At 44.3% G+C, this 144,179-nt stretch overlaps 4 protein-coding genes across 22 annotated transcripts in view; 2 read left to right on the forward strand and 2 right to left on the reverse strand.

Annotated features, from left to right (window-relative positions):
- The window catches only part of LOC140077245 (uncharacterized), a 17,956-nt gene extending 4,550 nt beyond the window's left edge, over positions 1–13,406 (forward strand). For both annotated transcript variants that reach the window (XM_072124234.1, XM_072124235.1), the window contains exons 3-8: positions 222–299; positions 2,263–2,374; positions 4,796–4,935; positions 6,527–6,612; positions 6,696–6,844; positions 8,663–13,406. In XM_072124234.1, the coding sequence (XP_071980335.1) occupies positions 222–299; positions 2,263–2,374; positions 4,796–4,935; positions 6,527–6,612; positions 6,696–6,844; positions 8,663–8,859 (762 nt within the window). In that variant the 3' untranslated portion in view covers positions 8,860–13,406. The remainder of the gene's footprint in view (positions 1–221; positions 300–2,262; positions 2,375–4,795; positions 4,936–6,526; positions 6,613–6,695; positions 6,845–8,662) is intronic.
- An 18,904-nt stretch (positions 13,407–32,310) lies between these two features.
- LOC140077244 (semaphorin-3F-like) lies at positions 32,311–80,026 on the forward strand. Its single transcript, XM_072124233.1, has 18 exons — positions 32,311–33,006; positions 36,382–36,496; positions 67,130–67,290; positions 68,630–68,692; positions 69,147–69,266; positions 69,637–69,730; positions 69,817–69,936; positions 70,375–70,514; positions 70,593–70,707; positions 71,983–72,052; positions 72,279–72,423; positions 73,453–73,675; positions 74,141–74,229; positions 74,513–74,554; positions 74,654–74,817; positions 77,843–77,910; positions 77,985–78,118; positions 79,119–80,026. Exons 2-18 carry the CDS (start codon positions 36,394–36,396, stop codon positions 79,362–79,364), a joined length of 2,097 nt encoding a protein of 698 aa, XP_071980334.1. The 5' UTR covers positions 32,311–33,006; positions 36,382–36,393; the 3' UTR covers positions 79,365–80,026.
- Positions 80,027–93,028: 13,002 nt separating this feature from the next.
- On the reverse strand, positions 93,029–112,638 carry KDM5C (lysine demethylase 5C). Of its 4 annotated transcripts, none has more exons than XM_072124243.1 (28): positions 112,320–112,638; positions 111,197–111,547; positions 105,961–106,038; positions 104,343–104,465; positions 103,899–104,069; positions 103,678–103,815; positions 103,360–103,425; positions 102,913–103,036; positions 102,525–102,700; positions 102,148–102,306; positions 101,879–101,998; positions 101,306–101,464; positions 101,020–101,201; positions 100,539–100,701; positions 100,299–100,418; positions 99,718–100,094; positions 99,455–99,579; positions 99,216–99,363; positions 99,016–99,112; positions 98,573–98,928; positions 98,329–98,467; positions 97,853–98,032; positions 97,515–97,655; positions 96,505–97,020; positions 95,272–95,326; positions 94,992–95,194; positions 94,458–94,676; positions 93,029–94,038 (listed from the first exon to the last, which is right to left on the reverse strand). In XM_072124243.1, exons 2-28 carry the CDS (start codon positions 111,359–111,361, stop codon positions 94,027–94,029), a joined length of 4,512 nt encoding a protein of 1,503 aa, XP_071980344.1. In that variant the 5' UTR covers positions 111,362–111,547; positions 112,320–112,638; the 3' UTR covers positions 93,029–94,026. The 4 variants fall into 4 exon arrangements, with proteins under 4 accessions (XP_071980344.1, XP_071980345.1, XP_071980346.1 ...); XM_072124244.1 differs by having other exon boundaries at positions 112,257–112,638; XM_072124245.1 differs by lacking the exon at positions 112,320–112,638 and adding an exon at positions 112,017–112,179.
- A 14,683-nt stretch (positions 112,639–127,321) lies between these two features.
- Positions 127,322–144,179, reverse strand: part of IQSEC2 (IQ motif and Sec7 domain ArfGEF 2) — a 152,922-nt gene continuing 136,064 nt past the window's right edge. For 13 of the 15 annotated variants that reach the window (XM_072124262.1, XM_072124269.1, XM_072124257.1 and 10 more), the window contains 10 exons: positions 139,524–139,685; positions 137,763–137,885; positions 137,503–137,669; positions 136,142–136,281; positions 135,920–136,045; positions 135,741–135,840; positions 134,619–134,780; positions 134,356–134,529; positions 132,805–132,854; positions 127,322–132,589 (listed from right to left, as the gene is read on the reverse strand). In XM_072124262.1, the coding sequence (XP_071980363.1) occupies positions 131,666–132,589; positions 132,805–132,854; positions 134,356–134,529; positions 134,619–134,780; positions 135,741–135,840; positions 135,920–136,045; positions 136,142–136,281; positions 137,503–137,669; positions 137,763–137,885; positions 139,524–139,685 (2,128 nt within the window). In that variant the 3' untranslated portion in view covers positions 127,322–131,665. The other 2 variants (XM_072124272.1, XM_072124271.1) reach the window with 2 other exon arrangements.

Here is a 144,179-nt window from a genome sequence, read left to right on the forward strand (position 1 = left end):
TTATTACTAAACTCAGACAACCCCTTAACTGGTTATGGCTAGTATTGCAGATATCAGATAGTAGTTATCTGACTATGGTTTGGCATTAAGCTAATACTGAAGCTAAATTGGATTGGTTGTTCTTTTTGATATATCAGTGCTTTACTATGTGAACTGCCCCCATGTAATTCCTTTTTACATTGTGAATCGCTATTATTTTCCTTAACATTAACCATTTTCAGTTTCTGAATCACCCGCAACTTTCTGCTATGATTGATGATCGTGACGAAGACACATTAAGTTACATGAACAATTTACAGGTAGGTGGATGCACCTGTTTTATAAGAAACTATTTATTTATCTCCTATATGCTTTAACTTTAACCCCTTAAGGACGGAGGGTTTTTCGGCTCATTTCTCGCTCTCCAACTTCAAAAATCCATAACTTTTTCATTTTTACGTGTACAGACCTGTGTGAGGGCTTATTTTGTGCGTAACAAATTTTACTTTCCCGTAATGTTATTTATTTTAACATGCTGTGTACTGCGAAGCTGAAAAAAAATTCCAAATGGGGAAAAATTGAACGCTTCACGTTCTTGTGGGCTCAGTTTTTACGACTTTGACTGTGCGCTCCAAATAACACCTCAACTTTATTCTTTGGTTCGGTGCAATCGCGGTGATACCAAATTTATACAGGTTTTATTGTGTTTTAATACATTTTCAAAAATTAAACGAATGTGTACAAAAAAGAAAACAAAAAAATTGCCATCTTCTGAAGCTAAAACGTTTTCATACTTTAGCGCACGGAGCTTTGTGAGGTGTCATTTTTTGAGAAATGAGCCGACGTTTTCATTGCTACCATTTTGAAGTCTGTGCGACATTTTGATAATTTTTTATTCCATTTTTTATGTGATGTAAAAAGGGGTAAAAGTCGCATTTCAGACATTTGGGTGCCATTTCCCGTCTCGGAGGTCACCGCCGGCCGTAACCGTTTTTATATTTTGATAGATCGGGCATTTTGGGACGCGGTGATACCTAATGTGTCTGTGATTTTTACTATTTATTATGTTTTATATCAGTTCTAGCGAAAGGGGGGCGATTTGCATTTTTAATATTTGATTAATTTTTTTTAAACTTTTTTTTTTTCACTATATCTTAGACCATCTAGGGTACATTAACCCTAGATAGTCAGATCGTTCCTACCATATACTGCAATACTTCTGTATTGCAATATATGGCATTTTTGCAGCTCATTCATTACAATGAGCCACTGGCTCATTGTAACGAATCTGCAGAAGCCATTAAGCCTCAGGTCAAACGAAGACCCGAAGCTACCATGGCAACCGATTGCCGACGGCAACGGACGGGTTAATAGCGGTGGCGGTTTGCTGCAATATGCAACAACCCCACCTCTGTATGAAGAGGACTCAGCCCGTGAGCCCTCTACATACATTCCCTATACCTCTGCGCCGTAGAGCTACGGCGCAGAGCGTTAAGGGGTTAAAGGGGTTGTCCCTTGTGTTTAATTTATCCACAGGATTGAGGGTAAATAGCTGATAGGTGAGGGTCTGACTCCCAGGACCCCCACTAATCACAAAATGGGGGAACAGCCAGAGAAGGGTATGAGAATGATGGAAGAAGTTGAGCACAGCGCTTTCCTATCTCCAGCTGCTTCCATAGACAGTTAATGGGGGAGATTTATCAAGTGTCTGATAGCAGAATTGTTTCTAGTTGCTTGTGACAACTTTTCAGAACTTGGCTTTCTCTTTTCCACTGCAGTTTATATAATGAAAGCTGAGTGCTGATTGGTTGCCATAAACAGCTTGAATAGTTTTGCTATTAGACGTTATCCCTCTTCTCTGGAAAGCGAAGGATTTCAGTCTTGTGATGGGTCCGGCAGCCTGAGCCTCACTGATCAGCTAGTTAACTCTTTAAGGGTTTGTACTTTTTATCCCTCTCTAGTGAATGCATTCATTTCTGACAGGTAGTAGTCCAACCATTGAGACCTTCAACAATCATGAGAATGGAGGGTTTTGAGTTCTCTTCTCTAAATGAAGGGGTGGTCACTGCTGCCTCATTTATCTCCAATATTCCTATATATCTGAATGGAGTGGATGCATGTGTCTCCACTGCTCAATTCCTGCTGAGGGACTTGATTGGTGGGATTCCCTTTGGTTAGACTAATGGCAAACATTTAATGCTTATACCATTTATCCCCTATTTCAGCAAAGTCTGTTTTTCATTCTGTATTTTTATAATTATAGTACCATTATCTTAACTTTAGGTAGAAGACTTTACACACTTAAAGTCAAGTTGCAAGATAAAGTTCTATTTTAACAACAATCCTTACTTTAAGAATGATGTGATCATTAAGGAGTTTCAATATGGTTCCTCTGGTGAGTACTAACCTATTTCAGTATGATTTATTGGTTTTTCATTGTTATTCTCTTCTGTACTTTGTATTTTATGAAATACAATGTATTATCCTGGTTGTTGTCTTCTGCAGGTAAGTCATTGATTCATTCCTGGCATTGATTGTAGCCTGGGGCAATGTTTATATTAATTAACTTGGGTAAGGTAAGGACACTGAAGTGGAGTCTTCTACATTGCCTTTGCTATATTCTGGATATTATGGGATAGATCATTGATGCTGAGCCACCACAATTATGTTTCAGAGTCTGTGTCCCATGTGATGCAGCTTCAGCCTGTCTCCCTGGTCTTTTACCTGTGATAGGTCTCTCCCTGTCGGTCTTTACATGCAGGAGGCGAGAAATGTGTTAAGCTGCATGTCTCAGAAACTTGGTGGAGATTTAGCAGACAGCTCACACTTTAGTAGCATTGTGCCTCTGCAGCTAAGTGTCGAAACTTTCCCTTTCTATCACTTGACTCCTGCTCCTTCAGATAATGCAGGTATTGTATCAGCAGTACTGGGGAAGCATGCAGTGTAACTAAGAGGGTGTATCTGGGTGGGGAGGGCGGGTCAGGAGAGATCTGATAGATGATGTAATCCTGTGGTTTGCTAGATGTCAGCCACACATTGGAGTCTTACACCCTGCTCACACAGGAGAAAAAGCAATAAACTGGTGCTCAGATGGTTAATCACATGACCTGACTACCTAACATAAAGGGATCAGCTTGCATGCTAGTAACTGAGAAAGGTTTCAATGAATGAAACTGGTAACATTACATTCTATGTGCATTACCAAATCTACCATCTAAATCCAGCATGATAAACCAGGAACTTACTCATAGATTCAGGTATCAGTGGTTCTTAACCGGATTCTATCCAACCCTAGGGGTTTGGTGAGTCAGTCTCAGGGGTTCGGCGGAGCTGTTGCTGGCTATGTATATTTGACTGAAGTCGGCCAATGCTTCTCTGGTATTGGCTATGGCATATGACAAACTGCTGAACCCTTCATCTTTAGAAGGTCAACCAGTCCTTTTGTTCCTGTTTAGACTATACTGATGTGATGTATCCGGAACCTTAACTGTGTGTGAAGTGGCCACTATGAAAACGGCAACAATTCAATATTTGATTTTTTTTATTAATGATGACTGGAAAAATTATATTTTAGTGCAACTTTTATTTTCTTTATAAAACCCTTTAAACATATTATTTCCTCCTTGTGATAAACATTTACTTTCACTTTCTTCCAGATATAGATGTACATTAAATTCCCTCTATTGCTTTACCTCTTGTGCAGGAAAATGCACATTTTTGTGGCATTCTTCCTTTTCGACTTTATCTGACACTGTCAACAAAGCTGGAATTCAGATAAATATTGCATTTACTATTTTAAGAGAAAATATAAAATGATGGAAAAATATTGTTAATGTAGTTAATGAAAGGGAGCGGCCCATTCTTGGGATGGTCAACCTTTTGTCTCTTTAGTGGGGTTTAAAAGCATCCCCTAGGATGTTTAGTTTATCACAGTGCAGGAGGTTTTCTACCCCCTGCATGTTTCTGTGGTTTACTCAATAATAAACTTGTAAATTATATAATTAATACTTATTTTGGCTAAAGCATCGTCTACATTTTTCCTTGCAGCGACTTTGTTCTAGTAGGCCTTAAAGACAGTAGTTGTTGTTTTCGTAAGATAATCTATTCATCATCTTCCTCTTGGGTGAGATCCCTGCAGATCCGTCACAGGTCCTGCAATCCTGTATGTAGGTAAAGAGACAATGTGGTACCAACATTGATGCCCCTGGTTCAGGACTGATGGCTCAGGGCGCATTCACATGATTCGTCGCGTTGTGCGTTGCGTTACTGATGCATTCCACTGGCTTCAGCCTTGATTACCTGCTAAGGTTACATTGCGTTTCGACTGCATCTGCTTAAACGCAGTGTAACCTTAGCATGTAATCAAGGCTGAAGCCAGTGGAATGTGTCAATAACGCAACGCACAACGTGACGCTACGCATCATGTGAATACACCCTCAGTGTTGTACTGAAGTGTGCTACATATGCTGAGTTGGCTTATTTTCACAAACATTGATAGTTTGTGTAATGGTTCCATACTGCTACCACCTAGGAAACTAAATATCTCAAATTTTATAGATCAACCTGCATTTAGTTCTTGGTCAAAATAGATCTTGTGAAATGTGATGTTGATTATGTAAGACAGGGACAACTAATGTCTGGTTTTAACCAAGTAAAAACTTTACAAGAAATGTATACCACCATTTCATCTGTGTAGACAAGGCGTTAGCCAACCCCGAAAGATGGCAAAACTTTTTTTTTTTTCCTTAATGGAAATGAGTAATTGTTCTGTGTTTAGCACTGATTATAATTTCCATTGCATCTATTTTTGTTTCAGGCCGCCTCACATCTCATTCTACACCTATTCAGTGGTGGCGAGGGCAGAACCCGTCTTACAATGGCAAAAATAATTCTACCCCAAGCTTTTTCAGTTGGTTTTCTGATCACAGCTTTCCTGCAGCTGACCGCATTGCAACCGTAAGTAATAACTCTCCTTCACTTAATGGAAACATACCATCAGGAATTTACCTTTTAAGGTAGATCTGATGGTAGGCTCCCAGTAACATCCTAAACCAGGCTTCAGTATTGTAGGGCCCAAGGGCCACAGCTGTCCCTCTAACTGTCTGACCGGCCCGCGTGAGCTTGTTGAAAAATTTGAGCTCCCCTCCACATCATTGCAGCCTCTTCATGTGTCTTCACTGTTGTAGCTTCCTGGCCCGATAGAAGGTCATGTGACCAGAGCTCAGGTGCGCAGTACAGGCTCCAGTCACATGACCTAAAGCAGTGGAGACAGTGATGTGGAAGGCTGCCTGCACTCGGGTGTAGGATGGGTGCATCGTCACCCAGCAACATTTATCAGCCACAGCTGAGGGAGAAGTTTCCCGATTTGTGCTGCTGTGGCCCGTGTTGCTGTAGCAGCTCCTCCCCCGCCTGTGTGTCTGCTCAACTCTGCTACATCAGTTGTAATGGGAGTGAGCAGGGAAGAACGTGTGATGCCTGGACCAGCTTCTCAGACCTGCAGTCAGTGCCCTCATCTGCATCAGAAACAACCCTGTGAGAAGTATGTATAGTTTGTATGTCTGATGTTTGTGTGTAGTGTGATGTCTGATCTACATGTAAACATGGTGTACATGTTTTTTCACATGCATAATGTATGAATGTAGTGTGTATGTCATTGTGTTAGCTTGTACTGTATATGGTTTGTGTAAAAACATAATAAAAACCCATGCCCCACAAATACAGCTAGTGACAGGTAGAGCCTGTAGAGCCCTATTAACTAAATGCCACCCTTCTTTTAGCTCAAAATAGTTTCCCCTCCCATCCCCATAAAATCAACTTTATTTTATATTATTTGGCATCAGGGGGAGCATGTGCTGCTTGTCCGGCCCCTCACATCTACTCCTTCCCATGCCTTATGCCTCCGCAGTATTCGCCAGTTCAGTTCTTAGATGACAAGGTGATGTCATCTAAGGTCATTTACCGTTAACATTTGCAAAATGTATCCAATGTCAGAGTCGGGTATGCTAATTTGCATATCAGAAAGATGGCTGTAATTAAAGGTTGGGCACTGGGAGCTGAGGCTACTCCATGCCCCAGTAGCCTCTGCAGTTAATTTGCATATTACTAAAATTTTAACAAGGTTTTAACAAGTTAGGTTAGTTTCCAGGATTATTAAATCAAACATTAGGGTAGGCAGGAGGAATCTACCATCAGATCTATTTCAGCTAATTTTAGGTGATGTGGGTGACCCTTTACCAGAAGCATTATTGGTTTGGGGGATACAATTGCAGTGCCACGTCTTTAAGATGCATATGTGCACATTTAAACTGAACCAGTTTGGTGCATTATTGACTCAACCACCAGCTAGTCCTTGTGGACTGGTGGCTCAGGGTCCAGGATCGAGGCTATGAAGGGTCCCCTCATTCTCGCCATTGGAGGAGCTCCTAAAAGTCATTAAGCATCATAAAGGAGTGGTGTATCCTAGTAATATGCTTTCTATTATGACAACATAAAATCAGTGTTTGTAAGTTGTAGAAGAACATTTTAAAGCTGAAAGTATTTCTTTTAGATAATCAAAGAAGATCTATGGCCAAATCCTTTGCAGTATTACCTTATTGGTGAGGGTGAAAGTGACGATCATCCAGCTGAAGACAGGTAAGTGACGAGATATTGGTGGGTTGTCTCAGTAAGTGATACTGAGTTGAGATCATTAAGATCCAGATTTGGTTCTCTTTTAGTGATCCAGACAACACAGATGACTGTGTTGTTATTGTTGACGATGATGAAGAGGAGGAAGATGAAGGAGGAGAGGAGAATGAGGAAGATGATGATGATGAAGAAAATGATGTACATGAAATATCTGATAATACCGAAAAACACACAGAAGGTAAATATTGGAACACAGTAGCTATAAGATGATGTACAGTACATTGTCGGGTGTACAGTAACATGCAGGGATTTTTTTTTATAATCGGCGCTAGAACCGGTGGAGCATTAGGTAGTAAATCGGTTGCAGACGCTGCCGGCCCTCATTCCAGTCGAAGGTACCATTAAATCTTTATGAGAAATTCTTCTCTTTTTGAGGAGAATTTTTAGCTGAGGCTGAATATGTTTTCAGCAATACAATATGGTAGATGGCTATTTATAATGGACCAGACAGTTACCAGGCAGTGGCAGGCGCTGCAGGCCATATTACATCAACATTTTGTCGTTTAAAAAAACAAAAACAAAACTTTTTAACTGTGGGAGGTTGGGATGGTTAACTCTCTTAATCTTGCTTTTGTCTTTAAAAAAAAAATAAAAAAAATATATATATATATATATATATATATATATATATATATATATATATATATATATTAGACGGTCCCCTACTTAAGAACACTCGACTTACATACGACCCCTAGTTACAAACGGACCACTGAATATTGGTACTTTAGTCCTAGGCTACAATAAACAGCTGTAACGGTTATCACAGGTGTCTGTAATGAAGCTTTACTGTTAGTCCTGGTTCTGATGATAACCCAACATTTTTAAAATCCAATTGTCACAGAGACCAAAAAAGTTCTGGCTGGGAATATAATGATAAAATATAAAGTTCCGACTTACATACAAATTCAACTTAAGAACAAACCTACAGACCCTATCCAGTATGTAACCCGGGGACTTCCTGTATATATTTTTTTCATTGTTAACCAGTGATTTGTTCATACAGATATGCACTTTAGAGCATGTCTTTTAAACCCCTCTATCATCCCTCTAAAAATCCCCCTCGATCCCTGGGATGATTGTGCACGCCGCTGTGATGGGGGACTGATTTTAAACCTGAAGATGGTTCTGCGTGCGGTAGTGCTCAGTGCCATGTGGACAGGTCCTTCACTGCAGCAGCCGTGGTCCTGGAGGTCGAGTGACTGAAGCATTCACGGCCTATACTGAATTACTGAGTTATGGTCCTATAACCTGCCACGGGGGAGCGCAAGTTGCAGCGCTGAAGGAACATGAAGCAGCTGCAGCTTGCGGCCGGGTTTGATGGAGGAAGGAGAAAGTCATGCAAATTGTGGGGGGTTTTTTGTTTTTGGAGTAAAATTTTTCTGGAAAAGGTTTGTAGAGAACTCATGTACCACTGAGGAAGCAATGTTTCAGCACATGTACATGACATTCACTCTGCACTGCATAGATTCAAAGGCTGAAGCTCTAGACAGGGCTGTAACTGTATTCAGTACAAATCACCATTGAATGAGAGGTCACATAACTAGTCAGCTGTTAAATCCTGTATATTAATAGAGCTAAACAAGGTTGTAACTCTAAATAAATATTTACCAGGAATTGCAATAATACACTCTACATATGTCACTCGATTTCCACTGCTTTGATGATCACACATGGCATGGTATAAATAACATGTAATATCATCATCACTGACTGCCTACACAAGTTAAGGGTGCATTAACACACGGTATCCCTGCCCTGTGCTGCAGAGGAGGAGGTGAAACAGCGGCGCACAGCTGGTAAAAGAGCATGCTCTATCTCTTCCCGGTGTACGTCGCAGAACGCTGCCACACGTGTACCGCTGGGCGCCCATTGCCGCTTATGGGGGACATACATTAGGCCGCAAACCTAAATCTACAGTAGTTATTCTTATTCCTAGTACAGAATGGATACTTGATACTGGTGTCATTAAATCGTTTCTTCACTTGCTTTTTAGGTACTGATAATGAGGAGGAGGAGGAGGATGATGACGACGACGACGATGAGGAGGAAGAGGAAGATTTGGAGGAAGAATCTGTTCCTGAGGAAATGGTGGAGTCAACTGTTGTTGATGAGACAGATAACATTGTACTGGATGCAGATGATTCGGAAAACTCCTCCTCCTCGGAAGAAGAAGCTGGTGACTCTGAGTAGATTACAAGGACGAAGTTGAATAGCTAAATAATTAGTAGGTGCCAGGGATCCTTCACCCCACTAGAAGGCGAGTTGCACTACAGGGAGTAAACTGTGTAGGAAACTTGGCGAATTCCACTGGCATAGGAAAAATATACAAATAGTTGTGGGGCTTCTCATACCCGGCTCCACAAACATGTCTGATCAGGGACAACCCATTAATAAGCTTTTCTAGTATATGTAGTGGGGAAGTGGACATCTGCTTTTATTCCATAGCAGTACCCATAGCATTTGCACTGCAAAGTAGGCACAGAGGAGCCAGATTAAAATCTTAAATACTGGATTTGTTAAGGTTGTACTCTTAATTTAAAAAAAAATAAGAAAGAAGCTATTTTATCAGTAAATTTTAAGTGGTTTTTTTTTTTTTTTAGATATTTACATTTCTTTTTTTTATATAATTCAGGGGTTTTAGTTTTTATTGTTTTTTTTTAAGCTTAAAACGTTAGATTGGCACCAATAAGCGCCAACAAAAACTAGATGGGGGGGGGGGGGGGAGAGAAACACAAAGCACGGAGTAGTGCTCTCAGGCCGCTGTTGGAAACCTTTTTTATTTGGATCTTCCATTACACAGAAAAGATTTGTGAAGTTACACAGGTTTGGTCTTTTCATTGGTTGTTTTATATTTTATGACCATTCATTCCACGTCTGCTGTAGATCTCTGCCATCAGACGAGCATCAAATCTTTTTTTTTTTAAGTGACACAAAACTTCCTCACGTGGACCACACCCTTAAATCGTCAGTCCTGTCTTACTCCGTTGACACTTTGCAAGGCTGTGTCTCTTCTAGCACAATAGTGTGTACACTGGCTTAGTGTGTATGTGTGTGTATTTATAGAAAGAGAGGTGATTGCAAAAGAACTTGAAAGACCATCCTGCTTGTGTGCTTAGTAGTATGTGATCTAGCCAGCACTCAACACTTTGGAAGTTGAACCACCAGTGCTGTAAGTAGTGGCATGTTAGTTTCCAGATGATCAATCCTGATTTATATTGTAGTTCCTACGCTGAGTTATTTTAACATTTTACATTTTTTTTTTTTGTAAGTTACATGTACAGATTCTGTGCATGACCCTTTTTGGCTCAATGTAATGATACTGCACTCTGGTGGCAGCTATGTGGTTTTGCAGACTCTTGGCATAGAAGCTGCATATTTGAGCAACGCGATATCTATTCTTTCACATACATAGCACTCGGTAGGATTTGCTTATCCCATCTTTTAATCCTACTGGAAGGGGGCATCTACATCTGCACCTAATACCGCCCAGCAAGGTTGATGGTGTTTCTATTTTCACCATATGTCATATCTTTTTATTGTAATGTACTCCAAGGCGATTTGGGTTGTCAGGAGGAGTCAAAACAAATAAGATGTGCATCATTGTAGAATGAGAGCGGCACATTGGTGCCTATGGGGATCCAGCTGTCATTCGGTTTAGAAACTGTGGAACTTCTATTTTGGGGTAAAGGTTGCAAAATGCTTCATTTTCTGCTGCTAGGCAGTGTAATGCTCAGGATTATAGTGCACTGATTACCTAAAGGACAGCCTTTTCTTTCCATATTGTACCCTTGTCAACCTGCACTGCAAAGGTTAATACCCTATATTATTGTAAATAGCTTGTATCCTAATAGGTTTCTTCTAGGCTACATGTGTAGCTGGTTCATAGGTTTTCTTTTATTCTGCTATTATGGGAAAACATTTGGGCGCATGAGAGAATACAGCCTCCTTCTATCCTTCTCTATCCCTGCCAGGATCCAGTTCTGAGGGGGTGTAACTCTGCTCTCCAGATCTGCTGTATCCTTCCAGGATAGATGCTTATGACTATATCCAAAAAATGAGGAAAAGTAAAAAGAGGTTTATACTTTTCTGTTGGGTTAATATTGAACCATATAGAGAAAAGAACTGCAGCACCCTTGAAGCATGGCTTTATCTTTGAACATGAGTTCATGTATTTAGAACAACAAACAAAAAGGTGAGTGAGTTATCACTTGATTTTGAGTTACAACTTGTATTTTAGCCCGTCATGATTGATGCATTCACCTTTCTGCTAGTAGTAGCTGAACTAAAATACCCTAGGAGTTCCTGCTGGTTCATTGGCTGCATTAGGCTTGTTTGCATGTATTTGTACATGCTAGTGTACCCTATAAAGTCTTTCAACTATTAGCTATTGCTATAAAATATGGCCTCCTTTCGCATCCCCTGCTCAGTTACTTGTCTGCCTTGGTCCACTCCTATGACTACTATGCAAATATGGGAGAGCTCGGTATAAGTATTATAGATTTGCATGCAGGGACTTGCATCTTGCACACCTAAAGATGGTGTATTAGGTAAAATAGAGTCGATCATGTTGTAATAGACACTCACAGCTTTTAGAGGTGGGTCCGTACGGGTCCCAGCAGCAACCAGCAGAATTGTAAATTCAATTCTTGGCTATAATACAGTCTGTATCTCGGAATCAGTGAAAAGATAAGTAATTTATTTTCCAAAACTGCTTATACACGTTAGACTTACTTGGTCAACATCTTATCTCTCCCCTACTCCCCCACCACCATACACCTGTATGCATCAATGCGTTTTCATTAGGAAAGGGGGAGTTAGCAACTTCTTTGCTCTTCTGATGTATTGCAGAAATGGTGAAATGCAACCATTATCATGCTTGGAGGACACCATTGATAATAGATGCTAAAATCTTCAGATAAGACCAACACTTATCCAAAGCTTATGACCAAATTAACAGTTTCATATAGATTATGGGGGAGACTTATCATACCCCTGCGCTCCTGCATTGGCGTATGATAGCGGCCACACACACACAATGCGCAATAATTTGTGATTATATCCATGCTTCTATCCCAAAAAATGGCAAAGAAGCGTTGATAAATCTCCTCCTATATCTATAAATAAATGTCAGATCTTGTTCAAAGGTGAAGCCAGTGTTTTAAATGCAAGTTCTGTTCTGCAAAGAACTACCCATAGTTGTCACAAATGTTGAAATGTCTGAAAATACACTAGAAATTAAACCTTCAATCGAAAAAGGATTTCTTCCTTTCCTATGCACAATAAATGTTTGTCATCATCCAGTATCTTTATCATAGTCTGCCTCTTGCTAGTACGATGCCTCACAGTGAGGTCAATTCAGCGTCCATCATCTTGCCCAGATCATGAGTTATTACATATTCTCTTTGCTTTCTGTATATTATGTTATAGATGATATAACAAAGATGTGTAAGACAGACTACACCTCCCCAAAAACACACGAAATCAATGTTATAAAGAGCATTTTGTACTAGTTATATTTCATATGTAAGGCCGTGTCGTCTGTAATTTTGTATGTTCTTTTTATTTTATTTTTTTGTGATGTATTTTTTTTTTTTATTGAAAATGTGCTTCAGCTGTGGAAATTATTTCAATAAATGCCCTAGGTAATCGGTTTCAGCAAGATTTTCTTTTAAAGCCGCTTTGTTAAAGCGTCCAAATAAATCACATGTGGTTTAGTAACATATGTGAACCACAAACAATGGAATTATAAGGAGTCAATTCTTTTTTTTTTTAAAAAAACAAAACTTTTATCCGATAGTTGGATGAAAGTTCTTGGGAAAAACCTTTCGTCTTCAAACTATCTTGGCTTGAAGTTATATCCCAGAAGTATCCTTTGTTCTTCACATGATGTCATTGACCATGAGCTGTGAGCCAGCCGTATTTCTTATATGGACCGATTTGTACATATACAACCAGCGAACTTCTGAATAGTAGGAATGCAAAATTAGTGATCTCTTATCCAGCTGTCAGATTGGTACACGAGCTCCAGACGGTCCAGAGCGCTCCGCATCATAACTCAATATGATGCAGTGAATTTGGCCCGCAAGGTCATGGTTGGTCTAGGAAATGCGGCAGCCCACAGACTATTTGTCAAATGTCACACCCAAAGCCTGACAAATGGCCTTGGGGTTAGGAATCTTCACCATGCTGTCGGTGATGGAAGTACTCAGAAGTACTTATAAATACTTGTGGAAACTTTCAGAAATACTATAAATGTTATACTTCCCTTTCTGTCATCTCTGTTTTCATGTATTTCAGCGTTGTTGGAATTTTCTCTAGCCCTCACAGTTCCCAAGTCAATTTATCTTTATTTTCGGTTCTTTGTCAAATGGGTGGAGCCAGGCTGTGTGGGACATCCAGTTAGTCTCTTTTCTGTCTGATGGCTGGAGCCAGCTAGGAGAGAACTGCCTGGCAGCAACCACCTGGCAGCAGAGAGCTGAAAAATGATTGACATTGATTGCTCAGGAATGAAGTGGACTATGGAACGTAAAGGATGCAAGGAGTCGGTGAAGGTTGTGAAAGGTTCTGTTTATTATGCAGATTTTACTGTTGAAAACTGATATAAATGGTTTATCTACAAGTATCCGGTCATCTCTTATAGTTACATTAACATTTACTCATCAGCTAAATGTATGAAAAACTTAAGTTCAATGGAGGAGATTTAGTTTAAAAAAAAAAAAAGGGTAATATGAATGTGACTGTAGCAGTAATGGATTAAGCAATAGTAATTAATAGAACCAATAATGTTCATGTTTCCATATATTTAGTGTTACATTTACACGACTCATGTCCTACACATTGGCCTTGCTGCAATAAAAACCACTCTGTACCAATGACCTAATTTGGTATATATAAATATATCTCATATTTGCATACAAGCACAGCGCAAGCAGTTGTCGTCCTGCTTCTAAAGAACGACTTATCGTAAGTTGTGAAGGCTACTCTTTATTTAACTATGTAGGATGTTGTCATTTTGTGGGCTATCGTTGTACAAACTTATTTAACCTCCAGAATAATGGAATGGGTTGTACCTATATATTTTATTTAAAGAGCTAAATCTCCCCTTATGTGACCACTGAACCTGACATACAGATTGCTCTTTGGACTAGGATTCAAAGACTAGAAAGTAATCAACAAAATAGTAGCAAAGGGTTTATCTACAACAGACTGATGAGCTCCAGATTCGCCGCCATGGAAAGTTTTTCTTTTTTTCATTTTGTGGTTCGAGTTGCACTATTGAAGTTTCTGCAGATTTCCCCTTTGTGCAAAGGGTGAAAATAGACTGGTGTATTCAGTCTGTACACTACGGAGCAGTAATTCTCAGGGTCTTGGGTGACCCTGTCCCGTCAGTCGGGTCTTTGGGCAGTGGTTAGCCCGTTCAATCTAGCCGACATACGTTTGGATCAGTTTCATGTGGATATACCCTAAACAAGATGGTGTGAAGGAAGGAGATGACTTTGGCTGTATAAATTATTATTTGGTTATCCGAGAATTTGTATTGCAGGTTATAGTGGTCATGTCCTAGATAGATTTATTCACGCTGATCTCTCTTTGGTTACAAGATCTCCCAACTTCCAGTTATTTGGCATCGCTTTAATATTTCGTCAAGCAGGAAAACCAGGTTCAATCCATCGCCCAATCTACCCAATGTAGAAGTAATTGTATCTCGCTAGTTTAAAGATTTGAGCGTCCTATTATCCCGTTCTTATGCAAAGGTGATGTCTAGGGCTACAATAGCGGTGAGTGGGGTCATCTTATTCCATGGCTTAATGTAGAATGTAGCCTCATGTTGTTTGCTTTTCTTGCTGACTTCCCAATGCTTTATTTTTTTTGTTTGCAGTTTCCCTTTTCTTCTTTAAACAAAAAAGAAATGTGTTCCCTTCCACAGAGAAGGTTGTTAATTTTTAATAAAATTCTTCCCACAAGATTTGCTTGTGCTCTTCAATCTCATTGCTGCTAATTTAGATCTGGAAGCAATATCCATGTTTAGCAAGTACATGAAATAACACATTAACTAGGTGCAAGTTCACATCGCCGCATCCGCAGACAATGTGAAGCTTAGTCATAGACGTTCTGTTTTTATACCGGTCAAAGGGCAATTCCAGTTTTAAGCATCATTTTACCTATTACTTAGTAGTAATAATAATTCCTTTATTTATATAGCGCACACAGATTACGCAGTGCTGCACAGAGTTTGCCAAATCGGTCTCTGTCACCAATGGGGCTCACAAACTAATCAATCACTCAATGTCGATGCGCAACCTTAAACATATTGCGCCAAGATTCATTGTTATCCTGTGTATAGGGGATAACAGTGTGGCGGACTTCGATCACGGGAATTTGAGTCCTGTTTCCACTTTGATGGAGCGGCACTTCCACTCTATAATTTCAGCACCTTCATAGAAATTGTATAGAGTGCACTAAGCCAACATACACTGGGTGGTTAGTATAATTGTAGAAGTTGAATTTAGAAGGACAGAGACCTTGGATAATAAATATAAGAAGATTACCACAGTCATGGGAGTTTTGATTGTAGATTTCCTATAAATGTTGTTCTCTCTACGTTGAGTTTCTTCTGCCGTCCGCTATAGTGTATAAGCAGAATTCTTTACAAGTCCCCATTTAATATTAAAAAAGATGTAAACTCTATAAAAATGGAGCTGCCCTCTGATATATTTTGCAACTTTATTTGTAGAAAACGCGATGGCACTTCAGCAATGTGGAGTTGAATATCTTCCTACCAGCAACAACTTTGTCCCCATGTTTTTGCATCATTAGTTTACTACGTGGCAAATTGAATATCTTTGCAAAAGCTACGGTAGGAAATTTGGCTCTTCTTTCTGTTCTGCTAAAGTCATTCTAAAGTGTGAGTCAAAATATGTAAGTTTACTAAGATTGAGTGCCAGTCCCTGCTTTATTTATTTCCTCAATAACCAGGCTACTGGTGTAGAGTCACATAGAAGACGAGGGCAGATAATCTGACGTGTAATTAACTATTAGACAAAGGTCTCCTTATAGTCCTCAAAACTTTGTTTGGTGACAATGACATCTATACACAGCTTATCACATATTGCTACACTGTGAATGAGCATTAATAATGTGGCAAAGGATCCAGGTCATTGTTGTAATGTTTATATTTTTGTATCTTCCCATAAATAAGCCCTTTTTTTAAAATCCTATAAATATCCCCTCCCCACCTCCTATCCCTAAAACTACTGTTGTTCACGGCATGAAATGAGATCTGCCTACTTATTCATAGACATTGTATCCTGTTATTATTGGACGGACCTGCTAACAATCTCTGGTTTATGGGATTTATCTTGTGGACTGAGGAATTCACAAGGTAAGGTTTGTACTCCTACTGTTTTTGGTTGCGTATTATGTCCTATGTGGACATGCCCTAGGTGAAATGGCAGTGATACTCTTGCCGCAGGTGTACCTCAGTCTTGCCTGTAGAAGTGCACAGATTTTGGGTCTGCATGCACCTGCTGCATCACATGTCTCTTCCATTACAGTCTGTAAAGCGCTGTGGTATATGATGTCGCTATATAAATAAAAATTATTGTTATTCTGCTTAAAGATTATTTTACAAAATCAAATTATAGTTGGCTTTGCCCATTCCTAAATCAAGTTCCTTTGGGGCAGAGACCACACCAGAGGTACTCCAGAAGTGGAAAGGCTGGGGATCAGAAGTCCTCTTTCCTCCTTGCTCTCGTCTTGTGCTTTCATTTCGTTTTGTCTTGGCATGGAATAGAATATAAACAGTAGACACCAGTTGCCACAATAGATCATGAGATACGTGACACTGATGATTGTATAATCGCGTGCCAGAAGAGACTACAGCTCCGCACACACAGGTGCACTGACCTAACACCCTGCAAATTATGCTCCTGAAAGATATGACCACCAAAAACTACTATGAAGAGGCCGGTTTATCTCCACTTCACCAAACTGAGATCCATAGACTGTCCTCTCCTTAATATCAGCAACATGTAGCAACAAGGGAGATGTAAGGATTAGCACAAGATACAACTACATGTACTGGTGCATGATGTACAGACTGACATTAGAATAATTAGTGATTGTTTTGAGGACTCATGTTAATTTTTTTCTCTTATCTATATTTCAGATCTTTCAAAAGTTTGAAATACAGTAAAAAGTAATTTTAATTTATTCAGAAGTTGTCATAATATTAAAATGACCATTATTTAATCATCCCTTTATTTTCCCAGAGGGAATTAGGATATGGCACATGATGTAACATCATTGAGGCGGCCAATAACTGCACGTAGTGAGCGCTGCAGTCTCCTTTATTGTTTTAATCGCTATGTAAGTCGGTAGTTGTTTAAATGGGTCAAACTCGATTGTGAAATCACTAATAGTCAGTCATAATATTCTTACATAATATAAGTCAAATCACATGCTGTGCAATCTGATGAATCATTAAAATTTTTCCAGGTACATTGTATATCCTCCGTAACCAGATCTCCTTTCTATATAATGTCTTTGAAGTCACCAAGACAATGTGTGTACCTCACCTGTCAACAAACTTAGAATAAATCACTAGTATATTGTGTGGAGTTTCCTACCATTATATAACTTGTAATATTCATTTTCTAGCAGCATCCTTGGTCGGCTTGGTGAATGATCTTCCTTGGCTAAATATTGGAGAGCCAGTCATTATGATCGTCCCCTTGTCTCCTTAGACTTCTAGGTAATCTTCCCACTTGGTCAACATCTGTCCCTCTTTCTAGCAAGTAGAGATCATACAGTGAGAGGAACCAAGTAAGTGGAGAAAGAAGTGATTCCTAATAAGATACATTGCTGAATAATGACCGTGTCCCATTGAAAATTTAAGGCCCTTTTTACACAGGTTGATGATGACAGAAACCTTTTATACCTGATTTCTCCGTGTAAATATGGTCTAATAGGGAATGGCTGTATAGTATGCGAGTGAATTAGGGACTTATAATTACATATAATTTTTTGAGTTGCAAAGCAGGGAAATATGTTTCTGTAAACTACAATAGAAGGGGGCACAGAAATCTGAGCTAAAGATGGTGCCCCCCTTTAGTTTATATGAATTATATCCACTGTGTATTCATTGCTCAATATGAGGAAACATCCAAGTAAAACCTTCAAATTTCTCAGTAAGATTAATGCAGATTTATGCCAAAGTTTTTACTATGTTTGGGCTGAGACCTGGTCTGCACAAATTGGCTCTAAAAATCCATAGCACAACAAGTTGTCAGAGCGCAGGCTGCCTTCATACTTATCAGGGTAAATGCTCTTATATAATCATTAATACAGGCGGTCCCCTTCTTAAGGACAACCCCTAGATACAGATGGACCCCTCTGACCACTGTGACCTCTGGTGATGCTCTCTGGATGCTTTACTTTAGTCCCAGACTGCAATGATCAGCTGTAAGGTGTCTGTTATTACGTTTTATTGATATCACTTGGTCCAATTACAGCAAAAAATTTTGAAACTCCAAGTGTCACTGGGCAAAATTTTTTTTTATGGATCTACAATTATAAAATATACAGTTTTGACTTGGATACAAATTCAACTTAAGAACAAACCTATGGAATCTATCTTGTATGTAACTGCCTGTATTACTCCTTACACAATCAGAGAATCAGAACCTGCGACAATCCCCAGGGATTTGTTAACGAAGTTTGGGAGAGAGAATGTGAAAAATAAGGATGTTTTGTCAGGCTTTTATTTTTGCCTTTTCTTTTCAGCTTCTATTTTTCCCCCCATAGATTTATGCCATTTCACCTCCCCTCTAATTTCCCTTTTCTGCCGCATAATCGCCCTCCTTAATTTCCCCTTCTCTGTCTGCAGCATTTCATGAATGGAAGAGAATGACATTGTCCCAGTGAAAGCCTATTGACACATTGTCATAGTGTAGAAAAACACCTGTACTTTTCATTTCATCATCAGGGCCCTCGTCCAGTCAGCCATGAAGTGAAAGCCTTGTGAGCAGCTGGCCGGAGGTGTCCTACACCCTATTACCAAATATTTGAAGAAGAAAAGGAGGGTAAAAAAAAACGTCCGAATGTCGTGCAGAATAAAACCATAGTGAAAATATAACATTCCTATGCGTGAACTAATGTGACCCCAGTTTGTGAAATACATACTTGAAAGTAAATGCTCTTCAGAAATCTTTTATTTTTACCTAAAATAAAATAGGTTTTCAGGAATGGAACTGGGAAGAAGACAACACAAAAAACTGAAATCCTGTGAATAGTTTAACCCAGACCTAGACGGGGAGACCATCTCCTACCCCCCCCCCCCCCCCCTCCCCATTCTCAGAGCCGCTGTGGTCCATAGGTTGTGCACCTCCGCTCCGTTCATGTGAATTAATGAAATAATGACATAAATAGTTTTCGGCACAACACGTTTTCAGAACGTTAGTCGCTTCTTGTATCTTTCACGAGCAATTGATTTGCTTAATTACAAGGCTGATTACGGTTGTGCTGAGCGCGGATCGTGTTGTTTTAGTTTACATTTGCATGAAGAAAATACTCAACGCAGAGTAAGGTTAACATCCAACGTTTTATCAGATTTAATGATGGGGGAAGAGTGGTTCTAGCACTCAGCAAAACTATGTTTTAATCTGAAGATTTTATTAGCCTAAGGGAAACCGGGAACACATCCTAGGAGTAGTATATCGCTTCATCATGTTCTCTCTCTCTTTGTCCTCTATGCATGTACAGCCAGGGAGAACTTACTAATCAGAATAGGGAAATTTTCACCCAATATCTGCCGTGCAGGCCCCACACAGAATCTATTATGTGTTTAGAAATCTTGTGCCTCTCCTGACAAGGGTTGCAGCTTCTAGTAAATGCACATGGCTTGCCAAAAAGCCCCGACCCCTTCAAATGTATAGAGGAGCAACTTGTATATCATCCAGCATCAGCCATTGAATCTGGTGCAGTGTAAGCCTAGACAGTAGGCAATATTAGTAAGCACAGATTGTAAATTTTGGTTTTCTTCTCCAGTAATTCCCACCAGGCTCACTGTCCTTCCACATTATGAATGGAAAGCTGTATTGTGCCCTGACATTGCAGCTAAGGGAAGGTCCCAAGCTTGTTGAATGCTGCAGGTGTCCTCAGTAATCTCAGTCCAAAGTCTCAGGGGCGCAGTTACTAAGTACAGTGCAATCTATACTATATGCAGTTTGCCCTTGCATAGGGCAGAGTGAGCCAGATTTAGGATTTCTGGCTCACGTTCATAAATTTGGTGCCCTCTGCACCAACAGAGTGCACCAGGTTTTTATTTGGGCTGTGTGACACAGTTCTGTTTGACATGTTTGCATGTTAAATCTGGCGTACAGTCCGACTAAGCACCAAAACAGTGCAGAAATTTGTGTGACATAAAGTACAGACCAAAAGTTTGGACACACCTTCTCATTCAAAGAGTTTTCTGTATTTTCATGACTATAAAACTTGTAGATTCACACTGAAGGCATCTAAGCTATAAATTAACACATGTGGAATTGTATTAATTAATAAAGAAGTGTGAAACTACTGAAAATAAGTCTTTTATTCTAGGTTCCTTTTGCTTTGATCACTGCTTTGCACACTCTTGGCTTCTCTTGATGAGATTTAAGAGGTAGTTACCTGAAATGTCCTTTCAACAGTCTTGAAGAAGTTCCAAGAGTTGCTTATCACTTGTGGGCCATTTTGACTTCACTCTGCGGTCAGTTCACCCCCAAACCATCTTGATTGGGTTCAGGTCTGGTGACTGTAGAGGCCTGGTCATCTGGCATAACACCCTATCACTCTCCTTGGTCAAATAGCCCTCACACAGCCTGGAGGTGTGCTTGGGGCCATTGTCCTGTTGAAAAATAAATGATGGTCCAACTAAACGCAAACTGGATGGTATAGCAGCCGCTGCAAGATCCCGTGGTGACCACGCTGGTTCAGTATAAATCCCTAACAGTGTCACCAGCAAAGCCCCCCCACACCATCACACCCAACAGTGCCACCAGCAAAGACCCCCACACCATCACACCCAACAGTGTCACCAGCAAAGACCCCCACACCATCACACCCAACAGTGTCACCAGCAAAGACCCCCCACACCATCTCACCCAACAGTGTCACCAGCAAAGACCCCCCACACCATCTCACCCAACAGTGTCACCAGCAAAGCGCCCCAACACCATCACACCCAACAGTGTCACCAGCAAAGACCCCCCCACACCATCACATCCAACAGTGTCACCAGCAAAGACCCCCCCACCATCACACCCAACAGTGTCACCAGCAAAGACCCCCCCCACACCATCACACCCAACAGTGTCACCAGCAAAGACCCCCACGCCATCACACCCAACAGTGTCACCAGCAAAGACCCCCACACCATCACACCCAACCGTGTCACCAGCAAAGACCCCCCACACCATCACACCCAACAGTGTCACCAGCAAAGCCTCCCAACACCATCACACCCAACCGTGTCACCAGCAAAGACCCCCAACACCATCACACCCAACAGTATCACCAGCAAAGCCCCCCCACACCATCACACCCAACAGTGTCACCAGCAAAGCCCCCCACACCATCACACCCAACAGTGTCACCAGCAAAGCCCCCCAACACCATCACACCCAACAGTGTCACCAGCTATGCCCCCCACACCATCACACCCAACAGTATCACCAGAACCCCACACCATCACACCCAACAGTGTCACCAGCAAAGACCCCCCCCACACCATCACACCCAACAGTGTCACCAGCAAAGCCCCCCACACCATCACACCCAACAGTGTCACCAGCAAAGCCCCCCCACACCATCACACCCAACAGTGTCACCAGCAAAGACCCCCCCCCCACACCATCACACCCAACAGTGTCACCAGCAAAGCCTCCCCACACCATCACACCCAACAGTGTCACCAGCAAAGCCCCCCACACCATCACACCCAACAGTGTCACCAGCAAAGCCCCCCCCCACACCATCACACCCAACAGTGTCACCAGCTATGCCCCCCAACACCATCACACCCAACAGTGTCACCAGCACAACCCCCCCACACCATCACACCCAACATTGTCAACAGCAAAGCCCCCCAACACCATCACACCCAACAGTGTCACCAGCACAACCCCCCCACACCATCACACCCAACATTGTCAACAGCAAAGCCCCCCCACACCATCACACCCAACAGTGTCACCAGCAAAGCCCCCCCACACCATCACACCCAACAGTGTCACCAGCAAAGCCCCCCCCACGCCATCACACCCAACAGTGTCACCAGCAAAGACCCCCCCCACACCATCACACCCAACAGTGTCACCAGCAAAGACCCCCAACACCATCACACCCAACAGTGTCATCAGCAAAGCCCCCCACACCATCACACCCAACAGTATCACCAGAACCCCCCCCCTCACCATCACACCCAACAGTGTCACCAGCAAAGCCCCCCACACCATCACACCCAACAGTGTCACCAGCAAAGCCCCCCCACACCATCACACCCAACAGTGTCACCAGCAAAGACCCCCCCCACACCATCACACCCAACAGTGTCACCAGCAAAGCCTCCCCACACCATCACACCCAACAGTGTCACCAGCAAAGCCCCCCACACCATCACACCCAACAGTGTCACCAGCAAAGCCCCCCCCACACCATCACACCCAACAGTGTCACCAGCTATGTCCCCCAACACCATCACACCCAACAGTATCACCAGCACAACCCCCCCACACCATCACACCCAACATTGTCAACAGCAAAGCCCCCCCACACCATCACACCCAACAGTGTCACCAGCAAAGCCCCCCCACACCATCACACCCAACAGTGTCACCAGCAAAGCCCCCCCCACACCATCACACCCAACAGTGTCACCAGCAAAGCCCCCCCACACCATCACACCCAACAGTGTCACCAGCAAAGACCCCCCCACACCATCACACCCAACAGTGTCACCAGCAAAGCTTCCCCACACCATCACACCCAACAGTGTCACCGGCAAAGCCCCCCACACCATCACACCCAACAGTGTCACCAGCAAAGCCCCCCACACCATCACACCCAACAGTGTCAACAGCAAAGCCCCCCCCCACACCATCACACCCAACAGTGTCACCAGCAATGCCCCCTAACACCATCACACCCAACAGTGTCACCAGCAATGCCCCCTAACACCATCACACCCAACAGTGTCACCAGCAAAGACCCCAACACCATCACACCCAACAGTGTCACCAGCAAAGCCCCCCACACCATCACACCCAACAGTGTCACCAGCAAAGCCCTGCTCACCATCACACCCAACAGTGTCACCAGCAAAGACTCCCCACACCATCACACCCAACACTGTCACCAGCAAAGCCCCCCACACCATCACACCCAACATTGTCAACAGCAAAGCCCCCCCACACCATCACACCCAACAGTGTCACCAGCAAAGCCCCCCCACACCATCACACCCAACAGTGTCACCAGCAAAGCCCCCCCCCACGCCATCACACCCAACAGTGTCACCAGCAAAGACCCCCCCCACACCATCACACCCAACAGTGTCACCAGCAAAGACCCCCACACCATCACACCCAACAGTGTCACCAGCAAAGACCCCCACACCATCACACCCAACAGTGTCACCAGCAAAGACCCCCAACACCATCACACCCAACAGTGTCATCAGCAAAGCCCCCCACACCATCACACCCAACAGTATCACCAGAACCCCCCCCCTCACCATCACACCCAAGTGTCACCAGCAAAGCCCCCCACACCATCACACCCAACAGTGTCACCAGCAAAGCCCCCCCACACCATCACACCCAACAGTGTCACCAGCAAAGACCCCCCCTCCCACACCATCACACCCAACAGTGTCACCAGCAAAGCCTCCCCACACCATCACACCCAACAGTGTCACCAGCAAAGCCCCCCCCACACCATCACACCCAATAGTGTCACCAGCAAAGCCCCCCCCCACACCATCACACCCAACAGTGTCACCAGCTATGCCCCCCAACACCATCACACCCAACAGTATCACCAGCACAACCCCCCCACACCATCACACCCAACATTGTCAACAGCAAAGCCCCCCCCACACCATCACACCCAATAGTGTCACCAGCAAAGCCCCCCCCACACCATCACACCCAACAGTGTCACCAGCTATGCCCCCCAACACCATCACACCCAACAGTATCACCAGCACAACCCCCCACACCATCACACCCAACATTGTCAACAGCAAAGCCCCCCCACACCATCACACCCAACAGTGTCACCAGCAAAGCCCCCCCACACCATCACACCCAACAGTGTCACCAGCAAAGCCCCCCCACACCATCACACCCAACAGTGTCACCAGCAAAGCCCCCTCACACCATCACACCCAACAGTGTCACCAGCAAAGCCCCCCCACACCATCACACCCAACAGTGTCACCAGCAAAGACCCCCCCACACCATCACACCCAACAGTGTCACCAGCAAAGCCTCCCCACACCAACACACTCAACAGTGTCACCGGCAAAGCCCCCCACACCATCACACCCAACAGTGTCACCAGCAAAGCCCCCCACACCATCACACCCAACAGTGTCACCAGCAAAGCCCCCCCCCACACCATCACACCCAACAGTGTCACCAGCAATGCCCCCTAACACCATCACACCCAACAGTGTCACCAGCAATGCCCCCTAACACCATCACACCCAACAGTGTCACCAGCAAAGACCCCAACACCATCACACCCAACAGTGTCACCAGCAAAGCCCCCCACACCATCACACCCAACAGTGTCACCAGCAAAGCCCTGCTCACCATCACACCCAACAGTGTCACCAGCAAAGCCCCCCACACCATCACACCCAACAGTGTCATCAGCAAAGCCCCCCACACCATCACACCCAACAGTATCACCAGAACCCCCCCCTCACCATCACACCCAACAGTGTCACCAGCAAAGCCCCCCACACCATCACACCCAACAGTGTCACCAGCAAAGCCCCCCCACACCATCACACCCAACAGTGTCACCAGCAAAGACCCCCCCCACACCATCACACCCAACAGTGTCACCAGCAAAGCCTCCCCACACCATCACACCCAACAGTGTCACCAGCAAAGCCCCCCACACCATCACACCCAACAGTGTCACCAGCAAAGCCCCCCCCACACCATCACACCCAACAGTGTCACCAGCTATGCCCCCCAACACCATCACACCCAACAGTATCACCAGCACAACCCCCCCACACCATCACACCCAACATTGTCAACAGCAAAGCCCCCCCACACCATCACACCCAACAGTGTCACCAGCAAAGCCCCCCCACACCATCACACCCAACAGTGTCACCAGCAAAGCCCCCCCCACACCATCACACCCAACAGTGTCACCAGCAAAGCCCCCCCACACCATCACACCCAACAGTGTCACCAGCAAAGACCCCCCCACACCATCACACCCAACAGTGTCACCAGCAAAGCTTCCCCACACCATCACACCCAACAGTGTCACCGGCAAAGCCCCCCACACCATCACACCCAACAGTGTCACCAGCAAAGCCCCCACACCATCACACCCAACAGTGTCACCAGCAAAGCCCCCCCCCCACACCATCACACCCAACAGTGTCACCAGCAATGCCCCCTAACACCATCACACCCAACAGTGTCACCAGCAATGCCCCCTAACACCATCACACCCAACAGTGTCACCAGCAAAGACCCCAACACCATCACACCCAACAGTGTCACCAGCAAAGCCCCCCACACCATCACACCCAACAGTGTCACCAGCAAAGCCCTGCTCACCATCACACCCAACAGTGTCACCAGCAAAGACTCCCCACACCATCACACCCAACACTGTCACCAGCAAAGCCCCCCACACCATCACACCCAACATTGTCAACAGCAAAGCCCCCCCACACCATCACACCCAACAGTGTCACCAGCAAAGCCCCCCCACACCATCACACCCAACAGTGTCACCAGCAAAGCCCCCCCCCACGCCATCACACCCAACAGTGTCACCAGCAAAGACCCCCCCCACACCATCACACCCAACAGTGTCACCAGCAAAGACCCCCACACCATCACACCCAACAGTGTCACCAGCAAAGACCCCCACACCATCACACCCAACAGTGTCACCAGCAAAGACCCCCAACACCATCACACCCAACAGTGTCATCAGCAAAGCCCCCCACACCATCACACCCAACAGTATCACCAGAACCCCCCCCCTCACCATCACACCCAACAGTGTCACCAGCAAAGCCCCCCACACCATCACACCCAACAGTGTCACCAGCAAAGCCCCCCCACACCATCACACCCAACAGTGTCACCAGCAAAGACCCCCCCCCACACCATCACACCCAACAGTGTCACCAGCAAAGCCTCCCCACACCATCACACCCAACAGTGTCACCAGCAAAGCCCCCCCACACCATCACACCCAATAGTGTCACCAGCAAAGCCCCCCCCCACACCATCACACCCAACAGTGTCACCAGCTATGCCCCCCAACACCATCACACCCAACAGTATCACCAGCACAACCCCCCCACACCATCACACCCAACATTGTCAACAGCAAAGCCCCCCCACACCATCACACCCAACAGTGTCACCAGCAAAGCCCCCCCACACCATCACACCCAACAGTGTCACCAGCAAAGCCCCCCCACACCATCACACCCAACAGTGTCACCAGCAAAGCCCCCCCACACCATCACACCCAACAGTGTCACCAGCAAAGCCCCCCCACACCATCACACCCAACAGTGTCACCAGCAAAGACCCCCCCACACCATCACACCCAACAGTGTCACCAGCAAAGCCTCCCCACACCAACACACTCAACAGTGTCACCGGCAAAGCCCCCCACACCATCACACCCAACAGTGTCACCAGCAAAGCCCCCCACACCATCACACCCAACAGTGTCACCAGCAAAGCCCCCCCCCCACACCATCACACCCAACAGTGTCACCAGCAATGCCCCCTAACACCATCACACCCAACAGTGTCACCAGCAATGCCCCCTAACACCATCACACCCAACAGTGTCACCAGCAAAGACCCCAACACCATCACACCCAACAGTGTCACCAGCAATGCCCCCCACACCATCACACCCAACAGTGTCACCAGCAAAGCCCTGCTCACCATCACACCCAACACTGTCACCAGCTATGCCCCCCAACACCATCACACCCAACAGTGTCACCAGCAAAGACTCCCCACACCATCACACCCAACACTGTCACCAGCAAAGCCCCCCACACCATCACACCCAACAGTGTCACCAGCAAAGACTCCCCACACCATCACACCCAACAGTGTCACCAGCAAAGCCCTGCTCACCATCACACCCAACAGTGTCACCAGCAAAGACTCCCCACACCATCACACCCAACACTGTCACCAGCAAAGACTCCCCACACCATCACACCTCCTCCTCCAGGCTTCGCAGTGGGAACCAGGCCTGTAGAGCAGGGGTCCACAAACTTTTTACATAGGGGACATGGGCCGTAGTTTGGGGACCCCTGCTGTAGAGTCCATTCGTCCACCTTTTCTGCGTTGCAAAAAGACACGGTGGTTGGATACAAAGATCTCAAATTTTGACTCGTCAGGCAAAGCACAGATTATTCCTGGTCTAATGTCCATTCCTTGTGTCTCTTGTGCTTGTTGCGTGTCCTTAGCAGTGGTGGTCTAGCGGCAATGTTATCATGAAGCTGCTGCACAGTCTCCTCTTACCAGTTGTTGTAGAGATGTGTCTGCTGCTAGACCTCTGTGCGGCAGTGACCTGCTCTCTAATCTGAGCTGCTGTTACCCTGCGACTCAGATGAATTTATCCTCTGCAGCAGAGGTGACTCTTATCCTCCGCAGCAGAGGTGACTCTTGGTCTTCCTTTCCTGGGGCGCCCCTCATGTGAGCCAGTTTCTTTGTAGAGCTTGATGGTTTTTGAAACTGCACTTAGGGACAATTTTTTGCAATTTTTTTTGCAATTTTTTGCAATTTTTCGGACTGACTGACCTTCATTTCTTAATGTATTGGTGGTCACTCTTAGCTGCTTTTTCTAGCCTTAATAAATATCCTACCAGTCTATTCAGTAGGACCATCAGCCATGTATCCACCTGCACAACACAACTGATGGTCCCAACCCCATTTATAAGGCAAGAAATCCCAAACCTGACAAGGCACCCGTGATGTGAAAACCTTTCCTGGTGACTACCTCTTGAAGCTCATCAAGAGAAGCCAAGAGTGTGCAAAGCAGTAATCACCGCAAAACCTAGAATATAAGACTTATTCAGTTTCATACTTTCATAATTCCATGTGTTAATTCATAGTTTTTATGCATTCAGTGTGAATGTACAATTTCTATAGTCATGAAAAAACTCTTTAAATGCAAAGATGTGTCCAAACTTTTGATCTTTACTTTATGTGGTGTGGACACTTCTTAAGTACCTGTGCAAGCAGTTTGCACTAGAAAGAATGTGCAGAGTCTGACTGAAAACTGGTGCAGGGGCCTTGGTAAATGTGCCCCTTCGTCTTTGACCCAGGTACCTGACCACACGGGGGGCTGTGATCCAGCTGCACAATTTGCAACGAGAGTATGGCGCCCATAGAGGTCTATTGCACCCAGACACATTGGGGCATATTTACTTACCCGGTCCGGAGTAGATCCCGAAAGTGCATTGTCTGACGACAATGCACTGTGGGGCGGTTCAAGAAGATTGTGTGCCCGATATCCTGCATGTGTCATTCCCTGCTCAGGTCCGTCAGAGTTCGCTATCTTCCTTCCGTGAGCACACAAGGAAGGTGAATGAGGCCTTTCTCCAAATGTGTCGCCCTCTCCCGTCCCCAGCACCGAAGACTGAAACCCTGAATACTGACAAAGTGGACAAGTTAGGGTTACTGATTTGGACCGCTGCTGGTCCCCACAAAAGTTTCAATATTTACAATGGTGCTGGCATCTTATACATGTCCATATTGGGATCTATAAGAGGAAACAATGCCACAACTAATATAAGACTCGCTTCTCACATAACTATTCATGTGGATTTCTTATCTGTATTAATATCATTATTCAGCTACAAAGCAATGTGAACCAGGGCCTAATGTTAAATATTCGTTAATTGTCTACTAATCTGCAGTAAACCGGTTCCATAAAAGTACAAACCGTTCCTTTGTGCCCAGTTGACACGACTCATGGGTTTTAGGCGAGTAATTTATCCTTTCAGAAATAATAAACCGTTTCCAGCCAAAACATTAGATTAGATTAAATAAGAATTAAATTACTCGTTTAACTGTGTCGCACGTCAGCGCTTTCCCCGTGCCTCTCAATCCAGTCTGTTTACTAAATCTCACAATCTAAGTGAATAGATGTAAAATTTTGGCTCTTTTTTGATAACGATTGTTTTGTTCTTTTTTTTTTTGCGTTACGAGGAGCAGAATATAATAGGACATCCAGGATTTTATCTCGGCACGTGCAGCGTCCAGGCTTTCAGTTTTCTTCTTCTTCGGAGATAACTGCGGAGAGTCATTTCTTCCACAGGCACAGCATGGCATGCCAGCAGTCAGGATTGTCACCCTTATCCATATGCTATCTAAGGATAAAGAAGGATGCAGCATGCACGCAGGCGCCCACATATCCCCCCGTCAATGTCACCATCTGCTCGGAGGACGGTGGGATGCTGCTGCCTTTTGAGATAAAACTGTTTTGAACTGGTTAGTGATTTTTTTTTTTTTCCCCCTCTTCTATTCCACCATCCTCCCCTCCCCTCATCTTTCGCTCCCTGCCAGCTTGCGCTGCCTGCTTGTCTGATTCTTATCACTGGCTCACTATGCAGGATTAAACACGTTAACAGGAATGTTCACTTAGGGCCAAATACACCCTGAAAAAAAGTGGCCAAATAAAAGGTGACGTATTGAGTTGAGGTTCCCCACCTCCTTGTTATTTCTCATGTATTTACCAACCATCCAAGTGACTCTCAAGGAATAAGAGCTCCGCTGCACCTACTTACGCTGCCATAAGTGCTTTCTATTGCACTTGTCTATGATCTCAGTCATCCCCTTGCATTCCCTAACATTCATTATTTGGCATGGTCCAAGCCTTGGCACTCTTCTTTGTCTCTCCATTCCAGCAGAGCCACTTATTTGCCATCTAGTCGTGTCATTTAGAGGCAATTATGAAAGACTCTGCCTTCTGCATTCATCTCCGTTCTGGTTGCTCCTCATCTTCCAGTTTCTTAATTAGTGTAGGTGTCCTCTTCAGTAAACTGGGCAAGAGGGCAGCATCCTCTCCAGCGTCTCAATGGGACAGGCGAAATTGTAGGAGTGAGTGACTTAAGCTCGGCTCACAGTGGGAGCCTTGATCACTTTATGAGACCCTCAGCACATTCCAGACTTTTGTGTCCCTTCTATCCAGAGTTTGCATTGTTGGGGATAAAGAGAACGGAAAAAGCGCAGCTCCCCTCGCGGCATCTTAATGTTCAAGCCTAAAGGTACTGGTCATGTAGTGCACCTGTGTTTTGCATGCAATGGATTATACTGTGTGTTATTCCTTTTCACCTTGTAGGTTGCTGGAATCCATGAAATAAGCGGAACTGCTTTATTCCATGTAGGTAGGTGATATTGGGTTTCATGGTTGCAATTGAAAGGATTAAATACTATGTAGAAGCAGATGTGTATATGAACCAAAATGTCTTTATTATTATTATTATTGCATTACATATAGACAATACAGAGTAAAAAAAAATATAAAATTAAAAAGAACAAGCACTCCCTATCCTCACACCATAATTTAGTCATGTAGAGGCAAACTGGCTGCCAATATGTAGTCTTGATAAATCGCACAATGATCAACAATGCACAAGTTCGATACTCTGTAGAATAATCCACTAATGAAATATTTATCATCTAATCAAGCTAAAAGGACTGTAGCTTCACTAAATTATGCCATTATTTTTCTTACATAAATCCTATATTTTGGGTCAACGCTAACATAACCTTTTGGTTTTTGACTTGAGTTACATCCACACAACTCGGATAAGCTTGGAATTTTCTGCTGGTGATTATTTTGCAGCTGGAAATTCACAACCTCAAGAACCCTTCATCCCAATGGGAATGTTTCACCCTCTGCAAAGAATAAAAAGTGCAGGAATATTCTGCAATATAAATCCTAAAGCATCCCGTAGGTCAGACGTGCAAGAAGTTTTTCACGTGTCCTGTTGGACTCTGATCTGCAATGGAAAATCCACGGCGTTATCTGTCATACATTTTGACACAGTTTTATATATAGTTGTGTATTTCTGTTTATATTTTCACAAATCCGTATCCAGATGTCTCCAATCCTGTGCCAGCCTCACATCCGCCAGGTATGTCAGCTAGCGCAAGGTTAATGTACCCATTGTTACAATTTAGTATCCTCCAATTCTTGGCTAGGCTGGATTGCTTAGGCTTTGTTACATTGTCACTCTGCTCTCTGTGTTCTGGTCTCCATCCCATAGAGACTTTCTGATAAGCCGTGTGTTTAGAATTCCTTGGGGAGGGGACGAATGTGTTTGGAGTTGTTTCTATGTAATGCCATACACACGGACCTCCCTTTTACATGTGTGACTGGAGGACCTGGTAGCTTCCTGGTCCATTAATACCATAGCTATTAGATCATTGTAATCTATCTCATCAAACGACACTCTGTTTTGTCTGGATGACACTCATTCATTCCCGGTAATCGAGAGGCCGCCAAAAGATTATTGTGCACCGTGTAAATGAAGGCGAATTAATAAGGTGATTTCTAGTTAATGGTTTTCGAGATTTCATTGAACCTAAAGCCATTAAGAGCATCTTTATCGCGGCTGGTTGCTATGCTCTGTGTCCAGTTATTTACCATGTCTTGGTGTCCCGCTGAGGCAGAGAATAGTCAACAGCTTCCAGCACAGAGCGTTCCCTTGTCTTGGCCGGGGGTAAAGGCTACTAAGGCCTGCACTTCCATTGCCCTTGATATGTCTATATTATGGATGAAGCTATAGGATAGAAATCCAGCGCACTCAGTAGGGAGCTTAGATGGAGGGGGGAGGCTTGCGCTGCCAGCTATGTACCTGCTCTGTATATAAATGGACTGGTTGACAGAGGAGAGGATTGGCAAAACAAAGCAGAAGGGGCACGCCAAGGTCACGAGAACATGCAAAGAACAGAATATGTAATGAGTCCTTTCATGGGCACGCCAGGGGGACTCTCCAAAAAAGTTGCAGCCACAAAAATACTATAAAAGTGGTAATTGAGCTAAGAAGGCACTTAGCGATATCCCTCCATAGACAGCCTCATGGTCTCCCACTAGATCTATGTGGGGTGTAGTATCTTTTACATTGTTGGCATGTCAGAGGTTAATTGTATGGTAATGGAAACCTGTAGTGTTCAGGGCTTCATACATTGCTGGTAGCCTCCTCTATTCCCCTCCTCTATTAGTCCTACTACTTTAACTCTTTACACTTCTCCCCTTACCCCCTCATTTAGTCTCTCAGGTGTTTGAGCCTTGTTGCTCCTCATCTCATGCATAATCTTTGTTCTCCTCGTTCTGACTCTCCTTGTACTTGTGATTTGGAATCAGGTAGTTAGCTCCAGTCTTATTCCTTCCCTTTAATCTTCTCCCCTCCCTCATACCTCTGGCTTTGCTTGTCCCTCCCTCTGTGCTTACTCTTATTCGCTCTCCCCCTATATTCCCTCTTCTCTCTCTCTCTCCCCCTTTTCCTTCTCCCTCCTCCCTTCTCCACTGTTTCTCTCCCCCTTTTCACTTGAACAGAATGGAAAGTCGAGCTGTCAGGTTCTGTCACTCCGGAGGCTCCCTCATACAGTCACACATTGCTCTACCCACATAGCTGCACAGATACGGCGGCTCAGTGTATGGAAACCTGCCCCGTCCTGAGCTTTTATTACTGGATATAAGCTCCAAGAATTGCCAGAGACTTTTCTTTCTTTCTTCCCTTTGGAAATCTGGAAGTGTAAGCACCTGCAGAGTGTCAGCTCTTGCTCCCATCTGCCTGCTTGTTTTGCCTCTTTGCCTTCCCTTCAACTTGTCAACCAACGAAAAAAAAAGTAGTGACTTCTCTCCAGGCGGAATACACACCTGGGTACACCTGCCAGGGGGACAAGCTCGCATGTCGCCTTCAGTCATCACGTATACTTCCCGTAATGCACATGTCGAAATGGTACAGAGTCCTATCAGCTGATTGGGGATATCTGCCTCCTACTCCCTTATCAAACCCGAACACGCAAGAGCATATCTGAGGTATGTACCACTTTATCCTCTGCGAATATTGTGCGTACTTCTATTAGTGACGCATTTTTGTAATCATATTTTTCCTTTATATTGTTGCTAAGTATTTTATTTTTTTTGTTAACTTTTAGCGAGATGTGAGATGGTCTCGTCTCTCTCTTCACTTACCTTGGGATTATAGTCCTAATGTGCCATGATTGCTTCCCCATGTGTCCTTGTTATATTGTCTGTTCTCTATTGATTTTCCTTCTCTCGCTGTAGTACAGTAGCTTTGGGCTTGCTGTTTCTCCATTCACACCCTATTCCTTGTCTTATTTTACTTGTCCTTCTCTCACCTTTTCATAATTGACAAGTTCATCTCTGGCTGTAAGTCTCCTCCCTGTCTGTCTCCTTCAGCTTCCCCCATTAACCTCATCCCTCCATCCTCTGTTTCATTCTCACTTTCTTCCTTTTCTTTCTTCTATTATTTTCACTTTTTTTTTTTGTCTTCCCTCCCCTGCCTTCCAACACGTTCCCTCTCCCTCCCATCCAACCTCTTTTGTAAGTTGGACAGAGATGGGAAAACACAGAGCTGCTCCGTATCTAGTGCCTGGTACGAGGTGTCCCAGGTTTGAGAGGTGGTGGTTCGCTGGATTTCTACAAGTTTTTAGGAGAAGCCAAACTGACAGATTGGCATCCTAAACCCTGAAATCATATCTCTGCCAAAAATAGAGAAATTACACTCCTTAACCCTCCACCCCCCCCAGTCACATGAGAAGTGATTTAAAAAGGAAAAACTCATTGTCTCGTCCCTAATGTGCCGTTTCCTAGAACCTTTTTGTGCACAGAATAATGAGAAACTGCGGACGTTTACTGCAGATTAAATACTTAATAGGTTTATGGGAGCTAAATGCTTTCTATAATGGATCGCGTGTAGTTGCATTTCCCAGCAGGTATCTTGGGTAGTCATCAACGTTCTGTAATAACCCTGAGATGAAGTCTCTGTTATTTCTGCTTCTTGTACTGTGCGATTTCCCTTTAAGGGATGACAGAAGCGTAAATTTGGCATGGTGAGTCCCAAAAACACGACTGGCAATAAATCATAGATTATGTCGCAACCAAGGAAATTTCAAATGCACACGTACCAAACACAAGCACGGAATAGGAAAAAAACCTAAGACACAAATAAAAGTCATTTCCTATAAGAACCCTCACGGATTCTAAAAATACAGCGTCACTCCCCTTGTACATCCTTCTGAAGGACACCCTGTTATAAAGGACTTCCTTTTTACCGCAGTTTATTCTCACGCTCCTTCCCTTACACACAAATCCCTTGAAAGCCTAAGGCCGAAGGTACAATTGTGTAATTTTTTTTTTTTTTTTGCATTTGCATCCTAATTTGACCCAGAACCGCTATGCCCAACACCACTTCCTGCTTATTGTTAGTTATAGAATAATTTCAGGCTTCTACTTCCAGGATTTTTTTTTGTAACGTGACCACACAAGAGATAGGTTTCTACCACAGTCACTTTTTGGAGAGAACGACCTCTAATCCTTGGTCAGATTTAATCATTGGAAATCTATATCTATGTGTATGTAATATATATATATATATATATATATATATATATATATATATATATATATATATATATTTATATCATGATAATTAGTGCATAGTAAAAAATATGTTACCATTTTAAGTAATCCAGTGTAGATAAGGGTTTTCCCAAAAAGCTGACGGTTGGAGAGGTTTTGGGGTTATACTTGTTATAATGGTTGATGTGAAGTATTAATGAAACTCCGGGAGCTCAGCTATTCCTCATAAGTCAATTGGTTGCTTCAAATAACTTATTGGATGTGTAGGGTCAAAAATTGATCTTATTTTTGATTATATGGCTGCACAGAGTGATATTGTGAGGGCCCTGCCAATAAATATTGATATGGAGGCAAATGCTGGAGTAAGCTGCTTCAATTTCCTAGTTTTGGGTTTCCTTCCTAGAGGACCTGTATATGTCTCTCTCGCGTTCCAAAGAATTCATTGTTGAAAGGTTGCCTCGTTCCGTTCCTCTGTTCTTTGTCAGATTTAGGATTTAATTGACAATTGTTTCTATGTGCCTTCATATTGTGACATTGTCTATGAAGTGCTGTCACACTGTGCAGGGACACAACATTTTAGACAAGAGGAATAGTAACGCCTGGTTGTCATATTATTCATAACAGAGGAAAGTCACAGTGTAGATGTATTGGAAATGAATCAGAACTCCTATTTTTGGGGGAATGCAGACATTTTAGTGGAGGCGACAGGTCCAGATACAGGAAGTCTCCGGGTTACATACAAGATAGGTTCTGGAGGTTTGTTCTTAAGTTGAATTTGTATGCAAGTCGGAACTATATTTTATAATTGCAACCCTAGCCCAATTTTTTTTTTTTTGTCACTTTTACAATTGGATTTTTAAAAATGTAGAATTAACAATCGAGCTTAATTACAGACACCTGTTATAGCTGTTTATTGTAGCCAAGGGCTAAAGTAGAGTAAATTACCAACATCCAGAGGTCCGTTTGTAACTAGGGGTCGTCTGTAAGTAGGGGACCGCCTGTACATTAGTTAATTGAGTGGTATTTGCTGACCTCCCTGTTCCCATCAACAGATATTGTAAGGATTGGGCATGTTGGATTCTAACAGGCCCGATACTTTGTTCCCATGGTAGATAAGTTGCATCCATGGGGATATGGCCTCCGCTTAACCTCCTCAAAAAAATTGCCGGAGAAATGGAAAACGTCCGCATGGCGTTCAGTCTGGCGTGCGGCAAGTTTTAGGCTTTTGTATAATTTGTAGTGAAGAACTTTTATATAGAGAGAAAGTTCCTTGTATGATGTATGACGCGTCAGCATCTCATTATAGATGGAGACATTAGCTGGTGCGCCATTCGTGCTCCCGCAGGGCCCGGGACATTACAGCGGCCACATAACGCGGGGCTTACGTATTTATCTGCCGTCATTAGGTGATCCTACTCTACACAACAAATGAACAGATTTCCTCCTCATTGTCTGCCCGGGCTCATGATTCTGGGATGCTTATTTTTATCACTTTGACTAATGTCCGCATCATTTTCCTTTTTTTCATTAGAAGGAAAAGGGATATTTCCCGGTACGTCCCAGCACTGACAGGACAGATTAGATAAGTGCATTTTCAGCAAACAGCTGATTTGTTTCTATATTAGAGCAATAAAATCTCATATCCTGCTATGAGTCGCCCTCCCGGTCAGTTTGATTTACGCCCTATTTAATTGTCCTGTAAGGTGATCTGTCCTTGAGCCTTAGCGCAGTGAATGGGATATGTGTCTTTATTGTGAGGTTACTGTGGGAATGCCAGTGTTTAAACTTTGTGTGTTGTCCTGTGTCTAGGTTAGTGGCAACATGCTGGTGTCTGCGCTGCCGTCTCTACTACTCCTGCTGCTGCTCAGCTTTACTGTCAGGACATGGACCTCCAGACCAGCACGTGTCTACCTGTCGTACAAAGGTAAGAGGACATCACTGTTTGCATGATCTACACAAAATGGTTCTTTCTATTCTACAATTCCATGAGCTTTGTCCTGCTGCCACAACCCTGACGTACAATGCATTTACACTGGGTGTATATGGGAACATCAGATCGACTCTAAATCTTCAGGATTTTTCCACACTATGAAATATAAATCGCTATCCTTCATTATAGCGGAAGTTCACTGTTCGTAAGATAATACTGATATTTTCGTGTACGTCTATGTCAGCACGGATGATCCGCAATGGACTTGCGAGTGGAAAATCCATAGCGTTTGTAGAGTTTTTTTCTTCTTGTTTAATCTAAACATCAACAATTTATGCGGCATTTTTCTCTGGATGATTCCTGCAGGTGTTTTCCTTTTGACATTCAAAATTTAGGAAAACCCCCTGCAGGTTTCCTGCAACGTAATATTAGCTACAGCCCATCCCATGTGAGCTCACTGCACTGTTACATCCGATTATTGACCTCTGTATCAAGTCATTTTTTCGACAATCCAAAGTTGATATGGTTGGTGTGTATGGTTTGTTTATAGGGATAATCCTATATTTTGTATGTTTTATCAAGATATTGTCCTTTTATTATCTCAGAGTTTAACTCTTTATTTCTGTTGGCTTCAGAGCTGAAATCTACCAGCAATCTCTGTGTCTGCATGGAGCTTAATTGAAGGATTTGCTTCTGAGACATGGACTTTTTTTTTTTTATAGGCTCTGTGCATTAATCTGATGCGGGGTAAAATAATTGTAAGATATTACTATATTATAGGACCCCACAGATCTGTAAGGATTAGTCTCCTTGGAGGTATGATATCTCAGGGGATAGTGAGTAGTGGACATTCATTTCCGTTGTAGGACATGGTAAAACACAGTTCGGATGGACTCCTAGGGGCTTTGAGGTATTGTGTCGCCGCATGACAGCCAATTATAGGACTCAATTAGGAGAGTGCTGTGATATTGGAGCTCAGGGACTGTTTTTAAGGGGATATGTGTGTTTCCTGGAGGAAATGTGAGGGTTGCAAGGGAGCTATGCACAGGTTATGAAGATGTTGTGGCTGTAGGACAGTATCTGGTAATGTGCCTCTGGGGTCTATTCAGTCTAATCACAACCAATAGTGCACTACCGAGACGCGTTCACAGCTGTCCACAATCTTAAAGGGGATGTCCAACATAGACACAGCATCTTTAATGCAGCATGGTGTAATAATAGTGAAATAAACTTGCCTCATTCCTCTGGTCCAGTGCCAAAGGCCTGGTTCTGTTTTCTGCTGCTCTCTGATTTGGCTGTTTTCAGGTGACATGCCACTTCAGGGGGACCTCTTATATGGCCCACCAATGCAGGTCACCTTTGGACAACAGAATTAGAGCTGCAGGAGTCCAAAATGGGCCAGCGCTTTACAGAATCTGGAACAGAGCGTTCCGGAAAGTGTATTTGACTTGCCCTAGGTGATGTTAGAGCAACTTTGTCTTCCAGAGTCATGAGTTCAGCTCTGAAGTAAGTTATACAACCTTATCTCCGTTTATAAACAGACACTTTAATCGATTCCCCCGATGTAATGATATTCTGAGAATTATTACAGCCATCAATTTTCATCAGCAGAAGATGTATTGTGCCGTGTGTAATCTGTGAATGGGATGCAGACTGCCATAAATTAGTCTGTGGTCTGCCAGTCAATAGCAGGGATGTCACAGGGGAGGGAGGAATGTGAATTTTCTGTGTCAACCTCTCCGTTTGTTTGGGTTACTACAGACGGAGGTAGTTGCAATTGCTTTGAAGGGGGTTGTCATTTATGCAGTCCCTTTAAATCTTTCTATTTTTTTAAACTATATATATGTGTGTGTGTGTGTGTGTGTATATATATATAACTACATTAACTCTATTGTATATAAATGACAACCACCTACCTGTAGGAAGCTGCGAGTTCTCGTACTCCAGGTATTTTGAGGACAGACACCTGCAGCGTACACAATTTCGTAGCTGACCTCCCATGTCAAACGCCCCCAGGGGACGATGCTACAAACCCATCTAAGAGTCTCCCTTATTGCCTGTGATAAAGAAAAGTGACCAGTGTGTGGGTGACCTTTTGCCGTAGGGTCATATAAGGGAAGAGATTACCTTGTGTTTTTGTGTGTATTTGACTTCTAACCCTTAAAGGTCGCAGAAGGGTGAAGAATTGTCTCCTTATGTTTCCTCCTGGAGGAATTTGGAGCCGGGTGGTGGGGGGCGATGTTGTCGGACTCTCGATATTGACATTATTAAGGGGTTTGTTGAAACAAAGAGAGGCCATTTAGCACCCATCCTTCCATAAACAAGCTTGTGCAATAAAACCGCACGCCCTCATTGTCACCATTTTGGACTAATGCGCGGGCCATGCCATCTTTACAGCTCTTGGCAACCGTTCGTACACACACACACAGGCTTTCATGTTACAGGCTCTGATATGGCGAATTAGTATGAAAAGGACGCAGGAATGACCAGACGTGGGACATATTTTGAGCGTGATCTTCCGAAACGGGTCGCGTCCTCGACTTTGATGACACCAAGAACAAAGAGGAAAGGGCAGTTGTCCGGATTTTGATGTACTTTTGTTCTTGACGAGCAGCATCCCAAAAATATCACGGTTACCTCACCGCGGCCACGGGGGCCTATTAATAGGGAGCACTGAGCCCCGCTATCTGTGTGTGACAGCTGGGTCTTTATCCCTGGAGTCGCTGGGTGTGAAGCCGTGTGCTGCGTCTCCACAGCAGGCAGTGCCCGGGGACACCCCCTGTGTGTCAGAGTATAAATCCTGAGACATCCTATGTGTCAGGCCATATCTATGTATCAGGAGGATGAGCTCACAGCCAGTGCATTACTGGAAGCCAGGCATGTATGCAAACCCGCCGGCTTTATGAGACATTTCAGCAGACATGTGCCAGCTCTCGCTGACAGCACGGACCTCTAAGCAATCCCCCTACATTGTCGTCTGCAGCACATAACTTATATACAAGTTGTTATTTTAGTAGTATTGGGGGGGGGGGGTTCCCTATATTAGTTATTTTAGCAGTATGGAGGGTTACATTGATATATATATATATGTTAGCATTCCTCCACCCTTGTATTGATTGGAATTGCATTATCATCATTATATGGATATATTGTATTCCCTAATATGGAAGCCGCCATGTTTTTTCCAGTTCTTGTGAACCTCATCCAACAGCTGCAATAGCTGGAAGATGACACAGGCCGACAGATGTTCGAGCCCCGGCAGGGAAAATGTGGTATAAGACCACCTGCACACATGAAGGTTTTGATGCCGAATTTACTTTCATATAGTGTTGTGTGTGGGTTTTGTTTAAGGGTGAAATATTCAATAAAAAAAATGAAATCGGCAGAATGATTCCACATTCATTGCATAGATACATTTATATACAGGATAAATTGGCAACGTGCACATGATATTTTGGTTAAACCAGGGGCACTTGCTCATAGAACCAGGCAACATGACTGCAATAATCATCTTATATGTGTTATCCATGGCCTCCTGCTTTCTAAAATGAACTTTTAAGGGAGGAGTATGGAGAGGGGTGTTACCAGAGCCCCTTTGCTGCAGATTCACACGGTGCCGGAGCATTTCCCACCTCAAGTCGTGTTCTGAAACGTCCTCCACTGCTGTGACATTATATTAGGCAGAGGGAGCAGGAGAGAGTGTAAAGTCTGTGAAATTACCACGTGGAGGGGCTCTGGTATGCCCCCCAGTAGCCCTTCAGGCTTATTAGCATACTTTAAAAAGTTTATTTATTTATTTATTTATTTTTTTAAGTAAGGGGGCAATGGATAACGGACATAAGAAGATCACCATAGTCACACTGCCTGGATCTATAAGTAATTTTCTCTGGTTTATCATGAGGATTTTGATGATAGATTTGTACTGCACACCTTTTGGGCAAGTTTTTAGGAAGGAATAGGGCTGTATCTAAAGTGCATAGTTATAAAACCTCTGGTAAACTGAGAAGTTGTCTTCTCTGTTGGAGTTGTACAAAGTTGAAAAAGGATGCCTTTTGGGGTTTTTTTTTCTGGCTCCTGTGCCTGTCCAGTCCCCACCCACTTTACCGGCCACCACGCCCACTCCATGCCCACATGGCGTGTGGGTGATGTAGTCGCTGCAAGAAAAGTGGCATAGAAGCAGTGATCCCCCCATAGTGCGTATGGACGTCTACACTAAATGGACAGGGGTTTTCCATAGATAGAAGAAAACTGGTGCATCAGTCATGACCTTGCCCCTGGTGCACTAAGATGCTCAAGAATAAATGCAATTTTCACAAAGATGACATAAAAGCTACTCATGGTAAACTTATAAAGTATCCTAGCACTGGGGACCTGGGTTCCAAGTGCCATCCAGGTCAACATCTGCAAAGAGTTTGTATGTTCTCTCTGTGTTTGTGTGGGTTTCCTCTGGGTCCTCTGGTTTGCTCCCACACTCCAAAGACATACTGGTAGGTTGTTTAGATTGTGAGCCCCGTTTGGGGAAAGGGACTGATTTGGAAAGCTTTGTGCAGCGCTGCGTTATCTGTGTGCGCTATATAAATAAAGGAATTATAAGAATTATTACACTATGGTCAATTTACTTGTTTGACAATCGGTGGACTCCTTTTAGGTCAAGTTCACACGTTGCATCTGAATTCCGTTTATAAACGTGATTCTAGCGCCGTTGGGAGGAGCTGCGCTAGACCTAAACGTTTGCATTCGGGAACCCCCAACTGGAAGGCTACTGAAAAGTTTGTGTATGGGAGCAGCTCTTTCCCTCTGTGCTTGAATCATGTTTCTAAACCCAATTCAAACGCAGCGTGTGAACACGGCCTTAAGGTTCTGTTTACTCAGTAAACAGTGAGATTTCCAGCCCCTTCCTCAGTAAAGACACCTGTTCAGCCTTGGAAACACCTTTCCCTTCATCTGATATATTCCAGGTATATTAGTGGGATCCGAATTGAATGGTATCTCAAAATTTGCATCTGTCTCCATCTAACCCATGAAATTTTTTTTTCTTTTTTCAACATTTTTTTGGGGTGATCCCAAAAAGTGCAGCTGTCTGAATTCCTGAACCAGTTTAAAGGCAGTCTCTTAGCAGCCCTATATGACTTGGATTGGGGTGAGGGATGGTTTATTATGTATAATGTACACATTTTTTTCCAAATCTTGTGCATAAACAACCAGAGATCCTCGCCGGGTCTCGTGCGCCTTCTCTCCTCCCGGACGTCAGTCTCCGCCGGTCACGATCATTCCCTGGACAGTGGTTTTCTGACCCACACGAGAGCGGGGACAACCTATTACACACACACACAATCTTTGGAGGTCTCGGTAATAAGGCAGAACAGAAAATCTCCATTGTTGTCTGTTACACTAATGCAGTGTGAGCCGTAACAGCTGCCTCCTGATAAACAGTATATGCTGGCACTAGGTAACCTAGAGGTCCCCCGGGAGAGATGCCCCTTTCCTCCATATGGAGGATAGAAAATAAATAGGGTTGAGAATGTCCAAATGTGCAAATCCCTCTTAATAACTCCATGAATGTAGCTACAATGTTTTGTAACCAAAGACAACTACAAAATATTCCCCCTATTAGTGGTGACACTGGTGAGAGCTATGCTGTAGGGTAAGCCTATTAATGCCTTGTGTGCTGCTTTTTGTCTGACCATGAAAGCCGTTTTATTGTCCTGTGTTGTGCGCTTGTATGTCCTGCTGCTACGCTTGACTTTCCCTCGTATGTTTGACCGGGATTGCAAAAGAGCAAATTTTTTTTCCCCCTCGCTCCAAATAGGGGCCACGAAGGAGACATCTGTACAATTCAATTGACTTTTTGCTCATTTTTGTGTTTCGCAAAAATAAAGGTTTTAAAATTGTTATAACTCTTTGTGTGACGTTTTAAAGGGAACCTGTCATCAGGTTTTATCCCATTTTGAATGGCATCCCTTCCCCTCAGACTCTTCTCTTGTTTTCCTTGGTTCAACTTGAGAGATTTCACATAAAAGAGGGAATTCTAGAAATTCTACTACCTACCTCATATCCCACCTGAGGAAGGTAGTAGTTGCAAAGTATGGTTGGAAAAAATGACATTTTTCAGCGGCCTCCTCGGGTAAGATATGAAATGTCCTTTCTAAAATTCCCTATTAAGAAATAATCTCCTTCGAAAGGTGAAAAGGAGCAAAGAAGAGTCATATTTTGCCTGAGAGGAGTCAAGTTTAGAGGCCACGTGAGGAGAGTCACTTTAGTACCATGAAACATGCTGCTGGTGCCATAATAAAGATAATAATCTTGTCTTTCTCTTCGCATCAGTCTTGTGATTCTATGAGCTAAAGAATCGTAGATACAGGCAATTGTAGAAATACAGGCGGTCCCCTACTTAAGGACACCCGACTTACAGACAACCCATAGATACAGACAGACCCCTCTGACCTCTGGTGAAGCTCTCTGGATACATTACTATAGTCCCAGGCTGCAATGATCAGCTGTAAGGTGTCTGTAATGAAGCTTTATTGATAAACCTTGGTCCCATTACAGCAAAAAATGTTTAAACTCCAATTGTCACTGGGGCCAAATTTTTTTCAACTTAAGAACAAACCTCCGGACCCTATCTTGTACGTAACCCGGGGACTGCCTGTAGTTGGAAATGCAAGTTGCCTATACAAATCCAATTCCGGTTCTGTAGCTCTGTAGCCACAGTCCTGATGCGATCTGAAAGATGAGATTCTTATGTTCAATATCATACAAACAGCATGTTTCTAGGTCTATAGAACTGAAAACTGGCGCACAGCCCTTAGTAAATGCGCCCCAATGTTTTTACTCTGTAATGTCTTATTTCATTTGTATATTTGCGCATAATTAAGCGCTCTGGAATTTGAGGGTGCTATATAAATAAAGATTATTATTATACCCTAAGTTAGGGGGCTTGTAGTTTAATGGGGTAAAATCTGTTAACGTCTATTAACACAAATGAAAAGAAAGTTATCAATAGGTAAAGACTCCTGAGCAATAGGAGGCCCAAAAAGAAATGGGAGAAATTGCAGACGAGGAAGACACCCAAAATTCATTGCAGGTCAGCAAATAGCGCTTGGCCGTTCCGTATAGAAGGGATGCGGGTTATGCTTGTTCAACGCCAGCAGCACATGTATAATTTCATTTAATGACCGCATTAAGACCATCTATGGGTCAGTGGGAAAGCCATGGGAACGTGCTCCATTATGGTCCATCCTGCAGGACAATGACTGCCATTAAAGTCAATGGGGCCGTCAATATCACAGACCCTCCATTCAAAGCATAGACATTTATTATACCTCGGCATTTTGCGGCAGATTTCACCCTTGATCACTTATATTAAGGGAAATCCTGCTGCATAATCTATTCTATACTCAAAATCTGTGTCCCAGTCTCCACGTACTGATACTTGGTGATCTCTCATTCACTTTGGTCCTGACCTTTTCAGATTTTTACATTCGCAGCCTGAAGATCTGCAGCACAAACATATGTTCACAAAAAGCATTGAGGTCACGGTAATCCATGTTTTATCATGAATTGTGGACTGTGGAGTCCTAGCCAAAACATGCACGGGTTGTTCCCTTACACAAAAACTTTTCTGACTTCTCGTGTGAAAGTAAAGCTTACTGACTTGGACTTGGTCAGTAGCTGCAGGGAGAACAGTATGGTACAAAGAGTGTCCCAATATTAGGGGGGGTCATGTAACCCTTATATGTTCTCAGCAGTCACGGTATATGGTAAGATGTCAAAAAGCTGAATTTGGGAAAGCTGGATGCCAAGTTGTCATTACATCTTCTTATTGGACATTATGCAAAGTGATGCCTTAAATGAAATATTCCATCAAAATACATTATCATAAACCAGGGTCCATGACTGCGGTAATCTTCTTATATTTGTTATCCACGGCCTCCTTCCTTCTAAAATCAATTTGTAAAACTATGCTAATGAACCTCAGGAGTTCCTGGGGGGAGTTCCCAGAGCCCATATGTGCTGCAGATTTGCAGGCTGTTACACTGTGCAAGTAGCACATTCCCCTACTGTTGTGTGTTGAAACTTTGTCTGCTACAATGAGATTACACAAGGAAGGGGGAAGTGCTGAGGCAGCAGGGGGAGACAGAATAACAGCCTTTGAAGCTACAGGATGGCAGTGCTCTTTAAGGCTCATTAGCATAATTTTAAAAGTTGATTTTTTTTTTTTAGAAGAAAAGAGGGATTACCACAGTCACGGTGCCTGGATCTATGAGAAAGTGTCCCTGGTTTTTCCTGATGGATTATGATGGGAAATTTCCTTTAATCCCTTTATATAGTAACTAGATGTATAAAAAGTCTGGAGGAATCTGGGTGACACAAAGAAGCAGTAACTTTCTGTTGTCACTTTAGGAAAACAAGACGTCCGAGATAAGAAACTTCTGACTTTGTGCCAGCTTCATGTTCTGTTAGACGAAACATAGACACAGGGGGGGACAGAATTTATCATTTTTGACAGAAGTATCACATAACTTTTTTTGTTTCTGTGACCTTTAAATGTCACTTGCCAATGTTTGCGCAGATTTATGATCACTGTCATAGGGTCAGGTCTTGGCTTGGGGAAAAAAAAAAAAAGAACTATTCACTACCCACCCCGTCTGTATTATTTAAAAGAAAAATCTGTAATCTTATAATATGTGTCTTGTACTAGCGGATGTACATAATAGGGAACAAACAAGCTCCTGCTGTCGGATCCCATCGATCTAGAACTGATCTTGCTGATTTTGCTTATTTCTCGCAAAAACAGCTCCCCTCCTGACTATGTGGTAGTGTGGGGTATTGCAACTATGCACTAGTCATCCCTATACGACTGAGCTGCAATACAGCCACAAGCCATAGTCAGGGGTCATAGTAGCTCCGGCTGCTTAGACATTGTTGCATATTTTTCCCATCTCTCTGTCACAGAACATTTCAGCCACTTCCTTGTAGAAGTCTTCATCAGTTTCTGTAAACATGAACCTCTTCTTGAAAGTGTCACAGAGCGGCTCTTACATAATAATTTCTTATGCGTTAAATTCCTTTTAGAATATATTGAGGTTTGCAGCCCACCGCTCTTGTAGTATCTCTATTTATATGTTATATTCATGACATAATATCACATCAAGGCAGTGAAGTGTCCTCATCCCCCGAACAAGCAATAACAAGAGAGTTTTATTAATACAAGACAGGGGTGAACATAAACTCTCTGCTGCCTGAGGGAAGCTATACAAGGGCATCCCCCCATTGTCTCATCCAGTAGTCCTTTATCTTGCTGCAGCCTGAGGCAAGAGGCTTAACTTGCCTCATGGCTGGGGCACCCCTGCTATAAGGTGTTGTACTGTTGTGACGTGACCCCCCTCCCCTCTCCATTGAAATACACGGCGTACGGGCCCTACTACAGGGGAAAGATGGGACATGTCCTATCGTGTGGCACCGGATGCTCCATGTGGCCATTGCCCTCTATGGGGGACCTATGAGTGGCCGAACGCTTGTGGTTGTACATATGTCCCCCATACGAACGTGTAAATGCGGCCTAATTCTGAGTGTCAATGACACACTAAAAAATGGACAATGTGCACCGTTATATACATATTGTGCTGCACATTGTACAGCATAATATGTATTGAACATATGTGATTTATATATGATGTATCTGTGATGTGTACGTGTATATGGTGTATGTATATACTGTATGTGTGTATATATGCTGTATGTATGTATATAGCACTGTGTGCATGTATATGCTCTATATATGTGAGCATGAGTAAATAAATGTGTGATTGTACCTGTGAGTATACAAATATGTACATTTTTTAAGTGGGAAGGGGGGGCTCTAGCCTCTCCTAGTTGCGCCCCTGTCCATGATAACTTATTCGTTACTTTCTTGTGACATATAGATTTTCTATAGCAAAGTTCAAAACTGCCATGACTATTGACCCCATCAGCTTCCAGTCTGATGTTATAGATGTAAGATTTGATTGTAATCAATTATATTTTTAAAAAGAATAATTGAGTTTGCCAAAAAATCTTCCCCAGAATGAATATTATGGGGAATACAGGTAACCACCTGACACTACAGGAGAGGTGAGAGGTTTCCATGTTCCTGTATGTGCTCTCTGTGATGAGACGCCGCTGCTCGGACTGTATTAGATATGTGTCACACCCCAGACTCGCCAGGAAAGTTTCCCTTATTGTAATTAATGAAGATACAGAAACTAATTTTGGCAAGCTGGGGATTCTTTCTTTTTTTCTCTTTTGACAGAAGTCTACGTTCCCATATGTACACAGACAGCAGCGCCTGTAAATGTCACCCAGTGTGTGGTAGAGCGCAGCGAGACAGCAACGGATTAGAGAGACTGCGGCAGAGACAGAGAATGTGATCAGATGGGGAGTTTCACCATTTGTTTCTCATCTGTGTGCGCCTGCCTTGTGCACTGTGAATCTGGAAAGGGGCCACATGCCAGACAAAGGATGCCTTATGATGGGGCGAGAAGAAGCGGGGAACAAAACCCCTTCCACTGTAATAAAACATGAGAGAAAGGTGACCGTGTGCACTGTGCAGAATATAATAATGCTTGGGAAACATTGTACAGTGCAATTCTCTAGCCTTTTAGATATGAGGATGACCGTAGTGTCAAAAACAGCGCCACACCTGACCATGGTTTGTGCCGGTATTGCAGCCTCATAGTAGGAGCTTAATTGCAATACTACTCATGACCCATAGTCCGGAGTGGAGAGGAGTTTTTAATTTCCAGACAGTCCCTTTAAGCATCAGATTCATACTGGAAGACCATGTTTGGCTGTGGGACTAATATTCTGTCCTGAAAACATGATTACATCACAGGTCAGTAAGGAAATATGGCCGCCACATGCTCCGTATTTCGCAGCCCTTTGCCCAGTAGTCGTCCTTTACTGTCGAGACTTAAAATTCTTTTCAGCTGTTTCGTATATCCGCATCTCCTGATTTCTCAATGCAAATCGGCCTAGTCATGCAGTAATACACCCCCCATGTCACTGCTTAACCTGGAAGACTTGTCCTTCAGGAGTCACACAACAATGGTCGATGGAAATGGAGGGGATATGGGAGGATGAGTGAGTAGCACTTCTGCCTTGCAGTGCTGGAGTCCTGGGTTCAAGTCCCACCAGAGTCAACATCTGCAAAGAGTTTGTATGTTCTCTCCGTGTTTGTGTGGGTTTCCTCCGGGTCCTCCGGTTTCTTCCCACACTCCAAAACATACTGGTAGGTTGTTTAGATTGTGAGCCCCGTTTGGGGAAAGGGACTGATTTGGAAAGCTCTGTGCAGTGCTGCGTAATCTGTGTGCCCTATATAAATAAAGAATAATTATTATTATTATAGGAGGTGTCAGCTGATACCATAGGGGTGAAAATTGAGCTGGGGACGTGGTAATATCCCTTTAAGAACTTGGAGGAAAATGCTGACACTTTTGGTTGATTGTTGAAGTTTCGAGAACAGCGCATTCTGCATCCTAGGAAGGTCGGACTACAAATGATAACAGCCGGAGGGGTAAACAACGACGGGATTTCATTTGTATTTCAGTGTATTCTAGTCCCTTAACTATTATAATAAAGTTTTGAGCCAGTTCCATGGAACTTTTTGCTGATATATTAGAGAATTGCGCTGCCATCTCTGCTATAAATGAGATTTCCTAGTGTACGCCCCATAGACAAGAGCGAGCGCTGCGGTGTATTCCTGCCAGCTCAGCGTTTTTCCTATGCTTTGATTTTTCCTTTTTAGCTCCTGTTTAGATTATTGTATTACTCAATCAGTTTGCCTCATTTATTTGATTGTGTTTAGCTGGATGGCCGGAGGCTGTCGAAACTCCAAATCTGGTGTGTCTTGTTCAGCGCAATAACCTGCACGTCCTGCCGGGTTGGAAGTACAACTACTGCTCTTCGTCTGAGGATCTATGATTATTCGGGACTAATAAATTCCTGCGGTATTAACAAAACTTCCTATATGCATGGATTGTGCCCACAAAAATGCTGACGCAGAGTTCTCTGTACACACGGCCTGTCTGTGAGGACAATCCAGACCCATGAAACATGTTAAAGGGAACCTGTCACCAGATGTTACCCTTATTAAACTACTAGCCCCCGCAGGTAGGGTATGAAATGTCTTTTATAGAATTCCCTCTTCTTTTGTGAAATCTCTCCCATTTACCTATAAAAATCTCCTTCAGGTTTAAATGAGCAGAAAAGAGTCATATTTTGCCTGACACATTTGCAAGCTGCAGGAGGAGTATCACTTCAGATGCCCCTATCTTCAGTTCTATATCACCTAGGAACATGCTGCTGATGTCATATTAAAGATAAGAAGCTCATCTTTCAGTGGTTGTGTGAGCTAAAGAACTGCACATACAGGCACTTACAGAGTTAGAAATGTGAGCTGCAGACAAAGATCTAATTTTTGCCCCTTTTAGCTGCCTGTATCTCTGGTTTTGTAGTTCCTCAGTACCCCAAGCCTGATGTGATCTGAAAGATGAGATGATTCAATATGTCCGGTGGTGGAGGGTGCAGCCACACGTTCAGTTTTTCTGATGCTGTTTTTGGAGCCAAAATCAGGCGTGGATGACAATGGGTCGAGACAAATAAATGAAAGGTGCTGCTCCTCCTCCTACTTTTACTCCACTCCTGGTTTGGACATCAAAAACTGCATCTGATAACTGAACATGTGATTGCACCAAGATTTGGCTTGGGATTTGAGGTTGAGGCACCCTTTCCCTGAGGGAGGAGGTGGTTTGTATGGTGGAGGTAGGTAGGTTCTTGTTTTTTCTATTTTGAAAACAAAAATTTTTTTTTGTATAAACTGTTAATAAAAATATTTGATTACTAAAAAGAAATGAGATTATTGTCTTTAATATTCTAACAGCAGCATGTTTCTCGGTACTATAAAACTGAAGTGGCTTCTGAGCCTCTAAACTTGACTCATCTCTGTTAAATGTGGCTCATTTTCTCTTTTTTATAGGAATACGTACAAGATTTTGCATAAGAAGGGATTCTAGAAAGGATATTTCATACCCTACCTAGTAGATAGATAGTTGAGATATTCAGGGCACGGTGCGTTTGAGTTGCATTTTAAAACTCATTACATCAGCTGAGGAGAGGTGATTTGCCTAATTACATTACTATTAACATTTGCGTTTACAAAACGCAGTGTAAATGCGAGGTTTAACTTGTGTGTTAACAATGTGTTTACAAAGCACACTCGTAAATGCATTGTTAACATTGCGTTTACACAGCATTTTGTAAACGCAAATGGTAATAGTAATGAAATTGGGCACATCACCTCTCCTCAGCTTTCCATATATTGTGCATGGATTGGGTCTGCCCCGTGTGAAGGCAGTAAGTATATCGGGCCTGTATTGTATTCCTCACACTCTCCTTCACATTCTTGTCTAATCTCATCCGTGTCCAATAGTTTTGAGTAGAAAGGAAAAATGCGGGGTGAGGAATTCTCCATCACATTGGTATGTAACCCCATTAGCTTCTTGCCCAGGGTAGTCCTGATGATTTCGGTGTATCTGATGGGCATCCGCTCTAGAGCGGGTATTACACGTTCCATCATGGACATTGATGTTGCACTTTTGGTTGTATTGATAAGGATAGAAGAGTAACTTCTTGTTCTTTGCACTTGTATCGTAGGGCAGGTAATTATGCATCGCTCCCATCTCCTACGGATATTTCTGGGAATGACATCGCTACAGCTGGAATGAGAATTCATAGACTTTACATCATCGTACATAGGTTGCCGTTGGCTGGCGGTGCCTTGTTTAGAGGAATGTGGCCCCTTTTAATTAATAATTCTGTCATTATTTATTATAATTTGTGTGTCCCACTTGGCTCGAGGTTTTGTGTGCATCTGTTTTCGGGACATCATCTATCATCATCGTGTATTCCAGGCGGCACATTGAGGCCCTAGTTGTGTATCTACAAGTAATGAGTAATGGTGTCATGCAGGCCTCTCACATAATTCATGAGTTAATTGGCAGGACTCTTGGCTGATTTTAGCAGACTGGTTGTTTGACTGTGTGTTTCTCACAGTGTGTGTAGGTACACAACTATTTTAAGTTATTTCTTTGCGTAGATGACAAATGAAGAAGTTTTGTTAGTAGACTAAACTATACAGGGTTTATATTCTGTCATACATGTCTCTGTATTGGGACTTACAATGGTAGATTTGTAATTACTTCCATGCTTAAAAATGCTTTGCAAACGCCTTGTGCTATCGCACCCTAGAAGCCCAATAGTTCATATAGACCACATGGTTCATTCTCCAATTGTCACCCCCTTAAAGCCTACTTGGGCACACATTTCTGGACCTCTAGCAGCACTGGAACATCTACCATCAAAATCCATCATGATAAACCAGGAGCACTTACTCATAGATCCAGTAATCGTGACTGTGGTAATCTTCTTATATTTGTTATCCATGGTTTTCCCTTCTTCTTAAATGAACTTTTAGAATTCTGCTAATGGGGATGTTACCTGAACCCCTCTGTGCTGCAGCTTCACAGGCTGTTACATGGTACAGAAGCACTCTCCCCTCCCACTGTATGAGATTAAAGCAGGCGGGGGGAAGTACTGATGGAGCAGTGGGGAAGAGACAGTGTTACAGTCTGTGAATCTATGGTACGGTATCACTCTGGTGACACCCTCCCAGAGCCCTTCTGGGATGAACTTTTAGAATTATGCTAATGGGGATGTTACCTGAACCCCTCTGTGCTGCAGCTTCACAGGCTGTTACATGGTACAGATGCACTCTCCCCTCCCACTGTATGAGATTAAAGCAGGCGGAGGGAATAACTGAGGGAGCAGTGGGGAAGAGACAGTGTTACAGTCTGTGAATCTATAGTACGGTATCACTCTGGTAATACCCTCCCAGAGCCCTTCAAGACACCTCCCAGAGCCCATGTGCAGTTGTACTATGTTAAGATATCTATCATAGAAGTCAACTTACATGAGAATACTAACACAGTGAATGTTGGAATTTGTTTCTATTTCTTGTTATTTTCTTGCATTCAAAAATATGTATATCCATTTATACCATACTGATGATATAATATGTGATTAATGTGTATTTAAAACCGAATAAAATGTGTTTTAAAAAAAAAAAAGATATCTATCATGCCCTCTTTAGGCAAAGTTTTGAGGTTTAAAGGTATAACCCATTCTAAATAAATATACTCCACAAAATTCTGAGTTTATAGAATGGGTCCCTATAATGCAGAGCGATTTACAAAGCTTGTGGAGGACCTGTCACATCCTGCATAACAGAGAAGACCCATTGATATGAATGAGGCCTGTGTAATACTTGATTTCCCCTGCGGGGGTGCTGTAGGTAAATGAAGCACTGCCAGGTTCACAGTAGATAATATTATATAATTTGTAGGACTCATTACTGATCTTACTCGTAGACTTGGCAATGTCTGTGCCACAAACTTCCATGTCCTCTAATACTTTCCTGGACTCTCTCATGGAAAACAACCTGGTTATTCCCTACTACATCTGCCTGCTTCTGTATAACTTGGCCTTGGGACCTTATTGATCGTCATCCAAACCCTCCTACGACTTGGTGCAACCATTGAGCGCGTTTTTTTCAGAATCTGGTCGTGAGGACGTCTCAAGGACTTGCCATAGTCCTCTATTTTCTCATTGCCTTTAGCGGAGGCAAAATGATGAAAAGCACAACCTGTGCGTCGTCTTCTTTTATGGCGATCCGTGCCGCGTACACTTCAGCGCCGAATCGTCCTCGGAGGACGGCGGCTTTGTGGTACAAAGATCCGAATCCTCCCTTTTTCCAGTCTAGCGCATCTCCCGAGCGGTCGACTTCCTCCTCCAACGCTGCGAGAGCCGTGACTGAGCTGCCTCCATTATATTCTGCTCTATTAAATCCCAGGCACTCAAGCTTATCCAACCATTACAAAGCTGGCCAGCAATTGTGAGACCCCGGAAAAGGGCAGCCCTCTCTCTTTGGGACCCCTTGTAGCCGCTTTCATTGGAGGCATGGAAGTAGAAAATAAACATTAATGGGAGCACAAAAACTCTTCCCTGCCGGTTTTTGTCTCATTTTATTACGTTGTTTATGGATTCTGTGATCTATTACCGGCCGCTTGCTTTGTGTCCCTTTTTTTAAGGTTCAGTAAATGTTTAGTCCTTCGCGTCGGACGTGTCCTTGGGTACGGTAACAATTAATGATTAACAGTGGCTACTGTAAGAAACAAAGAATAAAGAGGCTGATTTATAATTTTTTTTATATTTCCCAGAATGTAGACGACTGCATGAGGTGGTAGTGTGACAATAATCCGGGACACTCATTAATTTGCACGGCTGGATTAACCCAAGATTATTCGGTTTATGATGACTATATAATAAGGTGACGATCAGGTGGTCTAACAATGTTATTCCCGACCACAGGGATTCCATTTTCCTATCGGTATATGATCGTAAATGCAGACTACTGGTCAATTTAGGGTGTATGGGATTATATAGAGGGATGTTTATGGTACCCATATTCTCGTAATGGAGGACCCCATCCATTAGGTTCAAGGGCCAACCTCAACCAGGGCCAACCAAGTCATCTTGGATAGCCATTCCAGAGAGACCATCCAGCCAAGTGGGACTAGAGGTTTTTCCGCAGTCGTTGTTGGCCCAGAGCTCTTTGGGTTGGGGGTCCACAACCCATTCAGTTTATATTGATTTATATTGATTCGGTGTTCCCCTGGGATATCATATAGAAGGTAACTAGTTCTGGCAGAGATTCTGGCAGGCTCAAGCTGACTACATATGGATTGGCCTTTCTTTGAATTGATTCGGGTGTATTGGAGAACACTCGCTTGGCTTAGTCGTGTCTTTTCAGCCGAGGATGCCAGTAGTTGGTCTTGGACTGATCAGCTGATTTATCAATATAATTATATATAAAAATTTAATATATAATCAGTATAATCTGATCAGATGTAAAAAAAAAAATCCGCAGGGGAGTAAGTAGGAGAGGCAGGGCCCCGTAGCAGGCGTCTGAATGGGGCCCCCCTTTCCACATATACATATACATAATTGTTTACTCATGAGAGTTACAATCACACATTTATACATTCATGTGGACACATATAGAGCATATACACACACAGACAGTATATCATATAAACACCATAGATACAACATATATACATCACATATATGTTATGTGCATATTATGCTGTACAATGTGCAACATAATATTTATATAAAGGTGCACATCCTCCACTCTTTAGTCTGATGACGGGGCCCCCTGACACTGCAGGCCCCATAGCAGCTGCTACCACTGTAGTTATGCACCTGGGAACTTTGTCTACTTTGCTCGGGTCCTAGCAAACCTAAAGGGATTGTCTATTGTAAGTCAGTTCTTGGCCCGAATGGCTGGCCATGGTCACATTCCTCGGTCATGTGATCCGGTCCAAAGGGAATTGAAGCACCAGATACCAAGAACTGCCAAAGGAGCCATTAGGGACATTCCCAAGACGTATTGGATTCTTAGATTTATACAAGTCCTGACCCCTTTTCAGGTGCAGGGCTGGGGAATAGCACAAGAAGAATGTCTGAAGTGTTACCTAGAGATACATTTAAAGTGAGAACCTAATCTCCGAAAAATGTAAAGCCCTTTTGTCGATTCCCGTTTAATATTCCTCAGACTTTATCACTGAAGCGGATAATCACAAGACGTATTCGCTGCCAGACGCGTTGGTTGCTCTTAGATTGTAATGGGGGGGGGGGGGGGGGGGGGAGAGATTGTGGTTTGTTATAACAACTGAATGATGTATGACGGGGGAGGACTGACGGGAGGAATCTATAAACTTCGATATGGAGAGCTCCACAAATGGTTTTTGGGCACGTTCACAACAGCTGGATTATCCAGTACAATGTCTGTAAACATCAGCCAATTCTTGGCACCACAACGCCGGACTAGTCATGTACACAAGTTACAAGTTTTTGGCAACGCTCGACACAACTACCACCAAGAAACATCATGGACAGCTCGTGTAGAGGCAGGCTGGCTCCGAAACACTGACTATTAAAGGGATAGAAACCTCGTATCAGACATAATTGTGGACTGTGCAAAAGATTTAGGCGATTCCAAGTCTGTTGCTATAGCTCTGCCTACTATACAGGGAAGTGTCCTATCGGCCGTAATCCTTGTGGTCCGGGGAGCCTTATCATAGCCCGCCTAATGCTGTCATGTACAGCACAAGGAGGGAAGCAGTGCAGCTACACCCTCTGTAGAGGGTCTTCTTGCCCTTCATAGCCAATCAGCTATGTTATACTTTAGCCAATTGTATCGTATTTCAGTACCATTGGTAGTTTAATCAAATATTTTTGGTGTGCTGCTTGCAGATACAATACCATGTATAATCTGCTCAGAGCCTCACCCTCTATAACATGCTACTTGCAGATAGGACACTATGTACAATCTGCTCAGCTCCTCCTGCTCTATAACATGCTGCCTGCAGATAGGACACTATGTATAATCTGCTCAGTGCCGCCTCCTCTATAACATGCTACTTGCAGATAGGACACTATGTACAATCTGCTCAGCTCCTCCGGCTCTATAACATGCTGCTTGCAGATAGGATACTATGTATAATCTGTTCAGCTCCTCCTGCTCTATAACATGCTGCTTGCAGATAGGATACTATGTATAATCTGTTCAGCTCCTCCTGCTCTATAACATGCTGCTTGCAGCTAGGACACTATGTACAATATACTCAGTTATTCCTGCTGTATGACATGCTGCCTGCAGTTAGGACACTATGTACAAATCTGCTCAACTCCTCCTGCTCTATAACATTCTACATGTGGAGATGATGCTATGTAGAGTCGTCTTGGTCTATAACATACTCCCTGCATATAAATGTGTACTGGAGCTTTTTCTCAAATTTTTATACCATTTTAACCATCTGAATGCATCCTAATGACGTCTTTCTTTCCCAGTTCATCTTGTATTTCTCAAACTAATGGATAAATATAAGCCGCTGTCTGATTGGTTGCTATGGACAATCCGAATAAATGAGGTCCATACGTGTTTCCAGCAGTCTGTCGGTGCGGGTAGGTTTTCCTCTAGGGGATGGTATCGCTTTCTTTAGAACAACTGACTTGTTCTTTGGAAAGTAAAAGATGGGCCCTGATTGACATGAGTGCGTTCTCTTATTTCAGTGCTCGGAGCCCGGGATTTCACAATAACATATTGTCCTTCATAGCACAATGGCCCCGCGCTGCCGGGAACTCCAGTGATTACTGAGCGGGAACATTATCTGCTCCCAAAGCTGCCAAGTTGTCGATAACTATTTACCAGCTCTTATATTATTATGTGGTTATGGTTTACTAAGACACGGTGGCTGAGTGAGTAGCACATCTGCCTTGCAGCACTGGGGTCCTGGGTTCGAATCCCACCCAGGTCAACATCTGCAAAGAGTTTGTATGTTCTCTCCGTGTTTGCGTGGGTTTCCTCCGGGTACTCCGGTTTCCTACCACACTTCAAAACATAGGGGCAAATTTACTTACCCGGTCCATTCGCGTTCCAGCGGCGGCTTCTCCGCTCTGGATTCGGGTCCGGCCGGGATTTAATAAGGTAGTTCTTCCGCCGTCCACCAGGTGGCGCTGCTGCGCTGAAAGTAAACTCATCGCGCCGGAATGCACCGAGCTGGACCAGGTGAAGGTAAGCAGTCCTTATGCGACACATTTTCGGTTTTTAAATGCGGCGGTTTTTCCGAATACGTCGGGTTTTCGTTCGGCCACGCCCCCCGATTTCCGTCGCGCGCATGCCAGCGCCGATGCGCCACAATCCGATCGCGTGCGCCAAAATCCCGGGGCAATTTAAGTACAAGCGGCGCAAAACGGAAATATTCGGGTAACACGTCGGGAAAACGCGAATCGGGCCCTTAATAAATGACCCCCATACTGTTAGGTTGTTTAGATTGTGAGCCCTATGGGGACAGGGACCAATTTGACATGCTTGTGCAGCGCTGCGTAATCTGTGTGCGCTATATAAATAAAGAATTATTATTATTATTATTATTACTAAGATCCTCGGTGCCCTGGTTACTCCATGCCTCAAATGTATACCATTTTCATTATAGGATTATTTTTAAAAAAATTCAGGATAAACTTTTCCTGGAAAATTTACATTGACTATGATGTTCTGTTTGTAGGCAGCATATTATAGAGCAGGAGGAGCTGAGCAGATTGTACATAGTGTCCTATTTGCAGGCAGCATGTTATAGAGCAGGTGAAACTGAGCAGATTGTTTATAGTGTCCTATCTGCAGGCAGCATGTTATAGAGCAGGAGGAGCTGAGAAGATTGTACATAGTGTCCTATCTGCAGGCAACATGTTACAGAGCAGGCGGAGATGAGAAGATTGTACATAGTGTCCTATCTGCAGGCAACATGTTACAGAGCAGGCGGAGCTGAGCAGATTGTACATAGTGTCCTATCTGCAGGCAGCATGTTACAGAGCAGGACGACTACTGATCCTACCAGCCAGTCACAACATACAGGACTCGGACAATTGATTGTATCAGCCGCAACATACTGGACCGGACTGCACATTGTACCAACCAGGACGTACGGGACCTAGTTAGTGATTGTACCAGCCAGGACAATACAGCCGGATCTCATCACGTCTTGGCCGTCTTTCGACAGACTTCAAATAAAACAGACTGCATAAACATTGCCTTAACCTGTGCACCTACATGGTGCTTTGATACAAGAAGATGAGGAGTCCTGTGTATACAGAGCAGATAGCAGAACTTCCCATCTTATAGGATGGGGGGGAGGACGACTTCCAAGCTGTTGCGAGCCCTTCAGGGCAGCGCTGATCTGCGGGTTAATGCAGAAAAGCCCCCCTGGAAGTAATCCAATATATCACTTTGTACAATGCCAGGTGCTCCCAAGCTCCAAACACATTCATTGAACCCTGTCATGTGGATCCTCATATAATAGCAGGGGGGTTAACCCCTTTTCTGCTGGAGGTCCCATCCTCCTTATATCGCAGGGCAGTGATATATCTGAAAGGAAGGTCAAAGTTGTGAAAGTTATCGGATTTTCTAATTGTAATAAGTCCTGTGTCTCTGTTACATCTGCTTCTGGTAAGCTGCGTGACCTCCGTGGTTGGCACTCGGCATTCCCAGACTCCTAAATAGAAGGGGGGGGGGGGGTTCTGATAAGGTTTGGATCCTAAACTTTTGCATGAGTTGTATTATCAGAGTAGTGTCCATCATTCGGCAGCGTCCCCGGATATTCAGTATGTACTTGATAGACGTCCTACACGGGGAGGATTATGCTTTGCGGCAATAAAGGTGAGGTTCACTTTGCACTATTTTTGGGTGCGTTCACATGTTCAGTTTTTAAGACGCAGTTTTCGAAGTCAAAATTGGGGATAGATTGTAATGAGTGAGCACGTATCATTGAGAGATGTTACTCCTCCACTTTTTTTCCCCATCGAAAACTGCAATGGAAATGTGAATGCACCCTTAAATTTTTAAAAGGTGTTGTCCCCAAAAACATGGCTACTTTCTTCAAGACCAGTGCACGCCTGACCATGGCTTGTGCTGGTTTTGCAAATCGGCTGTATAGAGATGAGTGGAGCTTGATTGCAATACCGCCAGCAGCCATGGTGGCGCTGTTTTTTGGAAGAGGAAGCCATGTTTTTCAACCTCCAGACAACCCCTTTAACCCTCGCACAGTTATTGTGTAGATACAGTTTGTTGTGTGGGCAGAAATTACGTTATGGCACCGTTCCTTGTTGGGTGCAGTTGTGGCGTGGGCACGGTGTCATAACAATACACGGATTTGTGGTTTAACAGAGGAGCTGTGTACATTCATGAGCCCATGCACTGTTTGTCTAATACCGGGTATTTCCTATAACTCAATCCTATTAACTGAGAATGGATTATTATCTGCTTGGCCCCAGTCCTGACTGTCTTTACTGTCTATGAGGCTGAACTGCAAACAGGTCAACGAATGTGACAACACAGACTCCGTGATGCAGAACCGCTCTGGAGCACCAGATTATCACCATCAGAATCCATCATGGTAAACCAGGGACACTTATTCATAGACCCAGACACCGTGACTATGGTAATCTTCTTATATTTATTATCCATGGCCTCTTGCCCTCAAAAATTATACTAATGAGCCAGAAAGACTCTGGGGGGGTGTTACCAGATCCCCTCCATGTTCTGTCTTCAAAGACTGTTACGCTGTCTTCCCAAAATGCTCCCTCAGCACTTCCCCCTCCCTCCTGCTGCCTAATGTAATCTCCCTGCAGCAGAGGAAGCACACAGTGGGAGGGGGAAGTGGTCCTGTACAGTGTAACAGTCTGTGAAGCTGCAACACCCCCAAGAGCCCATTTGGGTCATTGGACATATTTTTTATAGTTGATTTTTACAAGGAAAGATAACACATATAAGAAGATTACCAGTCACGGTGCCTGTAGCTATGGGTAAGTGTCTCTGGTTTATCATTATGGATTTTGATGGTTGATTTCCTTTAAGCATCTGATAATCTGCGGGCGCTTGTTGTGTGACGTCTTTAATCTGACAGCGGTCACCTATGACTAATAAAACTTTGCAAAGTGTTCTCATTGAAAACTTATTTTGCGCCTCCAGCAGACACAGAAGTAGGAGACAAATGGAAAGGGGTACGATTGCGGAATCTGACTACGCAGTCTGTTACCATGGAGTCCTATAAGTTATCCTGGCAGCTGAAGACGCAGGCCAGTAGCATATTATTATGGGATATTATTATGGGATATATGGGGCTTTGAAGAAGAAGAGATATCGGAGCAATGACAATATCTGTATTTGTTAGAAATCACCGAGCAGCTGAGACTTTGGGAATATTTGATAATGACTTTCCAGATCGAAAAAAAAAACTTTGAAGTATAAAAGGTAAAAGGCCGAGCCTGTCTGAGGATACTCGCCGCCAGGTTTTCCGATTTGGGCTGCTGCCATGGCAACAATCTACAGAATCATTGAGCCGGTTACATTGCGGAATCCATGTATATTCTCTGTGATTACCCGGGAGGGGGGTTGGTATAAGTTGGAAGTTTTGCCTCCGGCACTAAGTCTCCTTGCAGAACCCTCCACGCGCTCAAACATCGATCGTAGCCTCCAGCAAGGAATTCACTCGTGTACATACAATTAATTGAGTAGGCGACTGTCAACAGTAAGGATGCAGGGGGGCTCGTAATCCAATATATATATATATATATATATATATATATATATACATGAAGAGTTTTACTTATACAGACCAATTCCATCCTATACACTCACATACAGTTTAAGATCTCCTGAGATTAGGAGCACATACACATCATACACAGCTGTATATTCTATATATACCCTATATATTCATGTATAATAAGGGCACAGTGGGCATTGTACAGGGCATTGGACAGACAGACTCTCTACCGGGGCACATATGTGGCTAATAATGCGCATGTTAGATGCATTCAGCCTCGGGCTGGAGAAATATAATGGTGCACTCCTGCCTATAGATATCACATAACACAGCGCCATCTGTGGAGCGCTGTCCGAGGCTTTCACATGGGGGGATCATGCTCATGGAGGTCCGGGGTGGTAGCCTGAGGACCCTCTGCAGTAGCAGGACCTAAGGTTGGACTCAAAATCAGCAGCCGAATCAGCTTGGATAGTCAGTAGTTTTGGAAAAAGAATTTTTTGCATGTCAATAATCATGAAGGTTTTATATTAAAGAGAGCCTGTCAGCATCTCACACATGTGGGGATTAGCATAGCATGTGGGGGGCTGCTTCATAGATTCAGGGGCACTTTATCATTGTCTGCACTGCCAATTCAAAGTCCTATCTAGCTCTGGAGGTTTTCCTGCATGTCTCCATGAGTGTTCCCTTCTTACTGGGCATCTCATGGCACGCCAGATGGTGTAGGATTTCCACCCTATTATTTAGACATAATGGGGCATTGTCTGGGTGAGCGGTGTCAGGAAGCTATCGCATGTAACTGAATGGGCCATTAAATCGAGGGCAAAAAGTACAAGCAGTTTCTCAACAGTCACTGTTACTTTCATCATAGCGGGATCCACAGGTCATAGTATGGAAAAATTGAGTGCAATCTATATAGCAAGATGACTTGTATATAGTATTTACTCACTGTGTACATACATGACATTACTTATCCAGTACTGATCCTGAGTTACATCCTGTATTATACCCCAGAGCTGCACTCACTATTCTTCTGGTGCAGTCACTGTGTACATACATGACATTACTGATCCTGTACTGATCCTGAGTTACATCCTGTATTATACTCCAGAGCTGCACTCACTATTCTGCTGCTGGTGAAGTCACTGTGTACATACATGACATTACTTATCCTGTACTGATCCTGAGTTACATCCTGTATTATACCCCAGAGCTGCACTCACTATTCTGCTGCTGGTGCAGTCACTGTGTACATACATGACATTACTTATCCTGTACTGATCCTGAGTTACATCCTGTATTATACTCCAGAGCTGCACTCACTATTCTGCTGCTGGTGCAGTCACTGTGTACATACATGACATTACTTATCCTGTACTGATCCTGAGTTACATCCTGTATTATTCTCCAGATCTGCACTCACTATTCTGCTGCTGGTGCAGTCACTGTGTACATACATGACATTACCTATCCTGTACTGATCCTGAGTTACATCTTGTATTATACTCCAGAGCTGCACTCATTATTCTGCTGCTGGTGCAGTCACTGTGTACATACATGACATTACTTATCCTGTACTGATCCTGAGTTACATCCTGTATTATACTCCAGAGCTGCACTCACTATTCTGCTACTGATGCAGTCACTGTGTACATACATGACATTACTTATCCTGTACTGATCCTGAGTTACATCCTGTATTATTCTCCAGATCTGCACTCACTATTCTGCTGCTGGTGCAGTCACTGTACATACATGACATTACTTATCCTGTACTGATCCTGAGTTACATCCTGTATTATACCCCAGAGCTGCACTCACTATTCTGCTGGTGGTGCAGTCACTGTGTACATACATGACATTACCTATCCTGTACTGATCCTGAGTTACATCCTGTATTATACCCCAGAGCTGCACTCACTATTCTGCTGGTGGTGCAGTCACTGTGTACATACATGACATTACTTATCCTGTACTGATCCTGAGTTACATCCTGTATTATACCCCAGAGCTGCACTCACTATTCTGCTGCTGGTGCAGTCACTGTGTACATACATGACATTACTTATCCTGTACTGATCCTGAGTTACATCCTGTATTATACCCCAGAGCTGCACTCACTATTCTGCTGCTGGTGCAGTCACTGTGTACATACATGACATTACTTATCCTGTACTGATCCTGAGTTACATCCTGTATTATACCCCAGAGCTGCACTCACTATTCTGCTGCTGGAGGAGTCACTGTGTACATACATGACATTACTTATCCTGTACTGATCCTGAGTTACATCCTGTAAATAATGTCATGTATGTACACAGTGATTGCACCAGCAAAATGGTGAGTGCAGCTGTAGAGTAAATTACAGGATGTAACTTGGCATCGGTGCATTACATTAAAAATAAGGTTGCTCCACGTATCGCATAGATCACGTGTATAAATGATCTATAATCCGGTGATTTTGGCTGGGTGTTTGGTGTTGCCATCACGTTCCTGTAGATCTTTCCTTCCCTTGACATGTCATGTATTTATCTTTGCACTTGTGTAGCGCGGTCCTCCATACTAGTGACTCAGTGTTACTTATTCATGTACACGCCCTGCGCTGCTGACTAGTGATAATACGTCCTCGCCCATCTACCATAATTAACAAACAGGTGCAACGAGAAATGGGAAGGACCAGTTCATGACGACATTTTATATTGTGATGAAAGCATTAGATTTGGAAGTTTCTAGGGGCACAAGTCGACATTAGGAAAGCTCAGCAGACGTCTCACATGGGGGAGATGTGTACAGACATGTGATATGTATAATTCTCCATTCCCATTATAAAGATAGCCAGGGTTTATTTTATCAGATGCAGTTTTGATTTTCCGAGCCCCGGAGTGCACAGTTTTACACACGTCCAAATGTAGATTCCGTCTAATTTGTTTATTTTCTCTTTTCAGTAAAAATTCAATCAATCCAGAATGTTGATTCCAGCCAAGTCTATTAACAAGACATCCCGGTGTATTCTGGAAATCCTTGGGAATATGTCAGTGATGTGGTGTGACATATGTCAAGGTTATAATATTGGTGAGGGTAGACGATCGGTGTAGGAGGGGGGGGGTCCTACTCTGTATGTACACAAAAACCATAGCAAGAGATACATTGTCACATTCTAAGAGATTGTAGAACAGAGAATTCCTTTATGTTATAAGGGGCTGCGCTGGGCACCAGGGGTGGGAGATGGCAAATCCAAAAAGAGCATGAAAGCAAATATGCAGCCAAAAAAACTTCACCAAACTGTCCTGTGTGAACGTGACCTTACTCCGATGCCTGAGAAATGGTGTTAAGCACTGACACCTCCCAGCCGTCATAGTGAAGTCATCTGTAGACATGTGGTAAAGTACTTGAGACCCGAGACAAGGTTCATCAGGGTGTTCTTCAAGAGACATAGTGCGTTCACGGATGATGGGTAATGTCGGCCGCATACAGCTTGGCGGGGCTTGTGTCATTATAGATACTATAGGGAAGTTATATTATCGCAATGTTGGTCACTATTGTAAGTCTTATGCTACTTATGGCTGTCCTTATCCAAAAGAATGTCTGCTTTTAGGTGGGAGGGGACAAGACAAAGTTGTGATTGCTGGGGGCATGATTTCTGCCCCCCCCCCTGCAGTCACAGGGGTGCAGGGTGTAATGGCAGCGCAGACCTGTGACTACCACTCCATTCACTTCTATGAGTCAAACTCGCTCTGTGGCCCATTGAGTTTTCTGGGACTTTCTCCAGTGCTTATAGGACAGCCCAACCCAAAATTACTGTTCAGTATGGGACACTTCAAGACGACGTCCATTCCCCTGTTCTGTTGATCACAGGGGGTCTCATCGACGAGACCAGTAGATAGGAGTTAGGGGCAGCACGGTGGATTAGTGGTTAGCATTACAGCCTTGCCGCGCTGTGGACCTGGGTTCATGTCCCAGAGTCTACATCTGCAAAGAGTTTGTATGTTCTCTCAGTGTTTGTGTGGGTTTCCTCCGATTTCCTCCCACACTCCAAAACATACTGTTAGGTTGATTAGATTGTGAGCCCCATTGGGGACAGGGACTGATTTGGCAAATTCTGTGCAGCGCTGCGTAATCTGTGTGCGCTATATAAATAAAGTATTATTATTATGTCTGTAAGGCTACATTCACACTGCCGTTGCCCGCCCGTACCGTACCGTAGCAGGCAACGGCAGTGTATGGGGAGAGGAGGAGGAGGTGAGCGCAGCTCACCCCCGCCCCTCTCCATAGCAACCTATGGTGCACGGCGCCGTATTACGGGAAAAGATAGGACAGGTCCTGTCTTTTTCCCGGGTACGGAACGGTACGGTGCCGCACGTGTGCGGCACCGTACCGCTCCCGTAGGGTGCCGTGCGCCCATAGAAGTGTATGGGGGACGTATATCGGCCGTATATACGGCGGCCGTATATACGTCCCCCATACGTTCGTGTGAATGTAGCCTAAGGCTGTATCCTTCATGACTACCGCAATATGACAGTAAAACGCTGCAGTCTGGCCACCTTATAGCGGTATTCCTGGCTTCTGGAGACGAGTATCTGGCGGCATGTGCTGATGATTGGGTCTGTTCTCCTCTTGTACATACTATTATCTATCGATCCCTGTTGCTGACATTCGCTGATAACGTGGTGATTTGTAAGCGCCTTCAGCTGCTGCACAGATTGCTCTCATCTGTCAACCAGATGGATGAACATAAACTCAAATAAATGTTATATTTTTGTAACGCTGATTATTCCACAACCCAACACAGTTACGGCATCGGACCAGTTACTGAACATATTCTTGGGTTGTGTTCATGTTTTGAAGAACAATTCACGTCCCGATGTTATCCTTTCCCCTCTGCTTGTAATATTTCTACAAATACTATGTATGAGGAGCCCAATCCAAGAAATTGTATGTGACTTCTATTCTCCAGTGCCTTGTGATCTTCTCCACTTGTCAGATTGAAGGGAACCCGATTTTCCTTTAATTGTAAGCAGGGTTGTTTACGGAGAGGCAGTGAGAGTCCAGCAGAGAGTAATCAGGGATCACTGTTAATCGCTGTGTGTGGGAGGAGTAATCAGGACTCTCACTGTCAATCACTGTGTGTGGGAGGAGTAATCAGAACTCTCACTGTCAATCATTGTGTGTGGGAGGAGTAATCAGGACTCTCACTGTCATTCACTTTGTGTGGGAGGAGTAATCAGGACTCTCACTGTCATTCACTTTGTGTGGGAGGAGTAATCAGGACTCTCACTGTCAATCACTGTGTGTGGGAGGAGTAATCAGGACTCTCACTGTCATTCACTTTGTGTGGGAGGAGTAATCAGGACTCTCACTGTCAATCACTATGTGTGGGAGGAGTAATCAGGACTCTCTCTGTCATTCACTTTGTGTGGGAGGGGTAATCGGGACTCTCACTGTCAATCACTTTGTGTGGGAGGGGTAATCAGGACTCTTACTGTCAATCACTGTGTGTGGGCGGGGTAATCAGGTCTCTCAAAGGAGTCCAGAGTTTTGGGTTTGGAATAACACTTAAAAATAATATTTTCATGGCCCAAATGTTTGGTGGTTGAGCTGTGATCCCCCGGCGCTGGTCTGTGGTATGATGTAGATAGTGATAGCAATGTTTCCTGAATCTCCCCTGTATTGTCTTGTACGTTCCTGTAATATCTGTACCATGTACCAGTCGTGTTCTGGGCTCCTGTTATATTTTTGGTGAATTGGTGTTAATATGGGCCCCACAGAGACCCATAAATAGCCTGATCCCGGGTAGATAGGATTGCATCAGGTATTGCATTAATCCTGGCTGGACAATGGCCACGCACCACATGTACGGGGTCATCATTCATCTGGGCAAGGACCGCGCTGTCCGGCCAGGCTGCGAATCACGGATAAAGACGCGTCGCTCCCATATGTGCGTTACCTCCGAACATTACACCGGATAATCCTGATACGGGAGGAATTCAGCTGGAAAGAGCCGTGGTTCCGGCACAGCATCCCGGGGATGAGAATACGAGATTGTGAGGGACTTAATAGAATTAATCTGAGATTTGAATCGCACTTCAGGGAATCAATTTGTAAGACCTCGGGGGGGATATTGTAGGAATTTGTTGGGTAGATGCAGCGACCATACTGTGCATGATCCGGCGCTGGGGTGTAGGTTACTTGTAGAGAGGCGCACATACCTCTCCTAATGGACTGCGCCACATTATCACAGGGAACGTAGCCCATAGCTCTCATTACACGGCTCAGTATTACACGCCAGACGCCTGCGCCTCATATTATTATGATAAAAGACCCCCGGACACCATGAATTATTCATAGTACATGTGTAGGTAGAGGGCAGAGATTGGGATCTCCATGATGTATAGGGCTGACTAACATTACAGGCGGCTTGTCAACATGATACGTGTCCTGGTACTTAGGGGGAATTGCACGTGTTTATGTATTCATAGGTTGTGTTTGTATCTGGCTGTAGTGATAACGGAAGATATTATTGCTGTGAATGGAATACAAAAGATGTCTCTATGGGCAATTACCATCTTATATGTCCAGTGTATGGGCGCTTGTACGGTACATAGAGTGAATGATCGTATAGGCAGCCGCCAGGCACCACGTCTTTTGTATGGGCAGCTGCAAGGCACCACGTCTATCGTATGGCCAGCTGCTGGGCACCATGTATTTTGTGTGGGCAGCTTCTGGGCACCACGTCTATTGTGTGGGCAACTGCTGGGCATCATGTCTATTGTATGGGCAGCGACATGGACAGCTGCTGGGCACCACATCTATTGTATGGGCAGCTGCCGGGCACCACGTCTATTGTATGTGCAGCTGCTGGGCACCACGTCTAATGTATGTGCAGCTGCTGGGCACCACGTCTATTGTATGGGCAGCTGCTGGGCACCACATCTATTGTATGTGCAGCTGCTGGGCACCACGTCTATTGTATGGGCAGCTCCTGGGCACCACGTCTATTGTATGGGCAGCTGCTGGGCACCACGTCTATTGTATGGGCAGCTGCTAGGCACCACATCTATTGTATGGGCAGCTGCTGGGCACCACGTCTATTGTATGGGCAGCTCCTGGGCACCTCGTCTATTGTATGGGCAGCTGCCGGGCACCACGTCTATTGTATGGGCAGCTCCTGGGCACCACGTCTATTGTATGTGCAGCTGCCGGGCACCACGTCCATTATATGAACAGTGTATCATCTGTGTATCTATGTCCCAACATCTGATTATTTTGCTTGTATAAAAATGCAATTTGTAATTTCTGCCTTAAATTTTCTACAAATAATTCTCAGAATTTACTAATTTTGTGTCATTGTGTCTCCTCCTTCCTGTAGAGCTCATGGAGTCTCGCACCGCTCGTTTCTTCAGCTTTGGCTTTAACACCAGCGACTATCGGATCCTCTTCTTGGACCAGGACCAGGACCGGATGTACGTAGGGAGCCGCGACTACCTGGTGTCCATGGACCTCGGCAACATCAATCGTGAGCCATTAATTGTAAGCCGAGGAGCTGCAGTGTATTATATACAAGACACTAGGACAGTAGGAGACGAGGATTTCTACTCGTGTCAGAGACATTTTAGGGAAAAACCCAGACACCTGAGTGGTGTAATTGTTGAGTAATTATTGGAAGGAATATTTATTCTGTACACTTGAGTATAGCGCTGGAGGAATATTAATATCAGCTTGTCAGCCGTCTGAGCTGCGAGGGGGACATGATAGATGAGAACAAGTGCTGGGAGATGCAGATGGGGCGAGGGGGGTCTCTGCACGAGAGGAGGACTGACGTACACATTACACCGAGGGCAGACGCCCGTCTTATGTATAGTCTACGTCTGACGTTCAGTTGGATTGGGCACACAGAATTTCAACACCCACCATCCATTATTGTTATGAGATTGGGGTGAGGTGTCTGGTAGTAGCATACTTCCCTCTCCCTACTCAGAAGAAAAATGCACACCTGGCAGATGGCTGAGCATGCATGTGTATAGGGTGTCTGCAGGAATAGCTCTTTTGAACTGCAATGGAATGGAAATGCAACATTTTGGTGAAAACACAAAGTAATTCTAGGTTTTTGTAGACTCTTATGGTGAGTAGTCGGTAAAGGTCTATGTTGTGCGTGTCTGACATGACAGTACGAAGAAGGATTTTCAGTCTATAAGGTGGAGGTCCCAGGTAAAGTGTTTGCACAAGGGCCCTAGAGTTTAAAACTTACATTTTTGGGTTTTTAATTCCTGGTTAAATCTTGATATGACAAAGGGGACAGACATGTTGCCTACAAGATCAGAGAAGTAACTACCGTGTTTCTCGGACTATAAGGTGCACCAAAAATCCTTTGATTTTCTCAGAAATCAAAGGTGCGCCTTATAATCCAGTGTGCTTTATATATGAACCGTACTTACAGACAACAGCTGCCTTGTACTGTGCACAGGTCTGCCACCTGCTGGTCATTCATCCTTATAATCAGGTACGCCTAGATGTTTTAGCAGGCATTTATTGATGGTGTGCCTTATAGTCCGAAAAAATATGGTACATTCATAGAAAGAGATGATGATGTTTACTTTAGACTAACAACGTGTAATAACTCAGGGACTGCCGCCTTTTTATGATTTATTGTCCAGCACATGAACCATCTGTGATGCCGCCATTGTAGTTGTATGCGTCACTTGCCCAGTATTACCCATGTCCATCAGAATTACCTCTTACATTGCGGTGACTTTGTAGCAGCAGAGTCAGATAAGATGTGCTATCACAAGGCCGAGGCATCACACAGGGTGCGTCTACCCCTTACACGTCTGTACCATCCCTGCTGACTGTTGTCTCTTCTCACTGTCAGATTCATTGGCCGGCCGCCCCAAGTCGGCAGAAGGAATGTCTCATGGCCGGGAGGGGACGTGCAGTGAGTATAAGCGTCTGCCCTTTACTGTACTAAGTGGCCATTGCAAGTTCTGTGCCGAATCACATTACTTCACATGTAATTCCCTCTGATGTCCTGGGATAATGTTATGGAATCGAGCCGTTGTCTCCACTCTGAAGATCTATAAAAGACCAAATCGGCTCTTTATATAAGTGCGATGAGCTGCGCTGTGCAGTCATGGAAAAGCAATGTGGGAAGTGATACTGCACACACGGGGGCCATACAGGACAGTCAGGCCCATAAAGTGTTAAAGTAAAGTTTCTGTCCAGACTTTAATGGAGATTTTATGAGAGATTTTTCTATATTGGGCAGTGACCCCCCACCCATATACTCACTATACCAAAATTCTGTCACCTTTCTATATTTGTTAATATATATAATCTTTGTGCCTCATGTTTTTTGTCTTATTACCTCTCCCATCCTTCATATCCCATAGGATGAATGCGCCAATTACCTACGTGTCATTCAGCCACTGAACCGGACACATCTCTACGCTTGTGGGACGGGGGCTTATCAGCCTCAGTGCACCCTTATCTACCGGGGCTGGAGGTCAGAGGTGAGGAAAGCCACATCGCTGCAGGAGGCAGTCATGTCACTTATTTGCTAGTTTGATATGTACAATCAATGCAATTTCAGTAGGTCATAGAGGTGTCCTCGAAATATCTGTGCCGTTTCCCCTCTGTTCACACTAGTGTTACCTGCTGCCAGTGTCATCAGAGCTTCACCACTTCCCATATTATCTTCAGAAGGTTCAGGCTTTGCCTTTGGTATAAGAATTGCTGCGCCATCTTGTGGCTGACACTGGTTACTACAACTACCTTCCTATCTGCAGTCACATAAATAGAAGTTGGAGGCAGATCTCTGCTGTGATCTTTCCCATTCTGGCTCCGACTTCTTAACAAATTGTTTTTGCTTCTCTGTCCTAGGACTATGTATTTCGGATAATTTCTGGTTCTCATGAATCTGGAAAAGGAAGGTGTCCTTATGATCCCAAGCAAGAGAACATGGCCACAATTATTGGTGAGTGCTCACAAATTAATTTTTACGATCCGGTCTTGACCGCTGCGGCTATAATATCAATACCTATGTCTGATTGTGTGTTACAGACGGGGTGCTGTATGCTGGGGTGCAGGTGGACTACATGGGGACAGACTCTGCCGTTTTCCGCACGATGGGTCACAAACTTCCCATCCGAACAGAGCAGTACGACTCTCGCTGGCTGAATGGTAAGTTTCCTCCTATCTGTGAGCATCACAAGACACTGGAAAATAGTTCTGGGAGCAATGACTTGATTTGTAGACCTTATAAATGGCTGCTGGTGACGTGGGTGCAGATGTTAGGTGGCTATCGTTAGCATTGATGTCATTAGAGGTTGGTATTGCCTTGGTCAGGATCTGGCCAGCATCAAGAGCATCTAAAAATGTCAGTAAGATCTGCACCGGGCAGGTTTGTTTACACGCTGTAGAGGAGGAGGATATAAATCCAGACGCAGAGAGGAAACATGTGCAATGGCTGACGATGCCCATGGCCGGGGTAAGACGCACGCATGCAGTTTTTGCGCAGGAAGGAGATGTTAAAGTCCTTTCTTTGTTTCCACTACATAACTAAGTGCCTGGGTTTGGCCTTGGTCTTTCATTGTATTAATCCCATTTTCCCTTTACCAGACCCTGTATTTGTGGGATCACTTGTGGTGTCCGAGAGCAGCTTCAAAGAGGATGATAAACTCTACATCTTATTCCGGGAAAGGAGCCTGGAGGGGGAGAGCGGCCCCGCCATGGTATCGCGCATTGCACGGATTTGCTTGGTGAGGGGCAGGGTTATCTGTAGTTTTGTGCCACTTGTTACATATAGGGGAAACTATGACTTATTCTCTATATTGCAGAATGATGAAGGGGGAATGCGCTCTCTAGTGGGAAAGTGGACATCCTTCCTCAAGGCGAGACTTGTCTGCTCCGTGATCGGTCCGGATGGAGTGGAGACATCTTTTGATCAGCTACGTAAGTTATACTTTCTATCTATCGTGTATGTTGGCTGGACCGTTTGCTGTTAAGATAACATCCCAGTGATAGTTATAGTATATTCCACCCCTGTGATGGAAGAGGTGAGTACATACCCCGGGCACTTTCCCCATACATCGCTAGCAGCTCCTTACACTCCTCATTAGCAGCTTGTGGTGTATGTGTTGTGCTCTCCAATTAGGCGGTGGAGCAGACACAATACAGATTTGTACTCCAGTTACCACCTCCTCGCTATTTCGCTCCATCACTTCTGGTATATAATTGGCTTCTCAGCAGTGGGGAGATGCCTGTGTGAATTCGGCCTAAGGGTTCGGAGCTGTGGAGAGACAAATGAGGACCGAGGACAGCGAAACAAAGAGCACGTTCTGATAATCCACAGTGGTCCTGAATGTTACCAGTCACAGGTCTCATACCCTTCATTAGTCACCTCACATCTCTGTCCTGATGATGATCACATCGGAAAATATTCCTAAGATCTATTTTTCCCTATATTTTCTAACTCCTCTCTGTGTGTGCTGTAGTTAACCTATCCGCCACTTCTAGAGCGGGGGGAGGACTGCGGAGCACGCGCTTATTTCATCTCCTACAAATGTTACTCTATGAAGAAGCAATGAACTCCCCATGACACCACTTGAGTCACCGCGGGCCTTGGCAGCCTCTCTAGTACAGGTCATTAGATTTGCTCTTTTGGTGATGGAGAGTGTATTATTCCTAAGGAAAGAGAATGGCTATTACTTAAGGGAGTCTCCGTCTTAATGTGACTTACATTAAGTATTGGCTTGTTCTACTCAATGCATTTGCTTCCTCTTCTAGGATTAAGCCGTATGTATTTATAGCAGGTCATAAGCCGGGATGTAGCAGGACCGATGTCTAATAGAGAACAGACACTGAGTATAAAGAATAGGAGGAAGATGGAGCCTCCCGGGCTGTAACCTCATAGTAGTAGTGTCCCGGGGTGTAACCTCTTAGCAGTAGTGTCCTGTAGTGGGGACATATCTACACCAGATATTGGTTGCACCATTCACCTGATGCTGGGGACCTGGTACAGAAATCAAAAAATTTATGCAACATGAATTTTTTCCTTAATCTCAGCATTTGCCTCATTGGGTTTCCGTTCCTTCCTCTGTGGCATTATAGGATCTACGGCTTCATACAACCAAATACTGTCCCTCATTGCCCCCCCAAAAAATTAATGGAAGTTATTAGTTACCTGCAAAGTTATTGTCATCTTTTCATCTCTGTGTCTCCCTATAGGTGATATTTTCATCCAGCAGACTCAGGACAAGCAGAACCCCCTGATTTATGGGGTGTTCACCACATTGGGGTGAGAGCATGGCCATCCTGGCATAGCTTGTGTTGCTGTGTCCCTTCTCTCCTATGCGTCTTTAGTCTCCACCTATATATAATGTATGTGTCCTATTTGCCGCCCTGCATGAGGTTGGTGTACGGTGTGTACTGGTACATGGCCGCCTTGTCGCCCCAGTGTGTGGTATCTCCGGTCACCCTGCTGTGTGTTTCCTAATGTATCTGTCTCTGTCCGTGTCTCTTAGTTCCGTGTTCCGGGGCTCTGCCGTCTGTGTGTTCTCTCTTGCTGACGTCCGTGCAGTGTTTAATGGGCCATTCGCACACAAGGAGGGACATGGGTACCAGATGACTGCGTATACAGGGAAAACACCCTATCCCCGACCTGGAGCGGTGAGATATGTTACTACAGTATGAGAGTCAGAGTGGTAGAATGATGCACAAAGGATGTTACCGACACTGAACAGGACACATTGTGTCTTACCAGAACTAAGGTTCTCAAGTCCCATCTATTAAAGGGGTTGTCCAGAGGCTTTCAAAAAACAGTGCCCCCTCCCCACCATGGCTTGTGCCGGTATTGCAGCTGAATGGATCTGTAATACCACACATCACCCATCGTCAGGAGGAGAGCTGTGGGTGAAGGGAACCATTTCTTATAATCAATGGCGATAGCTGCAGATGGATCCCCAGTGATTGGACTGTGCTGTGGAGAGGAAATACATGTTTTTATAATACTAATAATTTTTTTGGCAATGGCACAATATGGTTACACACATGTGTGCTCAATGGCACAATTCACTTCTATGGCAGCTGTAGGATACCTGCTGTCTGTACAGCTACCATATGGCCGCTGTATAGGGTCCTGTGTAAGGGGCTCACTGTATATATACGTTATGTAAAGCTTAACATGAATGTACACAATTTTGCATATATTACTGCGTATAAAGAGTTATTATTTTACTAAACCTATTACCAATCCTTATGATGGATGCAGAAGCACACTTACCTATCAGCCATCCTGGGTGAGGGGTAGTCACTTCTCAGGCTAGTGATATGCCGTACATATACGTACACTATATGGCTTGGTCATGGACAACCACTTTAATGTATAAACAATGTGCAGTAAGTTCCTTGGCTCCCTCTAGTGGTGGCTCTTATTTTCAGGGGATTTGAAATGATTAAAAGAATAAAGCCCTTGATTCTCCCAGTGATCAGACATTGTATCCCCGATCTTGTGGAAACGTTGTAGACACTCCAGACCCTATATCACTGTGGCCATTGTCCCCTTGGTGGTTTTGTAATGTCCTGTAATGGACATCTAGCTCCTATACCCTGGTGAACAGTGGGGTCACCTGTACAGCTGTATATATAATATCTGTGTAGACGTTTCTGGACTGTATATCATTGTGGTGTATATTGCAGTGTGCAGGTGGGTTCTCAGTTACCGGCATCCACTCCAGTAAATTATTTGGGGAAGATGTGCTGCGATTTGTCCGCACACACCCCCTCATGTATACCTCGGTGTACCCGCTGAACCGGAGGCCCCTTCTCCTGCTCTCTGATGCCTCGTACACATACACCAGTATCGCTGTGGACACGGTGCCCGCTGCTGATGGGGAATACACGGTCCTGTTTCTAGGGACAGGTCAGTAAAATCTCTTCTCATTACACATTGGGGGTCATTTACTAAGGGCCCGATTCGCGTTTTCCCGACGTGTTACCCGAATATTTCCGATTTGCGCCGATTGTACCTGAATTGCCCCGGGATTGTGGCGCATCGGCGCCGGCATACGCGTGACGGAAATCAGGGGGCGTGGCCGAACGAAAACCTGACGTATTCGGAAAAACCGCCGCATTTAAAAACCGAAAAAGTGTCGCTTGGGACGCGCTTACCTTCACTTGGTCCGAGCTGGTGCATTCCGGCGCTTCAGATGCTTTTCAGCGCAGCAGCGCCACCTGGTGGACGGCGGAGGAACTACCTTCATAAATCCCATCTGGACCCGAATCCTGTGCAGAGAACGCGCCGCTGGATCGCGAATGGACCCGGTAAGTAAATCTGCCCAATTGTGTCGCTGATGTGATACATCGTAACCTTCTCCATCTCCTACAGATCGGGGCACTGTGCAGAAGGTGATGATCCTGCCTAAAGGTCCTGAGGAGACTGAAGGGATCACTCTGGAAGAGGTGGAAGTGTTTAAAGTAAGTGCCCCCCATCCCCCCACGTCTCCCTACTTCTTACTACTGAATGTAACTGGAGTGGGTTTCCACCTGAATTAGCACTTTTGAAAAGTCACACGTCCCAAGCCGATCACATGTATGGCCGTGTTAAATCTGGAGCAAGATGACGTGAAAGGCGAAGGGTTTGGCAAAAAGTTAAAAATTATTAGATAAACCGGCGAGTGTATAGCGGGATCCAGCAGCGGCCATGACTTCTCCTATCACATTGATGAAATATACTGATCCTCTCTCTCTTTCCTACCAGGTGCCATCTCCTATTAAAAACATCAAAATTTCTTCAAAGAGGGTAAGTACCTTCCTCCTGAGCAGCTGTTTGTGCTGTACTATGTAAATCCTCTCACCTCCTGTGCACACAGTAAGACTTGTCACCTCTTCTTCATCGCAGCATCAGCTGTACGTCTCATCAGATGTGGGGGTGACGCAGCTTTCTCTCCACCGCTGTGCAGTCTATGGAAAGACCTGTGCCGACTGCTGTCTCTCCAGGGATCCCTACTGTGCCTGGGATGGGAACACCAACGCCTGTGCACGCTACACCCCATCACCCGTGCGGTAAGAGGACCACAAACTTGTCTCATGTTGGTAGGAAGTGAGAGCACAAATACTACATCTACTATCAGTGGTTTCTGACTGCTGGGACACAACCGGATGGAGGAGAAGCATCATCTCTATTATATGATAAGCTGTGACATCATCTACTGTCAGGATTTTACCTCCTCCCCCTCCCTATACAATGACCTCTATATAGATAACACTGCCCCATCATTACATCACTACTGACAATAGATGATGTCACAGCTTATCTCCTCCCCCTCCTGTACAATGACCTCTACATAGATAACACTGACCCATCACTACTGACAATAGATGATGTCACAGCTTATCTCCTCCCCCTCCCTGTATAATGACCTCTATATAGATAACACTGACCCATCATTACATCACTACTGACAATGGATGATGTCACAGCTTATCTCCTCCTCCCTGTACAATGACCTCTATATAGATAACACTGACCCATCATTACATCACTACTGACAATAGATGATGTCACAGCTTATCTCCTCCCCCTCCCTGTACAATGACCTCTATATAGATAACACTGACCCATCATTACATCACTACTGACAATAGATGATGTCACAGCTTATCTCCTCCTCCCTGTACAATGACCTCTATATAGATAACACTGACCCATCATTACATCACTACTGACAATAGATGATGTCACAGCTTATCTCCTCCCCCTCCCTGTACAATGACCTCTATATAGATAACACTGACCCATCACTACTGACAATAGATGATGTCACAGCTTATCTCCTCCCCCTCCCTGTATAATGACCTCTATATAGATAACACTGACCCATCATTACATCACTACTGACAATGGATGATGTCACAGCTTATCTCCTCCTCCCTGTACAATGACCTCTATATAGATAACACTGACCCATCATTACATCACTACTGACAATAGATGATGTCACAGCTTATCTCCTCCTCCCTGTACAATGACCTCTATATAGATAACACTGACCCATCATTACATCACTACTGACAATAGATGATGTCACAGCTTATCTCCTCCCCCTCCCTGTACAATGACCTCTATATAGATAACACTGACCCATCATTACATCACTACTGACAATAGATGATGTCACAGCTTATCTCCTCCCCCTCCCTGTACAATGACCTCTATATAGAAAACACTGACCCATCATTACATCACTACTGACAATAGATGATGTCACAGCTTATCCCCTCCCCCTCCCTGTACAATGTCCTCTATATAGATAACACTGCCCCATCATTACATCACTACTGACAATAGATGATGTCACAGCTTATCTCCTCCCCCTCCCTGTACAATGACCTCTATATAGAAAACACTGACCCATCATTACATCACTACTGACAATAGATGATGTCACAGCTTATCTCCTCCCCCTCCCTGTACAATGACCTCTATATAGATAACACTGACCCATCATTACATCACTACTGACAATAGATGATGTCACAGCTTATCTCCTCCTCCTCCCTGTACAATGACCTCTATATAGATAACACTGACCCATCATTACATCACTACTGACAATAGATGATGTCACAGCTTATCTCCTCCTCCTCCCTGTACAATGACCTCTATATAGATAACACTGACCCACCATTACATCACTACTGATAATAGATGATGTCACAGCTTATCTCCTCCCCCTCCCTGTACAATGTCCTCTATATAGATAACACTGACCCATCACTACATCACTACTGACAATAGATGATGTCACAGCTTATCTCCTCCCCCTCCCTGTACAATGTCCTCTATATAGATAACACTGACCCATCACTACATCACTACTGACAATAGATGATGTCACAGCTTATCTCCTCCCCTCCCTGTACAATGACCTCTATATAGAAAACACTGACCCATCATTACATCACTACTGACAATAGATGATGTCACAGCTTATCTCCTCCCCCATCCTGTACAATGACTTCTATGTAGATAACACTGACCCATCATTACATCACTACTGACAATAGATGATGTCACAGCTTATCTCCTCCTCCTCCCTGTACAATGACCTCTATATAGAAAACACTGACCCATCATTACATCACTACTGACAATAGATGATGTCACAGCTTATCTCCTCCTCCCTGTACAATGACCTCTATATAGAAAACACTGACCCATCATTACATCACTACTGACAATAGATGATGTCACAGCTTATCGACTCCTCCCTGTACAATGACCTCTATATAGATAACACTGACCCATCACTACATCACTACTGACAATAGATGATGTCACAGCTTATCTCCTCCTCCTCCCTGTACAATGACCTCTATATAGATAACACTGACCCATCATTACATCACTACTGACAATAGATGATGTCACAGCTTATCCCCCCCCCTCCCTGTACAATGACCTCTATATAGATAACACTGACCCATCATTACATCACTACTGACAATAGATGATGTCACAGCTTTTCTCCTCCCCCTCCCTGTACAATGACCTCTATATAGATAACACTGACCCCTCATTACTGATAATATTTGATGTCCAGCCACTGTTTGAGCAATGAGAAGACAGAAGTGGTAAGTGCTGTTCCTGTCTTCTCCCCAAGGGTCTCCTGCAGCTGCCTAAATCTCTCACTGTAAATGTGCGATGGTGCAGGACCATCCACTGTAAATATAAAGTGGGCAGCTGGGAACAGGTAATTAGTACATACATAGGTGATACATTCCTTTACATACATTGCTGCTTCATGTCTGAGCACAGCGCCCCCTACCATAAGGACACATGCCCTATGCACAGTTTAGGGACACAAGATTCATCCTGTGGTGGCAGATGGAGGTGCAGCACACACCCAGCTCTCCATTGTCTCCTCTCAGTAGTGGGAGATATAAACCCTCTTCACTATCCCAGTGCCTCTTATAGACATTGCCCACATACATACATGTGAGTAGTAGGAGGGCGAGCGATCAGTCTGTGGGAAGTTGTGCTGAGCCCCCACACTTCTCGCCATTACCATCAACTTGTTATTTGCAGGCGTAATCGGCGGCAGGACGTCAGGCACGGTGACCCCATGAGGCAGTGCAGAGGCTACAACATGCAAGGTAGGTGCCCATTGTTCCCCTGCTGTGCTTTTCCTTCCCGCTCCATAGTATCTGACTCTTGTGCTCGGTTTCAGTGGATCGAGGAGTCTCCGAGAAATTGCAGATAGGAGTGGAAGGAGGAAGCGTATTTCTCCAGTGCGACACCAAGTCCCCCCTCGAGAGCGTCACATGGTTATTGCAGCGAGATGGGACCCAGCATCGAAAAGAGGTGACATTATCAGGCCGCATTCACACATATAATCTAAGGACATTGGGGAAGAGTTTCTCCCGTTTGCAGATACATTTACATGTAAACACTTGCACTAAGCACATCTGCCAATAGGAGAAACTTCTTCCCATTTATAAATGCAATTCAAGTGCAGCCTCAGCCACAGGTCACATCTCAGGTTTTAGTTATTTTTATCCAAAACCAGAAGTGGTTAGAGGGTGGCTGGGATCGGGCAGGTTAAAACAAGTTAAACTTGCACTTACCTCCGTGGTCCCTCCCGGCCTCCAACGCTGCCATCTCTCCAGTCCCCATGTAAACAATTAGGGGCCTGGAAGCCGCGTAGAGCTCAGCTTCGGGACGGCCGCCTCGGCTGTCAGTAAGCTGACCCCAGCACGGCTTCTGCGCACCTGTTTGTTTACATGGGGCATGGATCGGTCACGTGGAGGTAAGTACAGGTTTGTGGGTTTTTTTAACCCGCCCCATCCCAGCCACCCAAGGTTTTTTTTTTTTTAATACCCTTGGACAACCCTTTTACACACAGAACAAGTGCAAACCTTTCCCTTATAATTGCTGGTAGACTTGCCCCTGCTCTGTGTGTTCCCCTGATCCTGGTTTTGTCTCCAAAAAAAATAAGCAAACTGAAGGCAATAATAAAACATATTACAGAGATGTGAACTGGCCCATAGTTGTATATAAGAACAGTGGCAGCCTTTAAATGTCATTATTCCAGTCATTTTAGGGGGAGATTTATCACTGCTTCAGCAGCAGCAGCAGTGTAATAAGCGCTAAATTCTTGTGCAGTTTTTGGAGGGGGTGTTCACTGTTTTTGTTTTTTTTGCAAAATTACCCACTAGGTCTGACCAGTATAGTTTTGCTTGCTGCCCATCACATATTAAGACTGACCTACCACAAATATGTATGTCTCCATGTAAGATCAGGGCTGTGGTGTATAGTACATGCCACACGTTATAACACAAGTGATATTGTGTGTCCTCGCCAGGTACGTCTCCACCCCATGGAAGGGGGCGCTATTCTACGCTCTGTACAGATAAATGACGCCGGCCTCTACACCTGCCTGGGGACAGAAAATGGCTTCCGCCGCGCACGTGGAAAAATAAGACTTAGCGTCCTGCCCCGCGAGATCCTGGAGAAACTGAGCGCCGTTCCCACCATGTTCCCATTACCGGCACAATGCCCCCCGGCCCGCAGCAGGCAAAAAGCAAGAGCACAAGTGGAGAGGAACTGAAGTGGTTAATGTAAGGACAGAGCATCCAGAGCGAGCTGGCCCGCTGCAGCCCCTCCACCCACTATTCCAGCCCCGGAGACTGTGGGGGTAGCATCTTCCCGGCAGAGGTGCTGGCTGGGGAGCGGATGGGTTTGTGTAGGGATGAGAGGTTAGTGGTAGTAAGACATTCCAGAGCGATACTTTGTATAGAGACGTGTGCGAGTGAGGATGTAGTGAGAGTGCGACGTATTCCTATTTATCACAAACACTGGATGATAGATTTCTTGTTTCAACCTGTGAGCAGCTGCCACGTTGTTGTGCACCATCCTCCGCCCGAGGCACCAGGGATCCCCCAAATGTATGTCATATCCTGCACAAGAGACTGACGCCAGGACACGTCCATCTACTCCGATAGATATTACATCCGTTATTGTATTCCCTGTGTTCCCATGGATCCCGGCCGGGTCTCTGCTCATGATTTTATATATTTATATCTTTGCTGCATTATTGCTGTACAGTTTTGAATTTAAGGAAAATCTATGTTGGAAACATTTACTTTTAGATAAGGAACGTGGTAGAGAAATGTCCAGGAAGATGGATCCCAGGCCTGAAACCTTCACTAACAAGAGGGGAGGAGGGTGATGCAGGGATGTGATACACAATATAAGAATAATTGTCTTCCTGCTGTGACTCCTGTCCTCTCTATCAGTGCCCAGAACCAACTGGAGCCATGACACAAAGTACAACCAACCTGCTACTTACCCTGACAGCCAATAGCCTCAGCCTTCTGCTTCCCTGAAATCACAATTCCTGGTAAACTGCTCGGCCTTGTGATTATATTGCACTTTATACCATCTCCGTGTGCACAGTCGCTGGTAAGAACACAAATCTACACCGGTGCAGCCGCCCTGGGGAGGACGGGGCTTTCACATGCATCGGAGCAGGATACATGACCCCTAGCGGTTACCGGGGGTGCAGGGCGATACATCTGGTGCATAGGTAGAAGACGCTCTAACCCTGCTCTGCACTTCCTGTTACTTAGAATTTTGGCCAAGTTTTCTGGCATAAAATAAGCTGTCAGGATAGCAGTATTTTTGTTGTGAAGCCACACCCATTTGTCATATTAGTTATAGAAGTGCCTGACAAGTATCTATAACCCTTCATACATGAGACCGGGGTTTGTACAAATCACAGAATTCTGTGCAATGTAACGAGACCAACTACTAGAAGGCGCAGAGTTCACCTCCTCCGTCTTATACTGCACCAGGTTTCCCATTCGTGACTCACGGTCATTGGTGCCTGAATGTCCACGTCAATTTTTTATATTCTGCTATGCACTTCCTTAAATTACTCTTTACATAAATTATCTCTTTACATATCAAAACTATTAGTAGTTTAAAGTTTTCTTTAACCCCTTAAGGACACAGGGTTTTTTTCGCTCATTTCTCGCTCTCCATCTTCAAAAATCCATAACTTTTTTTTAATTTTTCCGTGTACAGAGCTGTGTGCGGCTTAGGCTACATTCACACAAACGTATGTGGGACAAATATAAGGCTGATATACGTCGTTCCCCCCCCCCCTCCTACACTTCTATGGGCTCGCGGCCCGGTACAGGGTGGTGGTACGGTGCAGCACACGTGCTGTGTCCTATCTATCTACGGAATACAGTGCTGGGGTGAGCTGCACTCATCCCCTGCTCCTCTCCGCAGTGCCATAGTACGGCGGGCATACTTAGTGTGAATGTAGCCTTATTTTGTGCCTAACAATTTTTACTACTCAGTGACATAAAAAAATTCTAAATGTGGAAAATTTGCGTCACGTTCTCATGGACTCAATTTTTAGTACAATTACAAGGGTGGACATCTCCTGTTCTGTAAAATGTGCACAATCCATTCACCAAGGGGAGAGTCTCCTGTTTAATATGACACCAGAATTGTGTTTCTACGTGTTTGATGTGAGCTCCTCTCCAGCCGGTCCGCCGGCAGCAGTAGCTGAAAATGGGAAAAGGCAATGGGATGATGCTGTAACTGGTAAAAGTTACTACTTTTTTTTTTTTTTTAAAACCTAACACTTTAGTTGGAAAAATTAGAAAATCTTATTTTTTCACATTTGTAGTCAATTATTGGCAAATTTTAATTAATTATGTAATTACTAAAACTATTGTATCAAGATAAAGTCTCCCATGTCTTGAAAAAAAAAAAGTTAAATTTGTTATAACATGAAACTTTTCCAAAAATCTTGTCATTTAACCCCTTACCGACACGCGTAGTAGTACAGCGCGCATCAGGTCCCAGTGCATTGAGTATTGGGCGCAGCCATCTTGCCGAGGATCATCGCTCCCCGTGACGTCATCGGGGAGCAGCGATCCGTCGCCATGACAGCTTCGGGTCTTCCAAAGACCAAAGGCTGTCTTGTTTTAGCACATTGTAATGAATGAGGAAAAATTCCCATACACAGCCATACTGTAGTATGGCAGTATGTGGTAGAATCAATCGGACAAGCTAGGGTTAAAGTACCCTAGGGAGTCTGAAAAATAGTAAAAATTAAAAAAATTTTCAAAATATATAATGAAAAAAACATAAAAATCCAAATAAACCGAAAATGGCAGTTATATCAAAATATAGCAAGGTTTTTTTTTCACTGCATTTAACCCCATAAAGGAAAATAGTGCCCAAAGTCAACAATGGCACTTTACCATTTAAAAAGAAAAAAAAAAAACAATAAAAAGTGATTAAAGGTGGTACAGTCCCAAAAATAATAGCATTGAAAAAGTCATCAAAAGTGGCAAAAAAATGACACCACCCACAGATCCGTACACTGAATTATAAAAAAGTTATTAGCGCCAGAACATGCCAAAATTAAAAAAAAAAAAAAAAAATTTGTACAGGAGGTTTTAATTTTTGTAAATGTATGAAAACATAAAACGTATACAAAATTTGGTATCCCCGTGACCGTACTGACCCAAAGAATAAATAGACCTGTCATTTGGGGCGCACAGTGAAATCCGTAAAATCCAAGCCCACAAGAATATGGTGTGAATACATTCTTTTTCACTGCATTTTAAATTTTTCCCCGCTTACTATGAAGTGCAATTTGTTACGCAGAAAACAAGCCACCACAGAGCTCTGTACATGGAAAAATAGAAAAGTTCAATTTTTTAAGGTGGGGAGTGAAAAATGGAAGTGAAGAACAAAAAATGACCCAATGACCATCGGTACTGAAAGGGTTAAAGTCTCCAGTCCTCTGGGGAAATGGTTGGTCTAAACTGTGCCCTAGAATATTTGAAGGGCAGAACACTAGGTCTGATGTCTGGAGGGTCAGTCATATACTGCACCAGTGAGAAGACCTGACACAACAAGACACATTGTTACATTCCCACAATATGTGGCTGGTGGTCTTCTGCTAATGGAAGCGGAAATAAATAAAGGAAATCCGTAATTACCTGTAATTGTGTTTCCTTGAACCATGACAGCACCCAACCGGAGAGAGGGGTCCATCCCCAGGGACAGGAAACCCAGAACTTTAAGTGTGTGGCCCCACCTCCATTGGATCACAGAGACTGTAAGGGGCTCAATGATTGGTCATTTCTGACCACTGGTCTCATTCAAGACGATAGATGCTCATCACCCCAAGGTTATGATACACACACCAGTGCCACACACACAGGTGGGAATACCCGGGGGGCTGTCGCGGTTCAAGTAAACACGATTACCGGTGAGTAATTAGCAATCTCTCTGGGGGAAATCGGTAATCTCTCCGGTTGGGTAATCCGGTATAGAAATTAGGGAGGGATCACTGAAGACAACACTCAGTTTATACGGTTGAAAAAAAGACACTTGTCCAACAAGTTCAACCAAGGAAGGGAAGGGATTTATGGGAAACAATTCTATATAACATAACCATCAATGTTATTTAGGTATAAAAAGGCATCTAGACCCTTCTTGAAGCGCTCTGCTGTCCCTGCTGTGACCAGCGCCTGAGGCAGGCTATTCCACAGAGTGACAGTTCTCATAGTAAAAAAGCCCTGTCGTCCCCGGTCATTAAACCTTGATTTCTCCAAACGGAGACAGTGCCCCCTCGTCTTTTGATTTTATTTAATCTGAAACAATTTACCACCATATTTTTTGTATGGACCATTCATATTATTTATATAAATTTATCATGTCCCCTCGTAGTCGTCTCTTTTCCAGACTAAATAAATCTAGTTGTTTTAAACTTTCCTCATAAACGAGACCCTCCATACCCCTTATCAGTTTTGTGGCTATACACAAACCCTCTCCAGCTCCAGAGCCTCCTTTTTATGGACCGGAGCCCAGAACCAAGGCCTAACCAATGCCTTGTATAGTGGTAATATTACATCCCTATCACGAGAGTCCAGACCACTTTTGATACATGACAAGATCCTACTAGCTTTAGAGGCAGCTGCTTGACATTGCATGCTGTTATTCAATTTATGATCTACTAGTACCCCCAGGTCCTTCTCAACAAGGGACTCTCCCAGATTTACTCCCCAAGGACATATTTTGCCTGTGGATTATTAGCCCCCAGGTGCATAACCTTACATTTATCCACATTAAACCTCATTTGCCAAGTGGATGACCAAACATTCAGTTTGTCCAAGTCACCCTGCAGCCTATGGACATCCTCCATCGACTGTATTACACTACACAGCTTGTACTACTACTCCCATCCTGCAGACTGTATTACACTACACAGCTTGGTGTCATCTGCAAAAATAGACACAGTGCTATTAATTCCTACCTCCATATCATTAATACATATATTAAATAGTAGTGTGCCAAGCACAGAACCCTGGGGTAAACCACTCATAACTGGTGACCATTCCGAGTAGGAATCATTGACCACAACTTTCTGGATACGATCCTTCAGTCAGTTCTCAATCCAATTGCAAAATGATTTCTGCCAAACCAATAGCCCTAATTTTACCCATCAGGCGTCTATGAGGGACAGTGTCAAATGTCTTTGCAAAGTCCAAGAACACAATATCCACAGCTGCTCCTCCATCCAGGCACCTGCTCACCTCTTCATAGAAGCAGATAAGGTTAGTCTGACAACTTCTATTCTTAGCAAACCCATGCCGGCTCCCAAAAGTTAATTTGTGTGCACCCGCCACATCTAGTCTATAGTATATAGCCTGACAGATCTGGCTTACTGACAACGCTCTAAATTCTGCTCACTAAGAGGAGACTGCCCTGGTAGAAGGGGCTCCAAGCCCCTCCGGCACTGGCCGATCAGCCGCTACATACACTGAACTCATGACCAGTTACATCCACCTAGATATAGCTCTAGCCGAGGTCATCCTGCACTTATTCTTTCCTCCAAATAGGATAAATTTCTCCAATCTTTAGATCTGGCCAAATAGATCTCAATGTCCCTCTCCACATCCAGCTTACCCCATTCTCTTCCCTGTCTGTAGATTATTACAGAAAGTAGGGAGCCTGATCTCCGGAGACCGATGGAACTTTGTGGCCACCTTAGGAAGAAAAACCGGATCTATTGTAAGGACGACCATCTTCCAGAATTTTAGTGAAGGGCGCTCTCCAGGATAGGGCGAATTTTCCCCACCCCTATGGGCTGAGGTAATTGCCACTAGAAAAACTACCTGCAGCATTAAGGGGACGATTTTTAAGGCTTAAAATGGCTCCTAAAACCATTATCTAGCTTGTAGAAAGGCCAAAATCTTTGCTATATTTTAATGATTCAAATCTACTTCTTCTGGACTACAGAAGCTAGAAAACACTTTCCAGACTCGGAAATAAATTTTTAAGGTAACTACCTTTCTGCTCTTCTGCAAGGTTGCAATTACCTTATCCAATAGGCCCTTCCTGATCAGAATGCGCCTCTCAAACTCCAAGCTGTCAGATGGAGATTCATTATCTGCAGGTGGAATACTGGTCCCTCAGGACAGAAAATCTTACCTCTGGGAGCATCCAAGGATCCCACACCGAAAGCTCCCCGAGTATCGAGAACCATGCCCTCCTGGGCCAGAAGGGGCTATCAGAATGATTCTGGCCTGGTCCGGTCTTATCTTCCTCAGAACTCTTGGTAGGATTGATAGAGGGGGGGGGGGGGGGGGGGGGGGGGGAGTGTAAGAGAAACCACAATTCCATTCTATCGAGAAAGCATTGAGGCTCGTTGGATGGTCTTTTGGATCTAGCGAGCAGAATTCTTTGACCTGCCTGGTCTTCCTGGTGGCAAACAAGTCTATTTCTAGTCTCCCCCATTTCTAGTCTACTGAAAGACATCCTTGTGCAGGGACCATTCTCTCTGATGCAAGAGGAGAGGACTTGAAAAGTTGGCCTTTAGATGTTCCTTTCCTCTTATGTGCACGGCAGAGAGCGAATTCAAGTTGTTTTCTGCAACTTGAAGAATCAGATATGTCAGGTTCATCGGAGGTGGTCTGACGATTTATGAAAGCTACTGCCGTCACGTTGTCCAACAGAATTTTCAGATCTGTTCCTTGGACAACTAGTAAGGATTCTCTGATAGTTCTCAATTCTCAGGAATTTGAGGACATTCTGTGAACCTCCTTGCTCCATGCCCCAGTACAGAAACTCCCCCATCTGAGCTCCCCATCCCCAGGCCCTTGCGTCCGTCACTAGAGATAGAGGTTTCTCCTCCTTCCATGATCTCCTCTCCTGGAGGTTCTCTTCTCTTGACCAACAATCTAGGGAGTTCAATACAACCTGAGGGAGTGGAATCTTCTGGTCTAAACTGGCCTGGTTTTCATCCCAGCCCCTTAACATATGTAGCTGTAAGGGTCTGGCATGGAACATTGCCCATGGCACCGCTTGTATGGCTGCTGTGAATAAGCCAAGAGTTCTCATTACTGTTCTCATCATAAGAGACTTTTTTTGCGAAATTCCTCTACCGAGGTCTTTTCTTCCTCCCAAAAAGATTTTGAAGATAAGATCTCTGGCAACTTGAATCCACACGGATTCCTGGAAATATCTTCGACCTGGAGGGTGTAACAGATGATTTGTTTCAGATTCACAATCCATCCAAAACAGTGCAAGATCCCAAGAACCAGATCCATCTGAACTGTTAGTTCTATTGATTTCCCTACCAGGAGAAAGTAGTCCAGATATGATGCGAAGATCCCATGATGCCTTCTTACATAAGCTGCCACTTCTGATATTAGTCTGATTGGGCCCTGAACTGGAGATGCGTTAGAATTCCCCCTAGCATTACTGCTACTCTCAGGTACTTCTGGCAGCTGGGATATATAGGCATCTGACAGATCTATAGATCTTATGGACTCCGTCTCGAATCTGTCTATTTGTAGGTACTGGTTTAGAAGCTTTAGGTTTATAATAGTTTGTAGAGAACCATCCAGTTTCTTTATGAAGAAAAGGGTTGAATAAAACCCTGTGCCTCTTTCCTGAAGGGGAACCCTTCTGAGCACAGTCTCCAAGGCCGGCTGAGTTTCCAGACCTGATACTGATGACACTCTGAAGCACAGTGTAAAAGGCAACTTTAGCCCGTCCTGAATGATCACTAGGATGCGGATGTTTCCTAGGATCTTCTCCCATTCTTTCTTGAATAGAGAAAGTTTTCTCCCCACTGGTCCCCTGGTGCATTGTTGACTGGGACGTTTGCTGGAGTCGGAGGAGCGGGAAACCATAAAGCCTTTGGACTTCTTGGAGGACTTCCAACTCTCCTTTTTATCTCTGGATCCCTGTGTAGCACAGAATTTTTCCCCATTTGGCATCTTGCTCGGGAAGCCTTTTTTCTTGTCTGCCGCCTTCTCCAAAATCTTATCCAGCGTGGATCCGAAAAAGAAATTCTCACATAATGCATAAATGAATTAGACATAAAAAGTCCCCTGAACAGCTCTTTGGCCCTTTTGGTTGAATTTGATGGGGCTGATGATCTTGCAGATAAAGGTAACACATAAACCGACGCATTCGCCAAGAAGGATGAGGCTTTTTGTGCTGTAGTAACGTCTGCAATAAGCCGAGATCTTTGACAGTGTCTCTTAATATTCTCTTAAAGCTGCGTGAGCCACATCAGGAGTGATCTTGACACACAGGTGGCCACAATATTTGGCTTAAACGTCCTGCTGAAGCTCCCCAGGAACGTCGTAGAAAGCGGTCCGCTTTTTTGTCCATAGGGTCCAAGTATCCCTGTATCCTCCATTGGGAGAGCCGCCTTGTTGGAGACTTTAGAAATGGCTATGTCCATTTTAGGGGCTTTGTCCAAGGAGACAGTTTCCTTCTCTGCAAAAGGATACTTCCTCATCATAGCCCCCGGAATAAAGACCTTCTTTTCTGGCTTTTTCCATTCTCATGAATGGGGAATATTCTCTTTTTCCATTCCCCCAATCCCCAGAATATGACATCAGTCACTGAACGCTCTTCATTCTCGTCCTACAATTCCATCGTCGCCCTGACCGGTTTTGTTAAGTGGTCTGTATCCTCCACAGAAGTTTGCCCGTCTTATCCTCCATCTCCGATTCAGATGACAATTCCCCAGAATCAGAGTCTGAATAGTCAGAAATCCTAGAAGTGCCTGGAGAACTATGGGACCTGAAGGATTTCTTCGCTCCCTGCATAGAATCACGCACTTCCTGCTGGATAAAAGTGCTCATTGATCCTGGATCCCAGTCAGGGACAGAAAACCACTGAAGGATGAAGGTGGACCCCTCTCCCCAGTTGGGTGCTGTCGTACTGAGTGCAGAGTAGGACCAGACAGGCTCAGCACTGTGGTTGATGAATCTGGTGTAGTACAAGTCCATCTAGTGATAATTTTGGAGCACCTACTAGTCGGCTAAGCTTATGTACTAGCATAATGTATGACTGACACTTTTCATAGACACCGCCCCTTTGTCCTACTAGTTGTAATTCAGGCATACATTCAGACACACGTGTGCCCGCCGTACCATAGCGCTGCTCACCCTGCTCCTCTCCATAGGGATATATGGCGCACGGCACCGTATGCCGAGAAAAGATAGCTGTGAAAAGATAGGACATGTCCTATGTAACAGTACGGTGCCGTGCGCCCATTGCCGGCCTATTGGGGACGTATATACGGCCGTGTGAATGAGGCCTCAAACAATTGAAATTTGTTGCACTTACAGTTTTTTTGTTGTTGTTGCAGCAGATTATCCACTTTAAGCACATTCCATCAAATAATGGATATCTTTTGTGTAATCAAATTCAAATTTCACTTTTTTCTAGATCTCTGCTTGCTGTCATACAACAGGAACCTTCATTGTTTAATTCCTGTGGATAAAACACCTGTGTGACATCACACGCCCAGGGACCGGGATTTATCTACAGGAAGTACCGTATATACTCGAGTATAAGCCGACCCGAGTATAAGCCGAGACCCCTAATTTTACCACCAAAAACAGGTAAAACCTATTGACTCGAGTATAAGCCGAGGGTGGGAAATGCATTGGTCACAGACCCAGCCAAGTATATAGCCAGCCCCCTATAATATACAGCCTGCCCCCAGCAGTACACAGCCACCCCAGCAGTACACAGCCACCCCAGCCTGCCCCCAGCAGTACACAGCCACCCCAGCCTGCCCCCAGCAGTACACAGCCACCCCAGCCTGCCCCCAGCAGTACACAGCCACCCCAGCCTGCCCCCAGCAGTACACAGCCACCCCAGCCTGCCCCCAGCAGTACACAGCCACCCCAGCCTGCCCCCAGCAGTACACAGCCACCCCAGCCTGCCCCCAGCAGTACACAGCCACCCCAGCCTGCCCCCAGCAGTACACAGCCACCCCAGCCTGCCCCCAGCAGTATACAGTCAGCCCAGCCTGCCCCCAGCAGTATACAGTCAGCCCAGAATTTAAAAAACAAAACAAAACAACAAAAAAACAACTATTTACTCACCCCTCCGGTGGTCCCAATGCGCTGCTCCCCCGATGTCATCGCGGCTCCTCTTCTTGCTTCCGCGTCGTCTTCTTTAACATCGCGTTGGGCGCCGCAACTGTTCTCTCCCGTGCGGCGCCTAGTATGACGTTTTTATTTTTTTTACACGTATTGACTCGTGTATAAGCCGAGGGGACGTTTTTCAGCACATTTTTTGTGCTGAAAAACTCGGCTTATACACGAGTATATACGGTAGATACAATGAAGCTTCCTCTTGCATAACAGTAAGCAGAGCTAGAAAAATTGATACCGAAAGTTTATTGGAAATTTATGTGCTCTAATGTGCCAAATGTGGCCAACCCCTTTAAATCAGCCTCTAGGGAACACATTTATTAAGGGTTTAGACCATTTCACACTTTTCCAACAAGTATGGCAAAGGAACATGGTGCAGCCTGGTGGGAGAAGAGTTGGAGAAAAGTTTAGCAGGTTCTAGTGAACTAGACTCAGCAAGACCCATCACCCATTTCTAGTATAACTGCACTTTATGGGGGAGATTTATTCATCTGAAACTATTCTGTAATTTGCACTAGAAAAACCTGTCTGCATCACATTTATAAGAGGATGCAGCCAGTTTTCAGGCACCTCTACTACTAGTACAGGGGGGCACAGCTTTGCACTAACAATACCGCTGACCCAACACAATTGTGTCCTATTTTTTTGGTGCAAAATAACTCAACTAATAGGAGGTGCACAGTATGACTAGACATTATTATACTGCACCATAGATCACAGGCCCTCATACAACCAATTGTAGACTGCACTAGGAGTAGAGACCCGAGGACATTACTGCACAGGTTCTATACATTGGATGTGACCAGAGGCACCTGTACTTACCGCAGATACATAAGAGGAGGGTCTACAACGTATCCTTCTGTATAGGCCCCCCATTATATATAGTGCGGTGTATTTATACTATACACTCAGCACCTCCAACATAGATGCTTTGTATACACTGGACACGGATCCCTTACACCCCCCAGGAGGTGTCACTTTCCAGCTCCAATTAGTTATGAAGTGGTTAAAATCTAAAACAAACATATTTAGTAATCAAGAAGCTGTAAGAGATGTGCAGACCGGGTCCTGTCAGATGCATCTGGCAGCTCAGAGATCAGCAGTCAGACACCATCTGTCAGGGGGGCTCAATGCCAGAGCCGTATCCATTACCAGCGCTGCTGATATACTCCTCCCTGTGTATATAGATCAATCATACAACCCAACAATAAAGCTCATGCATCTCCTGCTACTTCTGCGTGCGTGTCGTTCCATAGAGATGTGTGCGCCCGACCCGGGGGAGGGGAAGGGATAACACCGGACCCACTGCATCAATTTTACCACTTTAAGCTGCGACAAACCTTGTACCAATAGTAAAAAGAGATTCCAAGAAACTAATTTATCACTGCATTTTCCACTTCATCTCCTCCTCTTCTTCCTGGTGACACCAGGATTTCCCTCAAATCTCTGCTGATTTCCATCTTGCTATTTCGGGCCATTACAATATCGGAAGGAAATAACTGAAGTCCTTAGAAGAAAGCAGGAGCTGAACACATAGAACAGGTGCCGGTCTGTCCATTATACCTCTTGCTGGTAAGACTTGCACTTATTCTAGGTGTTCAGCTCCTGGTTTGGGCTCAAAAATATCTGAAGGAGGTGGAGGTGTGAACTGCCCCTAAGAAAGACAAATGCACTGAGTCGTCAGATAACAGAAGCTCTGGGAAGGGAGTGAGGTCTCCATCAGACTTGGAGAAATAACTGAGTGAACCTGCAGATCATAAAGTGATCAGATAAGAGCAGTGGTGGCGAACCTATGGCACAGGTGCCAGGGGAGGCCCTCAGAGCCTTTTCTTTGGGCACTGCCCGGGACCACAGAAAGGAGGAAGGAGATGTTGACCATCACTGCAGCTTCTTCTCCAAGCCCCTGTGATTAATCTAAAGATACCGTATTTGTTTCTCCGGACGCTCACACGATTGAAAACTGTGACAGAGATGGGAGCAATAAGTTACTGCTTAAATTGCCGTGTTGGCACTTTGTGATAAATAAGTGGATTTTGGTGATAGTTTGGGCACTTGGTCTCTAAAAGATTTGCCATAACTGAGATACAAGGTTAACCCCTTTATGTGCACACACTGGACGATGACTACTACTGGTCATGTACAATGGTGGAATCGTCACCTGACCTTATGATATATCACTGCAGTGCAAAGTCAGAGGGAGATGCATCCAATGCCACAAGCAGTATACAGCCCGGAGTATACATCACCGTGTAATCACAGCGATCCAATGTACTTGTAATGGCCGACCCAGAACCAGTCATTACAGTAATGTGACAGAACAAAATCTATGGCACCATGGATCTGCTGCCCTCTTGTGGTAATGCCCGGTACAGCAGGAGGCCTAATCTATTACAGTTTTTATGAGATTGTTAAGGGAACCACAGAGCCGCACTGTGCACTTTTCTTGTGCGGATCCCTAATCGAAGGCAAGATGTGGACCGAGCCCAAGTACCTGCTAGTACAGGCAACACGTATCAGTAACCAGCAACTATGGGGAGGGGAAGAGGCTGTAAAACCAGGCTCTATAACTTGTGGCTCAGCAGTCGGCTCATGGACTGGGCCTAGAAAGACATGAGGATGTGTGATCACATCTTACACATCACTGCACTAAGATATAACCATATATTAGTCTGTTCACCTTCTAGTGCCCCAGTATTTTATCCATTCACTCACAGCTAGGATACAGGACAACGACTTCCTGTATTATCACCTCTTAGATGAGCGCTGCTCACACATCGCCTCTCCATAGGGTGCGGCACGACCCTTCTTACAGGGGAAGATGGGGAGCGCTCTGTTCCCCAGTACTGAGGACGTATTTCCCTTTGAGATGCATGGAGCCGTATGCTACCCGTATCTCAACTGCACCGTAAGCATACGCCCGTTTTCTCACATTTGTGTAAAAGCAGCCTTAGACCCGGCTCACATCAGCGAAGAGAACGCTGCTCGCCCCCCATCCCTCTCCATAGAAAATACTAGCCACACGGCCACAGATATGGCCAGAGATAAAGCAGGCTCCATCTTCTTGCATTCTATGGGGGACATGTGTACAACCGCAAGCGTGCGGCTGTACGTCAGTCCCCATGAAGGTCATGTGCATGAGCCCTTACAGGGATTGTCAGCTCCTGGGTCACATACACACATGACCTCATATGAGAAGTGTCCGGCACCATTATCACGCTTTTACATACAAATCCATGGCCTGATGGTAGAAAAATCACAACTTCTATGTAAATGAACATGTGGTGCAGATGGTAGGTGGCCACGAGGTCCAGATTCCCCTGCCTTCAGTACTAAGGATTATGGCAATGAACGTGTCCTACAGCATAAGTTTATAGAAACGTTTCAGCTCATATATAATAAGGAATGAATTTTAACCTTTCAAAAGTCATTTTTGGGTAAATAACTTTAGTAATGCATTTATATCTGCAGTGTACAGGAAATGCAGACCTTCGTTAAAGGGAACCACGTGCCACATGGATTCTCTACAGGGTGCCTTATAAAAATCGAGAGAGCGGTCGCCGACAGGCCTTTCCCTATACAAAAATGGGAGGAGGAGGTTGAACAGTGAGGGCTAGTCCCATAGTAAGGGGGGTCCTTACTGTCTCCATACCAAATAATACATTACCTCCAAAGTAAAAGATGCGGACAGACAACCCTGTGAACAGACACCTATAGGGATTTCTCGCCATCAGATGACTCTCAGGACAAGGGACCATTCAAGAAGCCACAGTCATTTTAACAGAACTTTATGAAATATTGAAAAAGGAGAGAGATATGCAAAGCATCACTTTGATAGGACGTTGTTAGCAGTTACCTGAACCCAACAAACATAGCAAATACTTCCAGTCAAAGAACGTTAATAAGTTAATTCTCTCTGTGTGAGTAGTGGGGGGTGAGGCCATGTCCCCGGGGGTCACAGTCCTGCTACATATAAACTTCTGGAAAATAAACATCTGCAATACTGAGGTATAACACACCTTCCGAGAGACAGCGGCCAAAAAGCTCTACCTTTATTTTCTACATGTCAGAAAAGATAACGCTCCACAACGGAGGCTTCAGGGAAATTTTTTTTTTCCATTTTACATTTTCTAGAAATTATTTTTTCACTTTTTTTTTTTTTTTTTTAAACAAAAGTGTTCGCAACAAAGTGAACAAGTTTTACAGGGATGGGAAGTGCAGAGCGCCCCCTCCCCCTGGATCCTGAACTATTGGGTGAAACAGGAGGGAAGCCGGGCAGTTAGTGAAACTATAAACCACAAGGAGAAGGGAATAAATAAAAGGTGAGCCCTAACCCCAACCACTGTCTTCTTTACTAACAGAAGTCCCTCACCCAACGCAGCACCGGACACGGGCATCGCTCACAGGCCGGGGCCTCATCCTGCAGGATCTGTGGAGAAAACTTGCATCTTGTCTCCAGTCGGAGTTAATTGCTTGACGTCAGAGGAAGATGTTCAGAGGATCCTGGAGTCTTTTCGGCAAAGTTTTGCCATCTGTCATGAAGTAGCACCAGCTTCCACTAGGTGACCCCAGAAAGAAGAAGAAGTTCTCCCCTCCCTTTCCAGGAGAGGAGTGTGTAGAGCAGAGTTTGCTGTGTAAGAGGTAGAGGGGTTTCTTGGTCTCGTCACCCCTTACAGCCGCCTCTAACCATTCATCAGCGAGGTAAAACTCGTGTCTGGTGGGGAGTGTTACTGTCCCAATTTATATAGTGTCAGCTCATCACACCAAATGTCACAAGCGATGCTGGCAGGAGAAAGAAGGGAGATTTAGTGTCAAGCATCTGCAAAAGTTCAACCCTTGGACTGTCCCAGATAAGAATGTACATCCAGACAAGGACGATGTTATCCCCCCGCAATCAGGTTTAGCCGCTTTATAGGCCAAACCACATGCATCTACAGGTGCTGCAGGCAAATTTCTAGCACTTCTAGCATTTCTTTGCTAACCACAACAATCACTTCCAAATAGCATTGTGCTGGAAAGAAACGCTCATAAAAAGTGCTCACTACACTGTTTGTCGTCAGTGAATTGCTTCAATTGACTGGATAGTTAATACATTGTAGCAAACCATCACTACACGACAGCTCCTCCAAACTTAAAACTCTGCAATGGACATATGAGGATCACACTACATGTAGCCAGAACCGAGGAGGAGAACTACTTACCTCTCCATTCTGATTACTTTCAGCACCGACTTTTCTCGAACTTTCCTTATCAGCCGTCATGTCCAGAGATCGGTCACTGCGGCTTCTCTTTGGTCCCAGCTCCTCTTTCTGGAGTGTTGGGGGCAGGTAACCCCCTTCTGTCCTGTCGCTTCGCCGTTTTTTCTTTTTCTCTGGGTCTTTTCCTTTAAGACGACTAGTTCTTCGCTCACATCGTTCTATCTGTTTGGGAGCACATACACATCACAATATAAGCCGTTGACCACTACAGAACGCAATACAGACAACATACAAGTCACCCTGACATTGATATGGGGAACATTAGGGTTGTTCTCCTATGGGCATCTTATGTGTTAAACTGCTGACAGATCGGGAACAATAAACCAAAACTCCCTGTCCTAATGATGTTGCGTCCTAAAAATAGGACTCAAACTCAATTTTTTTTGAGAGGTGACAATGTGGCCAGGTTTTTTCACTTCACCTCAAAACAAAAGTGAATTGACGCATTAGAAATAATTATATGAAGGTGTGTGTTACCTCTATTAGGGTCCGTAGCCTCTCGACTGGCGGGATCTGTGATGCTAAAAGTAGCCTTGAAATAGTAAGTTCTTCTTCAAGTGTCACTTCAAGTAGGTCCCCTTCCAGCATAAGGTCTTCCAACAAAGCTCGAGAGCCAATAGAAATATCCAGAACTGGTGTCCTCTCAATACGAGGGAGCAAAGCTGCCATTGCATCTAGATCTGGAAGGAGAAGACAAATGAAATCAGTTCAGGTCTCGTTCACCGCAGTCAGAAAGACCAGAGGATTGTGAAGTTACCTGGCATTGCACAAGTGCCATTCTCTGAATGCCCATCTCCATTCTCATGGGGAACCTGGAAAGAAAGCAGAAACAGTAAAACATTTTTTATCAGTGATGACATGGAAGTGGGAGCGTCCACACCATCCCACAGTCACATTAAATAAATGTCAGACGTATAGGGCAAAACGGAGAGGAGGTTTTGTTGAGAAGCCACACTAAAAAGCAAATCATCTTAAAAATCCTTTAAAGCTGAGAATACAAGGGGAGGATGAGCTGACAAAATGAGAAAATATTCATAAGGGTATGAATCCATGAAATGTTCTCATCTGCCCCCGATGTCTACAATACAAGACTGACCGAGGTCGAGGAATGGATTGAGACTGGTTGTTGCAACGGTTTCTAGATAACAATTACATCCCCAGGAGCGGGAAGGGCTGCATGCACCCATCTGTATTGATGTCAAACGGTCTCCAAGCGGCAGTACTGAGGATATCACAGCTATTTATCCCAAGATGTCACATGGCCCATGCACATCTCTGTAAATGCCATTTGTTTGCTGTAGTCACATCACATGCATGCACTCCTCTCGCCAGCAGGAAACCATGTGACCTGTAATTGGCACATTATTACATACAAGTGTGTGCAGGTCTTCCAACAACAGCGCCAAACTTTGATAATGAGGGACTCATTGAATCATAGATCGCAATGAACAGGAGGGATGAGCGATGATCTCCCCTCTCCATAAAAAACACAGCTGCCCTACACCTGGGGAAAGAGCCTGCTTTTGGTGCCACACACCACCACTGGGCAGCAATTGCAGGTCTGTGAGGACTTATGTGCCAAATATATACGTCCCCCAGGCAGTCGTGTGAAGTATTGGGAAATGCCGCATCACCTCTCTGCACAACTGATGTGCTCTATAGTTTACCGTCAACTTTTTGCATAAGTTGCAAAAAAATAAATTTAAGAGCTTCATATCAATGTTTCATCTCAGTCTGAATAATCCCATGACAGATACTCCTGTACCCTGGGTTCCTGTGCTTCAGTCACAGGGAAATGGCTGGAGTACAAACCATTTATATCCATGTCCACAGCCCAAGCATCTGATTCAGCTTGGATCAAGGACATGGGTAACCCCACTGATTGTTATCCACAGACACTTTGGGGCTGAAGAGTTAAATGTTGGGACGTCACCTATTACATAGACTTGTTTCTATAACCTTGATATACTATTTGCACAGAATTACTTACAGGATTCTGCTCATTGCGAGTCGTCTCCCTTAGTGCCTGTGGGTCCTTTTGTAACCTCTGTCTTTTCTCTGCCAGGGTGGTAGCAGCATTGGCTATCTCCGGTGTTGCCAGTACCCTGCGAGCTCGATCCTGCCAGCTCATCGCTCGCTCAGTTAAACACTGTAGAGCTTCTCCTTCTGGTAAACGCACTGACAATTTCTGAAGAGCAACCAACAATGAAAGTATAGTCTGCAGACGTGGCCTCCGTGAGCGCACACAGAGTGGGCACAAAAACCGACTGTCCCATTCCCACCAAGCCAGAGATGGAGACGCGTGTGCCACACGATGAGAGGAAAGTCTAGGTCCAGGTACACACAGTCCATGAAACAAGTCCTGGCACAGCTCACAGCGCAGCATAAGCTCCCCTGGAGGTTCTCCACAAACACAGACACAACCTCTCTCCAGTGAGGAATTCATAGTCCGAAGTCTTAGAATACCAGTTTTCTCCTTCTGTTCCCCTTCTTTAAAGGCCAGGACCTAAACAGAAGGACACAAGGCAATATAAACACTATTACGCCATTGTAAATGTTGGTAGAAGCCAATGGGGGTCATTTACTAAGGGCCCGATTCGCGTTTTCCCGACGGGTTACCCGAATATTTACGATTTGTACGATGAATTGCCCCGGGATTTTGGCGCACACGATCGGATTGTGGCGCATCGGCGCTGGCATGCACGCGACGGAAATCGGGGGCGTGGCCGAACGAAAACCTGACGGATTCGGAAAAACCGCCGCATTTAAGAAAAAAAAATGTGTCGCGAAAATTACACTTACCTTCACCAGGTATAGGCCGGTGAATTTCAGGGCATTCCAGCGCGCCTCCGGGGAACTTCAGTGCAGCAGCGCCACCTGGTGGACGGCGGAGGAACTACCTTAGTGAATCCCGGCCGGACCCGAATCCACCGCAGAGAACGCGCCGCTGGATCGCGAACGGACCGGGTAAGTAAATCTGCCCCAATATGTGTTACTTACAATGCAGCCAGGATCCCGCAGATCTTGTGCGGACAACCCTAAGCTTTCTATATCAGATCGATACAAGCCAAGTTCCTTGTCTTTCCTCCACTGCGACCTCTTCCCAGTACCAGAAGAAACATCTGAACTTGGGCACAGCACCTGCAAGTATGTAACCCTAAGTAAGTGATTATAGCAAAAGAACTGGCAATTCTGCAGTAATGCTGGAACAAGGGTTCTCCAAAAACAATATTTTAGGAACCTTCTCACATCAAACAATGAATCAAAGCACCGTCAGTGACAACGTGTGAGACATGGTTGTCAGCAGGGGTTATTTTCCAATTTTTCAGAGCAATTACCTCAAGAAGAGTATAACACGAGTTCTTCTTTAGGAAAGTCTTTGTTGCTTTATCCCGCCAGGAATGAGCTGCAGCCACTTGCACTTCCAATTGATGCAGTTCATCCATTTTCACAGGAAGATCCCGACCCACAGCCACCAGTCCTTCCAGGTCATCAAGACAGGGGTAGTGATCACCACTCTGCAAAAGCAGACAGAGGTCAGAGGACCCACAATATATTCACATGTAATATTACTTAGTAGAGGGAACTCAATAACTACAGTGAAATTATCTGACACTTGTTGGATAGCACTATATTGACAATTTCCCCTTCACGGCAAGTATTAGAGAAGTCCAGTAGGATGAAGACATCACAGGACTTATCCTGCTGCCGCAAACAAGTGCTTATCATACACAAGATGTTTGACACAAAGATTCCTAAATTGACTAAAAAAAAGAATTTTTCATTGGACTTCAGTGACAAAACCATGTCTGACCTGAATTTCATCCACATCAGCACTCCAGGCACGGGCCTTGCAGAGAGCCTCCTTTAAGCTTAGTGTATTAGGAAGTTGAACAGGAATGTTCTCCGCTTCCTTAATGATTGCCTCTAGGGTAGCGGGAGGATGCTTCTGCCTAAAATTATTAACAGAAGGGTGTTCTGTATCAGTAAAAGTGACAATGTGCTTCGAACCAGCAGTATATTGTATTGACAACTGTAAAACAGTGAGTGCACATCACCTTGCTTCTAAACACATCTGAGCCTTTTCTTCCCAGCGGAGAGCAATGGCGATCAGTTCCTGCAGCTCACTACGAGCCTTCTCCACTGCAGGGCTCTCTGCAACTTCACCAGCTTCCTTCAACAATGTACGCATCTCCTCGAGTGTTCCTGAACGTCCTGCAACGAGGGCTTCCCGTACCCGGGATAACCACTGCCCTTGACGCATATGCCTTGCGAGCTGTATAGCTTCAGGTAACTGCACCCCGAAGGCATCACAACGCTCTAACATCTCCTTCAACTGTGGTGCACTGTCAGGGAGAGACTGTAAGCAGTTCTTTGCATCTTTCTGTAAGGATTCAGCCTTTTCCAGAAGTTCCTGAGGGAACACAAACAAATATATTCCTGCTTATTACAGACAACACTGTATGTAAAAAAGAGGACAACAGGACAACTCTTTACTAACCTGTAGTGGAGAAAGCGGATCCAGGGCACATGGAAGAGCTTGGATACGCAGTACAAGCTTATGCAAACTGTCCAGAGACACCACTGTAGAACTGTTCCTAAAAATTAGAAACATGGAAGAAGAAGAAATGTCAGTCAATGAATATAGTCAAAGCATTTTTCTAGTGTGCAATCAAAAAATGAAACACTCCTTAAACAAACCTAGACTGGGGATCACTAAGAACATTCTGGGCCTCACTAATGCAAGATTCAACCTCTTTAATGGTTCCTTTCAGTTCCTGTAGCAAGTCATTCTCAGCAAATCTCTTGTCAGAGGCTTCTTTAGCAAGTACCTGCAGCTGCTCCAGTTCTGAAAAGCAAAAGCAAACACATGTTAAGTAAATATAATGAACGCCGGTGCCAGCAGAAGTGAGAAAACACAAGAACTGTTCAAGCCTTGCCTATCTTAGCTCCATTCTGAAGCTCTAAGGCCCGACGCACTTTGTTCGCCCAGGTGTCAAAGGACTCAGCCCGAATTTTCAACTTGTATAACATGGCTGGCAGCTCATCAAGTGTGTAGCGGTACCTGAAATATATGTGATCACTCAATACCAAAAACAAGACTTAGTTATGTAACTAATGTGTCCCAGAATATTCCAGATTTCTGTACTTCTGATGCAATCCAGAGGGAACAGGAAATCCCTGCAATCTGTTTAATCCTTACCTGAGATACTGACGAGCTGCAGGGCACTGGCACAAGTCCTCAATGTGATACAGGCACACAAGACCTTGGGGGCAGTTATAACAAGCCAATGCAGAGAGAAAGCAGGTGGTCTTGCACTTCTGACATTGCCTTTCATCATCAGGCAGCAACTCAAAAGCTTCCCGCTCTGCCTCCGTTATTCCTCGCTCCATCAGTGCCTTGCGTAGCCTCCGCTCTTCCTGCACCAGAATGAGCATCTCTTTATGCACTGCAGCGGCCAAGGAGAGGTCTAGTCTTTCAGGACATGCCGCCATCTTGCACATCAGCTCTTCATGTGAAAAGACGCAGTATCGTCGGAGCCTCCGGTAATGCTCAATACATTTTCGGCCAGCTGTGAGCTAGAAGTTTGACAGAAGATTGACTTATAATAATTGGTAAACTTTTACATGCAGCTGTTTTATTGTGGAAGGCATTTGCCTTGGGGCAGTTACATTTTTAATATTCAGTCTGCTAAAAATCCTAGTGCATTTATCTGTGTCTTCTACAAATCTTTATGCTCGAGCTGCAGGTTTAGCTTGAACATATTTTAATGAGCTGCTCACCCAGTCAGCAGTGCAGAAATTCACTGCCTCAGCAAAGTTGTAACCCTGATTGAAGCCACTGTGATAAGCCCTCGGAAAGGTAATCACAAATTCTCCAGCGCATTGGTTTGTCCGCACAACCTTAAAAAAAAATAAAATAAAATACGGTAAACAATTTAGTAAGAAAAGAAAATTACAAGAATAAAATAGGATAAGAAAGTGACACTGCAAATTTATATTAAAAAAAATTAAATAACTAACCGGCACCCCATGAGCCATTAAGGTATTGGGGTTCATAAGGGTGACCAACTGATGAAGCAGATCTGGCTGACTTTCAAAGAGTTCTGGAGTCAGCTTCTTCATGACCTCTTCAAGTTGTTCAGCAGCAGAAGAGGGTACCCCATACCAGGTTTTGGGCTCTCCCCTAGAACAAAGGCACAGTACAGCTTAAAACTTGTCTGCCACAAAAGAAGTTCAGTCTATGAAAACAATTAGTACAGACAGTTGGGTTATTACACCATTATATTATATGCTGAGAGAGGGAATCTCTCTTCATTCACAATCACAGTGGCTTGTAAAGGGGTTTGCAATCTACAACAGTCCCATTGACGGTGAATAGAGCATAAGGGTTGCATGCCTGACTCTACACTCCATTTTGAGGAACATAATTGCTTGGGACACCAGCAGCCAGACCAACATGCAGTATGTTAACCCCTATTACTATGGCTCACAGGACACTTACCAGTGAAGGTAGTTGATGGAATAGCTCCAATGATCTTCAATATGCCAACAGAAAGCAGAGAACACCATGCCCACATAGAGCCAGGGTACTTTCATCCCAGAAATGTCCGCATTGATGTGACACAAAACAGATTGCTCGAGCACTGGCATGACATTCAAGTTCCAGCCACTCGTGGCATATGTCTGATAAAATAAGCATGGAAAAGATTAAGCCCAAATCATAAAAAAAAAAAAAAAAAAAAAAAAAAAAAAAAAGTAGATATACACAAAATAGATAAATTGATCACCTGCTCCTCGGGAGTCAGCTCAGTTTTCCCATCAAGCATTGGGAAGCCACTGCCAAATTCCTTGGAGTGGATATCCGCTCCATACTGTACAGTTACATCCTCTTCTATACTGTTTACCAGGCGCCAGAACTCCTTCTCTACCAGCTCTGTAGGTACCATCTGTAAACAATGAGAAAAATTAACAAAAGTGCTTTAAGAAAGGGCCATGCCCATTATAGGATCAAGTCATTATGAATCTTGAGAATCATGAGCAAGGAATAGGTCTACATCTCGGTTATGGGGAAGGATATTTGACCATTAGCCAGTGGGTTGTTAATAATGGAATGTGAACAGGAACTTGTAGTCTTAGCAAGTATTATCATACACTTTATGCAATTTAAAATCCTGGGGTTGGTGCAAGTACCGCTAGGAGGACAACATGTACCTCCAAAGGTAAACGTATAACTGGTTAAGACTGTAGTGTAAAAGCCTGCACTGAGGAAGTTAGGCAGGGTGAATAGAGCGAATACAGTTTGAGGATATAGGAGACAAATTGTGTTCAACACTAGTTTCAGATAAGAAGTGAAAACTCACATGAACTGGCATGTTGAAGTAATCTGCCTTGAATGAATCTGCCATTTCACCAAAGCTCTGTAATGTATACTCTCGAGTTGCCTGTTCAAACCCAAAAGCTTCAGGAGGTCTTTTACATTCCTAGAGTTAAATATCAAGAAAAATGAATGTTTACAAAATGAAAGAGAAGAGGAAGGAAAAAAATAAAAAAAACACCCAAAACTATAAATTATGTATAAATATATATGGCAATATTTTATATACGGAAATATTTTTCCCCTTGTACTTACTGCCATGACACATTTGGGACAATGCCAAATGCCTTTTGGAGGTTCTGGTAGAGGAGGCAGCAAACAGAATGTATGATAATTGTCATCACATCCGTCACAAAGTAGTAACTTTTCATCGTCATCTCCACGGGAGCATATCCGACAGACATACGTATCCACCTGTAAAGAAACCATGTATGAAATTAGTAAAGAGGACGTTCTTTATCAAAAATACTGGCACCCCCCCCAAAAAAAATATTTTGCCAAGGTAAGTTGCCACCAGTCAAGCATTCATAGATTTCCACTGTGATTGAGCGGAGAACCAACCCATTTTAAGATCAGGGATATGAGCAGGGGTTTCGCTCATGGGATAACCAGTTTAGAAAAAGTACACTTACAAATTGGGCACTACTGTTATTTCTTCGGAGCCTCATTGTCATTTTGGTGCATGGTTCAGGGCTGAGGGACCTTTCTCGCTTTATATGTGAATGGTGTTCCCCCGGTTCTATTTTTATATCCGCAACAACCTCTTCCTTAACAACCAGTGTCGGTGGACATTCTGGAATATCATTTTCTGTAACACAAGACAGCAGATAGTTACAATACAAACTGATTTATGATTTTCATTTTGTGACACCCCCCCCCCCCCCCTCATTCGCAAACAGATCGGCTTCCTCGTAAATATTAAAGGGGTCTTCGAGGATTGGTGTCTCAGTCTACAAGTGTTTGTAGCATTTCACCAGTCAGTAATTAATATTAGGGGGGGGGGGGGGGCATCTAGCATACCTTTCTTACGAAGATTTTTATTCTTTGCCATTAATCCAAGTCCCATCATTTTTGGCCCAGCACCATATATTTGGAGTTTTTTCAATTCTGGGTTCTTCTCTATATCTTCTACAGTGGGCTCAGGCTTGAGATTAAAAAAAAAAAAAAAGTGTGAATATTCATAACTAATACTTGGAGTGATGCAGGAAGAAACAAATAGCTTCATTTACAGACTAAATTTACACACGTCAAAAACAGGACAACGTCACCCTGAAGTTATCAAACTAGATAAAGCCTAGGTTGAAAAAAGTTTTAGGAAAAAATTAGAGCACAGTTGGGACAGAATGTGAGAATTAGGCATGCAGACTAAAAAGGTCTCCTTCACTCTCCCCTAATATATATATATATATGGTTATTGGTAACACAGGATTAACTAGTAACACAATATAAACACACAAGACCATATACCCAGGTCGGTGATGTTTCTGGGGGCTGAGAGGAATTTTGAGTGGCAGGATCTGAGCTTTCAGGATCCTGCGTGAAATGACAAGAACAAGGGAAGAAAAACAAAAAGTGAGACCAAAACAGTCCCTGGAGGTCAGGATTTCAGAGGAACTTTCCTCACAGCCTCCTTTACACACCACCCTGACATAGATGAATACAATGATAACAGACAACAACCAAAAATCTGCCGATGGCCAAATAGATACATAAGCAACAACAAAGAAAAAAAAAAAAAAAGTCAGAATATGAAGTGTGGAGAGACTAGGTCACTATAGTTCTTACCTCTTGAGTAAGACGCTTGGCTCGTCGCCCATAACTGGTGATTTTGGAAGGTTGCACAGACTGCCGCAATGGTATACTATGTGGTTTATACTCCTTATCTTTCTCTTCACTGTCATAACGTGGTTGCTCGCCGCAATCCTGTGTTTGAAATATCTCAAAGTAAGGGAAAAAGCTACATACCTTGGTGCAGGTTTAGTGTTTAAAAACACTGGGAATCTTACCACCAAATTTGCTCCCGACTGGTACATGTGAAATGGGTATATAATACGTTCATAATGGGACCTCAACAGGGAACCAAGGTTTTTTCCTGAGGGATACCCCATGCGCTGTGCCACGCGAGCCCATCGCCTCTCTCGGCAGATTAATTCATAGCCACCCTCTTCCTGTACAATCTGAATAGGCAAGATACATGGACATGAGACAGTGTACCACAAACAGAAGATCCCAATATAAAGCTTGATCCTGCAAGGACTTCTATTGTTAAGTTTAGAGGGATTGTCCTGCAGAGCAGTAATTTTTTTTTTCTTTAAAAAGGAGGAGAAATGTCTTGACCTAAAAGAAATATTAGCATCTCAAGCACAGGATCAGGGAGAAAAAAATTAACCTGCTTGAAATACTTTAGCAGCATAAAAAAAAAAAAAAAAAAAAAAAAAAAAGTCTACCACCTTGCTGAGGCCGTACAAGTCCAGGATTCTTCGCTCAACATTTGGAATTTTCAGTGACGAGCCCTGGATCTCCCAGAACTTGGCAATTTGGTCCAAGTAATTTAGCTTGACTCTAGTTTCCGCCTAGAAAAAAAAAAAAAAAGGATTACTTATACTTGTTCCTCAGAATTTATTGAGCAGTTTCAATGTATCAAGTTGGCCTTAAAAGGGCTTTCCCACGAATTCAAGTTTGACCCCGTCCACAGGATAGGGCCTAACTTGCTGATCGGTGGCGGTCTCAGTGATGAGACCCCCACAGATCACGAAAATGAGGGGTCCCACACCGGGGTCCATTCTTATCCATACATCTGGAGAAATTGCTGGGCGCAGCACTTGGCAATCTCCATTACCCTCATGGAGCGACGAGAAGTCCGTGGTGGAGCTTTTGTCATTTGTGGGTGTTTGATCACCCCCCCCCCCCCTCGAATCAGCAAGTTGGGCCCTATCCTGTGGATAGAGCCCAACTTGAAATTGTGGGAAAACCCCTTTAAAATAAGACATGTAGCATTGTTACATGTGCAAGAGCACCCAGATGAATGTAAGCAACAATGAGAATGCTGTAAACCTACAGGCCCCACCAATTGCACAAGGCAACAAAAAAAAAAAAAAAAAATGGTAGGCAAGCATATAAGGGATCTGAGCTGTTCGCCCCAACAACATGGCCTCTTCAAACACAAATATAGAGTTTGTGTCACATCAGAGGAATTTCTTCAGAATGTGACCTATAATATGGACGTCTAATCACCCAAGTTCTGCATCTGGAAACCAGCTGTTTCTAAAGAGGCCATAAAATGTAAAGGTTTTACATGATACACAACCATACAATATGCTACAAAACCTTCATCTCACCACGACAGAGGAATGGCTCCTATACACAATTTTGGCTCATAGAATGAGAGTATGATCACGGTATGGTCCAGAGTCAGAAGCCTTACTAAACTCTTAAAGGGAACCTGATAACATAGATCTACCCCCCAGGAAAAAAAAAAAAAAAAAGTACCTTTCAGTGGAGTTCAAAGTATTTCATTGGTGCCTTTATTATATTATTTATATCACCAGCATTCTAGTAAAAATAACTTTTATTCCGCTCTTGTGTTCTGAAAATAAAGTCAATGAGGTGGGGGAGCTCTGGCATACAGTCGGACTGCCATGCCTCCTCAGCCGCTCACAATCCTGACCCAGCCCCTCTCATCATTACTTTCTCCTGCGCTGCACTGAGGTGCCTAGCACACCCTTGAGCCCAGCACAGACCCTGTGCATCCCTGGCTGGCGCTGGCCTGGTTCACTGGAGTACAGCAAGAAGAGAGGACATGGGGTCAGGAGTGCTAGTGGCCGAGAGGAGGCAGGGCAGCTTGACCTGTAAATAGGGGCATAAGTGGCCAGGAGCAATTTGTTAAACTGTCCCCAGTTTAACTCTCACAGACAGGGCCCCCCTCTTTTCAATTTTCTAGTACAATGTAGTCTTCTAATGTTTGTACTTTCATTTGTTCTTGTCTTAATGTTATGTATGTGGCTCTATAAATAAATTACAAATTGTTACAAAGAAAAATTTAAATTCTAAATCTTATAGGTAACTTACCTCTAATTCATTAAGTCTCTGAATACGAGGCGTGAAATGGAAGTTATCAACTTCAACAGCAAAAGGCGGCTGCCAATCCTGAAAGGTAGAGGGGGAAAAAAAAAAAAGAAGTTCAAAGTACAAGGAGATATAGAAACATGCTCACAACACTAAAGACTCCTATACAGGACCGTATGCTGCATGTAGAAACGGACCCATATGTTGGTCCAATCCCATGTAACGTAAAACCACAGCTCGCCTAACTTTCTCCTACAATGTTCATAATTCTGTACACCATTCTCTCCCGAATACCTGTTATTGGTCATTAATATCTTCAGTGTTAGGATATATTTCACTGTACGCCCCAAATGACATGTCTACTTTATTGTTTGGGTCGGTACGATTACGAGGATACCAAGCTTGTATAGGTTTTATGATGCTTTCATACATTTAAAAAAAAATAAAAAAATAAAAAATTAAAACCTTCTGTGCAAAAAATTTTTTTTATGGATTTTGCCATCTTATGGCGCCAATAACTTTTTTATACTTTGGTGTACGGAGCTGTGGGTGGTGTCGTTTTTTGTGGATATTGATGTTTACAATGTTATCATTTTTAGAACTGTGCAACCTTTTGATAACTTTTTATAGAATTTTTTATTTTTTTTTTAAAAATGGCAAAAAAGTGCCATTTTCGACTTTGGTTGCGATTTTCCGTTGCGGGGACAAACGCAGTGAAAAGCTTGTATTTTGATAGATCGGGCATTTTCGGACGCGACGATACCGATACCTTTATTTATATCAGTTCTAGGGAAAGGGGGGCGATTTGAGTTTAGGTTTTATTATATTTTTTTTAAGCTTTTATTTTTACCATTTTTCAGACTCCCTAGGGTACTTTAACCCTAGGTTGTCTGTAGGATCCTATCATATACTGCCATACTACTGTATGGCAGTATATGGGGATTTTACTCCTCATACATTAGAGTGTGCTGATAACCAATGCATTACAATGTGCCAAGCCGAAGTAGCCTCGGGTCTTCGGAAGACCAGAGGCTACCATGACGACGGATCGCAGCTCCCCGATGACATCACGAGGTGCGACGATCCTCAGAAAGACGGTGCTGCATGGGCACCGCCATCTTTTTGAAGCTGCCAGCAGCTTTGCTGATGGCGATCAGCGGGAAAGCGCCCGCGATCGGTGCTGGCACCGATCGAGGGTGTTGCTGGTAAGCCTTTGCTGCAATATGCAGCAAAGACTTACCGGCTATGGGGAGGGCTCAGCCCGTGAGCCCTCACCATGCACCCGGCATGTGACGTAATACTACGTCACGTGTCGGTAAGGGGTTAAAGGGAATTTACCATTTTATTCTATGCTTAAGGAACTAAACACCTTGATAATGCTGTAGCTACACTGATGCAGAAACATATCATGTTTAATCCCTTAACTAAGAGGTTTTGCTGAAAAAAACAAAAATTATAATAATGAGGCCGTCTTGCTCCTTTGGCTGGCTCAGCACTTTTTTTACCCCAATTATGCACTGCTCCAGCATAAGCAAAGAATACGTCATCACTGTGTTGACCCTGACAGGCTGAAGTAATCAATCGCTGCACCATTCCCCAGCTCATGTTGATTAGTTTTGTCTGAATAGTTCAGGAAGTAATGTGTTTATCTAGGCACCCAGCTTTCCCAAGGTCTTGAATTCTATAATTGTTTTCTGAGCATAACCACCCAGTTTAGGGATTAAAAAATGTATACTTTTCTGCATCAGTGTAGCTACAGCATTCTCAAGGTATGTTTGGTTCACAATGCATAAAAACAAATGATAGATTTCTTTTAAGTACAAATATATTTTTACCAGTAAACAATTTGATGTTAACCAAAGCCAACCTGCAAGCATACTTTCAAGAGGAGACTTCAACTTGACAAAAGAGTGGACTAAGGGTGGAGTTCTGCTATTGCCCAGTTTGTACAGGTTTTTAAATCATGGAACTTTCATTGGATATACATGTCAAATGGACACAAAATCACAATAAAAACAGATCCGTACTCTCTACCAGAATAGTGATTGCTAGACAGCGCTCAAACGTGTTTGTACAACTACCTAGAAAATCAAAAAGGTGCAGAGTGGTTAAAACTTCCCAGGTCGTACCCAAAAAAAAACCCCTCAATAGCCACCAATCCGAAAGTAATGATGGGCGAGTCATGTGCTCTGCACGGTGGAGAGTCTGAAATCTAGTGCATTGTCCGGGATTCACAAATCTAAGAAAGAGCCCCAAGGCCGGATGCACAAGAACGCATGTGGGTGGGATCCCACAGACGCACAGGACAGGAGCACTTGCGTCATACAGAAAGCAAGAACTTCCCATCTACCAGCAGAACTTCATTGCCGGGAATGTTGCAGTTAATACTGTTCTAGAGAAACATTATAGAGCTGTTCACTGCTTATATTAGTCAATGTCCCCCATGGGGCTAATAATTTAATTTCTATCCGGTGACGAAAGGCCGATTTAAAAAGGGTTTAATCCAACTTCTCTAACGCGCCATTCTGGCCCGTGTTAGTTATCTGGGCGAGACCCACTGCTGTAGCCGATCACTAACCTCACTACTCACCTTTACACACATCTGCCCTATAGTAGCTGCACGATCCAGCACCAGAAGCACCGTGCTGGATCAGAAAGCACCAAGATTACTTTTACTACATTAGAGAAGCTTTGTGTGTAAGGCTTTCTGCCATGTCTGTAATATGTATGGAGAGGAAGGGGGTTAAGCAAAACGTCAGATGTGGTCACTCTGTGGCTTCCAACGTAGATTTAGATACTAAGGCTTGAAGTGTCTCCAACCACAAAAATGGATGGGGTCACACTGTGTGAGTAAGTTCTGCCTCACCATAGTCACCCTAGGTTTATTAGGACACCCATTTCTATTTGTTTTACTTTCATTGCCCATTTTACCTCCCTGTATCTTAAGCATCTAAAGGAGAATCAATAGTACATTTTCCACTCTTTTGTCATATTCACTGAGGAACTAGATTCTTATTATATCCTTTACCTGTTATATCAAAGGAGATCAATGGGGGCACTGGGTTTAGGACACCAAGTAATCTCAAATTTACCAAAGTCAGCCCTAATAAGTAAATACGGCACAAAAATTTGTTCTGCCATTCTAACTATAGAACATAGTAACACCTAATATACGGTGTTACAAAACATTTGCATTGTAAAACCCTATAAAACTTGATCACTAGCAGTTTGAACAGAACCCAACATGAACTTAGGGTTCTGATCCCTACATTGCATTCATTTCATCACGAGGTTGCACTGAGGCAAGTATGGGGTAATAGGAGACATAAAAAGACACCAGGCTTGGGTGGAGCAGATAATCTATTGTGTCCTAGTAAGGCAAAAGTCGTCAATAGTTTCCATAGTGTACTAATAAAATGTGTTACGTATATATATGGAAGGAGCATTGTAAAGATTATAAATTGTCAGTCTTAATTGATAGCAAAAGTAGACTGAAAGTCTCATCTGTCATCCAGGGCTCCACACAAAGCAAAGGGTCATATCAGCGCTTACTGCAGCAAAGCAGATCTTCAAATTTCACTGCTTACGTGAGGAAGCAAGATCCAGATAATGGCCAGTCATAGGAGGTGTGACTACTATACACTAGAGAAGTGTAGTGTTCCCCTCCGCACAATACAGACTATGGTGGAGCAGAACTGCCGAGACCACTCTACTCATGAAGGCTGCTCTAGATCAACCACACTAAATTTATTTTGTTTTTGGTACACCAACAAGTGTATTAGTAACAATCTCTGGTAAATGGTTTAAAAGGACTCTGTCCCTGTCTTCAGGCCACGGTGCTGCCATGTTGCCTGGGGCAGCCACCTCCTGCCGCTCTGCTGACAAAGCCTCTCACTTAGGAGCCATGTTATACAATATGAGGTTGTGTATAGTAGTAACATGAGGGGGAGGGGAGCTGGATTGTAGTATACCCATCTCCTGGAGTTGTCTTGTCATCTGGGGTCAAAGGATAATACAATATGGGGCCTAAGTGTTCTACCTAGCTGAAGAAACCAGTTCTGGCATATCTACGTGTAGCTAATAAGAAGTATACTTCTAATAGGATTGATTCGTCATGACGTTATAGCAGACTGAGACAGAGCTGCCACTTAATAGGCGTGGGAGGCAATTACACAAAGATAATAGAGGAAAAGACAAAAAGCTGTAAAGTACCCCCCTACCTCCCCAGCAACATTTTATACAACTCCCAGCACTTCTATTAAAGGCTTTTATAGGATTTTCAGGAAACCTGGGTGACAAATATGGCTGCCGTTAAAACAAGAGCACATGGACTGCTTTATGCACACGACCAGAACTTCACGCACCCACCCACGCCGTGTCAGCACAATTTTTCAAGCAGTAACCTTCAAAACTAGGGAAGGTTTTCAGCCATAGGTGTCACAGCTCACACCGATATTGTCACCCAATTTTCCTACACATTGGTAACTGCAGCAATAATTATTCCCCAGATATGAGAAGGCTGGACAACAACAAGATGGCTGCCAATGCAGCACCAATGGGTATTGTTACTCAGCTTTCCTAACAGATATGCTACAGTGAAAGGAAACATGGGAGCCTGTGGCAGCCATATTGGTAGTCACCCATTTTACCTTCTTAGCCTATACAACTAGGATCCACATCTAGGCTCTGCTCACACTTTATTTACCTTCATCTAGTGGATTCATGATATGAACCGGAGACAATTCAACCCACATATGTGGCATATACGTCAAACTGATCTAGATCTCTCTATTCACCAGGTGTTGGCTTAAAGGGGATTTCCATAAAAATGGAAAACCCACAGGGGACCAGGACAAGAAAGACAAAAGAGGGAATACTAAGCCTGCTTGGCTTCCAGGTCACTCCGTTACCATCGGTTTTGGGCCGTGCCCAACCAGGAGTTCAGTGAAGGGGGGGGGGGTCACTGGATCTGCATCATTCAATGAATAGACAGGTCCTGTGACACCTCTACTCCCCCACCTCCCCAAAAAAACCTGAAGTACTGGAGTGACAAATGAACCAGAGCAGGGTAGGTATATGGTTTTTATTCAGTGTAAAAAGTGCCACCATTGTGAACACAGATTTACAAAGGTGATAACAGCAGAATACAGCAATAAAACATCCATCTAAAAAGTATGGAAAATAATCATGTACTTTGGTTTTGGCTGTGGATTGAGGACAGGTATTAGCCTATACTCACCACAGGTGGGCGGATTTTGCATATCCCAGACTTTTCGGCAATAGGCCTGATCCGGGCAATATAACCTAATGGATCGGCAAACTCTTCCCATGTCGGCTCAAACACCGGACACTCAGGAGGGGGGATGAAGTCTTCAGGCTCCATGTCCGAGTGCCTCGAGAACATAGATCCAAGAAGGAAGGGTGTCGACGTGGATCACTGCATTATCCTTCAGCAGATCCTAGGTTGTCTGGGCACAATACAATGATGGAAGGATGAGTCAGGCCTGAGGACTGTAAAATGATCCTGGATCAAGATGGCTCCCCCAGATGTGGAGACGTCGAAGGCTTCCTGAGAAACGGATTATTCTGCCTGCGTGATAAACAGAGAACATTGTGAGAACAGAGAAGAGACGACGACACTTCCTGCCTATGGCAGCTATTCATATACCCTGCCCTAGTCCTTCCAATAGGCTATAAAGCGCGTAGCGTAAGCGATTGTCGCCACTTTATTACAAAACGACCAAACGCATATCTGACCATCATTACAAACCGCCAATCTTACGCAATTTAGTCAAATACGGGATACATTGGATATAAAACTAGCCATTAACTACACAATAAAACATACACATTGGAAAATAAAGACATAAACACGCGTTACGAGGGACATAGACTGAAAACCGTGTGGGAATATTTAGCTACAACGCGTCGATCTGACAGAATAACACGTCAAACTCAGTTTTACGCATTTGTGGTTAAAATTTTCAGTCAGCCCCAAGGGCAAGTTGATAAATATCATGACTGAATGTTCATCGATCGACGTCTATGATTTTTTTTACCTCATAAACGCGTGTTAAGCGTATTTACGCTTGTATCGGCGCAATGGTGGTTGTGTCGATGGCCAGATGTCCTGGAATACAGACAAGTCAGTCAGAGATAGCCGGCTCTAAAATGGGTGCCACAGAAGTTTCTTGTCCCCCTACAAGCCCTCCTGTCACAAGTAATATGGAGATTTATAACACTATGACAGAGATGAGGGACCCGGGCAGCGGCAAAGATGGCGGCACATCCCTACACACCTCCTCCTTCCTCCCCTCTCCGGCCCAGGCTGCCTGTAAGGACACCAGTGAACAGCTCTCCACCTTGTTATTGTTGTTTTCTTCTTTCAGAGTCGATTCTCCCCCTCAGTCTCCGCAGCAGCCATCTTGAAATCGTATCACCGGTGTCCTTCCGCGCCCCCTCTGGTGACCCCACCCTTTACCGACCACTATACGGGGAGAGAAAAGCCCCACTTGCCACTGGAGACAAGATGACGTCTAATGTGACACTTGTTCAGACCCCTCACAGAAGGGCTATGGTCGCCAAAGAGCTCATGTGACGCGCACGTCAATAAGTCCCCCCTTAGCGGAAGGATATATAAACACACTGCAACCAGGCCGGGAAGGGAGCCGGACTTGATATTCCCGTGCAGTCGCACGTTTAAAGGTGCCATCTGCGCATGCGTTGCCACACAGGAAGCGGGTTGGTGAAGGGAGGGGAAATACCTGCTGGATGACGTCAATGGAACCCGGAAGTGTGAGGATGCACGTTGGAAAACAATGTTTAAAGGGACAGGGGCATGAGGCTGCATGTGGGAATGGCTGATCTCGGTCATTTGTCTTTATAATAAAATCTGCACATTAGTTTTCCATGCAGTAAAAGGAAATTAGCTTATATGAATGGAGAGCTGTAAAATGTAATTAAAATGAATTAATAATATAGTAAGAAATATAATGAAAATTAATGGAATGTTTGGCCTTGAGAACCCGTCAGCCAAAATAACCCCCCTAAACTAAATATATTTTAATAAACTGCCATTAGAGAGCATTGCCTCTATCCCTTCATTGTCCCTCTACATGCCTGTAAACTTAAAAGAAACCTACCACCTGTAAATGGTCATTATGACTCACACTAACCTGCACATAAAGGTAGCTGAGCTGTTGCAGGAACATATTTTGGTTAAACAAATAACAGTATGGATGGATTATAACTCTAGATTATTAACTTTGCTAACAACCCACTTGGCGTTTGTCTCTACGTCACAGCGCTTGGGCATTAGAATACTAAAGGAGGCATGCAGAGTGCCGTCCCCGCCACTCTCCACTTTCCCTTCTTCGCTCCTGAGAGCCGGTGACATCACCGAGCCCTCAGGAGCATTAGAGCATGCGCATCGCCGGCTCACATGAGGGCAGCGCGTGCTATTGGGAGACTTTAGCGAGGAGACCGCCTAAGTCTTGCCGCCGCCGCCGCCGTCGTCGTCACAAGAGTTCGGGGATAGTAGGCGCAGCCGCCATGAAAGCCAGCGATGTGCATGCTCTAATGCTCCTGAGGGCTCGTGACTTCACCGGCTCTCAGGAGCAAAAAAAGGGAGGGTGGGAGGCGAGGATTGGGGGGTTATTAGCAAAGTTAATAATCTAGAGTTATTTTCCATCCATTTGTTTAACCAAAATATGTGCCTGCAACAGCTCAGCTACCCTTATGTGCAGGTTAGTGTGGGTCATAATGACCATTTACAAGTGGTAGGTTTCCTTTAAGCAATGAGGTACTAAAGCTGTATGCGAATGACCCATGAAATGTCCAATGAGTCATTACCATCTTCAAGCTGTCCAGCTTATTCATGAGTGGGAGGTACAGCCACACCCCCCAGTGCTTGACTGACAGCCTATATAATGATCTGAGGTATAATGGTGTAATGGCTCCTCCATGTGCTTCCTGGTGCTGGCGCCCCCTGCAGCCTGTGTGTGTATGAGATACTCCTATACACATGACTGACAGGCTGTATAATGATGTGAGATAAAATGGTGTAATGGCTCCTCCGTGTGCTTCCTGGTGCTGGCGCCCCCTGCAGCCTGTGTGTATGAGATACTCCTATACACATGACTGACAGCTTGTATAATGATGTGAAGAACAATGGTGTAATGGCTCCTCCATGGGCTTCCAAGTGCTGGCGCCCCTGCAGCCTGTGTGTGTATATGAGATACTCCTATACACATGACTGACAGCCTGTATAATGATGTGAGGTATAATGGCTCCTCTGTGTGCTTCCTGGTGCTGGCGCCCCCTGCAGCCTGTGTATGTGTGTATGAGATACTCCTATACACATGACTGACAGTCTGTATAATGATGTGAGGTATAATGGCTCCTCTGTGTGCTTCCTGGTGCTGGCGCCCCCTGCAGCCTGTGTATGTGTGTATGAGATACTCCTATACACATGACTGACAGTCTGTATAATGATGTGAGGTATAATGCTCCTCTGTGTGCTTTCTGGTGCTGGCGCCCCTTGCAGCCTGTGTGTGTGTGTATCAGATACTCCTATACACATGACTGACAGCTTGTATAATGGTGTGAGGTAGAATGGTGTAATGGCTCCTCCATGTGCTTCCTAGTGCTGGCGCCCCCTGGAGCCTGTGTGCGCATGTGTAGGAGAGATACAACAGCTCCAGGCTGCAGCCATGTTATAGCAGAACATATCAGGTACTTGTGTAGCTGATGTCTGTGTCTCACACACATTAGGAGGGAGAGCATGTCAGCAGATAAAGCACAGACACCAGCAATGCTTTACTATACATTACACACAGACATGAGCAGGGGGAGGAGAGGGGAGGGGTAACAGGGGTGACATCACTGCCTCTGACCATGTGACCAGCCTCATTTACATAATAAAGAAAAGATGATTTTACAATTATTAATGTATGAAATAACTAGATAAAGGCTGGGATGGGATCCTTGTGAGCTGCTCCAACAGGTAGTAGTGACAGGACAAGTGACACAGACCTGATGACAGGTGTCCTTTAAGGCCGGTGACACACGTGGCGTGTTGCTTTTTTTCATTGCGTTTTTGCATCCTTGAAAAACACATCATATTTGAATACTGCCTTTTTCAATGGGTTTTAGGTTAAAGTGTAATAGGTTCAAAGCAGCCAAACGCATTAAAAAAGGTAAAAATGGATGCATAAAAACGGACCAAAAACGCCAAACGTGCCATCACCCTTAATAGATAGATAGATAGATTTCTGATGGTAGTTTTATAGACCATCTGCCAACACAAAAAAAAGGTAGAAAACTGCAGTGTTCTGTGGGTGACATGTGCATATATATGGCATAAAGAAGCAGATGCCAGAGCCATTTCCTGAAATATCTATAAAACTCATGTCTTAAAACACAATGGGGGGAATTTATTAAAAAAAATATATATGTCTTTTAGTTTTCCCCACTGACACTCGAGCACCTGTAACGACTTAAAAGATCTATGCCAAACGTGGCGTTTTCAGTCCGTTTTTGGTCTGTTTTGAAGCATGTGTTTCCAAACGAATGGTAAACGAACAAAGCCGCACCCACCGGGGCGGGCCGCGGCCCGATCACATCTGCGTTTCTATGGAAACGCCTGCGATCGGGAATGAGCTGGCGGTGTTTTGCGTTAATTTAATGCAAAACACCGGCGGTTTCCATAGAAACGCCGATGCGATCAGGCAACAGCCCGCCCCAGTGGGTGTGGCTTTGTCTGCGTTCGCGTTTTCAAACGCAGACAAAGCGATATGCGTGGCACCAGCCTTAGACCAGATCTGACCTGGTGGAGATTTCTGCTATAGTCTCCGCTATGATAATAAATCATCATAAATCTCTCCCAATGTGAATAAAGTATAAGGTGCACACACATATAGCGTATTTCAAAACCCACAATTAATACAAGTTGCAGTGAGTTTTATGAAAATTCCATACATACATTGGGGGACATTTATCACAAGCCAGCACATTGGGCCTTATTTACTGTGGGTCTCGCGGCCACATTTTCATAGGTTTTCCAGACTTTTCGGGGATTGTTTCGCACGCGATCGTTTTGTGTTGCAATCACGCCGGCTTTCACACGACACAAATCAGGGGGCGGGCCGCCGGACGATCCAATGGATTCGGACTATGCGCAGGATTTAACATTGTGTCACAAGCCAAGCACTTACATGCACCAGGAAGAAGAATGTGAACTCCGGCGGATCAGGGAAGCAACACATGCAGGAAATCGGGTGCACGATCTTCATGAATCGCGGCAGAGTTCATCCTCGTTGGACAGTCCTGAGGATCGCACAGGGACCGGGTAAGTAATGAGGAGGTTCCAGTCTTCTGATGTATCCGGCGGCTGCCTGTGCTGGTGTACAATTTTGAGTGTAAAAGCAGCTGTGAAACGGATTCAATCCAGACAAACCCATGCGTTTGAGGCCGCGGTCACACATTCTGCTAGCATTGTGTTCACAAAGCGGTGCTAGCGCACAGGGGGCTGGCCTCGGGCCGATCGTATATGCGTTTCCAGGGAAATGTATGCGATCGGTAACCAGGTCCTGGTGTCTTGCATTTAAACAATGCAGGACACAAAGGCCTGGTTACCAATTGCATGCGTTTCCCTGTAATGCATATGCGATCTGGCCGAGACCCACCCACTGTGCACTGGCGTAGCGTTGTGAACGCAATGCTAGTGGAACGTGTAACAGGGGCCTAAAAATGGTCCGAAAAGGCACCCTGTGACAGCACCCTAAAAAAAACCTCACTCCGTACACTATGCTGTGTTATGCTCAGCTCATTGATAGTAAGTTTCATCTGGAAAATCCCACAAGCGCACGGAGTAAGTTCTCAACTACCAAACAAGTAGTTTTTAACAACAGTATGTAGTTCCTCCTTGTGAGAAGGTAGCCGTGCGGTGGAGCAGGAGCTATGGCTACTCCACGCCTCTTTCAATGCCCCCTACGTACCTGTCTTCAGCACGCAGCTCGCTATAGCTGCGCGCACAACCTCTTCAACCAAGGTTTTGCGAGTGCGCACACAGCTACAGCCAGCTAAAGACAGGCGGATAAGAAGATCAAAAGAGGCTACTGGGGCATGGCTCAGCTACTCCAAATCCCAGTAGCATCCACAGGTAATATGCATATTTTTAAGACAAGTATTTCCTACATTTCTGCAAAATTTTTGCTTTTGCAAAAATGAAAAAAAAAAGGATGGAGATAATCAAGTACATAGCAAGCAACCATCAGATCTACCGTATCTGGTAGATTTGAGATGGTTGGTTTCCTTCCTTTAATACACTTGTAGACGGGCAATTTTTATATTTCCCGCTGCATCTCACGCCAGTGTGCTGCCGGCCTTACTGTGCAGATCAGAACAGGTGAGAACAATAACAAAAACGTGGACTAAGGGTGCTGCCACACAGGGCGTTCTTGGACCGTTTTAGCCCTAAAAAGGGCTATACAACTATAGATTAGAGCAGGGTTCCCCCACCAGCGGCCCGCAGACCGTTTTGATCCGGCCCCCGACGCTTGGCACACCAGCGCCGGGCCCCCGCGGCCTTAGACAGTCGGGTAGGAGCCTCCGTCTGTCCGGACAGGAAGCTCCTGCCCATCACTGTATAGTGCTCGATGCGGCCGGAAACCGATGCTCGAGCACTATTACTGGAAGACGACCTCGGCGCACATCGCTCAATGAACTAGGATGCGCCCACGTTCCTGTCTGGCCGCGGCAAGAAGAAACAAGACACAGGAGCCAGAAGCAGCCAGAGGTGAGTATAGGGTTTTTATTTTTTCTTACAAAGGTCAGTAAAAAACTATTGTGGCGGCCGGGGGCCAATAGTTAGTTATGAGGGGCAGCATATGAAATAATTAATGGTGGAGGGCAGCATATGAAATAATTAAAGGGGACCTACCATCATGATTCTACCTATAAAGGTAGAACGGGTGGTAGGTGGATGAATGGGACGCGAGGATAGCCCTTTTTTGGTCCCGGCTATCCTTTGGTAAACTTTAATGCAGAACGCCGGGTACTCGGACGAGGACGCGTACCGAAGATTAAATGGTAGGCAGAGAAAAGAGGCTACTGGGGCGTGGAGTAGCCGTGACGTGTAGCCTCATGCCCGGCTACTCCATGCCCCAGTAGCCGCTTAAAAAAATTAACATACAGACTTCTAATTAATGGTGGGGAGCAGCATAGGAAATAATTAATGGTGGGGGTCAGCATAGGAAAAATTAATGGTGGAGGGGCAGCATAAAAAATAATTAATGGTGGGGCAGCATGGGAAATAATTAATTGTGGGGGGCAGCATAGAAAATAATGGTGTGGCAGTCTATTAATTAATGGGGAGGAGGCATATTCAATAATTAACGGAGAGGAGTCCCAGTATATTTAATAACTAATTGGCCAAATTAATTAATTAATTAATTGGGCCAATATATAAAATAGTTCACAAGGGGGTGCAGTATATTAAATAATTAATTGAGGGGGGTGCCAGTGTATTATGGATGCGGTCACATGTAGCGCTATTTATTTTTAAACTTTAGTCCGGCCCTCCAACGGTCTGAGGGGGTCAGTGAATGGCCCCCTATGTAAAAAGTTTGGGGACCCCTGCATTAGAGGAACCTGCCACCGGATCTACCTTAATAGGTAGATCCACGGTGGTAGGTTTCCTTTAACATGGGGCGTGCAACACAATTCTGTCGGACTTTGCATGATAAATCTGGCGCACGGCCCGACTGAGCGACAGAACGCCCCCCCTAATTTTTGTTGCATAATGACTAGTGCAGCTGTGCCACAAAAGGGTCACGTGTGATACAATTATGGTGCAGACACTTCTTAAATACCTGTGCAAGGAGTTTACACCTAAAAGAAGGTGAAAAATCCAACGGAAAACTGGCCCAGGGGCCTTAGTAAATGTGCCCCCGTGTGTCACACATACCCCGGATCTCTAGAGACATCACACGGGAAACTGAGGTCTTATTCAGTTCTCTGCCAAAACACAAACTTTTCATGGATCATTTAGGGCCACTTACTGTATATACTCGAGTATAAGGCAAGTTTTTCAGCACAAAAAAAATGTATTGAAAACCCCAATACCCTATGTACTCACCTTTCTGACACCCCCGCAGGTCCTCTTCTGTCTTCGGCCCCGTCGCACACACCATGACATCAGCCGCATGCCAACATCATAGTGTGTGCACCGCCATCGGCATACACAATGTCAACTGGCGGGTGACGTCATGGTGTGTGCGACGGGGCCGAAGACAGAAGAGGACCTGCGGGGGCGTCGGAAAGGTTTACAGGATAAGAGTTTTTGGGGTTTTTTAGGCTGGACAGAAGGCTGCTGGCTACATACTGGGGGAGAAGGGGCTGATGGCTATATACAAGGGGGCAGGCACTGGCTTATAAGCGGGTCGGCTTATACTCGAGTGTATACAGTAACATCTCCATTCAATGGGACTGTTAAAGGCAACCAAAGGCAGTTCTCGTCATCTCAGGCTGTGACTGGCGCTCCATTCAGATGCCAATTCTACTGCCATGTCTGGTTTAGTAAATACTTAGGCCCCTTCCACACCAGCGTTTTTCACGCGTGAGTTCTGCACGTGCTTTTGACGCGCAGAAATTGCATTGCACTCTGTCCCATTGTTTCCAATGGGCTTGTCCTTATTTGCGTGTTTTTCACGCCCCATTCAAGTCTATGGAGACGCAACAAAAACACATTGCACTCCCGAGCATTGCAAGTGCAATGCGAGTGCAATGCGTTTTAAACGGATGTGTTGCTAGGTGATGTGAAACAAAGTCATGGAGTACCAATTTAAGAAGGATGTGGTTTAAAAAAACACGCGTGAAAAAAAAAAACACACTGAAAACACAAGAAAAACGAGAACAACACACTAATGACTCCAAGGAAAAAAAGGACCAAAAATGCAGCCAAAAAGTCAGTTTTTCACGCATTGCACCCTGACGTGAACTGCAACGCAAGTGTGGAAGGGGCCTTAAATTTTCTATGAAGTTAGTGGCTTTTCTTATATTTCTTTGTATGTAAGAAGATATTGTTAACTTGGTATTACCATTTCCCTCATCATTTGGGAGTGTCCTTATACAGTGTGAGGCCGCTTTCACACAATAGTTCACCTTTATGAAAAGGAACCTGTCACCACATTTGCACATATACAGCCAGTGACAGGTTCCTATAGAGCCCTATTCACTGACTGAGCCCCTTCTTTTAGGTAAAAATTGTTTTGTTTACATCCACATTAATAACCTTTTATCTTATATTACCTGGCATCAGAGGGGGGGGGGGCGTGTCCTGCTCATCTGGCCCCTCCCATCTAATCCTCCCCATGCCTTATGCCTCCTTACTGGTCACAGTTCATGTTATATGACCAGAATGACATCATCACAGGTCCTTTAGCTTCTTAACAATGGCAAACTGTACCCCATGCATGTATCTGACCACATGAAGTCACAGCAGCCTCCATGGACTTAGACTCCTTTCCATCCTCCATGAAGGCTGCTGTGATTTCATGTAATCACATACATGGTGTACAGTTTGCTATTTCTAGAAGTCTGAAGGATCTGCAATGATGTCACTGGTCAAGTAAATAGAGGTTTATATGTCTGTAGTTGAATATTAGCAGTACAAGGAGGCACAGCAGTGATATAAAGAGACACAGAGCTGTCAGTCACAATAATGGGGTGTGGTTAATTGGCAGCCTGAGAGAGAAGAGTCACACACACCAGACATGAGTCACAAAAGCTAATTTGCATTTCAGAAAACCCTCTGGAATTAAAGTACAGTGCCCCACTGGCAGCTAATTTTAGGTGATATGGGGAGGACTTGTAACCCTTTATCAGCAGGCATTGTAAGTCAGGGTGGTCAAAATCTAATGATGGGGACCTCTTTAAAGCCCCTGCACCAGTTTTTTGTTTGACTTTGCACATTCTTTTTAGGACAAACTGCTTCAACGTGTATTTAAATAGTGTCCGCGACACAAAACCCAATGCAAAACAAAAATTTGCACTGAAGAGGGCGTTATGGTGCTCAGTCAGACTGTCCATCACATGTATCATGCAATGTCCAACAGAAATGTGTTGCACGCCCCATGTTAAAGGTGCACCAAAAGCAGTTGTTGCACTTTGTCGCCAGATTCATGCACCAGAAATCCTGAATCTGCCGCACAACTACACATAGTACAGACTGCAGTTTTTAGGAAATATAGGACACTGTGTGAACACAGCCTGATGCTACTATTGTCTGGATCCAAACCCAGTACAGCTTCCTGCAGTTTTTCAGGTCAGTTTAACGGAACCAGGATCGTGGTGGAGGTCCTGACCAGCTACGGGGCCATTATTAACACAACCTTGCAGAAGGGACCTTTATTTGTAAAGAGAATGGTAACTCCTGTCTCCCATTTATCCATTGTTTATACTTTTCCAAAAAGAATAACAGAGGAACGCCACATTTGTTTTAGGAAATGATGCACCCGCTTAAATAAATACAAGTTTTTTTTTCAAAATACATGTGTCCTCTTTAAAGTAGTTCACTTACAGTCTTGTCTGTTTAAATGCTTACATTGTACTCCTGATCATGAACCAGGAGGATCAGGATGAAAAAGTTCAATTGTTAATACCTACAGCTAAAAAAAAGCAGAAGGGCAGCAAATATAGATGACAAATAAAACCAGACCACAATGTATGTGAACCTCCGGAGGGTTACGCTGCTTCGGTTTCATTGCAAGATGTAAAAACAACCCCCCCCCCCCCCCCCTATTTGTAAGTGTAGTGAAGCAGTAAATGCTGGTGGTAATTTCCTAATTTTCTCCTTTATTGTTTTCAGAATGAAATACAAAATGTACCTTGGTCTCAATGCGTTCATCACAGCGCGCACAAGGCACCCGCGTCACCCAGCGTAGGGGCCTAATATTAGAAACTGCATTGTGATTCTCTGTCTACAGGGATGGAGAAGTGTGAAGGCAGGTTAATTAACAATGCGCTGGATTAATTACATGTAACGCACCCCCCCCCCCCCTCTATGCATCTACGGCAGTAACCGGCCTCCCGAAATATAGTTATGTATTGTGCTGTATTATATAAGATATGAAATGAAGAAGCATAGATGCTGTTACATAATATGCAATGGTGTGGGTGTAGGTAGAGCTGAAATAACTTGGATTGGATATGCCCTGTGTATATACAAGTACAAGTGAACCTAGGACATACATTGCCTATTCATCGATTATCTGTACCCATATCAAAATAGGTTTGATAAGTCTGAGGTTCCAGTGTTAAGCCCCTCATTGAGGACTCAATGCGTGCCATATACCTTAGTATTGTTCTTGTAGTCTTTGTGGAGATATGTAAGAATATCTGAACCGCAGTGTAAAGCATTGGGGCAAGACTGAGCAGGTTGACTTTTTAAACTACACCTTAAAGGGAACCTGTCACCAGGGACCTCATTTTCACTAAAGACAGATTACAGTTGAAATGCAAAGATTTATATTTGCTTTTCGGTGCATTTGCATTACAATATAATTGTGTGTTTTAGCCTAGCTTGCACCCTGACAGAATCCTGGTCTGAGTCCCAGGTTTTTTTTGTGACTCACTCCTCAGCTCTCAGCTTTGTGCTCCTGTACAACCCCTCCTTCCTGCTAATTTACTCACACAGGGACAGAGCGCACAGTGTGGTCAATAGGGGAGGAGCTGTATATGAGCACAAGGGTGGGGGCTGAGAACTGAGGAGTGTGCAGCAGAGACAAGTCACATCCAAACCTAAGACCAACCCCTGGGACTACACAGAGGATTCTGGCAGGGTGCACAGTAAGTTATAACACACAATTATATTGTAATGCAAATGCGCAGAAGAGGCAGAAAGACATATTTGCAATCGTGCTGTAATGGGCTTCTGAAATATGTCTTTAGTGAAAATTAGGTCCCTGGTTCCCTTTATAAAAAAAAAAAAAAAAAAAAAAAAAAAGAGTCTACCACCCCCACCAAGGTCTAAGGCCCCTTTCACACAAGCGAGTGTGATGCGTCCTTCTTGCAACGTGTGACGCAAGTGTGTATGTGTATAAATCACGTGCAAGATTGAGCAGGACAGCTCCAGGTTAATCCTCCAGCTGCAGATAACGTTGAATACAATGGAGATGCAGGGAGTACTCGGCTCCCTGTATCACCACTAAAGGAAACATATCATGATAACACAGGGGCACTTACTCATAGATCCAGGCACTGTGACTGTGGTGATCTTCCTATAACCGTATTTTTTGGACTATAAGGCACACAAAAAATCCTTAGATTTTCTCAGAAATCAAGAGTGCGCCTTATATTCCAGTGCGCCTTATATATGAACCTAGACGTTTTAGCAGGCATTTATTGATGGTGCGCCTTATAGTCCTAAAAAATACTGTACTTGTTATCGATGGCCTCCTTACTTCTAAAATCAACTTTTAAAATGATTTGATTGTGTTGGAAGGCCCCTCCTTCCTGTAGACTAACAGGCTGTTAGCACTACCTCCTCCCACTGTGTTTTAGCAAGCAGGGGGGGGGGGAAGAGTGCTGAGGCAGCGGTGGGGTTGGGGTGGGGTAGACGTGCCCCAGCACAGTCTAACAGCCTGTGAAGCTGGCTGAGGGACTGATGGACTCTGTTATTGGCAGAATTTTTAAAGTTGATTTTAGAAGAGAGACAATGGATAACAAATAGAAGAAGATGAACACAGTCACAAAGGGGCATCAAGAAAATGAGGGTGATGAACGTGGAGCTGTCGTAGAATGTTGTTGCAGGAAAAGGGCTATAAGTAGGAGGGCATTTTACAATGTGGCACCCTACACAACTATGAAATCATTTTATAAATGAGGTTACAGAACTATATAAAAGCTGGTGTTCTCATGCTCCAGGAGTCGCTATACTGGAGAGACTCTCCGTATTATACTGATTTTATCTTCGTAAATAGTAGAATTGTAAAAGGAGAGCACTGGGGAAATGAGATAATATGTTTCGGAGTGAGACTCATACAAGTCCCAGAGCACAGATCCCTGGGGACCCTGGTGCTATAATTGTGGAAATGCTCGGCTTCCGTGTCTTGACAGGTAAATTCTGGAGGGACTCACAATTTAAGTTCACAGTCACAATAGTCCCCCCCCCCCAGTTCCATGTGCTATTCTGGTTCACAGCTTGAACATTGTTACTGTAAAAGCTGTACAAAGTGTCCTTCCACTTCTATCCTTTAAAGAGACTTTAAAAAAAAAAAAAAAACCTGGCTCAGAAAGGGTTAATGAAAATCTATCATCAATATCAAGCAGGATAAACCAGGGACACTAAGGGCTCATTCACATTGGCGTTAGTTCTCACGTCCGTGGTTCACGGATTTCCATGGATGTTTCACAAAGCAATTGATTTCTATGGGCGTTTTCACATTGGCTTGTATTTTCACTGATCCGATATCCGTGGGAAAAAAAAAAATTATGAAACATGTCCTTATTTTTCACGGATACGGATCATGGAAGGCAATAGAAATCTATGGGTCCTACAAAAAAGATTTTTTTTTTTTTTCACGTATGAGGCTGAAAAACCGGGTGTCAAGTTTTCAAAGCATTTTAAACCAGAAGACACAACACAACAGATGAGCAATGAGCCATCAAAAAAAAAAAAAAAAAAAAAAAAAGCCCTTACTTATAAATCCAGGCACTGTGACTTTGGTAATCTTCTTAAAATTATTATCCATGGCCTCCTTCCTTCTAAAATCAATGTTTAAAATTATGCCAATCATCTTGAACGGCTCCTGGGGGCATTACTAGTGCCCCTCTGTGCTGTACAGTCACAGGCTGTCACACTATGCAGGAGCACTTCCCCCCTACCACTGTCTGCTAATACTTCCTGTGCTGCTGTGAGTTTACATCAGGCAGAGGGAGGGGGAAAATCTGCAGCATGGACGGGTGCTGACAACAGGAGCCCTTCTGGCTCATTAGCATAATTTTAACAGTTGATTTTAGAAGGAAGGTGGCCATGGATAACAAATATGAGAAGATTACCACAGTCACAGTAACCGGATGTATGAGTAAGTGCTTGTGTCCTTCAATGGTAGTTTTCCCATCTAAACTAAAAAGAATATCACTCACCGATCCCTACTGTTCCTGTTCTGATTCTAACTATCCATGCTGTTCTGCGTTCACAGTTCCCTCCTGACCACAGTGCTTGACTTTACACCAAGTTGTTCCTGTATAATAAAAGGCTCATAAATGTCTAATTTAGCAATGTAACAAATGACACAAGATCGGCGCTTGATTCTTGTCTCAATTGTGGGGCCAACTTTGGGCTGGGTGTCAGGGGCCAGTATTCAAAGACTAGTTGTACCCCAAAATAGTAAAAATATCTCATTGCAAAACAATGGTAAAATAGGAAGTGGCATAGGGTTACCACCATGTGTGTGTTCTTCTCACTAGTGGAAGGAACAAGATAAGATCCCACCAGGACACAGCAGAAGAACCCGGCCATATTGTTTGACTAGAATCCTATTCTTAAAATCTAATTTATGGCTGATATTACCCGTTCTCCCTTCCCTCTCTGTAAACTTCTTTGTAATCTGACATCTCACATAAAATAGTGAATGCAGACGAAGGTCACAAGCAGGGCAGCCATCAGGAGGTGTCTGGTGTGACTGTGTTCAGGGGGCCCCAAGGAGAAGGGGCCCTGAGTCACAGAATACTCTACTCCGTTTCCAGGTGGAGGGAACTCACTTTGCACACAGGGCTGGATTATCATTCTGTGGTGAGGCCTACAAAATTTACCAGTTAGGGGCCCCAAACTTCCTAGTGGCGGTCAAACACATGAGTGTATGGGGGGGGGGGGGGTGATATTAAGGACCCCATAGATGTCTGTGGCACCTGGTCACGGTGCAGTGAGACGGCTTCCTATAGAGAGAAAAGGGGGTAAGTATCGCTCATCACTCCTCCCCTCCAGGTCATCTGCAGGATTTCTGGATTTTACCATGTGCAAACTATTTTCCCTTTATTTTGTCATTGAACTCAAAGGGAGACTAAATATAAACTAAAAAGCTGTGTTGTGTTTTAATCAAGGACACGTCAGAGAAGCATTTTACATGTTCAGCCTCACAGACTAGATTAACTCGAATGAACAGACGCAGCAAAAAAAAAAAATCTCTCCGAAACTTACTGTATTTATAGTCACTGCTGCCCTAAGAGAAGGGGAAGCACTTGAGGACTACACAAGTCATGCACTTAACCCCACTCACACTTTGCATCAGGTTGCAATTTTGCTTTATCCACTCCCACCGCCCCCAGGGCAGTTTGTGGTGACTGGTATTTTAGGACTGCATGGGTCATACAGTACTTATAACATTTCACTATTCCTGCTCTCTTTTACACCACTGTATGAGGTTTTATACAGAAACAATAAGTCAACAGAATTGCCAAAACATACAGGACATACTCAAGTATAAGCCGACCCGAGTATAAGACGAGGTACCTGATTTTAACAAAAAAGAACTGGGAAAACCTATTGAGGGTGGAAAATGCATTGGTCACAGCCCCCCAGTATATAGCCTGCCACCCCCTGTAGTAAAATTAACACTGTACTCAACTTCCTGAAGGTCCTCTTCTTGCTTCGGGTCCTTCGGTCTTCTTTGGCTTCTCTTCGGGAAGTTTGGCTCTCTTTGGGTCCTCGTGCGCGGACCCTCTTGCCGACATCATTGTTTGTGAGCTGCCGGCATCGTGAGTGGACCCAAAAGAGGAGCAGAACCACCCAAGAGGCAACGGAGTATCGTAAGCAAGAAGAGGACCTACAGTGGGCGTCGGGAAGGAGAGTACCATGGTTTTTTTTATAGACTCAAGTATAAGCCGCCATAGGGTTTTTCAGCACAAATTTTGTGCTGAAAAACTCGCCTTATATTTGAGTATATACGGGATCTAAAATAAAGGCTATAAATCGCTTCCTGGACTTGCTACTTGCAGCTCCCACTAGATGAAACTCATTGCATCCACAATCATACATCAAGTCTCTTATGTAATAAAATATTGGCTATATACATCCATATACAAATAGCTCCCCCTAGTGGTGGCTGCAAAGTGCTAGAATTATAGTAATCAAAGCTCACAAAAAGATATCTGTAATTAATAGATCTAAATATAAATACATTTTCTAGCAACTCTCTTTGTTGTAGTTACATGTTCTAGTTTGCAATCCTTTCTGCCCCCCTGTATCTAGCTGCTGTGACTCACTGGATCCTCTCTACCTTCTGGGGCTTTAGACTCCCCCCTGTAGAACGTACCGTATGTAGGAAACAGACACCACATGAAATAAATGAAGGACACAGTGAGATACACACCAGTAACAGACTTTTTTTTTCAATTTCTGAAGCATTAAATATACACAATATATACATCTGGATTTCATATATAGTTCATAAGATTTTGTATGTTGCACCCCTCCCCCCCCCCCTATTCACGCCCAGACACAAAAATAAATCAGTCCCAAAACCGGGGCGTAAAACAGATGTAAAATAAAATAAGCAACTAAAAATAAGGACAAGATACCTGTCCCACGGAAAAAAATGGCCCATTACTTCCCCATAAACCTCCCTCCCACCCCACGCGGCACAGGCTGGATAACCATTCCATAGGAAATATTTATCATATATAGTCTATACACACATCCAGAACTGTACAGCAGTGTTGTGCCTGCAAGCAGCACACCACAAGCATGCTATGAGCATACAGAAGGGAACAGAAGCCATTAAGAGGAAGGAAAAAATAATAATGGAGTGGACTGGCCCTGTCTGGGTCATGGTGAATGGATGTGATCCCCCCCCCCCCCATTCTATAAAATCTGCATCTCCAATGGAAACGACCTGCAAAGTATCACACACCCATGCTGGAAACAATCAGGAAAAAAAACAAAACAAGCTTCTTTGGGTCATAGAAGTTTTGGAGACTACCAGAGGGTATTCTAACCTAAATCCACAAAGCTTGATGCAACTATTTTTCCTTAATTCTAATTGGTTTTAATGAGAATTTTTTTGCTATAATGGTAGAATCTCAGCAGAGGGATAATTCCAGGAGAGAAAAAAAGGCACCACCTACAGGACACCCTGAGAATTACATTGATAGTTTGCAAAATGTTTAAAGTCAATGTACAATGTATCATAGTGACTATATATGATGAGCTCGCGGCTTTGTCTATTAGGAGTCATTTAGGAGAATATTCACCATTGAGGACAAGGTATTATCCAAGGTGATGTACGACTGCACCATAACGTCTAATGATAATATGATGTGGTTTTATTGGGTATAATGACCTTCTTTTTTCCAAGTAATGCTGACCTGGATTTGCAGAATGACTCATCACCAGGCTTGATTTAAAGGACACCTACCACCAGGATGAAGGACTGTATGCAAATGAGCCTGAGGGGCTCCAGGCTCTATTAACACCTATGGAGTCTGGAGCCCCTCAGGCTCATTTGCATACAGTCCTCCATCCTGTTGGCAGATGCCCTTTAACAAAGGGGGTTACTAAAGAAAAGTGTGGTAACACATAGCACTCTGGAGGACCAAAAAGTGTAATACTTTATTTTACCTCTGGTAGTGCTGCAGACACATAAATAAACATGGCCCAATATGTCCTAATTTCCTCCCCTCCTATAAATTCCCCTTAAGAGGATCTCATAAATCAAGGTATTTCCATCAGATGAGTAACATCTTAAAACACCCAATGTGTAAATCTGTAAAGAAGCCCCACATATTCACCATACATAGAAATTTCCTAATAACTAAATGTACTGGGAGAATCCAATGAGATCAGAGTCGCCTCATTTAAAGTGCAATCACTAGGTCACAGAAATGTTACTATTCCTGCTGTACAACATGGCTTCTCAATAGCATCATGTGGGTCATGGAGTGGATGAAACATATCCGTAATCATTCTATAAAATCTAGAATGTTAATCATTCTGTAACATTTACATGGATATTATTCCATATATTAACAGATGGGGATATACAGTACTTTAATCTGGTACTACTATGAATTCTAGGAATCCAGAATGGGACACACTGCATATCCTTTTAAGTCTTTAAGGCCCGGGCACAAGAATTAGTCTACTATAATGTAGACCACTAGGTGACCCTGCATATAATACATGCCTGTACTCGGCCTCAGACAGGTGGATGCTGTAGGAATTACATCAGGAAGATCTAGCAGCAGTCCTGATAGCAACCTGTTCACACAGGGTATCAATAGCAGTGTTCCCAAACTTGTCCTTTACCACCCCTGAAAATACACACCCATTTAGGTAGAGGTACGGATTTTATATATAAGCATAGATAAGGGGAATGTGAAAGAGTTACTAATGTTGTTTGCCACAATTTTGCCAAAAAGTAAAGTTGTGTAAGAAGTAGCATGTGAAAATTACTAAATTTTGCACAGTCCTTGCTTATCTGGACATTAAAAAAAAATCTCCCCCATGTGATGTTACTTGCAACCAAAAAAAGGTGTTTTGTGAGCTCCTTAAATGCATTACCCCTGTGGAGGTAAGACTTGTGGGGGGTGGGGCTGCATAAAACCGCAGAAAGATACCATATTATTGACACATTTGAAAAGTTAAAAAAAAGCTAATTTTTAGGACAGAAATCTTTCTAAGATTATAGAAATCTTTATATATCTAATATGTGAGACTGGCACCATTCAAGAAGAGGGCAACCTACATATAAGGCCCATACATAAGATGTTAATCACTATAAAAGGGGCTATCCTCAACGTTTTGGATAACAAGAGGGTCCTGGATGTGATTACATTGCATTAGGGAATTCAATGACAAACGCCGCTATTTAGGACAGCTAAATCTACAGGTCTGGGACCCCCAGATATGCAATCGATGCTTTAAGAGCCCCTTTAAATTGATGCATTTTAACAAGTCTCCTTTATTTGGCTGCCTAAAACAGCTGCCTATGCTATAGACTAACCCCCTGGAGGGAAATATTGTTTCCTTTAGATTTACAAGAACGTTAAGAAATAAAAACCACAATGAGGTTTCCACTAAAAACATCATCAAGTACACGGTGCAGGTTGTTGCATTGTTTTTTTGGCGATCCCTTTAATTAGGTCATACAGATAATCTCCTGGTTAATATATAGGCAGGAGTATGTCCTGCATTGTGTATTTTGGAATGTATACATGCCACGCATATAGACCAGCGCCTGCGACTGATAAACCCTGCTTATTATACGAGATATGGAAGATTTCAGGAATTCCCTTCATATACTGTAAGTGGAAGCAGATGAGCTGGGATAAGATGCTGATGTCAAATCATTAGGAGACAAGGTTTCTGTTAAAGCCCCCCCCCCCTGCCTGTTACAAGTGATGCCAATAAAGTTATTTGAATCAAGCACATGGTTTGTTCATTCAATATGTCCATGGAGGCCCTTGGGGAAATTGGTCTCCAAAAACATATCAAACCTGCTCAATTTTGCAACATTCTTCTTTGCTTTTCAAGATCTCTGCTTTCTGAAGTGACTGGAAACAGCTATATAATGAAAAGCTATGGTGTGCAGGGTGGAAATATTATCACTCCAATTGGTTATGGGCTCCTATAACAAGTCTGGGGAGCCCCTTAAACATAAAATCTGCCTCCTCTAAGTGAAGGGTCTTTGAAGTGAAGCTGATTTACCCGTCGGCTGCTGGGATAAGATCCTCCAGTGCGTCCACTTCTCTGTATCTGCACATTCTAGTCAAGCAGAGACGCCGGCGTGACGTAGAAGATGTCAGATGTGAGCACTGGAGCAGACATTCTACCTCGTACATATAGGATTTTACACTATATATAGTTATATATATTAATATAGACATCTTTGTATCTCTATACATAAAACTCTGTATATAGTTTTCTTAAGAAAGCAAGAACTGCTCAATGATTGTGCAGAAAGAAAATGGCACAGAACATGCCCAGAACATTCGGGTTTATCTTCTATATACACTTTGTTTATGCTGTTTTATGGGGTCCATTCCCTGCGTCACATAGTGGTATATACCCTGGAATGCACGTATACTGGACCTTTTGATAGGAGTCCGATCAGAACATAAAACACAAGGCCCCCTTTTAGGCATTGGGATGGGAGAAGAAGGCAGCAGACTTTCTAGTCGTAGTCACTGTAGTGATTGTGTTCGTGCACATGTTTGCACCCCCCCCCCCCTGTGCAATGTCAGATATCACCTCATAGGCCCCTATGGCACTAGCAGCAGGGTCAGCTTGGACCCATTACCTTCTAATACACAAGCATACTCTCACCAGGCACACCTTTATCACGGAGGTGCATTAACCTGCTAACAAAATACCCATCCACTCATCCAATCGCCCACACCAATGGTTCGGCCTCATTACCTTTCACTATTGGGACCTTTAAGCAAGAAAAATTTGAAACCTTTTAACAACCAACAAAAGAGGACTTCAGAGCGGGGAAGGGAACACAAGGGCGGTGCATATATTAGGACATACATAGTCTCTTCTTCATATATCAGAAAACATAGTCCCAGTGACTGAACACATCACTGGCCGTGGCTCTGTCCTAGTAAGTGCCGAGGAGTGCTGATGGAGCGGGGGTAGAACAGCCAGAAGCCTTCGCCCGTATCCCCATGTGCATGCTATTCCTTCGCCTCTGCTCACGTGCCTTCTTTACACCACCGTGCTGATTCTGTTAACTGGTTTTTGTTTAGGGTTACCCTGGGATGTATTTGTTCCCATAGGATGATGGGAGGCATGCTGAGGCAGGGGGGATGTGGGAGGAAGAGGGGAGTGCGGTGTAAGAGGAGTGTGAGGTGTATGAGGAGATGGAGGAGGGAGAGGTGGATAGGATGGATGTGGTGGAATGGGAGATATAGGTGAGCATGGAGACTGGCTGTGCGGCTGAGTATATGTAGGAGTGTACTGGGACTGCTGCGGACGTTGCGGCTGAGGAGGCATTTGAGAAGGGTGGTGGGTAAATATAAAGTGCTTAGGTGGTTGCTTCTGCATGGAGTGCTGAGACTGGTGCATGTGCTGAGGATATGTATGAGTCATTGGATGTTGGGGCACAGATCCGTACATGGGTAGCGGAGACTGTGGCTGGTTTGCAGAGTGCCGGCCGTGCAAGGTGTACTGCGGGTGAGGGGAGGTGGGCGTCATGGGTGGCGCGCCTACTGGTGGTCTCTTCTGTTGACCAGGGCGCTGCAATGTAAACTGAGCAGACAATGGTGGCTGATGGTAACGGTGAGAAGTTTGAGGGGGAGGTTGGTGCGGCTGTTGCGGTGGTGCAGAAGACGGTGGCTGAGAATGATATGGTGGTGGGGCCTGGGCAAGCACCCCCTGATTGTGGCAGTACTGAGCATGCAGAGCTTGAATTTTCGACTGTCCATCAATTCCTGGAGGTGTCTGAGGGTGAGGTGGTAATGAGGCTGGAGGCAGGTTTTGGAAGGGACCCTTTCCTCTCTTGCTTCCAAACAGGGAACCCAGGAAAGAGGAAGAATTTGACACTGGTCTCGGAGCCTTGTACTCCTCAGGAGGAGGTGGTGGTGGAGCAGCAAGTCTCTGATGGGGGCGAGGGCTGCTAATGATAGATCCCTGGGGAGAGAAAGAAAGATGCACATGACTACCACCCTCATTGAGCAATTCACCTGCATGCACCCCCTCCCCCACACACATACAGGAACTACACAGTACAACATCAAGAGGAAAGTATCGGAAGCTATCCCCTATTCCCACACGGAAGCAGCCTGGGGGGATAAATACAGATACACACAGTAACCTATCACATGCAACTAAATCTCAGGACTTACTTCAATGGTGCTGTCCAGAGATCCCGCGCTGTTACGCCTTCCTCTCTTACCTAAGCATCAAGTTAGTAACAAGCAAGCATTAAGGAGCAGGAGGAGGAAGATAGGAGGGGGCATAAAGGATAAATTGGCAAGAGAAAAGAAGAGGCCAAAGGAAAAAACATAGGGCCAACTGTGTACCACAGAAATATAAGGGCAGAGGCATGCGTATGGGAGTGAAAACACAGGCGGAAATAGACAAATGTAGAAAACTGTGAGAAAATTGAATATGCAGAGAAAAAAGGGCATTGTGCATGCTGCCTGGATACACACCACTACTTTATATCCCAAGAGGTTGCAATCTGCTGGGTACTGTGAGTTCCCTTGCTGCAAGCTACATGTCTGCCCACACAACCTGCACCTTCTGTGCCTCTAATAAAGGCGGTCATACTGAGACTTCACCACCAGGTGGCAGCAAGTCTCTGCGTTACATAGAAATCAATGCACAAGCTCAGGAGCAGGGGAACGCAGCATTAGAATAGGGAGCAAGTGGATTATTTATCACATACAAAACCACAGTATCAGCACTGTCAGCCATGTGCACCCCGGCCATTATCAGGCTCTTTCAAGGAAAGATTAATGCATCTGGAGCCGGTAAAGAAATGCAGTCCTCAGTTCTGCATAGCTTGCGAATTCCGTTTATCCCCCGCAGGAAAAAAAATAATTCTGGTCACATATGTTGTTCCTACTGTATTCTATTAACCACTTACCGGTGAATCTATGCATATAAGGGTAAACAAACAGAGGATCCAGGGAGTTCAATATATGACATCTGTAGCAGCACCATCCCTAATTAGAAAGCCCTAACACCAGAAAAATTGGCATCAAAAAGTTCATAAAATGCCATTCTTATGCCAAATTCACCAATTTTAGAAAAGGTGGTGTGGACAGGGCAATTATCCTTCCCAGGGTAAGGGGGATTCACCTTATTTGCAAATCATTGAAAAAAAAAAACAGGTGTTGATAAATATCCCCCCTTAGGCTTCTGCCTGGTAACATTCATCACTTGGCTTTGTTCCCGCTAACTTTGGCAATTCAAGTGGCCAAGGTCTGGTTCATTATGAAGTTGGCAGATCGCCGGATTAACCAACAGATTGTATCAAGCACGCTGACAGTAAATGGAATAACATAATCTTTGTACTCAAGTTAATAAGGCAAGGGCTGACTAGAGGAGATGCATATTTAATCTACAGCCTGCCTTATATAATTAGAGGAACCCAAAGGGTATATTCACACATGGCAGAAATGCAAGTGATGCCTTCATTACCCGATGCTCAGTAAGTGCACACAACCCTATAGGTTGTGTTTGAGGTTTGACAATAACAGGTTTCCAGATTTTGGAAAAAATATGTTGGTGTCAAGAAGCATCACCTGTCTATGTGCCATACACTGGCCAAATATCTATAGTCCTAAAGAACCGCTGCTATTGGAACACTTCCTTTGTCCCCATTATATATAGAATGGGATATATATGAGTAATGGCATGGATGATGACAAGGCAGGAACGACACTTACCAACATCAGAGAGATCTCTTAGGGAGCTGCTAAGAGCACTTCTCTTCAGACCTTCCCCTAGTGCATAAGTGTCATCCAGACTGGGTCGGCCCAGAGTCCCATTGACGGCTTCCTTCATACCAGGCCCAGGGGAGGTGTTGGGACGCATCACCCCCTTTTGCTTTTCTAGCTCAGCTATTAAAAATAATGGATAGTAAGTATGACAAATACAAAATATCTTCTACAACAGTCCAACTAGAGGACATATCCTTTAGATCACTTACATTCTACTCTGTATTTTTCCATCTCTTGGACTTCTGCAATAGACTCCCGCAGGTCACTGGTAAACCTTAAGCGGTCCTGAAGACTTGGAGCATTGAAGATTATCAGTACTTTCCTCTCACCACCGGGGACAGCAGAGAGTAATTTGATGCCATTCTGGTAATCTGTTAATAGGAAGTACACAGGAGATAAGTAGCGTTCATGTGTTCAGTAGTGGTCTTGTCCTCTTTCACCATTTCACAGGATCATCTATTGTTCCAAGTTCATGTATAACACAGGTTTCTTATATATTACATAACATAGACCGTAGACCTAGCCCTAGGTCAAGAGGCACCATAAGAAGTATTCCCATGGGTGGACATCAACATATTAAAGGTTACTATTATCTATTAGTGACAGCTTATCACTAGCTTATATGTCAGTTTTCTGAAATAATAGCAATTGCCAGGAATTGCGTCTATTTTCCCCGTTAGGCAACCTCCACACGCCAAGTGATTGGGGGGGGGGGGGGGGGGGGTAGGGGTAGAGAGGGGAGCGGCCGGTGGTAGAGTAAGTCGGTGCGGGTTCCTGTCCTGCGTCTGTGCACTCGCTATGGCCTTCGATCGTTCAGGGATGAATGGTCTCTTGTAATAGTGCAATTCAACACTCGGCAGTGCCAGGCACAGAAATGTATGTGACCCAGAGAAATGCAAATTCTATCATATGCCGATGCACAATGCACTAGCGTATGAATATTTCCTCCATTGTGACTGGTATCTGGGACCCCCACCCATCCCGAGAATGATGGGTATCTGTGACCCCTCTACTACACAGACTGCAGGAGAATTGCAGCACAACTCCACTGAAGTTATCGGGACTTACTGCTATCTCCTACACAGTAAATCAGTGTTGTGTTGTGGACTCTTAATGACCATAAATGATTATTTGTAAGATGTATTTTATAAAAATTACGTCTTTAATATGACCATGAAGACACTTCCAAGCCCGGCTTGAAGGTGATAAGGCAGATGCAAAATTCTATACAATTTAGAAAATCTGCATTGCTACATCATTTGCAAATACTGATGTGCCATTTCTTTGTTTAGAGGAAGTGCTATTCATTTACATGACTAATAATGACTTACATGAGTTCTGGAAGAGCTGCATCTGCATGTCCACCAGTGGAAAGGACTGCCGGAAGCTGTAGGTCACTAATATTTTCTTCTTCTGGAAGATCTTTGTTACCTGTGTAAGAATAAAGATTCATTGCATCCATAGCACTGTAACTACCCTCCTTCATCCACCATACAAATGTGTCACTTACCACCAGAAGATCGTTGAAGAGGAAGACCTCCCTCTGGTGCAGACCCATCCTCTGTGGACGATTTGGATCTGGGACCTCGTAGAGTTGACAGCAGCAAACTAGACGCCGATGTGGAAGAGAAAGTACCTGCAGGGGTGATAGAAGTAAGGTACAAGATGTGGTATGACCAGGGAGTAACACAACCATACCAATAATAGGTGCTGTGGACACCATGTTCCTTACCGGCTTCTTTCCAACAATCATCCTCTCCACGGCTTGCACCTGAGATACGTGATCATCATTTGTTCTCAGCTCCCGACCCTGGATCCTCTGGTATATACCCACTAACAAGTCCCGAGGAATGTCCTCTCCATTATCCACCCCTAGGACAAAGAAAAAAACGTTAAATGCGTTGCATATGGGTTCCTTTGTTATTCCACCTGGAAATTCATTTATTGAGATTAAGTGGTTGTCCAGGATGTGAATCTGAATTGTGAAGAGATTGCAATGCTCAGATAAGTGTTGCAGGATTTTAATTTCCTACAAAGCACAGCAAATTTCAATGTCACTGAACCACTCATAGGAGATCTCCACCTATAAGTGATGGGAATTATGGCTCTTCTTAGTGAGCTGGCCCATTAGGCTCCGCTCACTAAGAAGATCCGACTCTTCTGCTCCTGAACGGCTCCTTATTAAATATATAATAGGGAGCCGCAAGCCAGTTAGTTACCCCACGACTTTTATCCTGATTTTATCGGGTTAAAGGAGACGTGTTGAGCCGTTTAGCGGCGGAGTTTAGTGAGCCATCGGCTCACTGACGGGAGCCGGCTCTTTGTGTCGGCTTGTTTGCAAACGACCCAGTGCTACCACCTATCTTGTGACCAGGAAGTAAACACTGATCCCTTTACCTAATGTGTTATTGTTCCCCTAATCTATGTCCCTATATATTCATCTATCACTAGTAACGTAGGGGAAAACCATTGCGACCATTGGAGGGTGATGCTCAGGTTTCATTTTATTCATTTGCAGGAAGAATAACAGATGAACTTTCCATTACCTCATGGAAAAATACATTCATTTACTCAAACAATTATGTCAGGAAAGCCAAGACGTCCTCTTTTAGGAATAGTCAGGCATCCAAATACCTAGTCAACACTTGAGGTCACTTATGACACTAACGCAATGTTGGTGACACTAATCTACATCAGTCATGGCTGTGGTCGCGGTTTTTATTAGTTCTGACTGCCAGGATGACGTGCAGAGGGTAAAACTGAGAAGAATGCGGATAACAAGTGGCCGATGTCACAAGATCTGGATGTTTGTGTTGAAGCATATCTGATCGTTTACCTCGATCAACAGGTTTTAGATGTTAGCAATGAAAATAGAAAAATGTGCTAAAATAAATCACTTTGTACATGTGATGCAGGCGAGATAAGGAGAGGAAGGAAAACTCATAATGGCATTTATGTAGAAGGGGTTTTATGACATTCAGAGAAATCTCAATAAATACTTACCTCCACTGGCAAGAGAAAAATGGCAGATACTCCAGCGCTCCATAGCCAGAAATACAATGTGAATACAGCTGTATACAGTTTACTACTTACCACGCAGATTCTTGATGAAGTCATCCAATTTCATCTTACGTTCAGCCTTGACGCTCGGGCTGTACATGTCAGTGTTGAGGAGAATGATAGCAAACGCCAGTATAAATATGGTGTCCGGGTTCCGAAATTGGCGAACCAGCGCGGGATTGCACACACAGTAACGCTGACTGGGAACCATTGAGAGTGAAAGAAAAGTCATTATGGGTGTGGATTTGTAGATATGATACACAAGGTAGAGGAACATGTCAGAGAGCAGTCACCTGAACGCTTCAATGAGTCTTTCCACCTTCTGAGCCTCCCCTTGAACACGGATGTGAGCCTGGAACTTCCGCAGAGCTTCATCCAGATCCATGTTGGAGAAGTCCATTTCATCCACCACACAGCTAGAAATACAGAGCATACATCAGAAACTGGACATGTCTGGTACATACAGATGCACTAGTATAAGGTATAATATAATCATGCTGTATTAGGGATTGGGATCGTTGTTTTATTAGCTGTGGTTTTTATTGGTAACAATTTCTATGATATAGAATTGTTGATAATCTTATGCACTCCATCTTTTTGGGGAGGCGATATGACCAAAAGCAGAAACTTTGGCAGCGTTCACTGGCATCTAGGATATCATCCTATTACACCCTGGTTTAACAGGTGTACTAAGATCACAGATCTGGGAGCCTACACTAGGTCATCGGCTGCTGTGACAACCCCTTGGCACCCTATCATTGCAGTCCCCTTTTATTGGATATAAGGAATCTGGACCCAAAATCTGATGGCCGCTAACAAATTGGTTCTAAGAAATTTGCTCAGTGCCCTTGCAGGATTTCCTTGACCAAATCTTGAATCACGTGTCCATTTACAGTGATTTGAGGCCCAGAAAATCCTAAAAGTGCACGGAGCAAGTTTCTGGGACTGAATTGGCTCTTGGGTAATGGACCAGATTTTAATTCTTTTTTTTTTTCTTCCAAAAACAGGTCCATGCTTGTCTGTTGTTGTGCCTTAAATCAGTTTTGCTACATCTAAAGGGCCCATTCAAAATACCGTAATTGTTACCGTGATTTGACTGCACAAAATATGTCCACAATACGGCCACAATAGAGGTCTATGGCACATGTTCACCTCACCATGACAGGTGGCTGCTCAGCTTTCTATGAAGAAGGGAGAGCAGCGCTCACTCCCATCTCCACCCGGCTGTGCGCGAAGCCTGGGATCCAGTCCAGTGTGAATATTGTCCCTAATATTGCTTGCATCACCTCAATGCAGCTCCAATGATTCACAGACATTAAATGACCAATTCAGCTCTGCTACATCTATAATTTTTTTATCTTACCGATTTGTTATTGACCGGCTTGATCGCCAACATATTCTGCGGCGCTGTATACAGATTGCAATCACTGGCCTCAGCTATTTAGGGTTATAAATAGGAAATGTGACAGAGTTGCTAAGCCAAGCCTCTACTTACTGGCAGATACAGATGACTAAGGTTACCATGCTGACTGCATTTAGCAAGGAGTCAAAAATAGCCTTGGTTTTTTACCCGGCAGAGCTGCTATTATGTTGTTCAGGGAATGGGTATATATTTTTGAGCAGAAGGAGGAAATGTGTTATTGGCATCTTAATTTTTTTTTTTTTTTTTGGGGGGGGGGGTCCCCATGATCACCTATTCACCTTAAGTGACCCCTATCACGATACGCTTTATAATCCTCCACAGACAAGATGGCAATCCTCATTAATAAGACGCATACTGCTCCCTCACAAAATGGCAGACCTCCAGCATATCCTCATCCGCTCACACAAGATGTCAAGCTTTCTCATTCCAGGACACCCCCTCCACTCGCAGCCAAGAAGCACATCCTGCTCTAGCAATCACGAAATGGGAAGCCCCTTCTCTCTGGCCCACATACACACAAGATGGCACGTCTTCCCATAGCGGCACTTTGTGTTCTCACACAGACGGCAGGTCCGTCCTCCCCTACCACCCCTCCTTGTACATGTGCGACTCAGGATTCATTGGGTCTTACTCCAAAACATCCCGGTTGAACTGTTTCTGGCGGTTTCCCAGGAACTCTCCGATCATCTGTCGGCTCAGGCCTTTCCTCTCGAGGATGAAGTGTGCTACTCCCACAGGGGTGTCGGATAGGAAGCCTCGCTCAATCAAGTACTGGATCCCTTTTTCTGGCTTTCTGTGGGGAAAAAAAAAAGAGCAAAAGAACCAAGTCAAGTAAACCAACATCCAATTAATAGTGCCATAAAGCAAAATGTAGTAAAATGTAGTAAAACCGACATCACTAATATACATGACAGCAGCCGTACATACGTATCCAATAACAAGTGAATATCTGATGAATAAAAAAATGACTACAGTAAATCCCAAGATATTTCCCTGGATAATAATCATTATGGAGTGTTCAGTTCTGCTGCAGCGCCCCCACTGGGCAGAGGAAGTGTTACACAGCTTTGATTAGGATCAATGACCATCCATATCAGGAATGAATCTTGGTCTGGAGATATTTACAGCGTAGGATCATCACCAACAACAACAAATGAATGGATGCAAAAACTTGTAAACGTGTAAATGACTAATTGTTCTCGTCTTCTATGAGACAGCTTTGTGATTTATGAGACAATATATGTCCTCTGCTCCTCATTCAACATCCTACAATTACCTAATGGGCCAAAACAATGAATAAAACCATCTTTATGTGAGTGCTGTAGCTTTACTATCTCAATTAAAACAGGTTATTTTCATATCTTGTATTGTCCCTCTGGTGTGACCTAAAAACAGGGCTTTATGGGTAATCTAGAACAGTAATTATACCAATTAGGATGTCACATGGTAATGAGTCGCTTCTTGGAGTCTGGGGGGTTGTATTATTGTGTCTCTAGCAAACACTGACTTCATTTCACAATATAGTGGTAGATTAAGCCATCTGCCAAAAATAATAACTCATACTATGAATTAAAGGAACCGCACAGGTGAAAGTGATACTGCATATGCATAGTGCCGGATGTGGTTCGACAAGGGGATCTTCAGTGGTCTGTACCACTGGAAGGGTAATCCCGGAAGGGTTTTTCTCTGCTGAGGGGGGAAGCGGCAGAGGGCGGGTTTGAGGGGGGAAGCGGCCGGGGGCGGGTTTGAGGGGGGAAGCGGCCGGGGGCGGGTTTGAGGGGGGAAGCGGCCGGGGGCGGGTTTGAGGGGGGAAGCGGCCGGGGGCGGGTTTGAGGGGGGAAGCGGCCGGGGGCGGGAGCCGAGGGGGGAAGCGGCAGGGGGCGGGAGCCGAGGGGGGAAGCGGCAGGGGGCGGGAGCCGAGGGGGGAAGCGGCAGGGGGCGGGAGCCGAGGGGGGAAGCGGCAGAGGGCGGGAGCCGAGGGGGAAAGCGGCAGAGGGCGGGAGCCGAGGGGGAAAGCGGCAGAGGGCGGGAGCCGAGGGGGAAAGCGGCAGAGGGCGGGAGCCGAGGGGGAAAGCGGCAGAGGGCGGGAGCCGAGGGGGAAAGCGGCAGAGGGCGGGAGCCGAGGGGGAAAGCGGCAGAGGGCGGGAGCCGAGGGGGAAAGCGGCAGAGGGCAGCGGCCTTGACCAAAATTGCTTTGTGCCTTTAAAATTTAGGGAATCATGGCTCTAGTCATGTGACATACGTGAACATACCCTCAGCCTTTACTAGCAGGAGGATATAGATATATCTGTGTATAGAGAAGACCTGCAATAGGACATGAATCTTACGCCATCACTTGCTTGCTGTACATTTTGATACAGGGAACACATTATGCACAAATGTCAGGAGAAGCCTCCTCCTCTCTGTCATGATACCAGCGGGTTCATGCGTTCCCGTCTGCCACATGCAAATAAGGCACCTGGCGCCCGCTCACACCAGAACACAAGGGACTAAATGTAACAAGAACATAGCATAAAACTCAAATACACAACTACAACTTCCAGCATGGCTGCTCCGCTACAAGATTTTAGCTATATTCACAACAGATACTTCGTTTCAGAAACAGCGCCCCTCTTCTGGAGAGGTTATCATATGCTATTGCGGGTCTTAAAGAGCGATTGTGATATTGCCGCACTGATTGGACACTTCTCATATGACGTATAATATATATCATATGGCCAGGTGCCCTAATCCCTCAATGGCCCAAGTGTTCTTTATCAAGTTCCTTCTTGTACACTAATTATCTAGGAAAAGGGCAGCAAATACTAAGGAAATAAACCCAAAAAGCCCTCATAACAGATGTATGGTGCCAGACAAAGTTGTCAGTAATCCATAGATCTTCTCCATAACCAAAAAAATGTTTGTATAGAAATGTTACAACTAGTGGAAGAAACCTTAACATATGAGTAAGTCCTTCAGTCGGACGTTCGGCTCATGATCGCACCGTACTGCGCACAAACCTGCAGCTTTTTGAGTCGATTTATCCAGTGACAGCACAGACAATACTGGTGTTGAGGACTCTGATTTATAGATACAAGCAGCTCCACTCCTACCCATGGGACAACAAGCTCATCCATCTCTATACAGCTGAGCTGAACCTCTCAGGACAATATCATCAGTTTTCATTAGTTATCATAAAATACAGAGCAGGACGGTTATTAAAAGGTTTATCTAACAGTCTGAAATGTAAGGTATAAAATCTTTATCTACCCCATAGCCCTGCAGTGTATATCCACCAATCCCACGGCTGTGGAGTCGGAGTTGGTGACCATTTTGGTCCTATTTGTTATAAAAATGGACCGTCTCCAACTCCACAAACCTTTATTAAATTATAAAAATTAGGAAATTTCCTTTAAATGTGTGTTCTATCCCTGATCTAAGGAGTTAGGCAAGGAGTAAGCAACATTTATTGTTCTAATGGCCATACTGTCATAGTGCTCCAACAACCAAATACTGCAATCAGAGCAGATAATAAAACTGGAGACCACCAGCTTCTTCTCCCCTCCCTGCACCGCGCGCTGCAGCTTCTTCTCCCCTCCCTGCACCGCGCGCTGCAGCTTCTTCTCCCCTCCCTGCACCGCGCGCTGCAGCTTCTTCTCCCCTCCCTGCACCGCGCGCTGCAGCTTCTTCTCCCCTCCCTGCACCGCAGCTTCTTCTCCCCTCCCTGCACCTTCTTCTCCCCTCCCTGCACCGCGCGCTGCAGCTTCTTCTCCCCTCCCTGCACCGCGCGCTGCAGCTTCTTCTCCCCTCCCTGCACCGCGCGCTGCAGCTTCTTCTCCCCTCCCTGCACCGCGCGCTGCAGCTTCTTCTCCCCTCCCTGCACCGCGCGCTGCAGCTTCTTCTCCCCTCCCTGCACCGCGCGCTGCAGCTTCTTCTCCCCTCCCTGCACCGCGCGCTGCAGCTTCTTCTCCCCTCCCTGCACCGCGCGCTGCAGCTTCTTCTCCCCTCCCTGCACCACGCGCTGCAGCTTCTTCTCCCCTCCCTGCACCGCGCGCTGCACCTTCTTCTCCCCTCCCTGCACTGCTCTGCTGCGTCTTACGCTTGTTGTATGCGGCGGCATAAAGACCCGAAGCAGAACTGCACCAGGAGCAGGTCTTAGGAGCAGTGCAGTAAAGCAGACAAGTACTCACCACTTCTGGGTCTTCTGCTCTGTGCCCTCACCCCAATGCATATAACCAGTGTCAGGAGTCAGGACACAGAGTGGAGGCGTCAGGAGAAGACCCAGGAGCAGGGAGAACTCAGATGCCCTGACGGCTCCCCGGGCCTCTTGCACCAATGACCGCTCCCCATCAGTTCTCCTGGCCAAGCAATCATATCATAGCAATGGCTAGTAGTGTCAATTTGCCATATTGGCTGTTCAACCTCCAATCCGGCATTATGTGCGGGGCGCGCAGCAGAATATTGGGTCCACTCACCTCTACCCACCAACCTGACAACTCATGGACTATGTACTTCCACATCTCCCAACCCTATACATTTCTAAATCTGCAAACCCTGAACTGTATTGTATATATATCACATGCATTGTATCCGTTACACCAGGAAGCAAATCACGTTAGGTCTTCAGCACAGAATGTGACAGCATCCACGTATACACGGATTACATCACAATCACATGGCCTTTAAATTCCTTAAGTCTTTTTTAACAGTTCAATAATACTGATATTTTCTGATGTCTGGCGCTGAATATGTGGTCAGTGAACCCGTAAAGCCCCTGCCGTGAACATAAACTGCTTCAGGCCTACACTGTAAACAAAACTGTAAAAAAAACAAAAAAAAAACACAAAACATATGGGCATTGTTAAAGAAAATAAACCTGCAGGGGCCATTATAGATCCAGGCTCTGTGATGTGGTTATTTTCTAATATTTGTAATCCATGGCCTTCTTCATACTAAAATGAACTTTTATAATTATGTTATTAAACCAAAAGGACTCTGGGATGTTACAGGAGCCCCTCTGTGTTGTTGCTTCACAGGCTGTTATACTGTCTACCCCTTCCCCCTCAGCTCACTCAGCACTTGCCCCATCCCCCTGTCTGCTGTAAGCTCAAACAGCGGTCAGTGTTCCTGGATTTATGAGGAAGTGCCTGTGGTTTATTATGATGATAGATTTTCTTCAAATTTGAACTACAGCCCCCCCATTCACATTAGTGGTAGGGCGACTGGCCCAGGGGAACCTGTTGGCTCTGTCTAAATATCTAATGTGAATGGGGTTCTCCTAAAAGAAACTTATGCTTATGCAATATAT

The sequence above is a fragment of the Engystomops pustulosus genome, chromosome 9 (genome assembly GCF_040894005.1).
Source record: "Engystomops pustulosus chromosome 9, aEngPut4.maternal, whole genome shotgun sequence".
Taxonomy (NCBI): domain Eukaryota; kingdom Metazoa; phylum Chordata; class Amphibia; order Anura; family Leptodactylidae; genus Engystomops; species Engystomops pustulosus.

What these genes read in the sequence shown, in the direction of transcription:
- LOC140077244 (XM_072124233.1), top strand. Translation starts at nt 36,394, where the DNA reads ATGCTGGTGTCTGCGCTGCCGTCTCTACTACTCCTGCTGCTGCTCAGC. An exon ending in TGTCTACCTGTCGTACAAAG is followed by an intron (nt 36,497 to 67,129) that starts GTAAGAGGACAT and finishes TCCTTCCTGTAG; the next exon opens with AGCTCATGGAGTCTCGCACC. An exon ending in GGTCCTGTTTCTAGGGACAG is followed by an intron (nt 73,676 to 74,140) that starts GTCAGTAAAATC and finishes CATCTCCTACAG; the next exon opens with ATCGGGGCACTGTGCAGAAG.
- KDM5C (XM_072124243.1), bottom strand. Translation starts at nt 111,361, where the DNA reads ATGTTCTCGAGGCACTCGGACATGGAGCCTGAAGACTTCATCCCCCCT. An exon ending in GCAAAATCCGCCCACCTGTG is followed by an intron (nt 106,039 to 111,196) that starts GTGAGTATAGGC and finishes TCTACCTTTCAG; the next exon opens with GATTGGCAGCCGCCTTTTGC. An exon ending in CAGAAACATCACCGACCTGG is followed by an intron (nt 103,037 to 103,359) that starts GTATATGGTCTT and finishes TTTAATCTCAAG; the next exon opens with CCTGAGCCCACTGTAGAAGA.